Source organism: Lutjanus erythropterus, chromosome 15 (assembly GCF_056507025.1).
Source record: "Lutjanus erythropterus isolate fLutEry1 chromosome 15, fLutEry1.hap2, whole genome shotgun sequence".
Classification (NCBI taxonomy): Eukaryota; Metazoa; Chordata; class Actinopteri; order Lutjaniformes; family Lutjanidae; genus Lutjanus; species Lutjanus erythropterus.
The window spans coordinates 23,335,520-23,461,140 of record NC_139331.1 but is presented as its reverse complement, the minus strand read 5'-3'; the positions used below and the strand labels follow the sequence as shown (position 1 = coordinate 23,461,140).

The 125,621-nt window shown below is 38.8% G+C and overlaps 3 protein-coding genes and 1 long non-coding RNA gene across 6 annotated transcripts; 1 reads left to right on the top strand and 3 right to left on the bottom strand.

The window, feature by feature from the left end:
• The first annotated feature begins 4,600 nt into the window (after nt 1-4,600).
• On the top strand, nt 4,601-46,323 carry ezrb (ezrin b). The gene is made up of 13 exons (XM_084736895.1): nt 4,601-4,839; nt 14,913-14,996; nt 24,099-24,194; nt 27,201-27,475; nt 29,603-29,686; nt 29,772-29,918; nt 34,547-34,643; nt 35,176-35,339; nt 38,653-38,783; nt 40,628-40,788; nt 42,920-43,012; nt 43,301-43,540; nt 44,744-46,323. The coding sequence occupies exons 1-13, from the start codon at nt 4,828-4,830 to the stop codon at nt 44,906-44,908; spliced, it is 1,749 nt and encodes a 582-aa protein (XP_084593021.1). The 5' UTR covers nt 4,601-4,827; the 3' UTR covers nt 44,909-46,323.
• LOC146314424 (uncharacterized) lies at nt 25,249-27,308 on the bottom strand. Of its 2 annotated transcripts, XR_014771895.1 has the most exons (4): nt 27,180-27,308; nt 26,334-26,455; nt 25,944-26,047; nt 25,249-25,668 (listed from the first exon to the last, which is right to left on the bottom strand). It is a non-coding gene; the product is annotated as an uncharacterized LOC146314424 (long non-coding RNA). The 2 variants fall into 2 exon arrangements; XR_014771894.1 differs by lacking the exon at nt 27,180-27,308 and having other exon boundaries at nt 26,334-27,130.
• A 6,948-nt stretch (nt 46,324-53,271) lies between the features above and the next one.
• sytl3 (synaptotagmin-like 3) lies at nt 53,272-69,963 on the bottom strand. Of its 2 annotated transcripts, none has more exons than XM_084736756.1 (13): nt 64,216-64,875; nt 62,491-62,706; nt 61,519-61,586; nt 61,030-61,081; nt 60,150-60,216; nt 59,943-60,015; nt 59,382-59,503; nt 58,541-58,663; nt 58,177-58,346; nt 57,985-58,081; nt 57,718-57,888; nt 56,431-56,506; nt 53,272-53,736 (listed from the first exon to the last, which is right to left on the bottom strand). In XM_084736756.1, the coding sequence occupies exons 1-13, from the start codon at nt 64,338-64,340 to the stop codon at nt 53,729-53,731; spliced, it is 1,368 nt and encodes a 455-aa protein (XP_084592882.1). In that variant the 5' UTR covers nt 64,341-64,875; the 3' UTR covers nt 53,272-53,728. The 2 variants fall into 2 exon arrangements, with proteins under 2 accessions (XP_084592882.1, XP_084592881.1); XM_084736755.1 differs by lacking the exon at nt 53,272-53,736 and adding an exon at nt 68,552-69,963 and having other exon boundaries at nt 56,222-56,506; nt 64,216-64,485.
• Nucleotides 69,964-69,995: 32 nt separating this feature from the next.
• Nucleotides 69,996-115,696, bottom strand: enpp1 (ectonucleotide pyrophosphatase/phosphodiesterase 1). Its single transcript, XM_084736757.1, has 23 exons — nt 115,439-115,696; nt 107,042-107,114; nt 99,593-99,653; nt 96,514-96,611; nt 96,351-96,430; nt 93,803-93,922; nt 91,936-92,045; nt 91,764-91,829; nt 91,594-91,666; nt 90,845-90,953; nt 88,442-88,573; nt 88,295-88,326; nt 88,030-88,157; nt 86,383-86,452; nt 84,201-84,288; nt 81,400-81,581; nt 80,161-80,200; nt 79,908-80,068; nt 77,795-77,930; nt 76,457-76,531; nt 73,821-73,953; nt 71,882-72,026; nt 69,996-70,781 (listed from the first exon to the last, which is right to left on the bottom strand). The coding sequence occupies exons 1-23, from the start codon at nt 115,568-115,570 to the stop codon at nt 70,629-70,631; spliced, it is 2,397 nt and encodes a 798-aa protein (XP_084592883.1). The 5' UTR covers nt 115,571-115,696; the 3' UTR covers nt 69,996-70,628.
• Between the last annotated feature and the right edge of the window lie 9,925 nt (nt 115,697-125,621).

The following is a 125,621-nucleotide window of genomic DNA, read 5'->3' as shown; positions in this document are numbered from 1 at the left end:
CTTCAAAACACCAACCACAGAAAATCTGAAGAAAAAGTTTTATCTTTAAGAGAATGAATCAAAGAAGGAGATAACAGCTACAGAGCAGGTGAACAACAGGTTTAAAGGAACGCCAGATATTTAGAGGATCCATTCAAATGTGACTTTATCTATTTGCATCTGGCATCACTCTGCAAACAGCTCAATGAGGTGCTCTCACAAGCAAATTCAACAATGTTTTGCATTGACTCTGCTAAATTTATCTCCCCCACCCAAATTAAAACCTGGTGTTGTTTAGTTCAATGTAAATCCAAATTCAAAACAACCACGTGATGCATCAAACACATTTTTACCGTACTTTTACTAAACAGTCTCAGAAACTGTTGTAGTACTAAGGAGGTGTCGATGATAACAGCAGTGGTAACAAAGGCCATTAAGATGAAGAATATAGCCTGTTAAGTAGTACAAAGTGATAGGCAGGGCTCTCACATCACCCTTTGGTTTCGTATTATGGTGAGAAGTAGGTCTAACCTCCGATATATACGGCTCTATTTTAATCCCGTCCTCTCATTGGTCGGCTCACCTATGACGCCTCCCCTCTCGCTTCCTTGGTTCACTGCAGGGCGGATGAATGACGCGCACTTCCCCTGTGAACCACAGCGTGACAGAAAAAGTTTCTACCGTGATGCATCAGTGCTCCGGACAGGTGACACACGGCTGATCTATGAGCTTTGAATCTATTTATCCAGAGGCAGAAATTGTATTAGCAGTCATTGCTCAAATAATTGTATTCTCATTCGTGTAGTTATCTCAGCTAAAGTGACTTGCGCAAATAAAACTTACCCGACTTTTTTTTTTAAAACAAATTATTTTTTTGCCCAGCACAACACCATGCAAAAGTGAGTGTGGAGATAATACTGTCAGTTAAATTTAAACCTCTTATTCACCTGTCTATTTGTGTTATTGTATGGAAAAGTGTGATTCAAACAATAAAATATTTAGATAAACTCCAAAATAACAAAGAACACATCACTAATAAAATAGCCGTTTAAAAATAAAGCAATTTAAAGTTCCAGTGTGTATGTGACTACAGTTTTATGACAAACAGCGACTTTCTTGACTTGTAAAATTATCTGACTGACTGACTACAATTTTTTTTTTTTTTTTTGAAGTAAAGTCTCATGGTGGCTCACTGGAAGGGGTCGAAATGGAATATAATATTCATAAGTATGCCTTCATTAGTGTACAATCACAAGAAAATAAGAATTGTTGTGTTTTTTTATTACCTTAGAATGAGACATTTATATCTACAGAAGTGCTGGTCCGCTGCCATGTCATACCACCATGTTTCTACAGTAACTCAGAATGGACAAACCAAACACTGGCTCTTTTTTGTAAGCTCGCCACTAGATGTCACTACATCCTACACACTGTCTTTTAATCTTATGTTGTGTCATAGTCTGCCACTTATTGTCTGTAAAAATAAAAGTGTGATTCAAACAATAAAATCTTAAGATGATCTCAGAATTAACAAAGAACACATCACTGATCTAATAAGAAAGCATTTTAAAAAGATAAACATAATTGAAATAAAACAATATTGTTTTAGTCACAAGTAGCCTTACCTAAATGCTAACTAGCTCACTAATCTAGATCAATAGTTAGCTAGATAGTTGCATATGATAAATAATGCCAACTAACTAGCTCACTAATCTACATCAATAGTTAGCTAGTTACATCTGATAGCTAATGTTACCAAAGTGCTAACTAGCTGCTTATTTACATCAATATTTATTTTTACAAACATTAACTAACATGAAATATATGACTGTTGCTTTTAAAGGTCCAAGGTTCTGCTGGGTACCAAGTTTGCTCAGCTGTTATTAGAACCATACATGCCAACCCTCCCAGTTTCCCAAGGCGACTCCCATTTTTCATTGCCCTCTGCCATTCTTTAAAGCGCTTAGAGAAACTTTGGTAAAATATTCATTTTCTGTGTTATTGTAATCAAAATTGAAACTGGACCACCAGGTAAGGCTAAATACCGTGGTCCCATTGTGTTTGCCAGCTAAATATTTAAGGAATCTGCAGAAAACAAATTTCCAGGTTGATAAGCATGATTAGAGCACAAACAAAAAAAGGGGCTTAGGGACTTAGGAAGGAGCAAACTACTGTAAAAAAACTACGATAATGCTAAAACAGTCAAATCATCATTAATGTAGAGAGTCAGCATCTAATAAATGAGATTGGCCCTTGTCTTTGTTAACTTGTAGTACAAGCCATTGTACCATACAGTGGCTACTGTACAATTTGCACAGTGTGTTTCCATAACTGCAACAATACAACATCAAGTAGAAGTCTTGACCTCTTTTTGGGGGGTTTTTTACGGCAAAGACCCCCAAACACTGTTCTGTAAATGTTGAGGTTCAATATTCAAAACTATTGTTGGTGGGGAAATACCACCTTCAGTTAAAATGTCCCCAAAGTAATAATGAAACTGTCCTTGTTTTGGCGGGGAAGCCCCTCAGAGTCCCCTACAGGTCCCCGGACCCTGGGTTGTGAACCAGACTACTGGTGACAGCAGGAACAGGATTGGCCGGGCGGGCGCTACAGGCAGCGGGATGGATGAGCGCCATATTGCGCCTGGGTGAACAGAGGGAGGGGAAATCTGCGGCCGTCGAACAATCCTCATCTCTTCTCCAGTCCCTCTTCGGATCCGGTAAGACTTTGAAAACGTGCACACGCGGTCTGTCGCTGCCTGCAGTGACAGCGAGGTCCGAGCTCTGCAAAAGAAAAACATACTTTTCGCACTTTTTCAGCGCACTTTCTGCTGCTCTGCACAAAGGAGGCAAATCTCACAACAGGTGTCAGTGGGATTATGCCGTAGTGAGGATGTGTCTGACTGCAGCACAGAACAAGCTCCCGCACAAAGGAAACCTGATTACAGCCTGAGTTTTACTGAGTTTACACACACTGACGTTGGGTCTTTTAACCGTTTTACGATTTGTTTATTATGAAACATTTCTCTTCTCTCTGTGCCGATTAAAGAGGTGGAATTTCTCGTTTCCCTGTCGCTGTGGGTGTGTACCCGGTTCACTCATAACACGTAAACCGCCTGTGAAAACATACCCTGAAAATCATCACTTTGTTAGATTTTCTTCCATTTGTAACAGCCTGGAAATGTTATATATGAATGGATTAGTGGCTCTGACCATTGATGGTTATTTGTAGTGTGATGCAACATTGTTTCTTTTCCTCTTAAATCGACTTTATTAAGCGACACATAGCAGTTCCAGTGTAAACGGCTTCCTTTAATCCGAATTGGGGTGTAGGTTTGTTAGCAACTGAGGGTGTCAAAATAAAAGGCTAAAACAGACCAGGGTGGGGACTATAACTTTATCATAGCCAGTGGGTGAGGCATGTTGAGTACCATATTTAACCTGCCTGGTGCCTGGATGATTCAAGTGTCAACGTAAAATAGACAAACATAGGACTTCCGGTATTTAATTTCAGAATAAAATCACTTTGAGGAACAACCACAGAAAGGTTTGGCAGTATTTTGAAAAATAAAGATAAATAACTGATACTTTATAGTTTTATTACATTAATTTTAACAGAGAGGTACACAGCAGGTTTTTAATTATTGTGAAATTATAAATTTTATCAGTGTTTAATGACGTACCGGGACCAAGCATTTTTTTGTGATTTGTAGAAGTCAGTGGAACAGAAAACTGATTGTGTCTACAGTCATATCGAGCATAAATGTAAAACTTTTTCCTTCGTGAGCATAATTTGCTGCTTTTCTGTAGTAAATGTTATTTTAATTTGAGTAAGTTTGGGTCTGACATCCAGTAAGACACTTAAGTGTCATTTTGGTCTCTGAGAATTTTTAGATATTTTTCATTACATTTAGATGTTTATAGACCTACTTAAACAAGTATTTACTATATCAAAAATATATTTGACAGTTCAACAACGCATAAACAAAATAATCAGCCTAAGGGCAGAAATCAAGCATAAGTGCCAAAACTTTGCTGCTTTTATAGACTCTTAAATGTTCATATTTACTCTTTATGTAAAACTTGATGTTTTACATTACTGTAAGTTTCTGGAATTTGCATATAGGTTTGACATATCAAGAAATATGAAAGAAAGATGTCACTGTAGATCTGAGAATTTGTGATGGATGTTTTTTGCTATTTTGTTTATAAGTTTATGAGCTACTCAGTGTGATCAATTCAAAAGATAATGGGGAGATTAATTAATATTTATAATCCAATTGTTTATACCCTGTTGTTGGTTGGTTTTATGTAGAAATGCACGAAAATTGATTTTTAATGGCTTCTTTATTGAGCATTTTGCCTAAGAGTTCAAATTAAATGCTTTGACAGAATCAGTCCAATCAGCTATTTAATACCCAATATTTAATGGCTCTAAGTATTTAAATTAAGGATGTTTAGAGTTGGTTAAAGGTTTGCTCTGGCCAAGATTGTAAACTGTTGATACAAACTATCAGAGCGCTCTTATTTTGAAGTTCAGCCTCGGTCACTTCCTGTGTTGTTTCGTCTGGCTGCAGTGAGCTTGTCGGTCGTGGCGGTGATTCATCCTGATGACTGTCGCCTGCAGGAGTGCCGAGCAGCTCTCAGCCGCGTTTAAGTAACGCCGAAGTGGCTGAAACTCGTTTCTCCTCTTTCTCTCCTTCCAGGAAGCCACAGTGAGAGCTACAGACACACGGAGAGCTACAGACACACGGAGAGCTACAGACACACGGAGAGCACGTATCTTCTCTGGAAACACTTTTTATTTATCTAACGGCTCCTCAAACAGAGCAGCGAAAAGGACACAAAAATGCCCAAAGCGGTGAGTAGCCCTTTGATTTGTTTAATATTTTCAGTCACTGTTTGTTGTGGAACTGCTTTATAAGTTGTCAAGCTTCACTGAAACATGACACGTAATGTTAACGGAAGATTAAACTTCCTTAAAGAGGTATAGTTTTAATCTTTTATTTCATTAATCTAGAATTAACAGTCTTTAAGGTTTTGGTAAAAGTGCGACACAGGTAATGGGAGCATATTTCTACTGATGCTGCTGTTTATCTAAGAGTATTATTTTTAGTGAAAGCTTCATCAATGTTATATTAAAATTGATAAGTTTAATTCTGAAAGGTCAGGTTATATTTGGATATAAATGATGTGACTTTTTTTTTTTTTTTTTGGTGTGAATTTGGGGGGAAAAAAAGACCTTAAATCACTTTATGGGAGTGACAGATTGTCAGTGTCAAAGTGATGCTGTCATAGTTGTTTCCTCAACTTCCAAACTTGATTTGACACGCTGAAACATTTGACATGTTCACTTACTTACATCTTTCTAACAGAGGTGTGGACTCGAGTCACATAACTTGGACTCGAGTCAGGCTCGAGTCACAGGTTTGATGACTCGACTTGACAAAATTCCAGATGACTCTTGGACTTAAACACCAATGACTTGTGACTTTAGTTCCAACCAACTGTTATTTTCATTTTTGATGAATCTGTCCATCATTTCCTAAATTAATCAATTAGGTATTTTGTCTTCGAAATGATGAAAACGTCATCACTGTTCATCACTGCTTACCAAAGCCCAAGGTGACGTTCTCAGATGTCTTATTTTGTACACAACCTAAAGATATTGAGTTTACTGGCATAGAAGCCTAAAGAAAAACATAAAATAATCACATTTGAAAAGCTGAAATCAGAGAATTTGTTCATTTTTTCTTAAAAAATAGTTGGCGATTAATTTGGTAGCTGACAGCTAATCGATTAATTAACTAGTTGAAGCTCTGTTTGTGACTTCACTTGGACTCCAGGCTTTCGACTTGAAAATATCTGACACTTAATTCCCCAGATACGCCTCGTTTGAACCAATCTGACAACATCCACTCAAGTTGTAGGAGAGAATCGTGAAGAACTAACGTTAACTAACGGAAAAAAAAATGTCTAAACCAAACCAAAGGTAATTTTAATTTTAAATTGCAAAATGCAAAATGTGCGGGTGAAAAATTACAGACGAAGACGCAACAACTTCCAGCGTAGTTCAACATTTGAAGTTGTACAAAGAACGATAAGTCGAGACACTGTTGTTAAAATGACTATACAATAACTTGTTTAGGACTTGAATGGGACTTGACTTGGAACCCGCCTGTCTTCACTTGGGACTTGATTGCAAAGACCTGAGACTTGTGACTTGCAAAACAATGATTTGGTCCCACTTCTGGCCACTTTTTTAAACTCTGAATGAGCCAGAAACAAAAAAAAAAAGAGGATTTAAACTAAACAGAGTCACAAGCAGAACAATGTCATTTTTCACTGAAATTAAGATGTAATTATGTCATAGAAACCTCAAATATCAGTGGGGTCTGTGTTAAAGGGGAATGCCACTCAAATCACATGCTCTATTCATATCCCGGGGGTGTCCCATATGGTTCAGTGACCATCATCCACTTTGCTCCAAAGAACTATGAGCCTTACAGTATGTTGTGGACACACAGTTAAGCACTGTTTCACTTTCAGTGTGCTCACAGTGTGGGTGGATTCAGTCACAGGCTCTATATCTTTGAAATCATCCTCTGTAATGTTATGCACTTGTGCAACATCATAAACAAAAGCGGGGTGGAAAATGTCTCGTTTATATCCCGAGGAGTCTGCGATGAATACAGGGTTCTCTTAAGGTCTTTTGAAGTTATTTTCCAGGCTGAAATTTGGGGGTTGCTCCCCACTTAATGTTGGGTTCTCGTAGTCGTCTTGGAGTTTTAGTAAGATGTGAAACTGTTTAGGGTACTGGTGACTTCTCCTCATCAGAAGAGCAAAACAAAAGTCAAAAAAAGACAGAATTTGATGAAGCTGTCCTAAATATTTGAACAGGTTTTTGCCTTCAATTAGTCTTGACTGGCTTTGCCCCACCCCAGCTATTGCACGCTGTATATTCACACATGGCACATGTCCCTCCCTCAGCTCCCTGTTTGGAAATTTCTAGTATAACAGCCTGTGTGTGCTTGTATTAAGAAAAAAGGGATGGAAATTTATTAGACGTGGATATGAGTAAAACGTATTTCCTTTATTAAACACTGAATAAAACGTCTCTCTACCCTCTGTTCCTTATTTAAAAAGCAGAATAGAAAGTCCAGAAATGCCTGATACATACTGTTACTGAACTACAATAAAATAATTCACCAAAATCGGGAAGCTTTTGGTGAAAAAAAAAAAAAAAAAATGCTGCTCACCACAGAGACAGGCGGCTGTTGAACAGAACAGTTTATATTGTGATGACAATGAGTTAAGCTCCGGTCAGTGTCATAAACTGTGTTGTCGGTTTGTTTAGAATGGCCTCATGGTTGTCATGAGCGTCGCCGTGGAAATGACATCATTACTGTCTGATAGCAGCAGCGCGCCGAATCCAGTTGCCACAAAACAGCCTTTTCGGACGATAATGTCAGACTTTTTTCTTTTCCATGACGATCAAAAAAAAGCATACAAACTTTGGTTTTAATTTTATCCTGTGGTTGAAAGACTGCTCAGTTCTTCACGACCGACACGGACTCTGCAACAAAGCATGAAACATATCAATAGGACACTAAATCTGTTTTAATGAAGTTTTCCCTTTGATGCTGTTTCCTCTAGAAAGCTTCATACTCTCAAATTAATCCCGCAAATCCCGAGTCGCACTTTCGGCGCTGGTGAAATATGAAAATAGGGGTTTATGTTTTGAGTACTGTGAAAAGTGTGTAATTAGATTACTGGTTTGGAGAGTGTCAGTAGCTCAAGCCTGTAGCCAAAAATATATTACAGGAGTGGGAGGCAGGGTGTGGTGGGATGAAAGGAAACAGCACCCAGAGCTGCAGTCCGATAAGCCTTATGTTACATACAATCTGTTTAACTTAGGACTGAAAATAATGACTGTTTCCAATTAGGGCAGGGCAATATATTTACATTATATTGTTATTGTGATATGAGACTAGATGTCAGTGTAGATTTAGAATAATTCCTGTCTTTTCCTTTTTTTAAAGGCATCGTTACAGTAATGTGATGTAACCTGAATCTGAACTTAACAGACTGTTCTAAGTCTTCTATTATTTGTCTTTACCAACTTAGTCATTATATCCACATGATGATTATTTGCTTGATTTATTTTATTGATGCCTACAATATAGTTGCAATATTGATTTTGAGGTATTTCAAAAATATCATGTTTGATTTTGTCTATCTTGACAGCCCTAATTTAATTAGGCTATCATTTAATATGCAGATTATTCACCCAATTAATTTATTAATTGTTAGGCCTATACAGTGTCCAAAAATATTTCTCAAAGCCCAGTACACTTTGCTTTTTTTTGTCCAACCAACTGTCTAAAACCCAAAGATATTCAAGTTACTGGCAAAAAAAAGCAGAAACCAGACTAATTAATTGACATTTTTGCCTGAAAAATGACTGAAACAATATGTTGATGATCACTGTAGTTGCTGATTCATATTTTGTGGACTGACTAATCAATTAATTGGATTAATGTTGCTGTTCAAGTTTAATTTCCTTTCCATTTGTATGGTGCCATGTTAAAGCATGAGATAGAAATCAGGATAGAGATATTCAGTTAGGGGTGTCACAATTTCAATATTAAATCAGAATGAGCTTTTCATTCCAATAATCAAAATCCAAAGCAGAATCTGTGATTTCTGCCGGTATTTTTTTACTTGCAGCATCTGGCTGTTATATCACACTTGATAGCATACAGACTTTCTAAAGAAGAAGTTGATGATGTAAGTGATGATGTTGGGGTATAAACCCAGTGATCTGTTGATCTTTATAAATCTCGGCTCAATAGCCAAACAATGACATGGCCAAATGTCTTCTGTTGTCCATACACCAAAGATAATCAGATTACTGCTGCAGAAAAAAGAAAATGTTGAGCTGCAATCAGAGAATTTGGATATTTTTTCTGAGAAAAAAAGGAGCAAAATGATTCATCAATTTTCAAAATAGTTGGCAGTTAATTCCATACTTTACAATTAATGGATTAATTGACAAATCTTTACAGCTTTAATGCTAAACCACAAAATCCTTAACACAGAACTTTAGGGTCATTGCACATTTAAAGGTTATCTTACATCAAATGAGGTTGAGCAGTAACTGTAGTCCAGGAAAAGCAAAGATCAAAGAGGATAAAAGTGCTAAGTTGCTCTAAATGTGATGCTAACTGGCACCGAAGCCTACCAGTCGGAATTATTTCAGCTCAGATAGTTGGCATCGTGTCAAACATTCCAACAGTTATTATTTTTTACCGAGGACCAAGACGCCCAGCGGCGGGACGTTGGACCAGATTTGAGGAGTAGCGAAGGCTTCTGTATTGGTGTTTGTGTGACTCGTGTTTCACTTATCGGAGTAAGACATTGTCAGCAGTAAACGAATCCTGTTTCCTCTCGGTGTCACAGGCCCGTGACACAGAACGTACAAGGCGTGGCCACGATCAACATGGCTGGGTGTTTCCTTTTCATGTCCAGTACTATTGTTACTGTTTGTTCTTTTTCAATAATTGATAACTCAGTCATGGCTGGAACGCCCTCGAGGTCTGATTCACAAATCCAAAAGTGGTTACAGGTTAACTTCGTGCTGACAGAGCCTGTGAGAAGACATGTCACTTTCTCAGACCTCACTGACCAGGCCTGTCCTCTCCATCCTTGCCGTACTGCCGCTCTAGACTCAAATAGTTGCCGTCGTTTATGACTTTATTGCTCTCAGACTGTTTCAGTGGAATCCCCATGGAGACTCCCATTGCAGAAGACTCTTGTAAAACCGTGTCGTCTATGAGGAGGGTTAAATATTGAATGGTCCTCACTGAGGAATGCGGCGCAGCCTATTCACAGTTATACTGCTGAGGTGATGACCACCTCATTACTTTAACTTGACCCGGAGCAGCTCCTTAACCTCACCATTGAAAAAGTCTGAGGAAAGGATATTCAGTTCATGATTATATGGGACAGGGAAGGACGGACTGTCCTTATATTTCAGGGGGTTTGAACTAGGAAATATTTGGCATTCTTGAGGAGTGGCTTGATTGATTTGTTTGCAGAATAGTACCCTTTTCTGCCAATTGACATGCTGTTAAATCTATTAATCACTTGAACTCTAGCTCTATAGTTGCTCGGTAGTTTATCTCACTGGGGTTTATTAGAGCGATTTGTTTTAGTTGTTTTTTTTTTCTTTCTTGTAGTTTTGTCCCCTTTTCCTTTTTCATATTTGTTCATTTATATTTGGGACTGTAGTGAAGTTTCTGTCTTTTGCATGACAAGGATCTTTCAAGAGTTGAGAAGATCAGTACAACTCAAGTGTCTTCGGTAAATATTAGGGATGTACATGATTAATAAGCAAAAAGCACAAAATTTAATGTGGAAAAAAATAAAAAATGAAGAAAGATTTTAATAAAATTCTCTCCTGTGTACTTGTAACTGGCTAACAATCTATTCACTGTAACATTTCATCTCATTTCATAGGTAATCTGACCAGGTGACAGACATTAAGAATAACTATATAGAAATAGCCGATCTTCTTGCAGGTGGTCGTGTTTGGTTTTGCAGGTCATATAGAGGCAGAGACATACAGAGACACTTTCATAACCAGTTATAAACTTATGGTAACTGAATTCAGCACCTTTAATCCTTACATATTAATTATACATAGTACCTCATAAAATGTCAAAATTTCATTTTTACTGTAGACTTTAGAGGTTTAGAGCTTTAGAGGTGACAGCAGGTGGATTTTTGTTACCTTTTGACAGAGGCTTGCCACCTCTTTCCAGTCTATATGCTACACTTAGCTAATTGACTGCTGGCTGTAGCTGTGTTCATAGACTCATATGAAACTTTTCATTTGACTTTTTCTTCTGCATCACCTGTGTTACCATAGAGCTTGTTGCTATTGTTTCTTGGTTACCAGAGTTTTGTACCTTCCACCAAGAGTGTGAAAATATGTATATGCTCAACCAGTGCTCCTGTAGCCGAGATGATTGAGTCAGTTATGACTGTTATGACTCGTGAAGCAGGCCTTTATATGGTTAATATGAACGCCTGTACTTTCCTCTGACTAAAGTTGCTCATTGTGGAACACTTGGGTCTTTGCCTGGTATATTTTTAGCATATGTGTCATGTTTTCTTTACGGCTGTGAATGGCCTCAGTTTATTGTGAGTTACCGTTGGGAGGACTTACTTTGAGATCAGATATCACTCACTCAGTGGTTTCTGTTGGCTCGTCTGCTCCAATACATTCACATATTCCATTCTCTGCTGGTTAGGGTGTGTTTTTTTAGGTGCTCCATCTGTAACTGCTGTAAATAAAAGGCTGTGATGTTGAGAGGAGCATCCAGAATCTGTCAGAGATAGTGCTATCAAATCATACAGTCACTTTTTAAACAAGGGAAGCCTCAGAATAACACTTAACAGAGCTGTTTCTGATCACTTCTGCTGTATATTCGGGGCATTTTTTGTGAATCTGGCTGCAGCTGAATGTAGATGATGATAGCGAGGGTCTGCTGGGGCACTGCAGCTGAAAGGGGACCTTTGTTTTGCTGGGTAAAGTAAATGCAGTGTTCCCCCTCCTTCCCCTGCTTTTTAGCTGGACTTGAAGCTGGTATAAGTCGCTCTGTTGGACAGTTGACTCCAAACATTACAAATTGTATGCACATGTAGCATTACAGAACAGAACGACTAACTCTACGTGGACCTGAGTTATTTTTTGTGTGTGTGTTTTGCCATGGACCCTGAGTGGGGCTCGACCAGCACTGGATTTTTGGGGCTGGTGTCGATACTGTCCATTGACTGTCAGGCATACTACTGGAAACAGGAAAGGAGGAGGTTGACTGAGGTGCCAAGCTTGCTCAACAGCCATTGAAGCACATAGTGAAAAGGGGCGGAACAAAGATATGTGATGGAGGCAGGATATTTTAGTTTAACGATAAACTTTTTTGTCCTAAATGATATCAGGTCAAAAGTTTTAGAACACCCCAATTTTTCCATTTTTTTTAATTGAGAATTATGCAGTTTAATGTCTCATTGTACTCTGAAATGAAAGCATAGAACAAATGTATTCTAAACTTTTGATTCATCAAAGTAGCCACCTTTGGCAGATATAACAGCCTGGCATTTTTTCTACAATGGAAATCAAATATTCTTCAGAAAGTTCTTCCCAACTGTTGCGGAAGTTCGCATAAATGTGTGGCACTTGTAGGTTGCTTTGCTTTCACTCTTCTGTCCAGTTCATCCCAAACCAGCTCGATGGGGTTTAAGTCTGGAGACTGTGTTGGCCACTCCATATTTTCAAGCTTACCATCTTGTTCTTTTTTCCTAAGGTAGTTCTGGTATAGCTTGGACTTGTGTTTTGGGTCATTATCTTGCTGTAGGATGAATTCCTGACCTATTGGGTGCATACCAGAGGTTACTGCATGGCTCTGCAGAATACTGTGGTAGCCATCCTTTCGTCTACTCCACGGCGTACAAAAATCCTGCTGTTGACTCTCAGAAACTTGTCTTGTGATTCTGTTGTGGCTTTGGGTCTGCCAGACCTCCTGTCAGAGTTTCCCCCAGTTTCTGGGTGCCTTTTGATGGTGAAGGAAACTATACTCACTGACACCTAAAGACCTTCATTTTTAAGTGTTATGATGATCTGTCTCTCTTCCATTGTTAATTGCCTTTTTCTTGCCATTTTTATAGCAACAAACTACTTTCTACAGTACAATACTGTTCAAGTAATGCTCATGAGGGTATGGTACCATAGTGTGATCAAATACTACTTTTATGCAGACAGAGGGGATTGTAAGGAATCAAGAAAGGTTGGGACACCTGTAGGAATTGGTAGCACCAACTTTCAAGGCTTGATCAGCCTCCATTGCTGCAGAACACCTTTAAGTTGTTAACCCATTTCTTGTTCCCTGAAAAAGGCCTTTTTGTATCATTCTGAAATGTACATTATTTTTCAGTTTCGGGTAGCCTTACCATTTTTTTTTTAATGTCTGGCAGTTCACCACTTACCTTTGTACCATTTCAAGCTATTCATTGGACTTGAACTGCTTGAATTTCAATAAAATACTGGAAAAATTGGGGTGTTCTAAAACTTTTGACCAGTAGTGTATATATATATCTAAAACCTGAAATGGGAAAAAGGATCAAATATGCATAAAATTCTGACTATAAAGCAAAAACAAACAAAGTATATATATATGCCAATATCAATATAGATCGATATAGCAGTAACAGGTAAATATCGGGCCAATAATATTGGTTGTGGTCTAATCCTGAGTTTTAATCCCACGTGAGTCACCTCTGCTAACCTCCCTTCAAAGCAGCGGACACATGGATGAAAAAAAGTGGGTCATCCTTGAATATCCACTGTCTAGACTACTGTGTTCTTACAATATCCTGGACAGCACCGTGATGTGAGGTGCTTTCCACCTGATGCTGTGATTGGATTTGCCTTCTCTGTCAGGATTTAAGCCTGTCAGTTAGTCGCTCAGCGTGTGTAGCTTCAGAAGAGTCAGTGAAGCTCTGAGTCACCAGATAGTCACTGCTGCAGCCCAGACATCCCTTTTCCAGTGGGCGTCATTGAATTTGCTTACCGCTGAGGCTCACAATGGGCCGGAGATGAAAGATGTCACTGGAGGGCTCTGTTTGCAGCCTCGCTCTGTCTTCACCCTGTGTCCACCAACCTCTTTGTATGGTTTTCACTGAGTATTAATAAGTTCAGTCAATACTTCCATAACCCCCGCAAAATACCAGAGACATTTGACATTATACCCACAGAAAAGAGACTCAGTCTGTGCATTACCTCAAAGCAGCTATTGTAAATATTTGTGCATTGTTGTATGGCCTTTGTGTGAAATTCAGATGCCGTTTGCTGATTACTAACCAAACCTTACAATACAGAATATTGTTTCTCTCCATTATGAGGCAGGGTTGACGTCAACTCTCATTATTCTACACAGCTCACCAGTCATGCTATTTGTAATGGTTTTGAAATCACACATTAATCACTGGGGTGGATCCCTGTGAGTGGACATTAAGATTCGCTGCTCATGGGGCAGGTTTCAGTTAGATGGACAACCTTTTTTTGTATGCACAGGCCCTTCTGATCAATCATTAACCAAAGAACTGAAAGACATGCCTTTTCTCTGTGAATGGGAGTGAATGACTGAAGTGGCTGCCATCTTTTAGTCTTCCGCTCTTCAGTCTGTCCATCCAGAATAACACCTGTAGTGCCTCTTTTGAGCTTGGTGAATTAGAAGTGGAATTAGTGTTAAATATGCCACTTCTTAACTCTTCATATATTGCAGCGCCACCAGTAATCAATTAGTTGCCAACTAATAAATTAGTTGTCAACTGTTTTGATAAATGATTGATTGGTTTAAGTAACTTCTTAAAGAAAAAACATCAAAATTGTCTGATTCCTGTATGACTAAACTGAATATATTTGAACTGTGGAGTAAAAAAAGACATTTGAGGAGAACATCTTGGGTTTAGGGAAACACTGACCGCCATTTTCCACGATTTTCTGACATTGTCTGACTTCAGACAATGAAAATAATCGTCAGTTGCAACCCTAATATTGTCCTTAAAATCAAAAGTGAGAGCTGTTATTTCAGTTTTCTTACCAAAAACACCTCAGGTTTTGCAGCAGATTTCCCTTCAATCAACCCATTTGGCTCTGAGAAAGCAGCGATAAACACAGAGCCCTGTGTGTTTACTCTGCAAATACACCCCCTTACCAAACACACACACACACACACACACACAAAAAAAACACCAAAGCAGTGCTCTGCAGTTTAGCATGCTTTACCACATATTGGTCCTTACCTATGAGAGTCTCCCTGTTGGTCTGGGTCAGCTTTTGAACTCCTGTTTTCTTGTGTTTTTTCACAGGTCAATGTTCGCGTCACCACCATGGACGCTGAGCTGGAGTTTGCCATCCAGCCCAGCACCACCGGCAAACAGCTGTTTGACCAGGTACAGTGCATATCAGTTCTGTAGCATCAGTGTTGACCTATAAATATTTTGTCAAAATCACTCTTGAAAGGTTTTGGACATAATTGCAACTTGAGATGACAACATATGTCAACGTCTTGTATGTTAAATGGAAAAATGTTTATAAATAAAGTGTTTAAAAAAGAGGTTTTGGAAACAAGATGATGTATAAGTGTTTCGCAACAATTTGTGATTTTAGTTTTTCAGTTAAGTCATTTTTATAGAAAGATTAAATTAAGTCAGCCAATCATGGCCTAGTGCAGTGGTTCCCAAAAATGTGCCCCATGAAGCAAGTACAATGTAGATATGATACAATGAAGCAATCGGGGGGAAATATTTTGGGTAATATAATTTTGGGAAATATTCATATTAGCTTTCTTGGTGAGAGTTATCTGAGAAGTATAAAGCTACTCTCATGTCTGTACAATAAACATGAAGCTAGAGTCAGAGGCCTGTTAGCATAGCTTAGCACAAAGACTGGAAACAGGGGGAAACAATTAGCACGTCTCTGTCCAGAGGTATCAAAATCTGCCTACCAGCACCTCCAAAGCTCACAACTTTACATGTCTCATTTGCTTAACTAGTACAAAAATTTCAGTGTAAAGTTTTACGGGATTGTGTGAGGAACTTTTTCTCTGCTGGGACTGTTTTCCCGGCAATGAGCTGAGACTCCAGGAAGTTACTTGTCTCTGCCCAGAAATAGTCCCGCACATAACTCTCCATGAAACAGAGAAGAGTGTCTTTTTTCCCACATACAGATTAAAATTAGTGAGCTTTAGAGGTGCTGGCCGGTGGGTTTTGTGAACTTCAGGCAGAGCCAGGCTAGCTGTTTCTGACTGTTTTCAGTCTTAATGCTAAGCTAATCAGTGGCTAATTCTTTAATGCACAGATGTAAGAGTGGTATCAATCTTTCATTTCACTATTGAAGGGACGGAAATAAGCACATTTCTCACAATGTTGGACTATATCTTTAAATGATTTTTTTTTAATTTTAATAAAAAATGTATTTAAAAAGTGTTTTACTATAAAAGAATCGAGAAATCGTATTGTTTGACAATGTTTTGGTTCTCAAACCTTCATCAACTAAAATTCTATACAGACAAATTGTGAGTCAATTTTCTGGTGCTCAAGAGATTTATAGAATAAAGTGTTTCTTGCGCAAACATTTTACAAACTGCTACAGCTTTCGTCATCGTGTAACTGGACTGATGTCACAGAGAGAGATCTGTGTTAGGAGAAAGTGCCAGGCCTCATTATCATCCCTCCAAAGCTCTTTCCATTTATTACATCCAGGTCTGAAAAGTTATCTCCTACAGACGAGATTACAGGAGCTCCTGGCTTCAAGCGTCTTTATCAGTCTCTGTCTATCCGCTGAGGTTCAGGGACTATTATAAATGGTTTCCTGTAATGAAAAAATGCAGTTAGCCAGTGAATAAAGAGAATTTGTGGCATTTATTAAAACTAATGATTGACTGTAAGTCGTGGGTGAGGAAGTTACAGTCTCAGTGCAGAGTGAAAGGTGTGGCCGCAATAATGGAAACATAAAGAATTTCCTCTCAAGCTAATATATATACTGATTGTTAATTTGTGACATGATTTATTGTAAATGATCCCCTTGTCCCAACTGGCACCATTACAAAATCTCAATATATATCTTATTGTAAATGGTTATTCAGAAAAAGCATATTGTTTATAGTAAAATACTAATTATGTACACGTTTGGTTTATTTTCATAAATGAATGCTACCATCAGTTGACCTCAAACTGATTGTTGTTAGCTGTTTCAGCGGGTGTGTATCGGCTGGGTAGATAACTGGCAGTTGATTTTAATCAAAGAGATATGTAAAATCAGCAAACGTGTTCATTTGTGTTGTCATTTTCAGGTGTAACTCAAATATTTAAAGATCTATAGTTAAACAAGGTGGACCAAGCTATCATATTGCATTACAAGTGTTTGTGAAAAAAACAGCCAACAGGGACATCTCACCACCAGTCTGACTAACTTAGCCTGAAATATCTGTGAAACCGAGCGCTATCAGGGCAGAGTTCACAGACAAAACAATGATACTCTCCCAGTTGTGTCCTTGCTTGGCTTATTTTGTGTATCCAGCTTTGACCTCTGGGTCTGGCTGCAGTTAATGCTGCAAAAATAGAGACACCACAACTTCCTTTGGTTCATGTCCTTTTGTTTAAGAGAGAGAGACAGACTGTGCGCAGTGGTGATCAAACAAGGTAGAGAATGACTGAAGAGAGAGAGCGTTGGTAGCAAGAAAGCTGGTGAATCAGATAAAGTGTTTGTTGTCTGATTGTTTCACTGCAGTTACGTTTACAGCATAAATAAAAAGTGCATCGTATGTAGATTCTTAACAAGGCTACTTCTTGAGTTTTGGTGAGGATGGCTCTGTGTGCGCAAGTGCAGATAGAAAAGGTCTTCAACCTAATATTTGTGAAAGTGTTTTTATGGGATATGAAAGCATAAAATATATATACACTTTGAAATAACATGCACGGGTATTCCACCCAGAAGTTACTGTAAACAAACATTGTGATTCATCCTATTGAATGTTGACGTTAGTTAGCATATTAATGTTTGTCCCTTACAGCTGATGTGGTTATGTAATTACTAGAAGTGGTAGTATTTGGTGTTTTATCCTTGACCCATGTGGTTCCTATTACTGGTCACTACAAGTATTGTTAAGTGCAAAATGTCCTTTGAATTTCCATTTTTCCTCTTGTTGTGAAGTACTATTGTGAAGCTCAGTACCTTAAATCCAAATGTGGATGACATGTCATTAGTGTGAGCTCCTCTGAGGCTCTTTGACAGCCCCGGGGGAGGAAACGCATTGTTTTAGCCACTTCCTGTATAACTCGTTTTTCAATAGCAACTGTAGCTGACTGTGTGTCAGGGGATTCACTTGTCATGTCAGAAGCACTGTGAAAATTTTAGGCCAAAAACACATATGAATACAATCATATTGAGCAAAATATCCCAAAAAAAACCCAGCTAGAATAATAGCCATATTTAGAAATGGATACTTTTTGGCTTGTTTTGACCAAGCCAGCACTATCAAACAGCGGGGCCACTGCTCTAAACCTACTAATGTGTAGTTTTGTTTGAGGTAGGAATAACCGAGGACCCAGATATTAGCCTTTGACATCTCTCTATTTATAGGTGTTGGTGAATTCTCCCGCCTACTTGTTAAAGTGGCTCGCAGTGGGGTGTGCCACAGATAATCATTCACTTCATGTTATGGTGTCAGAGACAGTTCATTGCTCTATTTTAGTGCAGAGATACAATTGACTATTTTGAGCCTGGGAAGAAGCCTAAAAACAAAGCTTCAAACCTGGCTTTTAGATTTTAGTGGTCGTGTCCCTGAAGTCTTGTCAGCAGCCTGATTTCGTCTTAAACGGCTGCTTTGGCAATAATCAGCTGTAGAGACACAGGAGTACACTCTCAGAGTGTTAAACAGGTTCTGTGGAAATGCTGAGTAACAGCAGTGAGCTCATTTTCAGGGCGAGTGTGAGGCCTGGTGTGGCCCGTGTGGTCAGCACTGATCATAGCCTTAGTCCCTATAATGCCGCCCTTAAACTCGCTCTGAGGAACTTCTGCCACTCCCCTACACACCCTCGTACAGTTTCACTTCATATGACTTTACATGGCTGCTCATTTTATTTTGCCCTTAACTGCAATTAATTGCAGTTTGTATTGTACTGGTTAGTTTTGTCTGTTCTCACTGCGTCACCCAACCTCCAGATGTTCTTTCCCATATTAATGTGGTCTTGAAAGGTTTTAAATGGACAGTTCAACCCAAAATCAAAAATACATATTTGTTGTCTGGCCTGTAGAGCTATTTATCCATTGGTGTGAGTGACAGAGTTTTGGACATATCAGCTGTAGAAATGTGTGTCTGCTTTTGAAACTAGATTGCACTCAGCTTGTTGTGTAGTGTCTCTTTGCAGAAATCAGGACTCTGTTACTCAACATAATCCACAGACCTTGTTGTTAGCAGTTATATGTAGGGACTACTTTCTTTCTATGGCAGAAACTGCTGGAACTACTTTCTTACTGCAGTAGAATCTACCAGAGCTTCTGTCTTTACACTAGAAGGAAAGTAGTTCCTGCACAAAAAAAAGGAAACTACTTTCTTCTGCAGTAGAATCTACTGGAACTTATTTTTTTCTGCAGTAGAATCTACTGAAAAAGAAGTTTCTACTTGAAATTGCATGGATTATCTTGAGTAATGGGGTTGCAATTTCTGGCAAGAGACCCTGCTGTTTTTCAGATGTATTTTCTTTTCTGCTTTGAGCAGCTTAGTGCCATCTATGTCCGTTACATTAGAGAAGGGGCAGACATTTCTACAGCTGATCTCTCCAAAACTTTGCAACTTGCAACAAAACTGTCAAGATGAATAAATGGCTTAACAGGCCTGATGAAAAATACTTGTTTTTTTTATTGTAGGATGAACTGTACCTTTAAGTTGTAGCTTCAGTCCCTGGAGAGCTGGTTTGGATTGGTTTACAGCAGGAGGAGGATCTTGTGTATGTTGAACAGCTGAAAACATGGCAACATTTGAAACAGTTCCAACAATGTCTTCTTGAACTGAATCCAAGTCGATATAATCTGGCAGGTGTCAAAATATGAAACTAGTTCTCTTACACGCCCAATCCACATGTCAAAGCCGCATTCAGAAATTGCTGCAAAGCCGCTCCAAGTCAAGAGAGGCAACATGTTACATGATGGCTTTTCTTCTCCCCTGTAGGACTGCAGCAGATCTATTCTTAGAGATTAAACTTTGAAATAAGGGCTTTGTGATGCCTCCTTTACGGTTCACTCACAATTAATGTGTGGTCTGACAGTAATAGACGCATTTCCTTTGGGCCAGTACCCGCTGCCCCTCCACCACCACCACCACGAAACACAGTCTTTGTGCTGGTCCCTCTTTGGGGCCCGACTGGGTGAACCCCTCCCTTCCCTTCCTCAGTCGCTGGAGGACTTCAGCCTCGTTATTCAGCCCGGAGAGGATGCAGTGCGTAATGCTGTTTCAGCCCAGTGGCATTCCTCTCTCTCACCACAGGGCCCGAGCTCCCATAAACCAGGCAGAGAAACTTTCACTCTCTGTCAGATCGCTGTAAGTCTGACGTCATGCTGACTGTTCCTATGTGGCACTGCAACTTTTGCTCCTTCAACTTGAAGCGAGTCTGAAGAGGGTGGCAACAGTGTTCATAAGAACCAACCTGCCTGCAAATGTTTCACCAGGTTACAGGTTTTTAATCATTACCAGAACGAAGTAGACTTGTTCATCTGCTTATAACAGCTTGCAAAAAGGAGTGTGGAAATATAGAGTATAATATAGAGGGAAACAAAGTTAAATGAATACAGTTTATGTAGGGGAGATGATGCTGATGCTATCATGCAACTTTTATCCTTTTTTATCGGCCACTTTCCCAGGGGAAAAAAGTCAAAAGTCTTTGATATTTTCTCGTGCCTATTGTAGATGGTTAGTTATAACCTTTTTGTATGTGGTTGCTGGCTGTCAGGAGATGTTATATACCTATAAACTAAAAGTAAGATTGTGTCAACAGTGAATTATGTTGCAGGAGGCCATTAAATCCTGTTTGCAGAGTTTTAGTCAGCAACATCAGACCTATAGCAAAAACTCTCTCTCTTGTGATCTGCATTAGCTAGGAAGCTCATGGAGACATAAAGGGCAAGTGTTGATCTTAACAAAAAACGTTGTTTTCTGGATGTTTCAAATAGAAATTCCCACTAAGTCCTTAGCAAAATGTAGTGACCTACATCTGGGGACCGGCAGGGGTGGTGGTGACATTAGGAACAACTATATAGAAAAAGGCAATCATCATACTAATACCTCTAGTATTAGTAATAAATTTAGACTGTTTCATAACCAGTTAAAACTCATTGCAGCTTTTAAATTGCATTCTGCATGGTATCTACTCAAAAGTAGTGGTAGTAGTTTTGCATTGTATTGTTCTGTTTTCAATAATCTTAGATAGAATGAATATCGGCAGTGTTTGGAGATGTTGACGCTGATTAGAGGGACCAAGCGACCCATTCAAGTGAAGGCAACCTGCTAAGCCAACCTGCTGCGATGTCAGTTTACTGAACCTGTGTACCCAGATTCAGATTTAATCCTCCTCTAATGAATTGTATTTTTTTCAGTAGTCTTTGGCAGCAGGTGGTCATAACATGTATGGCAAAGCTAGTTGCTTATTTGTCAAGTGAAGAACAATGTTGTTGAAGCTGGTATGAAAACTGTTACCTCCCTAACAGTGCAGAGGTTGTACAAAGCCTCTCCACAGTAGTTTATACCCTGAGAAAATAGTTCAGTTCTGTATCTGTAGCCCACTCTGTTTCTTTGTGCCTCACTCTGTAGACCCCAAAGCAAAACCAGCATGAAAGGACTGATTGTTTTCTAAGTTTCATTACAGGTGAGATGCAGGGTTAGAGTTTAGTTCTCTCTCATTTCAGCCCCCTTCGAGTGCTTGTTGTTGCTGCTGCAGTAAATACAATCCATCAGAAAAAGTTCCAAAATCAAAGCCATTCATCTTAACTTCCACAGGTCAGCCTGCCCTGTATTTTGTGTCGTCCGGTCAGATTGAGTAGTTTGATTTTAATTTTAAACTTGGCTGCAGCTTATCACAGGGACTGGGCTTGGCCAGAGAGTGCCAGCGTGTTGATTCACCCAGGCAACTTAACACCTCACCTGATGACAGGGTGGGGAATTTGGCAGCGATGTATTCAGAAAGGGCCCAGTACAAAGATTGTCCCACTTACCGGCGCACACACTTCCACACAAAAACATGAATTCCTACACGACGCTGCTGGAAAATTGCTCGGCTTCTCTGAAGACCATAAAGAGCTTCTGGTCGTTGAGGTTTTTCCTCAGAAGCCAGTGGAAAATGGTAGCTCCTCCTGCAGCACAAGTGATTATTCCAGATCTATAACTGGGTTTTAACTTTCTGCCGCAGCTGCACAGAAGCTGGTTGAAAAAAAAAAAGTTCAAATTGCTGATGTGAAAAAGTGTTTCCAGTGCGGTTGAAATTAAAACTGGGTTCATAATCTGCCTTTTAGACGTTAATAATGAGGAGTTTGGGGAGCTGCAGTTTTGCCAGAAAGTAACAGCCTTGTAAGTTGGAGCAAACCCCCCCCTTCCATTCACCCACCACCGCCTTGCTTCAGGCTTTTCAGTCTGTTCCTGGAGTCAGAGACAGGATGCTGGTCATGCAGCACGCCCTCGTTATACACTATTCCTCCTCCTCACTGGTCAAACAATAGGACCACTTTGTTAAAGATCAGGCCACATCATGCTCTTGGTGTGCTGTGGCATATTGCATCAGACAGCAGTTCAAATGCAAGAAGAGGAAACACTTAATTTAGCAAAGTGGTATCGAAAAATCTGGCCATTACCAGGAAATATGAAATTTGACGACATTGTTTTAATTTGGTCATCAATATGTTGCCTTCCTTGGCAGATTAGCCTAATAAACTTCAATCAAAGTCTTTAGTCTCACATATCTGCATCATTCCTCATTGATAAAGGTGCCAATTAGAGGTGAAATGACCGATTGATTAGCTGATTGACAGAAAATTAATCTTCAGCCCGTTTGACAATCGTTTATGTAATTTTTTGTGCACAAATGTAAAAACTTAAGAAGTTCCAGCTTGTCAGCTGTAAGTATTCAGTTGTCTTCGTTGCCTCAACACACGCTATCATACTTTCCTCAAACTCATTTACTTGCATGCTTTGCTAACATTGTAGTTGTGAATGAGCCACAGCATGTACAGAGGGTCGAGCTTGCACATTTGTACACATAGAGCAGAAGGAGGCTGCTTTTCTGTGTAGTCATGTGCAGGTGTATGTGAGACAACGTCTCCTTCCTCTTTTCAAAGACCCCAAATATTATTCAAATACTGAGTTGGTTTTCAGTTACCATGGCAACGGTAGAAGCTTTAAAACATTCAGCTCAGCCCTGTTTGACTGATAGAAAATCAAACAATTTGGTTTTAGATATTTACTCAAATAAAGCGAGCAGTTTGTGGATGTCACATCGACATTTAGAAAATGGTGAAAAACATTTTTCACCATTTTCTGACATTTTATTGACCAATTGATAATCATAAGAATTGATAATCATTTAAATAATGGTTGATAATGAAAGCAATCCTTAGTTGGAGTGTTTTAGCGGTTGTAACCATCCACGAAGGGTCCAAAATTATGTGTTTTGTCCACTGGCCAAATGGCAAGTGAATGGTCAGGTTTTACCACCCACCCAACAGATCACTGGTGTTTTTTGGGCTGGTGAGTGAAGCAAATCTACCAGCTACTTGTATATTTTACCAGCATTTGGCTGGTACTAATTTGCATCCGTCTCTCTGTCCAGACTCTATCATATATTTGCCAAACTGCTTCAGACAACAAACATGCAGTGTTTCAGAGTTTACTTTTATTTGTCCTGGCAGTAGTCAAATGTGGTTTGTATCATTACCTCAGCCAAGTCCATACTCAGGCCTGGGAATGTGTAATACTATGAGTGTTGTTCACCAGATTAGTGTGGTACCTGAGTATGTCACCTTAAGGTTAGATTCTCCAGCCGTTGCCAGCGTCTGTTAAGTGTTCAAAGGCCTTTTCACAACTCCTCACTCTGCTGGAAGAACACCATCAGTGAGTCATTTACATTTATTGGAAAAATAACCTCATTGATTTTCGAGGTGTGTTTTTATTGACTTCTGCATTTACATCACCGTCTCTTCTGTTTTCCTGGAAGAGCAGGTTGTAAATTCTTTAGAGTAATCCAGTCTTACATCTGGTCAAATTTAGGGAAATCCCTAAGTTCCAGCTTGTCAAAAGTGAAGATTTGTTGCACAGTAAATAGAATACCTTTGAGTTTGGGCCAAGACATTTGGGGAAGATATCATGGACATTTTTTCACTTTTTTTTTTTACATTTCATTGACCAAAAGATTAATGGATTAATCAAAAAATGAGCAATTACATTAATTGCTAAGGAAGATAATCTTGTGTGTTGCAGCACTATTGTGGGCTAATTCCTTTTCTCTGTGCAGGTGGTGAAAACCATTGGCTTACGTGAGGTCTGGTACTTCGGACTTCAGTATATGGATGGCAAAGGTTACTACACTTGGCTAAAACTGGACAAAAAGGTAAGACCCAGGTTTAAAAATACATATTTGTTGTTATATTGTCTCCTGTCTTTTAAATGCTCAAATTATTAAGGGTATTAGGTCATTAGGATTGGAGGAAAAACATTTCCATTATGTCCATTATATAATACTAAAATCAGTCATGCATCATTATAAATACTCCTAAGAATTAGACCACATAAGTTGTATGATTTGTTTTTCAGGGTAATGATGTCATTTTTTCCCCCTTCAATAGAGTAATATTCCACCATTATTAAATTGTTCCTTCCACCTACATACCTACAGGGTCATTTCACTCTCAAGTATGTCCCAACTGCCCACCTCTCCCTGTGGAGTCAAATTCTATAAACAATAGGGAAAGAATGCATTCTTCTGAAGGGACGATACAATCAGAGCTCCAGTGTTTGCCTTTCAGTCAATCAGTAGCCACTGTATTTATATTACAGTATGTATATAACTCACATGCTGTATTGTGGTTCCACTTCCGACACGGCGGCTAATTTTGTCTGGTTTCTGGCTGCACTGGAGGGTCAGAGGGAGCATAGCATGTAATCACCCGGAGGTGGATTATTTGACAAGAGTGTGAACTCTTTGTGAACCAGAGCTACCTCAGTTCTTCTCTGTTGTCCCTGAGTAAACATAGGTTACTACACCTTCACTAGCTGTTATTCCTCAAGCTGCTCACAATCTACCTGCTCTAATCTGTAATGCAAAAAGCAAATCAGCCAGAGGAATGAAGACATGCCTGCAAATAAGCAGAATTCCAGATGTTTTGGTATCATAGTTTCTGTATAACCTACCATGCAGGTTCTTTAGATCAGTTACTTATGCACTGAAGTCCCCCTCCACTCAAATATGTTTTCCTCTTGTTCCTACAGTTGAATGTTTGAGCTTGAGAATGATGTATGTGCAGAGTTTGACCCCAGAAGGCTGTTTTCACATTCATGTGCTGGAAGTAAAATGTTTCTCTGTGCTCACTGCAAATCTTTTGGCTCACAAGCATGGTTGGAAGTCAATTCTGTGAGATCTAGAAACTTGAAGATGCCAGTGCACATACACTGAGAATGGACTGTGAAGTAGGAGACATCTTGTGTCCAACGGGAAAAAGTTTGGAAATGAGCAAAATTTGCAAGTTAATAGATCTGGAATTTTTAATGAAGTTGGAGTAGATGCCTTTTAAGGATTTTAATGTGGAAATTATCCCTTTTTTTTGTAGGAAAAAAAACATGTCAGACACAAGTTCTTGTTCCAGACATTTTTTAAATGTCTTCATACAAGTACATTTCTGGGGGGGATCGCTAATAATCTCTTAAAAAAGAGCTCCACCACTTTTATACAACAAAGTCTGTTTACAGGTCTTGAGGAATGCTACTTCATATGTGGGGAAAAAAAATGTCCATAACCTTTTGTGGCACCAGAGAGACTCAAGTAATGTCACCTGAGTCAGTGTCGGTAGGATCTGAAGTCTGCAAGTCTGAAAATAAAAATGTGGAGGTGTGGAGTTAGAGAGAAGTGAGCTTACCAGACCTCTGTATCCAGCTCCTCATCTCTGCTGGAGGCTACATTAGCTTTTTACTAGAATAACACAATTGAATCACTGACAGAACTGTCAGTGGTCAAATCATATTGTAGGTAAAGTAGGTGGCAGGATCTGATTTTGATACTTTTTTTTTAAACTGTCCATCAAAAGTCTGACAGTGTTATAGGGATGCAGAGCTAAACTGGTAGAGTACTCTTTAAATTTCACACCTCACTCTCCAATGACTCTGATGAGGGTCTCGTTCCATTTAGCATAGCAGAGCCTTTCCAGTGAGCACAACATGCACAGTAGCAGCACCCTGACACTGTTTGACCTGAATAGAACAGAATCTTAATTACTATCATTGGTAACACCTGTGCTTACTCTACTATTACATGTCAAAAATGCTGCTGAGAAAAGAAGGTCTATAGAGCAGCTTCAACCACAGACTGTAAATAATATAGCGAGGACATAAAGACTCAGAAAGAATTTTTCTGATGATTGCCTTCCTGACTGAAACAAATGTAGGAAACCAGGCTAATCTATGTAGAGAAAGTTGCCTCTTTGCAGTTTATAATCATAAACAGGGGTCACAGAGAGGCAGAAAGGGTTATGCTTGCCTCAGTCAGCAGCAGTAAACTGTACACTGTGTGCTGACGCTGCGCTGCAGCTCATCAGCACAATGCCTCGCTCAAACTGGAATATTCCCGGCCCCATTCTCTCCATCAAGACCGCTTGGTTCCTGTTTTGAAATTAGAGGAAGAGGTACATTGTGTAAACACATACTGTAGCTCAGAGTTATTGATGTGTATTTCCATTAAATGAGAGTGGTAGATCCCCTTTTGGGTCAGGGCGGTGCACAAACGAAACTGCGGAACTGTAGGCTGTTTCCTGATGTATTAACAGAATATTTATGTAATTTGCTGATGATGAATATTTTGTAGCAAATAATACCATAAGGAGGTTTGAAAGAGACATGATTAGTACTTTTTAACAACTAAAATTAAAATCTATAAGCTGATATTGAACCATTATTCCCAGATTATCATATCCTGGCTCTCAAATTTGAAGAAAACAAAAAACAAAACTGTGATCCAAATTGCATACATTTTTTTTTTTTTTAACTTTTAGTAGGTACTGCAGCTTACAAAGTACATACTATACAATTGGGGCATACTGCTTTGTCATAACATAACACTGCACTTTGACACTTTTGCTCTTTTGCTGATGTAATTGATTCAGTTTGGAACGCAGCCAAGGTTTTGTTTTATACCCAGTGTATACAATAATAATGATAATACTCAGCTTAGGACAATCCAGCTTTTCCAACTTGTTGAAATTCTAAGAATAGTGCAAGAATACACTTATTAACGGGGAAACCGTTAGCCTGGCTCTGTCCAGCAGGAACAGAGGAAGGTCGCTGGCACATAGCACTGTGTAAAATAGATAGCTAGATGTTACTTAACTACATTTAAATTCCTCTCCAGGTGTCGTCCCAGGACGTGAAGAAGGAGAACCCGCTGCAGTTCAAGTTCCGGGCCAAGTTCTTCCCGGAGGACGTCGCCGAGGAGCTGATCCAGGACATCACCCAGAAGCTGTTCTTCCTGCAGGTGAAGGAGAGCATCCTGAGTGACGAGGTTTACTGTCCACCAGAGACAGCTGTGCTGCTGGCCTCCTACTCTGTTCAGGCCAAGTTTGGAGATTACAACAAAGAAGTCCATCGGCCTGGATACCTGCTGTCTGAACGCCTGTTGCCACACAGGTGAGATGTGCCAGGAGATTCAGAACAGTGGATAAAGCTTGGTTCTTATATTAATGTCTAGATAAAAAAGGATAAATGTTATGAAGTAATGCACTTGATTTATTATACTGAAGCAATTTTGTTTGAAAATAATTTGTTGCATAAGGTAATCACTGAATAACTGACATTTGAGACAAAAAGGAACAAAAAAAAAACTTTTTAACAGTGAGCAAGAGCTGCACTCATGAACACTGGTTGAACCTGCTGCAAAAATTCTCTCCACCCAGAATTAAAAGAAACAAAAGAACAGGATGATTTATGCAACGAGCATGATGTCTAGATAATGATGAGTCGAAAATGTTTGAGCCATTTGTGTGGGTGTCTCTATTCAGATTATCCCCCTGTGCTTGTGTGCAAAGTTGCCATTTCAGCTTTCGAGGCATTCACACATACATGTTAACATGTTAAAATTAAGGTAACAGAGTAGGTCATTGGTTGCAGCTGAGCATTCAAGAGAAAGATCAAAGCTTTATTACATCATTAATCATCACACCGTCCTTGAAGCAGAGTCAAGTGCAGCATGGACAGCGCCAAGAGAGTGGCAACATTCTTTTGGTATTTTCATGATTGAAAGCAGGCGGAGCGGCTTTGGCTTACCTTAGAACAAGGTCTGGTTTGGGTGGGTGTGTCAGGGACTGGTGACTGTCATGTACAATTGTATCAGTAATGATGTGGACATGTGAAAAACCAGCAGCTCAGGTATGCTAACAAAGAAATGACGATTTAATTAACATGTCTGGACATATAAAGTTTGGAGGCCACTGTCTTAACCATGTGTCCTGAGGTTGTCTCTGGCACCGCTGGTGACATGTGCAGCACAAACTGTGCAGGATACCATCAACAAGCTGGTTTGATGTTCACGAGAGTACAGAGTTAAGGTGATTATTGCAGATGTCCAATGGTTGTAAAGGGAATAAATCAGCTGAAAGATAAGAACTTAATATACCACGCTACTGTACCTGTTTTGGTGATGCAAAGCTTTCAAGAATCAGATATTAATATTAACTCTGCCTTGCTTGGTTATTGCCATTATCAAAGTAAAACAGACATTTTCATGTTTTTTTTGTTTTTTTTTTCATTTGCCAGTTGGTTGAGAAGTGGGTCAGAAATCTACTTGACCAAAGTCAGTTTTTACTGGCCCTTCTAGAAACTTTTATTAGTGGTTATCAAATAATAAGACTTAAGTTAATTGTCATATTTAATATTGGGCTACAACATATGTTATATATGTCCATCCCAGTTTCTTAAAGTCTAAGGAGATGTCTTTAAATGTTAAAAGTTTTTTCAGTCCAAAACCCAAAGATATTCACTATAGTATGATAATAAAATTTAAAAAAAGCAGTAACGATTAATCTATTATATTTTAATCGTTTAATTCTTTTTTATCGCTTGTATGGTCAGTCAGTGAGTTGCTACATTTACTAACCTGACGTGGCATTTTACTTGCCCCGGGCAATCAGACAATCCTTGTGGTGAGCCATGCTTTTTTCCCCCGTGCTTTTGAATAGGGCTGACCCAAATGCTTTGAACCTTTAACCATTGTTCATATCAATCAATATAAAAGCTTCCGGTTTTTGTTCGTTTTTTGTTTTTTTTTAATTAGGACAGGTAGGAAATGTTGCATCTGCCGTACCAAAAAAGAGGCAAGAGATTGATAAAGAGCAAGAAAGTGTGCTCCTCTGTCAGGTTTTATTAGTCTCAAAAGCTGCACACATAAAAACCAGGCGTGTGCATGTAATACAAGCACACAGGACTGTATCTGCAAAAGGAAAAGCAACCTCACAATCACAGGGTTGTGATGGCGGGGAGCTTGATCCTCCCTGTGTGCTTCGAACACTTTTTTTTTATGTTTCTTATATATTAAAACATGTTTATGGGATTTTAAGACGGGGGCATGAGAGTGTCTGGTGGTGCACATCACACATCAATCATGTCTCCAAACTGCACTTGCAGTATTTCCATGAAAATAGAGCCCATGATGTTATTTACCAAACCAAAGCCAAAGATCAGAGGTCAGACTGTCCTGTCTGTCATTGATCTCTTTGTGTTTGTAGCTGATCTTTGCTACTTTCTTCTCTCTTTCTGTAGAGTCCTGGAGCAGCACAAATTATCCAGAGAACAGTGGGAGGAGAGGATTCAGGTGTGGCACGAGGAGCACCGTGGGATGTTGAAGTGAGTGTGTCTCTTATATAATGTGTCACTCATTCAGTGAATGCATTTTAAATAATAAGTTAATGCTGTCTGGCCATTCTTGTAGGGAGGACGCTATGCTGGAGTACCTGAAGATTGCCCAGGACCTGGAAATGTATGGAGTCAACTACTTTGACATCAAGAACAAGAAGGGAACAGAGCTGTGGCTGGGAGTGGACGCCCTGGGACTCAACATTTACGAAAAAGACGACAAGTAAGCACTGTATTTTGACTGAAACAGCCCTGCCGTTACTGTCTCTTCAGGCTCTTCTTTTGTGTCTGCAGCTACAGCTGCTGCTGAGCTAAACTGGCTGGGCCAGGTCCATGTCTGTACTTAATCACTATTCCTGTTCCTCTGCAGACAGTATGACAGGAATAACAATGAAGGCCAGATGGATACAGTCTTTGGGAGGAGTATCTGCAAAGACAAAGTAGAAAATTAAAACTCAGCACTTTGCTTTAATCTGTTAGGTCTCGTCAGTAGTGCAGGAACATTATTTGACTCCCTGAGCTGAAATATTCAGTTTGTATTTTGAGGTTTTTATAATATATACACGTTATATATAAATATAAATTAGTCACGTAATTGGGGCTGTGATGGTATAGATTTTTTTTGCTAGCGTTGTACCTCTACATGTCAGCTCAGGTGCAATCATAACTCTTTCAGAAGCTTTGCAATTAAGTCTTGAGCTGCAGCGTCTTTTTGGAGCCTTGGTAAAATAAATCCATATTGACAATTCCAAATGTGATTTTGTCTTTTGCCCACTGGAAATCCCAAGATGTCTTGGGTTGAGTTTGCTGACCAATCAGAGGCTGTGTTCCTAACTTGTAATCTAATCAGAGGCTGTGTTCCTGACCATGCACTGTTCTTAACATGAGAGTTTTGTCCACAACCCAAAGATATTCAGTTCACTGCCAGTGATGACTAAAGAAACCAGGAAATATTCACATTTGAGAAGCTAAAATCAGAGAATTGACATTTATCTGCAAAATTACTCAAAACAATCATCAAGTTGGTGATTGATTTAAAAGCTGACAACTAATAACAATATAATATAGTTTAGCATTCGTTCCTTTGGTGCATGTAATTGTGCATGTGTCATTTTTTGTAGATATATAGGACATAGAGGACATTTTGCTTATAGAAGTACAATCATTACTTTATAGTACATGCTGCTGAATGATAAAAACTACCTCCTGAAGCAAAAAGCACATGTGCATGTGTCATTTATGCTGAATATGGTTTACATGAAAACCCCACTATACATTTTCAGACCTAATTTTTCTTTTTTTTTCCCTGACTTGTTGGCTCTAACCTCAGCCCAGCAGGTGTATCTCTGTGTTATGAGTCTGTCTGTAGTTAATCACTACGCATTTCTCCTGTTTATTCACTGACAGCATGACAGCAAAAAAAGCAAATATTCCTCTTTTGTATTTGTTCATTTTGATGTTTTTTTTTCTTTGTTTGGCATTGTGCTTCAACAAAAACCCACTTTTTTTTTTTGAGATCTGTGGGAGGGTGTTGCCAGACTCCAGCCTGGCCTTGGTTGTGATTGCCAGTTTTGTTTATAGGGCAGGACACTTTGGGAGGTAATCACCCTCTATTTGATGAAATGAGCACTGAGATCTCCTGTGGCTGGTGGCCTCGTCTGTGGGGTCACTGGAGTGAAGTGCACCGTGCTCAAGGAGCACTTCATCCCAGGTGACTCGCCTCTCAGTCACTGACCCCGTGCTGGAAACCCCTCCAGCTGTACTCTGAGTTCTGCTGTTCACCGCCAGACTGAAACTCTTCACATATAAAACTGGTTGAACTGTGTCAGCTTTCATTGCCAGCGTCTGTTGAAAGCAGTGTGGTCTACTTTGTCATCAGTCCCTCACCGACTTCACTCATTTCTTCCACTAAGGCAGACAAAGTTTAGCAAATCAGCTGCCACATGCACTCTTTAATTGGATCTTTACTGGCTAATTCTTAGTCTTCTATTTCCTCAAGAGTTTCTTCTACAGTCTAAATGATTTAATTATTGTGACTTCTATTGTGTGAAAGTTTACCCAGTCTCTTATTTAGCTTTAGTTGGAGAATGCACCGGGTCCTTCTGTCCTAATGTGAGTCTGTCTCTTTATGCACTCCCTGGGATCAGCAAAGAAATGCCTCTCCTCCACGGTGCCCTCTGCTGTAACCATGGCTACGCCGACTGGTTTTTCAAGCTGTGCGGCACTTAAGAATGTGAGGCTAACCTACAACACTGTCTCTCCAATGAGGGCAGCTGGCCCACAATGCAGCAGTGCAGCCAAGGCTTCGCCGAGGCACAGTCTGGTGCTGGTTTAACTCCTTGTGCTCTGTTGCAGCAAACACTGCTCATCAAAACAGGGTTTTTAGAGGGTTTTTTTTGAGCCAAGGTTTTGTCTTAGCAACCATCCCAGACACACATGTACACACACAGAGTAAAACATAAGATTTACTCTTGACTATTGAAAAACTGCTGCAAATTATGACTGATTTTAGCATTTAAAATTAATACATCAAAAAAGTATTTGTATTCTTCGTAGGGCTGCAACTAACAATTATTTTCGTAGTTGATTAATCTGTCAGTTGTTTTCTTGATAAATCAGAAGAAACCAGAAAATATTCACATGTAGAATAATCAAATAATTTGACTTTTTTTTTTTTTTTTTATTCAAACCAATTAATTGATTATAAAGATAGTTCATAATCGATAAATCATCACAGCTCTAATGCCTTTTCTTTTTCTCAATAAAACCCCTATTATTTTACACTGGCTTACTGGTAACTTTGGTATCTAGCTGCTAATGTTTTAAGGTATTTGTCTGCAACAGTATGTGAAAAAATATGTTTTGCTCGTGTTTTTTGACACACCAGCAAGTATCGATTAATAGTACAAGTCATAGGGTTCAGCTTCTCAAATGTGAGGACTGGCTGTTTTCAACTGTTAGTCAAACAAAACAATCAGTCATTGGGTTTAAGGACATTGTTAAAGATGCTTTACACTATCTTTCACATTTTATAGACCAAATTATTGGATAAATCCTGAAAATAAATTGCAGTTCAGTTAGTTGACTCAGTTGTCACTTAATTTCTCAGACTGAAACCTACCTGAGTGCCTGAACCTGAAAAATACCTTTTATTAGTCACACTTTTTTGACATACTAGTTCTGCTAGCCGTGGCTATCAAATGCTAATAATCCCTACAAGTTTATTTTCATAATGTAGTGATATTTGTCACAGAGTCTTAATAATGAAATCCAGCTACATATTCCCCACCCACTTTCCTAAATCTCTGCAAACTGTCAGCAAACTGTACAATCATGAATCTACTGATAAAGCACAGCTGAATAAACCACAAGGCTCTGATAGAAAATATTCAATCGCTGAGATAACTTCCACATTGTTTTTTCCATTCCTTAAGCATGTGTCAGGCTCAGTAATTGAGTGAAATTCCAGTTCAGTCAGTACGGTTTCACAGCGGAGTTTCGCTGCGAGTCAGGTGGATGGCTGCCTTTCTAGATTACAACACTATCGGCTTGTCAATGTTTACAGTGCTACTTTGTATTGTGCTGAATGAGATTGGCATCCATTCAGTTTGTCTGGCACAATGGAACGGCGAACCACACCCCAGATTCATCCCTCATGCACCAACAGTGGATACAGAAATCCATGTTCACAGTCAGCCTGACAAAGCTGTACTCTGACACTACCGTGTGTAGCTGTGGGTTGACTGAGATTAATGACTTCTCTGAAATCATTTGATGTTTGATTATGTCCACACAACACTTTCACTATCTGTATTACTATAAAAAAGAGGCCTACGACTAAGAACTTTAATTTTCGATTAATATGACTATTCTAGATTAATCAAGGCAAGGAAAAGCAGCAAATCTCCTCATTTGAGAAGCTGAAACGAGAAAATTTGAAAAGAATTCTCCTTGAAAAATACCTGAAGTATCAGGTTGATTATCAAAATAGATGAGTTATTTTTATGTTTATTGATTAGTCAACTATTCATTGCACCGCTTACAAAAAATAATATTAATAAACTAATTTGTTATATTTATTTATATATAATGCAGGTGAAATTGTATTAATCAAAATTAATCAAAAAATTTTAATCAAAATTTTACTTGTTCGAAGCTGTTTTTTGTTTAAGCTAAGGTCTATTTGACTAATTTCTTGCATTGTGCTGATTTATAATCTGACTGATTGTGTTGCAAATAATGTTCTTAAATTACACGGTTTAACAATAATATGGTGTGGTATGGCAAGAAGGTCATGAATCTACTGGCCCTACTTGCCCTGATTAAAATTTAACATAAAATCATGTAAAATCACCTCAGTTTAGCAAATAGTATGCTACAAAATGCTTCACAAGGACAGGATGCTCTCTGTTGTTACGGTAATGTAGCCTAACTAAACCTCAAAATATTCAAGAAACAGGAAAAAAGAGAAAAAAGTCATTGTTACGGTTATCTAGCTGATGTTAGCTTAGCTCATCAGTGTCACTGGTAACATTTATTTGCGGTAATTATCATTTCGGACAACTCTGCTGTGAAGAACATAGGATGACACTCAAAGAAAATAAAAATCCAACCCTATTCAGAGTGAAGTCTCTCTGATAAAGTAATGTTGCTTGTGAAGCAGTGTCTGGAAAACAGTTTAAATGAAATAATTTTTAAAAAATCTTTCTAGCATTGGTCCAATCAGGCATCTGGCAGATTGTATTTACCAGCCTCCTTAAAAAAATAAAAATGATCAAAATCAATCAAAAGAGCTACTTATTATAATTTTGTATCAGTTTAACATTCACGTTCATGTGCTCACTTCTTCAGATTGACCCCAAAGATCGGCTTCCCCTGGAGCGAGATCAGAAACATTTCCTTCAACGATAAGAAGTTCATCATCAAGCCCATCGACAAAAAGTCTCCGGTGAGTAAAACTTCAGCCAGCACACGCTGACATTTCTAAACCTGAAAATACTCCCTCTTCTATTAAAAACTCTCCCTTTTCCTTTACATTCTCCTCCTGTTTAAGAGGTCTTGTTCCTCTTCAGATGAAGTGAAGCTTTCAGAGCCGATCAAGTTACAGTGTGTGTCTGTACTTAAGCTCTGAGCTTCATCACGTTTCTCTGTAGTGGAGAGAAGAACCATTAGACGTATCCTCAGTCTGATCGAGCACACAGAACAGTCGGGGCTGCTTAACAGGCAATGCTATTAGCGATGGACCCAAAACACTCACAAAAGTATCCGCTTTATCTGTGTGGGTCAGGCTCTTTTACCTTTCAGTCGTTGTGTCTGTAGCATAAAAGTTTCTCAGCACCTGCTCAAAGCCACGACTGGATTCTTTGTCCTTTATCAGCAGAGCACAATGAACAGGCAGCTTAACACTTCATTCAGCCTGCTGTTTGTTCACTTTTCCTCTCTGTCTTGTTCCTCCTGTCTGCTCCTTCTCGACATTTCAGGACTTTGTGTTTTATGCACCGAGACTGCGCATAAACAAGCGCATCCTCCAGCTGTGCATGGGCAACCACGAGCTGTACATGCGCCGACGCAAGCCGGACACGATCGAAGTGCAGCAGATGAAGGCCCAGGCCCGAGAGGAGAAGCAACAGAAACAGATGGAGAGGTGCGCACACGCCTGGAAACTTACGTTTTTATGATATGTATATTTTAATTAAGTCTCCGTATTACTTTACAGTATACACAGTATATAGTTACACTGTCACTATCAAAGTATCAGTTTAAGTTTTTGTTTTATACAACAAAAACTGATCAGTTGGATAAATTAATATGTAATTTTGCAAACACTGGCCATATCATTATATTGAAATTTTCTTTATTTCAGACTTCAAGTTAAAAAAAACAGAGACAGAATTAACAAGAGCTAATTAATTTCCCTAAGGTGACATCTTAGATGTCCTTTTTGTTTTGTTTTTACCTTATTTATTTATTTTTTTTTAAATGTGCCCCACCAAATTGACATATAGACGAGGTAAATGGTAAAGAATGGAGAGTTCCTGTTTTATCCTCCAGTTTGTCCAAAACACCAAATATATTCAGTCTGTAGTCATATAAAACAGAACAAAAGTACAAATCTCTGATTCCAGTGCAGGATGTCAATGATTAATCATTAATTGATGAATCTCCAGTAAGAATTTAATTAAATAAAAATCTATTAATTGATAGTTGATCAATAGAGTATAGAAATTGCAGTAATTGTGCCTCTTTTATTAGTTATTGTTTATTTGGATCTCCATTATTATAAATAATAATAACTTAAAATGAAAAAAATTAGGGAAAGAAAAACAAGGAAAAAAACCCCAAAACAAAACGTGTTTTATATCTTATTAATTATTAATCAATTAATTGATTGTATTTTTGTATTTTCAACAATTGGTTAAGGAAAATGCACAAAATTTGCATTTCCTAACTCCAGCTTTTTAAAACGGTCGACTAACCAATTAATCAACTTATTGTTCTACAAGAGTCTCAATCCTCAACTTTATTTGAAGGAACAGTCTTCAGGTCACACGATGAGTACATTCACACCAACAGAGTACTTCTGAATAGTTTCACCTCCCTCTCTCCTGTCTGAACCAGAGACACAGAGGGGAGATAGTGTTCACAGCCACTTTCACTCTGTGTAATTCAACATGTAAAGTGAGACCACTCACTGAATAATAACGCAGCATTCCTTCTAAAGTACGGGAAATCTGCTTCCTGAATTGGCTGAAGTGAAAGTGAGTGGATGTTGACCCCGGTCTCAGCTACAGCTGTCGGCCCGCTGTCGGCCCCCGTACAGCTGTTCAAACACGGTGATGTAATGCCCGAGCAGACAACACAGTAAATACCAGTGGGAGAACCTTTAGATCACCAGGCCTCAGCAGACGGAGTTCGGGTTCACACACAGTAGCTCTCAGTGGTCAGAAAGGCTGGGCTGGTGTCCAAACACAGTTACAAGGTGGTTAGTGATGATGAGTCCCTTAAGATGGTCCATTTAGACTTAATTAAACCCCGAGGGAGACATCAGGCTGTTGCAGCGGCTGAGGTAATAGAATAATGTAAGGAAATGTAAGACGCCACCCTCTGATAGAAAGATTTCATCTCCTGAGAAAAGTTTTCCCTCATGTTAAAACTTTTATACTCTAGTAATTTAAATTTTTAATGAGCTTTTATTCCTGATGGCCGTGCTTAATGGATTAGTTGTACAAATGATCTGTTCACTGAGAGAAACTAATTAAACAACCATTTTGATTAGCGATAATTTCAGTCATTAACTGGGGGATAAAGGTCATATTCCACTGGGTTAATGTTCTCAAATTTGAGGATCCACTGCTTTTCTCTAGACCTGACATAATTAGTTGATTAATCAATTACCTGACTGACAGAAAAAACATAGACAAGTATTCTGATAATTGTAACTAGTTAAATAAAAATGAATTAAATATGAGTATTTTCCGGTTATCTCAGTCTTCCACAACAATAATATGAATATATCTTTGGGTAAACAGTAAATAAATACTGTTTACCCAAAGATATATTCATATTATTGTTGTGGAAGACTGAGATAACCGGAAAATACTCATATTTATTTAAACTTTGCTTACATTATATAAACCAAGTGATTAATCAAGAAAATAAACGTTAGTTGTGGCCCTACCTTTCCCTTTATGTAAATACTAAATTAGTATACTAATACTAATACTAAATAGTTCAGAAACATAACTGACATTCAAATTCAAATGAAAATAATTTTAAATTGCAGCTTCAAATAAAATTTCACACCAGAATATGGGTGGGACTCAAAGCATAAGCGGATTAATCAATATGTCAAAATGAATGAAAGAAAATTAATCTGCAGCTATTTAAATGATTAATCTTTAAAGCATTTTTAAGAAAAATTAATCAGATTAGCTTCTCAAATATTTTCGTATAGTGAATTGAAAAATTTTAAATGTTTTTTGTAAGAAAATAAGCAATTTAAATATTTAAACTTGGGCTTTGGGAATATTTGATGGGTATTTTTCACTCATTTGTAACATTTTATTGAGTGAATGATTAGTCAGTTAATCAGTAATGATAAAATGTGTTAGCGATATGTTGAATCACCAAACCCTAGACACCGTCAGCCCATCAGCTGGAGATTGCAGATATCAGTCTCAGCTGGGAGATGTGTGCGAGTTTGCTACGTTTCCTAGCCTTCGCGGTGTACGTTCGCTAATAAGTAAATTTTCATACACTGATTTTTCTTACTAAACACAAAGACGCAACCGAGCACCTTCTAAACTCAGTTTCTCTCTTTTCCTGCACTAAGATGAGTTTAATTACCTCGTTAACTCATCATGAAACACACCTCATTCAAACAGAAAAACAATGTTAAACTCACCGCAGCCATCTTTGTCAGTATTTCCGTTGTTCCAACAAACACCAGGTCTGGTTTGGTTTGAAATGAATCCTTAATTCACTGAGTTAGACGTGAAAATATTCTGGCTCTACAGGCTGTTTACCTCTCTTACCCCTCATCCTCTGGTTCAGTGGGTGTCCATTTTCTCGCTGAATGAGTCTGTCGCTGAGCAGCAGCTCTGACTCTGCAAACCATTAAATTAGCAAAATAAAAATGACAAAACCTGCCCCCAAAAAAATAAATGGTGAAGGGCTCAGCGCTTGTAAATGTGGCGCACTTTCAAACTGCAAGGCCTCACCTGCAAGTAGTCATCGTGCGAGATTTGCATTTGAGTGCAGTCGACTGTGTGTGATCATGACAGATGATGAATTTTTTTTTGAGAGGTGATAATAGAGCAGCTTGTGCAACCATGTGGTAAATCTGGGCTCGTGTGTATGTGTGTGCTGGCACACCGAGCGTTGTTTGTCAGCCGCAACTATGCATCAACTATGTCAGCTCTCTTTGTCGGCTCACAACGGCTGCGTCTTATCTGCAGGGCCCAGCTGGAGAACGAGAAGAAGAAGAGGGAGGCCATCGAGAAAGAGAAGGAGCAGATGGAGCGAGAGAAGAACGATCTGATGATGAGGCTCTACCAGTTTGAGGAGAAGACCAAGAAGGCAGAGAAAGGTGAGGAGGGGGGTAGAGGGGTGCTGTGTGTACATGTGTACTTCAGCAGTAATCTGAACATACAGTATGAAGCCTATGTAGTATGATTAATAATTTTCCTAATTTTAATTATATTTGGCTCAGTGTCCAAACCAGAAAAAAAAATTGTGGCGTTTGACCCTACTTTAGTTTTACCTGTTTTTTTTTCATATTTTTTATTAAGCACTTGTTGTTGATAAAATTACATACAGTGAGGCATCAGGCTAATAAGACCGATAATTATCTGACTGTGTGGCTTCCTCTTCAATAATGATTAACATGTTTCCTGTTCATTAATTATCTGCCAAATGATCTGCAGTGTTTGTTGACTACAGTCATGGAAAGAGTTTCAATCTTTTGCTATTTATATATAATTAGATTATTGGGCCTCATGTCTGAATCATTTATACTGATAGATTTGATCTTAAATTGTGCATGTGAATGTTAGTGGCATTCCCGCTTGTTCATAAAAGAAAATTGTGTTTTAATGTTTTTAATTAATTAATTTATTTTGGTCCTTGCAGTTCCTTTTCTCTTCTCTGAGTTTAACATCTCTTGTCAAGTGTCAGTGGCTTGTTGCTTCGTGGTTTGCACACGGCACTTAACTCTGCTGCCCATACATGAATTTTTAGGGTCGTTTCCATATACTAATCTGATCAAATTTTAGATCAAAGTTGATTAAACAACACACTCAGGAGGGTAAGAACAAACTTGGTTGTCAGTGCATGTTTCATGAATCCCACGTAGGATTTTCTTACTGCAGTGTTTCCCATACATTAATTTATTTGTGGCGGCCGCCACAATAAGTTATCAACTGCCACAAATAGGTTTTCTGTTTTTGGAGCTGCATGCACTTCTCTCTGTCGTGTGAAGAATGTAACTGTTGATTTGCACAACTCTGCAAGATTTGTACTAGTTTATATTACAGCAGAGCATCTATAATTTACAGTGTCATTTAGCAGACACTTTTATCAAGAGTGACACACAGAGGAGAACAACATGATTCAGTGCCATAAAGTAAAGTTTGAGTCTGATAGGATGTAGGCGTCTACCTTTTTTTTTGCATTCTATCAAATACAGAGGTGTTCACGGAAGAACTGAGTTAGTCTTCTCTGAAAGACTGAGGGGGACTCTGCAGATCAAACAAAGTTTGGTCATTTGTTCCACCACCGGGGAACTACAAAAGCAAAGACTGTAGCTAGCAACCTAGGGCCCTGCTGTGGTGGTTGTATCTGGTGTTGTGCAGGAATGTGCTAAAAAGAGGGGCGTTCATTGAACATGCTCATATTTTTGGTGAACGGTGAACTGAAAGGATCAGTTTGCAACCAGCAAATGTGAACATGAGCAATGTTCACTCCTGAGTGCAGTAACTGCACTCACATCGTCAGCTGCTTAAAACAGTGTGATTGCAGCAGACAGAGAGGGAGCGTGAAAATATGGACAGAACTGTTGAGATTCTCAAATTGTTGTAAATTGTTGTTAAAGTAATCCCATCCATTACGTATTTATGTTTTAATACGAAAATATAAATATCGTGCACCACTTAGTAAGATGTCATTGTATAGACTCCAGTGTCCCTGGTAGAAGGAGTTTCTATCTAAAATGCATTTTTTTTAAAAAAGGAAGAAATGAATGTGAAGTAATTCATTTTGTTTTCATTTCTGTGATCATCAAACTACAACTTCTGTTACTGTTTTAGAGTGAGAGAGATGCCTCTTACGTTGTGTTGCAGATGTTAGCAGAAAAAGGATGCTATAGTTCTGCATTTTTTTGTGCCATTTGTCTTATATCCGTTTTCCACGTCTTCCCTGTTTTTATAATTTCAGAACTGCAGGACCAGCTCCAGAGGGCCATGACACTGGAGCAGGAGCGGAGGAGAGCCGAGGAGGAGGCAGCTCGTCTGGAGGCAGAGCGTCAGGCTGCCCTGCTGGCTAAAGAGCAGCTGGCCCGCGAGGCTGAGGACCAGAAGAAGAGTCAGGAACAGCTGGTCAGTAACTATGAAATTGTTTAAAGTACTTTAATTCAGGTTTCCAGGTTACTCAAACAGACACTTGATCATTCAGCGAACATTTAACATTCATTTGAAGTCTAATTAATGTGAAACAGGCAAAGAATGACAGTTATTATGGCATCGAATAGAAATTTCAAAAAGGACACCGTAGCTGTTGTGTTGTTGTTAGAGAAGCGGGTAACTCTTTAGAAACACAGAAGAGTCTCTAGCAGTGGCACAGTGAGTCTATGAGTTACTTTCTCTTTAAATGAGAAGAAAAGCCCTGCAGGTCCATCAATGAAATCTGAAAAGTTGTTTGCGAGATAAGATAAATTAAACCTTTTCTCCGGGTTCTCACTGCACTCAGCTGTTGCTTCTGTCCACGTCTGTACCAGGCACACTGCAGGGTGGTGTATCCAGCAGTGCCTGCCTACTGTAGCTCCAGACAAAACCACTTTGTAGCGTCCAGCTGGACCACACCCCGTTACCTCAGACTAACCGCCCCCTCACCCCTGGCCGCTGGGCTGCGGACCACCCACAGGACTTGTCCCCTTTAACAGGCAGGACAGTAAAGCTGCGGCTCCACATTGAGCCAGAAACCACAGCACAGTTTTATCACAGACACCTGCTGCGACACCCTTTATACTTAAACCCTATTAAGACGCTTAAGTCTTAATGTGCAACATCCACCGACTGTGACTGAAAAAGACCCACTGGAGTCGTCACCAACACGTCTTAAATGTTTGAAAACACGTAACTGATTGATAATAGTACACTGTGTGCCTTTGTTTTCACTGGCCAGTTTTCCAGCTCAACACTTTTCACACAACAGTTGCACGGCCAAGTGCTTCACTGTGGAACCGACTGTGTTCAGCGTCCTCACAGCTCGCACACTCAACAACTGAGGCAGGTGTAGCGTTTAACACTGAGCCTCCGGTTAGTTCAGTCTGGTGAAAGACAAGCTGTTCACATTGTTGTGTTGGTGAGAAAGAATGCAGCAGCCACAGGGGCTGCACACAGGCCGGTTACGTTTCAGCAGGAGGAAATGATTAATGATTAACATCACTACATTTGGGACACCTTCTTAAGGCAACATTTAAATCTACAAGATCTGCCTCAGGATCAATTGTCCTGTTTTTGCCAAATTTCTGGACATTTTGATTGAAATTTGAACTAAATTTGGATGGAAACTTGAGTAATAAAAGTTTTATATAAACACAATTTTATTAATTGATGATTTGCAGCAGTAGGAGCTAAAACTGCAACTCCTATTAATTTTAGGGATGCAAGATAAGGATTTTTTTCAGCTGAGATAAATAATTACCTGCTTCTTGTGGTCGATGCTGATAAGATACCTAATAATGTCACATTTTTGTCCATAAAACTGTAGTTTATGGACACACAAAGGCTCAGATATAGCGAGCAAAGATGGCTGATTTAATATTCCACAGCTCTGATCAAACCCAATCTGTCATCGCTATGACAACAAAATAACATTTTTGACTTTTTATATGTCCATTAAAACGTCTCAAATACACTTAGCTTTTATAGAAAATGTTGCCAAGAATTCAAATTAAATGTATAGATATAATTTGTCAGATCACTGATTATTATAGCAGATATTTATCAGCTATAGTTTCATTATCGGAATAATAAATAATATAAATGCAGCATTATAACTTACCTACCCAGATATTTATCGTGCATCTCTAATTAATTTGTAGAAACAGGTACTTTGACTTGACCTCTGACCTATCAAAGTCTTCTTGATTCTCTCTGAGGAGTTTATAAGATGTATTAGATCATACATGGATTTGATGAATGAACTCTTACATGCAATCAGTGCTGTTTTTGCATAATTCAGATGTCACCGAGCTGCTGAAGGTGGTAAATCTGCTGCATGTATTTTAGCTTTAAACAAACACGCACAATACAGACAGACATAAAAAAAAAACATCTAAATAAAGTGTTACTAAGAAGGGTTCTGCAAAGACTGAAAATCAAGACTGTCTTTATGCTTAATTTAGTCATTTCAACTTGTGTGATTTATGAGAGCATTATCTTTATCCACGTACGTGTGTTAAAGCTGGACTCTTTGATAAGTGTTTGTCTTGTTGTTTCGTTTCAGGCTGCAGAGCTGGCAGAACACACATCCAAGATCGCCTTGCTGGAGGAGGCCAGGAGACGCAAGGAGGAGGAGGCCAACTCATGGCAGCTCAGGGTGAGAGATTTACCTGAGGGCGAGCTGCAGCATTCAGTGTACTGAGGCTCAGTCAGAGGGAGGACAGTATAACTACAAACACTGGACTCTTTCTCTGCTATTACTCATTCTCTAATCTGCCAAAACTGTCCAACAAACAAGGCAGCTGTGAGTCTGTTTGTTTTTGTTTAAGTGTCAAGAGCGCTTGTAATTTTAAACTTAAAACAAATTAAGAAAGGAAACAAATGTGAATGGGACAAGGAGGAACAAATCAGAGACAAAGACTTAACTGTCCTCCGTTCTCACCAGGCCCAGGAGGCCCAGGACGATCTGATGAAGACCAAGGAGGAGCTTCACATGGTGATGACGGCGCCCCCGCCACCTCCACCTCCCCCCATGTACGACCACGTGGACGACAACAGCGACAGCGAGGAGAACGCCAGCACGCACAGCGCTGACCTGCAGACTGAAGGCATCAACGACCACCGCAACGAGGAGGACCGTCTCACCGAGGCAGAGAAGAACGAGCGCGTCCAGAAGCAGCTGAAGGTGAGGACGGAAAATTAACACCCTGCACAGTCAATCAGCCTCAAGATGCTGAGGCGTTATTAGATTTATTTCAGGTGACATGTCACTATGTGGCCTAAAACACATCTGTTTCACAGCTGTAGGCTGGTTAAGATATGCAGAGATAGATTATACTGATACTGAGCCATTACTGTATGTGTTAATTTATCTTCTCTGACCAACAAATAATGAGGATCACTTAGACTGCAGCTGAACATGTATGTATACTGTCTACTGATAGCAATGAAACAACAGAAAAAAGATGGAATAGGACTTCAGTTCACAGCATGCTTTTGTTTAACTTCTTTTCATTGTACTCACATGCTGACACTCTTACTTGTTACCATGGTTACCAGATGATCTCACATTAATCTGCTAATTATTTTCACAATAAATCCAAATGATTAATCATTTAGTCCATAAAATTCTAAATATGTGAAAAATGCTCATTACAATTTCCCAGAATCTTCAAATTGCTTCTTTTGTCCAACCAATAGTCCAAAACCCAAAGACAGTATAGTAAATATAAAGAAAAAAATCTTTACATTTAAGAAGCTGGAACTGCTAAATATTTGACACGTTTTGCTTGAATAATGACTGAAGCGATTAATCGATTATCAGGATAGTTGGCAACTAACTTTCTTTCAATTGATTAATCGACTAACCACTGCAGCTTCAAACAAACTGAATCAAATAGGCAGGGCAGTACGAGTTTGGTCCAACCCATTATAAGAGAAAATTCGCACTTACCAACCCGCAAAAATATGCATTAATCAGCGACCCGAACCCGACCTGTCCCACAAATCATAAAATTTATGTATTATAGCAGCACAACTAATGACAGTACAGATGGATAAATATGACTGCAGGCCAGAGGAAAAATGTGCATTTTTGATTTTGGGGTGAACTGTCCCTTTAATTGCTAGAACTGGGGATGAAATGATAAACCATGGTAAAATTCCCAACTATTAGTATTACTGTTTCAATTTGCAATTATTTAAAATCAGTCAACTGCAAAGGCCATGATGATATTTCAATTGTATCAGTTCTTTTTGAATATTTTCATCACTTTTTAACAAAACCACAATAACTGCTAACCGTGACGATTTCATTTTTTATAATCGTGATGTTTTCAGTTCGCCTCTTGCTAGAACTGTATCTCATGCTTCTTTCCCTTCTCTGCAGGCTTTGACCTCAGAGCTGGCTCAGGCGCGCGACGAATCCAAGAACACCAAGAACGACCTTCTCCACGACGAGAACCGACGGCAAGGCCGCGACAAATACAAGACGCTGCGACAGATCAGGCAGGGCAACACCAAGCAGAGGATCGACGAGTTTGAGGCCTTATAAACAGCCCTCGGCCACTCAACCCTTTCTGAATGGTCACTACATGTCGCTCCTCGGCCGACACGCACGCACGCAAAACTCACGTATGACACACATCTGGAGCAGTATAAGCACAGCAGCAGCATCACTCACAGAGAGACACACTCCTGTCGTGAGTTCGGTATGCAGGGCTTTGCAAAGAAAACTTAGTGCCAAAACCTCTTCTTCTCTTCTTAGTGTTTCACATCTTATTTGTGTATTTGAATGTGTGTAATTTGATCAACTCAGACCAAATCATTCTTGTTTTTATCCAGAGGTGTGATGAAGTAATGGGATTAGCAAAAAAAAAAAAAAAAAAAACTTATGACATGCACATAAAAAATGTAATCAAAGCCTCGCTTCTTCTTTTTGATGTCTGTCACTTGTCGTGTAGGAAGAAAAGGACAGTTTGTCGTCATAGCGACCACTCAGAAAGGGGGAACTAGTATAAGCAGGAAAATGTATGTTTTTGTTTTCCATTATATTTGAACACTTCCATTTATGTTTAATATTGCTCTACAGTAGTTTAAAATCATGCCTAGTTTGATATTTATACTGTATATGGGACATTAAAAAGGGTATTTCATCTTGGTTTGTATATTTTTGCTATCTACTAATGATAATGAAAACATTTAATATGTTTCAAAGGTTTTATATATTGACCAAAATAATAGCAGTCTTATGTTCCATTACGTTTTCCTTTAGATCACTAAATTAAAGAGATTTAATTGTAAATTATTATTATTTTTTACTGTAGGATATATCCAGCTGCATGCCATTAAATCAGTTAAGGAGACTACGATCATTTTAGGTACTTTTGATTAGTGTTTTTGCCGTGCAGTTTACAGCACGCTGAGGAACGTGTCAATCCTCAGAGCACTGCTGTGTTGACTGGGACACTTTTAGGTTTTAATATATTTTTATTTCTCTGTTCTGTGTCACGTCGCTGCTGGGTGAGAGATGACGAGCATGTGTTTGTGTGCTTTTACCCTCCTAAGTGGCCTTCCTCTCTGGCTGTCCCTCTGCAGGGCTCGGCTCCAGACAGTTGGTCTTCACTTCTTAGCCAAGGTGCATAGTGCAAAAACAAACAAACAAAAAAAAAAATGTGGATGTAACTTTGAAAAGAAAAAACTTATTTTAGTGTTAGACCTCTGCTGAGGTTCAAATGAGGGTTGAGGTGAACTTTTTAAAGAGTTTTTATTTTGCAGCTTGGTCACAACGGACTGACCCAGACAGTATCACAGCAGCATCTCACTCTCCTCTCTGGACATGGACTAGAGTAGCATCTACTGACACTGTAATGGAAACACACAGCTCTGCTGGCCTTTGTATACGAGCTGGATTTTATAATGAGGTGTTCAACATATTGGCAATAAAGAAAAATCTATGATTACACATAAGTGTGGTTTTACTTTGTACACTGAACTTTTGGGCTGGATGTTTGGATGGTTTTATGATTTTTGGTTCAGCGTCTTCAATCTGTGGTGGAAGAAGTATTCAGATCCTTAACTTAAAGTACAAACATCACAGTGTGAAAATACACATCTACAAGTAAAAGTCCTGCTTTGAAACCCTTACTTAAAGCTACTACTTGGGAGTTTTAATCAATTATTAAATTAATGGCTAATTAATGACTATTTTGATAATTAATCCATTTGAGTAATTTTTTAGAACAAAAAAGTCAAGATTTTCTGATACCAGCTTCTTAAATGTGAATATTTTTTGGTATCTTTACTCCTCTCTGACAGTAAACTAACATTTAGGAACTTTGTGAGGCAGTGGTCATCTTTTTCTGACATTTAATAGACCAAACAACTCTTAAATGATTAATCGAGAAAATAATCGTTAGTTACAGCCCTAGTCTCAATTTAGTGCTGATGCCTCTGTATTGGGGGATGTCTACCATATTGACATTTAATGATGTCCACAGTCAAACATCACAATGGGCAATAAAATAGAAATACAATATTTTTATTTGAGCCTAAATTAAACCAGGCTTTCACTGGGCAGTACATGGTATTATTAAATAAGTTGTTTTCCTTTAGTAAATCAGGTGCAAGGAGCGATGGCCTTTAAATCACGATGTTACCATGGTAGAGGGTTCAATGGTCAATGACCGTCAGGCGGCATTGTGATGGACGATGCCATCATATATTGGCCCACCCCCTCACTGAATGACCCACATAAATTAATTTTTCTGTAAAGTTATACTTCAAGGTTTCCCCCTGAACTCAGATGAAACGACTGTTCACATTTTCCCAGGCGAAGTCAGTGAGTAGTACATTAGCCAGATAAAAAGAAGCAGAAGGAGATTTTTCTTGAGATAATTTGATTTTAGATGTTATGTTTTGTGGTTATTACTGTGTAAACATGACTGCTTTTGTCCTCAGGGGCCTCCAAAATCAACACGATAAGAAAGTTCCCTTTAACTTTAAGTAAAAGTATAATCAACAAACTAAAAGAATCAAAAGTAAAAGGACAGTTGTACAATGGTCCCTGTTAGTGTTTTACTATGATACATGATGATTTTGGATTAATATTACAGCTGCGTTAATTAATTGTTTATTTATCTTAAAGGGACATTTCACCCCAAAATTAAAAATACACATTCTCCCTCTGGCTTTCTTTTAGCCATTTTGATTGTTTTGATCTGATTTGCAGAGTTCTGAAGACAGCGGCCGTAGAGACGTCCGTCTTCTCTCCTAAATGGCACTTGTCATTTTTTGGGAATTTGAGCACCACAAGCCATTTGAAAAATTCTAAACCAGTGTCTCCCTTCCGAAATCATGACCTGGTTAAGATAATCCACAGACCTTGTTATGAGCAGCACTAAAACAACCTTCATCATTTTCATTCAGTGTATAGGCTACACATTTTTACATTATAACAAACTATTACTATATATGCTATAGTATATATAACTATATGTACTTTAACTATCTACAGAATCACTTTAGGCCTACAACAATGATAAGTGAAACAGTTTGTCGCTGTTAACAGACTCCAGTCTTCAGCCACAGACTGGTAGACTAACACCAGGCTTCATGATCAAACAAAGTTTATGTCACATCAACACTTTTGTCCATATTCACATGCTGCCTCTCGCTATGGTCTCTGCTGGGAGTCATCACACAAAACAGCCCGGTGGTTGTTCAGTGGTTCATAAAGTGCAGGCGGAGCAGCGACGCCGCTGTGCCTGCAGGGAATACGATTTCTTTTGACGGACACGAGGCTGAACTGAACGGGCCCGAAGTTCTACTGCAGAAATAAAGCGGTTCCTACATAAAACTGCTCTCAACAAGGTCTGTGGATTATTTTGAGAAACTGGGTCGCAATTTACTGAAGAGATTCTGTTTTAAAAATTTTTTAAATGTACTTTTTCTGTCACTTAAAGCCCCACAGCAATTGCAACTCTGCAACTCACACCAACACAATCTAGATGGACAAAGAGCAACACAGGCCAGGGTATTTTTGATTTTGGGTTGAACTGTCCCTTTAACAACTTTGCTGACTTTTCCCCTACAACCACCAGCAGATCAGTGTTCACTTGTCCTGTGAAATATCCCAAGATCCACCTCACGAATTGGCACAAAAGCTGGTACAAACATTCATGGTTCTAAGAGGATGAAGCCAACTGACTTTAGTGATCCCCTGATCTCCTCCAGCATCACCAGGAACTAGATTTGCAGTTTTGAGTGAAGTGTCTTGACAAACTGTTGGATGGACTGCTATGAAATTTGAGTCACATATTAACGCTGCCCTCTGTGTGAACTTTAATGACTTTGATAAAGTTTTCATCTAACCCACCATCCTGAGTCCTTACTTCAGTTATCTAATGCTCAATCAAAAAAACTGGCACAAGTTTGACAACCACTGCTGCAGCCTAAGCATGTTAGCAAGATGATGTTAGCATTTAGCTCAAATCACCAAACTAAAACAGTCTAGATGGGAAACGTAGGTTTGCGAAAGTCTCGTGAGATTTGTACGCCTAGGTTCTTCGTTGTACAAATCAATAATATTTTATAGCGTGGTTTTACACTTATTTTACACTGTGGTTACGATCTGGTCAAGTTTCAGCATTTACACACCAAAAGCGACGCGAATAAAAGTCAAGAAATTGTGAAGCCAGTCTATTTATGTCAAGCCTCGCGATTTTGCCAATAAATTAAAGAGAGAGTTCACCCAAAAATGAAAATTCAGTCATTATCTACTCACCCTCATGCCGCTTAAATATCAAGTGAACACCACCTGCTCCTTTTACTCAATAAAAAGAAGAGAAAACACATACCTGGTATAACCAATGTGGAGAAAGAGAGAAGAACTTGATCAGTTTGGGAGCTGAAACTGTCTCACAGCTGCTTCAGGACGCACTTCAGGATCACACAAAGTCTGAAGAAGCAGAGGAGTGATTTCAGAGAGCAGATTGATCCGGAACAGCATCTTCCGTCAGATAAGATGTTTCATTAGATGTGTAAACAGTTCCAGCTGTGCCCGGCGCTCATTGTAATCAACAGGAGGCGGTCGCTTGGTTGGAAATCTAAATAAAGACGTTTTCCGTAGAAGTTTGAAGCTTTAAACACTCCACCATCACGCAGAAGCTCAGTGTCACTTCCTGTCCACAAGCTGTTTCTGAAATCCTTGTCTCTGCTGCTGTTTGCCCCCCTTTATCACGCGAAACGGAGTTCGGTGAAGCATGTGTTGAAACAAGTGATCCGCCATGTTGAATGCATCGAACGTGACGTCGTCGACAACAAGCAGTTTGATTGGTCAGATGTCAGCTTCATGTCGGAAGCGAAAATTCAGAAAAATCAACCTCAGTCCGAAAAAATAAAAGCCGCAATGTTGTAGAGCGAAATTATTATAATTAAAATAGTTTTACATGATCACATATGAGTGTAATGATTGAGTGACCACATAATTACGATTCTGCTTTTTATCATAAAGCATGGGTTTCACCAAGGAGGATTAATTTTTAAGCCCAATTAAATCATGGTTTAACTTGAAATTATATTGCACCTACGTTTTAAACTTGTATAAAATTAAGAAAGATTAAATTATGAAAGCCTCTTTTTCCTCACTTTAAAATCAGATTTAAAATATTTATACTTCAGTTTTAACTTCAGACTTACAACTGAGGAGTTTTAACGTTTTTAGATGGATTTAGAAAAATAATCATGTTGCTCAAAGACAGTTAAAGGACAGCCTCAGCACACAGCTAACTGGGCAAACTGCCTTTTTAGCAAGCTAACAAACAAAATAATCTTGTTGCTGTTTTTTCCTTTTAGCCAACAAGCAAACAGTGCAATGTTTTATTACATTTTAGCTACCTATCAAACATTACAATGTTTTTGTTAAGAATTACAGAGCAGTCATAAGTTTTGGTAGCCATTTAGCTAAAGGACAAACAATCTAGTATGCTTTGAGGTACTTTTCAGCTTATTTTTGTTTTTGTTTTTTTAGTTTTTAGCTAGCCAGCAAAACAATTCATTGCTTTGTTAAGAAATACAGAGCAGTCATAAGTTTTGTTAACTTTTTAGCTGGCTAGCAAATGATATAATGTTGTTGTTTTTTTGTTTTGTTTTTTTGAATGTTTTTAGCTATTGTGTAAACGATCCATTGTTTTGTTCAGAAATAGAGAGTATTTGAAAGTTAGCTGTTTTTCCTGTTTTATACTTAACTAGGTCCCAAAAGTAATCAGATTTATTTCAGTTCTGGGAGGCAAACATATCCATATTAATTAAACTTTGATTTTAATTTGTAAAAGTAGACTTGGATGTACTAAACTGAGATTGGGTTCTAATATATGCAACAGAGCTATGATGAATTTTAAATCTGGATTTGCTCATTTGCTCACCAAGTTTTGCTAAACTCTGGTTAGAACTAATTTTAGATCAAATTATCTTTGAGAGATTCAGTCTGACAGATAAATAAATTAAAAACACATTTCTCTATGAACTTATGACCCAGTTCATAAAAATAATATCAGTCATGTGCCGTGTACATGCTGTATGTTGACTGAATGAATCACAACCAGCTAACAGTTATTACACTATAAATACTGTACTGCAAACACAGCAGCATGGTGACGTGCTGAGTCTGTCAGGTGAATGTCGTCATGTTCTCTCGATGTTGACGTTGGCGAGAACTGGTGAGTTGTCGTCACGCCTCTTGTTTTTGGGCATCGAACACCGGTTGCCATGGTGACCCCTGGAGAAGACTGGGTTAACAGAGAATTCCAGGTCAATGACATCACCACTCCTTCCACAGGAACATTTTTTTTTTTCCCTTCTTCATGTGAAACCAGAGACTGAGCATGTCTTTCACACGCTGCTCACATGGAGACTAGAAAGGCTTCATTGTACGGAGGAGAGCGAGTGAGCGAGGCCTGGAGAGCTCCTCGCTCTGAAATAACTCAAACCACTTCCTCTGACTAGCGGGTGTGGCTCTAAATTTCATTTGAAAGGACTATCATCCCAGTGTCTTTTCCAGTAATTTCATTTGTATGGATGTTTAGCTGCTTCACTCCTCTGACAGAGCATCACTTTGAGGGGGAAATTGAATTTGAAAGATGGTTTGAATGCTGCTCAGTAGCTTGAGTTTAAAACTGAATTTGTAACACGCTTTAATCCCACCTATTTTACATTCAAGCAGTATATAGACACTTTACTCAAGTATTGTGATTCTTGTATTGTATTGTTTAGTGACAAATCCACACATAATTATTACCCCAACTCTGCAGCTCCACACAGGTGTTCACTATCTTTCAGTTCATTGTTTTGGTTATGTTGGCCTGCTATGGTCTAACCAACTCTACACTATCAACTCAGCGCCAAACAGCAGACAGTCAAAGTTAACAAGAAGCTCGTGAACATAGTGGATCGTTTAGCGTTTATCCCCTGGAGTTGGTGGAGACCAAAAATAGAGCTTAAAATTACACTGTGTTGGAATTACATTCATCACATGGGCAGTAACGCAAGTCAAAATTAACGCTAATGTTGCTCTGTGACTGCCTGGATGTGTAATTAGGTATCTGATCCTTTGCTAAGCCACGCCTCCTTAGTTACTGTTGCTATGCCTGTCAAGCTATTCTGACACTGCACACATACAGTTTACAGTGATAAAGGTGGTGGATTTAACATTGAAATTGCGACTAATTACTGAAACACCACAGGAGAAATACCTGAAGCAGGTTTCTCATTTCTGGCAGACGACCGTGGATTCTGTCGGCTAAAGCAGATTTCACAAGTGTAGCTAGCTATTGTAAGCTAATGCTAATGCTTGAACTCAAGTTGGCTGAGTAGTCCGTCTCTAGCGCACCTTTTCCGAACATCCACACATTTTAAAAGAAGAACCCTGTGAAAGTGTCTTAAACATGTAAAGTTACTTAATTCTTAATTGAGGTCAGTCTAGGTGTGAGTACCAGGACTCTTCCAGAGCTTTCAGCAGCATGTTTTGACCTTCATTAGTGGATGGAGCTTATAGTTATCATGGAGAGTCAAGAATTAACTAATAAATACTTTATTAATAAATATAACATTTATAATGAAATAAATAAATACATACATACATACATTACATTTCATGCTCACATAATAAAATAATCATTACAACTGTGTTTTATTACCGTGACTCATTCATTAACTGATCACCTATTCTTGAGAACTGGGACAAATCATGTCCTACCAAAACAAACAAACAAACAAACAAACAAAAATGGTGAAAATGTATTATTTGAGGCTTTTTATATATAAACTATAATTAGTTTATGAAATCTTTTGGTTTTGCTTTCATGACTTCAATTTCTAAACTTGCTCGGCGGCAGGAAACATCCTTGTTCCAGAAAATTCACAACTTCAAACAATTTAAAACTGAGTTAAAATACTGAAAAATCTTAAAAAAACAAAACAAAACAAACAAACAAACAAACCTAACTGCTGATAGAGTAGGTATGAAATGTGCTATTATCTTTGTTTTAAAATATGTTTTTAATGAAAATGTTGGTTCAGATTTCAATCAGCTCCATCAGATTTTTACAAAAACATGATTTAATCAGACATAAAAAGTTTTGCTGTACTCTGAGGACGCCTGTCTCACTTCCTGCTTAAAAAAAAAAAACACTGGTAGACCTTCTACTGTTTAAAATTATCGCATGTGTCTCAACCATAACATATCAAGCCTGTAGCCCTTCTAAATCAAAACTAAATAAGAATTATGGTTTAAAAAGTATATTTTGATAAGCATTAAGAGAACTCTGAGCAAGTTTAAAAAATAAAACCACCGCTCATCATGAAAAAATATCACATTTTGTCAACTCCACCAAATTTTCCATCTGTACTTAATAAAAAATAAAACCACAAGGAGGTAGCGCATCACACGTTTTCATAATGAAGAATCTGATCTTTTAAAATATATTTTCTACTATAATTGAAGAATAAAAATCAAAACCCTTCAAAATATAGTTTTGTCCCAATTCTCATGAATGAGTGTGATACAGATGCTTCACAGGAAGAGTTGTTGTTGACAAATACATTTATAATGTCTAAAATGTCTTTATGTCTGCTTACCACCATTAAATTCTTATTATTGTGACATAGGTGCAATTACCAGATGATTAGTTATTTAGGATGTGATAAAGGAAGTCTCTGCTGTTACCGGGGTCTATTTCAGCCCCTCCCCGGGGTCCCTTAGAGGGGCAGGAGGGGTTTTGGTCCCACAGCTCCAGGTTCAGAGAGACTCTGTCAAACAGCCTGGTCTCACCCTCAGAAATGGGTGTCGTCTGGATGAGCTGTCTGCCTGCTCCACAAGTCAGACACCTAAACACAACACACATACAAATAGCTTTATAAAACACACCCACATGCCTATTAAACACTTACACTCTTCAGTGCATTCATAAACACACACCAGAACACACATAACACACCCCTCGGGCCTGCGGACGCTGAAACACACACACAAAGAGACACGCAGGGCCACAATGAGGCGTATTTACACTCTGACGCAGGTGTTCCTGACCAGTGTTTGCATTAATGGGAAGGTGTTTGGCACCTTGATAAGGACAGTTAGTCGATCATTGCCATGTGGCACAGTGTTCACCTCTGTAAGACTGTGAGAGCAGGACTGTCTCGTCCATAAGAGATGCTCTTCTGACACCTACTGCTGGAATAAAAGAACCAAGACCTGCTCAAGCATGGTTTGTTTTTTATCACTGCTTTACTTGCAAAGGAGGACTTAAAACTTGAACTTTTATTTATTGTCTTTTTTTAATCTGTAAATCTCATTCTTTGTAAACTGATTTCTGCCATGGTGATGAAGAAACTGTATAGTGTGAAAATAATGAGTTAGTATGACTTAAATACTAAGTTGTTATTACATTAAACTTAATAGTTTGCGATACTAATTTATTATTTTGAGATAAGTCATTAATAATGAGTTTCCCATTATTGAGATAGTAAGTTGTTATTTGGAGAAAGTTTCTTATTATGTAAGAGATAATGTACAATGAGCAGGTCATTACTGTGAACAATAATAACCTGCTCACTGTACATTATCTTGCTTATTACTAGGTTACTTACAAAAGATTGGCATACATTTATGAGACAAACAAACATTGTTATGACTTTATTTCACAATAGTGACCTGCTGTTCATTATCCTTCTTTTTATATGGTTATGTACCAATCAAGCATTTGACACAAAATATTAATTTTTAAATGATTTTAGTGATTTAACAATGATTTTATTGTTCCTCCAGAGTCTATGATCAGAACAGTATCCATAGCAACGGTCTGTTCTACATAGCAACGGTCTGTTATTCAGAAATAACAGACATTAGAATGCTGTAATTGCCCAATAAGAAATGAGTATTTAAGAAAGCTTTGTAATAAAACCTTATAAAACATGACACATCAAAAATTGCCAGAAAATTATAATTTTTTTTTAAAATTTAAGTGTTTATGGGAAATTATCACTTACAGATATATTTAGTTTGTATCAGATTTGATGTCAGGCCTTTATGAAAATTCATTGATCACAATAATTTTTTATTTTAGAAACAATAACAAGTTTTGATTGGTTTAGTTCTCTTTTTTTCCCAAACAGGTACCTTTTTATTTAGCATTTTGGTCGGTAAATACAGCTTGGTCAGTGTAAATTGAATTTATATTAGTGAGGTTTCACTTGCTTACAACTGTTTGAGCAGGCTCCATATGTAAAAATCACAAAAATGTCAAAATCTTCACTCTAAATTTATCTTACGATGACTTGTCAGTCTTAAATTAGTTTGGTCTGGAGTGTATTTGTGACTGTGGTAGATATAATGCAGATTGCATTATGAAATTCAGTAGAATAATGGGAGGGGGATTCATAAATAAATGATCTAATATGCTGTATTGTCGTACTGCTGTATCATATTTGATATGTACATTTTCAACATGATTTTACTGTAAACTAAGGCACAAAATAATATCAATAATAGGTTGTTTCACTAAAATAAATATCCATGCTGAAATATTATTTACAATATAACTGTTATTGTTACAGTGTCTTTTTCAAAACAAAGATTTCCCTGCAAAAATGTGTGTTTCAGTATGTGAAGGCAGCCATGTTGGATTTTGCAGGTTGCTGCCTGCAGTGCACTGATAATCCTCCAGAGAGCAGAGGACACAACTTTTGCAACTTTTGATTGCATGCAACACGTTTTTCAGGAAAGTACTGATCATACTGATGTCGTAAAGAAACTCACAAACTCGTGTATCAATTAAGATGCAAACAGCTTCCTCATCCTCCTAAGACCTGGTAATTAATATTTGAAAAATATTTTTTCACTTCTGTGTCTCAGGAGGAGACACAAAATGTTGAACACCTTATTCTTGTATTACTGATTAACACATGAAGCTCATCTGTAACATATTAAACCACATGACAATGAAACACACAAATACATTATATTTGATTTAGAAGGTAAATATGTTGTATATGTAGCAGCTGACATGTATTATGAACTGTAGAATTCTTATTTGAGTTAATTCTTATTATTTTCACAAATAATATAACATTGTCTGTGCAACTCAAGTCAAGTTCAATCAAGTAAATCCCAACCCAGCCCACACTTCCTGAAAAACACAATAAAAAGTAGCCTTTGGTGATATTTACATTTTATTTTAAATTAAAAGATGTAATGTTACGTATGGTTTGAGAAAGTAAGGGTGAAAACTGATTTTAAATAAATAAATAAATAAATAAACAAACAAACAAAAAAATCAAACACAATGCTGCTTTCATTTCTTCACATACATTATTGTTGTGTTTTTGTGCAAACTGACAACTGCAGTATCATCCTTTTTCAAGACTTTGAGGATGACCAGCAGTTGAGCTACTGGGTGAAACTGCTGATGTGTTTGTATTAAGTTATTATCACAGTAAATTAATATTAAATGATGTGGCGAACAGACAGATGTGTGTCTCTTTCTTGTAGAAATTTAAGGGAGCTGAGCCGCAGGAGCTCACCCTGGTTGTTGGAGCTGAACTTGACCATCAGTTCTCCTCCGTCCAGCTCCACAGCACCTCCCTCTGGACTCTCAGCCTGATTGACACAAAAGAGGAGAAGAAAATAAGCTCACATGCATCTAAACAAAACACTTTAGAGACCTAATATGTTCAATATTAAAAACATAAAAAAAAACTTTTTTAATACTGAACACTTTGGGTGTCAGTTTACAGCAGAACTTTTACACTGGGTTACACCAACAAAGATTAATTTAAGAGTAGTTATGATCACAGTTTCATAAAACTAGTATAGATTATAGTATAGATTTAAGATTTAAAATTAAGCAGAGTTATGTTACATGATGATAAACTAATCGCAGTTTAGTAAATCAAGTTTATGATGTAAACTGAAATTAAAAGAGAGTTTAATCAACATGGAGGTGCTTGTTTCACCCAAATTAACAGAAATAAAAGACAAAAATTTGGGGCCTAGCAAGTGTACAGGAAGGGGAAAACTGTTCCTTTGCTCTGTATTCCTTAACACAATGTTTGCTAAAAACAAAAACAAAACGTTGAAGAAAGGTTAGAAAGTGTTACATTGTTTGCTACCTGGCTAGAAACTATTTTTTTTAATATATTGTTTGTCAGCTGGCTAAAAACAAAAAAGTTAAATTATTTACCATCTAGTTAAAAAACAAGAAAGACATATTGTTTGCTAGCTAGCTAAAAATGAAAAAAGTTTGCTAGCTGGCTAAACAGTTAACAACATGTTGCATTGGTCACTAATTAGCTGGCTAAAAACAAACAACAGCAAAGAACATACTATATACTAGCTAGCAAACAAAAAATGTAATGCTAGCTAGCTAAAATGTTAACAACATGTTACATTGTTAACTAACTAGCTAAAAAGCAAAAAATATTATATTGTTTGCTAGCTACCTAAGAAATTGGTTAGCCTACTTATGATGACTCAGCAGAGAATCATTTCCCTTAATCAATCTTAAAAAGGCAGCTATGATAAAAGTAAAACCTCAAGTGTCAGTTTAAAGTTAATACTGGATCACATTTAACATTATGGTGTAACAGAAATAAATGTAATCTAGGTTTAGCATAAATACTAAAGGTTTAAAGAGAGGTTTTAATTTAGTCTTTCTTCATTTTAGCTACTTTAAAGGTTTGGTGCAACATAAGCAGGATTTAATCAGGTTTAAAAATTATCCTTGTTGGTGCACCTCAGCTGTAATGCTGTTCTCCACATCTGTATAACATAACAGCTGTATGTCTGAACCTTCCACGGCTCTGGTTTACCTTTGGACACAGTGGGTACCAGTTGAAGCACTGGGAGGCCTTGTCCTCAAACCTCCAGCCGTCCAGTGGGATGAGGACCTCACCGAGAAACGCTTTCCTTTTCAGGGTTCCTGAATGCCACACAGAGGCCTGCAGTCTCTTTCCAAACAGCAGGTGGCGCTCTATGTGATACTGTCAAAAAAAAAACAGACAAAAAAATAAATGTATTAGCATGGTATGATCCCAAAACACAATAATTACTTAAAGTAAAAACTTTCCTCTTCTTACCTTTAAAACTTCATTATAAACTGGATCAGTTGTGTTTTTCTTGACTGTCGTCTTCATTTTGCCGCTCTTCTCCGGCAGCACGTACATTTTGATGTATCTACACAGATAAATGAGACATACAGGATGCTGAGGTTTAGACAGACAATCAGACAACTAATTGAGGTCACACTGTCTCATATTAATTATCCTTACGGGTGACACTTCTTCTTCTTGACGTCTCCATAGTTGAGATTTCTGCAGGCGCCGACTGTGATCTCCAGACAGGAGGAGTGGGTGTTGTAGGCCAGAGCCAGCTCCAGCTCTCCCGCCACGCTGATGCCCTCGAACAGGCCGCAGTCTGTGCTGATGCTGCTGCTGCTGCCCTGAGGAGGCAAAGCACAGGCTGCAGCTTCTCATCGTACGTTTGAAAAGGCAGAAAGATACTATCTGAAGGATGTGATTACATTCACAGAGTGTGCAGATGAGCTAGGAGGCTGAATTGATTGCTATCAAGAGTGATATTCGTCACAGGATGTTACTTGGGGATTTTTGTCTCTCATTACGAGCTTCTACTTACTCTGTATCCTCCAGAATACTCAGAACCCATGGAAGTTTCTTCTTCTGCCCCGGTGGAGGAGCCTTCCTGGTCGCTGTCTTTGCTTTTCTTGAACAGGTTTGGAAGACTGGGGACTTTGAACAGCTGCAAAAACAGGAGGATAATTTCTTTACTGTGCTTTTACAGACTGATAGTCAGTCCTTCTTGTCACCAGTAGGGACCAGTAGAGCTCTTTGATTAGTTTAAGCCTGTTTAATGGCCTTGACCATGATCTCATCAGACAAACTGGATTGTGAAAAATTCTCAGGAAAGCGAGCTCGGTCTTAACGAGCATGCAGCAGATGAATCTGATCAAAGCCAATTGATCGGGCTGAATTTGTTGCAGCTGCTCTGTCTGAACAAGACCTGTCGGCCAGTAAGGCTGGAAATATCAGTTTTGTTGCTTGTTCAGTATTTTAAAAGGGATAGTTCAGTGTTTGCAACTGTAGATGGGGTCAGCAGGAAAACATATTTTAGCCATTTATAAAAGCCAAATCAAATCTCAATTAAATGCATTTTTTTTTAAATATTTTAACGACTTCATCAAGCCAGGAGCTGCTGGTCTGCTGCTGCCTCAATCTTTTAATTTGTTTTTGTGTGACTGTGATGTTTTAAAAGGTTAGTTCACATTCCTCAAATTAGACAAACAAACTGTTCGAGGCAGCGACAGACCAACAACTCCTGTGTTCTACAAATTACTAATTTTGCTGTTTGGTTTGGTTTTTTTTGGAGAGACCGATATTTGGTCCAACTATCGTTTTAAGCTGGGCCTGTGCAGCAACTGCAGATGCACTGAATGTACGAAGTGTTGCAGCGGACTTACCACGCTAGATTTGTTGATTTCAGTGTCAGACAAACTCTTTTGGGTGCTGAAGATGGACCGTCTCCCGCTGTTGTCCACATTCAGCAGGCCTCCTCGCACATCGTTCTGAGATGTGGAAATCTCTGCGTTGAGAAAGGAAAAGTCAGACACTTCAAGTCTCAGAAAAAACAACAACAAAGTGAATCTTAACTTAGAGAGAAATACACTTAAAATGATTTAGAGCAAGATGATCTGTCCACTGCCTGGAAAATTTTTTGATGAATTACAATTGGCTCAAAGAGGTCTGTGATATCAGAGGGGGTTTTTGTAAAGTATGCAACACGTTGCTGCTATCTGTGCTCATCATCCGCTGCAATTTTTGCTGATGCAGTCAGGATGATGATGTCACAGGCGTGTTTGTGCATCACATTACCTCAGGCACATTTCCTTTGTGGTCATTAATCTTCAGCTCATCAGATTATTGTGATAATACCCAGAAGAGGATGTTCACCGGCAATATTTGATGTCTTACATTTTGTGTGGGAAGTAACCATTTAAGTTGTGAAAAAACATGTAACTTACTTCTAATATGACTGGTGAAGGAAACCATCAAATCCTCCATAGATTTGGTGAAAGGTTTTGAGCTTTTAAAATCCTGCAGATCAAAACAAAACATTTGACACTCAGTTCTCACATTTTATTTTACTGTTTTGTTGTTGTTGTTTTTTTACTTACAACTTTTTTTGTCTTTTACTGTGAAATAAAGCTGAAAATGTGCCAGAAACTTACCCCAGATCTGCTCAGAAAGCCATAATCCAAGTGTGGTGGAGGAGTGGGAGGAACAACTGATATATGACTGTGAAAAAAATAAGAAAATAACATGTTACTTTGTGTTTTACCAGGTAAAAAAAAGTACAATGACGTAGACTAAGTGGACAAATTTAAGTATACTTATACTCAAGATTAATGTTCTAAAAGTATGCTAATTTTGATCATATCATATTTAGTATGCTAATGATATATCATTAATGATATACTGAAATACAATTAATTTATTATACAATTAAGTGACTTGACAGTACTATTTTGAAACACCATGCACTTTAATGTACTAAAATAGACTTTTTTAGTAACCTATTTTAGTAATTAAATTAATTAATAGTATTTAAATGTCCTTGAAATTGCTATACATTTTGGTTAAATTATAAATTCATTTCTTATTTTAGTGTTTTGACTAAACTTAAGTGAAAAGTGTTTAAACTTCAGGCTGTAAAAGTACATTTAAAAGCAAAGCATTAGTTTAAAAAAAGAAGAAAAAAGATGTATTGATGGGCAGGAGTGTGAGATGGGCACAAATCTCACAAGAGTTTCGCAAATCTCAGGTTCCTTTCTAGATGTGACCAGAAAGGTTCCTCTGGCTACCAAGCTTGCTCAACTGCTGCTGAAGCACAGAGCAGAAAAGCGGTGGACCAGTTGTATTCTGGTTCATCAGATCTATCATTACATTGTTAGTGCACCAAAAATAGCACACAGTACATTAATCGAGTGCACATGGAGGTATAGTGAGTATATCTAAATTAAATGCACTTGACTACACGTTCAAGTGTTTCATTTAATGAATTAAAGCAGCTACAAATATTCAAAGTAAACATGTCCAGCTTCCTCGCACCTCAGCACGTTGTAGGTCTTCAGTAGTTTCTCCCCGACAGTCTCATATTTGTCTGTAAAGAACAGAAATGTTATGAATGACCTGTGGAGCCACAAGCGTGAAAACCAAATGTTTACACACTGTCAAAGAGATGGGTGGAGCTCAACGCGTCGGGGCGATTTCCCCGTGAGTGTTTACACAGTTTGAAAATCATTACACTCTCTTTTGTGGTCAGATTGGAGACAATTATCAGCTATGTAAAGATTCAAAACTAGGAGAAAGCATTTACATTTTTCGCAAGACTGTAACACACAGCAGCATTCAGCTTGTTATGACGATGTTTTACCACACTGAATAATTCACTAACTTTTAAACTCTGGACAAAGCAAACGGCTTCAACAAACATCTAGGATCATCCATATTTTATTACTCGATGTAGTTAAACTGGATGATATCAAAGGAGCATCAATAATTCATGATTAAAATGCAGTCCGAGTTTTGTAAACAAACCTGCGGTGGCTGGAAATTTCTGTGCCCTCTGCTCTAAGAACCACTCGCCAGACCTGATCTTCACCTCCCTGTGAGGAAGAAACACACTGATGATGATTAACATTACAACACCGTTAACACTCATACTGAAGAAGAAGAGGCAGCATGTACAGATCTAGTTACTGTATCTGACGACAGTATTAGTTTCAGGTTTTGCTATTATTATTTGAGCTTGTGGTTGTCTTTTTATACACAATGTTCTACTTTCAGGGTGTAAATTTGACACCGGTCACAACCCAAACGCTGGTAAAATATGCAAGTGGCTTGTAGGTTTGCTTCACTCTACAGCTTTAATGGTAATCTATCGAGTGGCCGGCAACACTTGAACATTCACTAACGTTTGAGAGAAGTGACTAATATATTTCATATGACATGTCAGCTTTTACGTTGATCACAATGTTTGTTTACAATAACTTTCAGGTATTGAACCCCTGCATTTGGCAGCAACATGTTATTTCAAAGTGTATACATCTCTCATCAAAAATCAGTGTTTTATAGTGTCACTAACTAAAGAAGAAAATGACATGCCGCCTTTACCAAAAACTCACAGTTATTCTGAGCTGTTGTGTGGTTTATCAAAGACGCTCGCAAAGCAACACAGTATATGAAACAGGCACAGCAGATGACCTCCATGTTCAACTATATGTCATCATAAATGTTTGCTGAATCTCATTATAAAACTCTGTAAAGCCAAAACTATCTGAGAGTTCATCATCATAAGGGGCCCTGTTTTATACACTGTTAATAAAAATGTGGATTATACCTTTGAAGGACGTTCAAATTTAAAGTTTAAAGTGGCAAAACAAGAGCTGACATAAAGGATCTCATTACAGCGTAAAACAGTTAAAAGCCAGAAAGTAAATTACGTGTACACTCATACTGTGCTGTGATTCGAGTACGACTGAGTCAAACATTTCACTTCTCTCACGGCACCTGTAGGCGTGGCAGACCGTGCACTTCCAGTCCACCGTTCCCACGCTCACGCGGCACCTGCTGCAGATCCGGTGGCTGCAGCCGTGGCAGACCGCGCCCGAGTTCCAGAACTTTCCCAGCGGCCTCTGGCAGCGGGCGCAGGTCCGCTCGCCGTACTGCCGGGCGAAGCTCTTTGCGCCTCTCCTCCGAAGCTCCTGGAGCTCGTATTTCATCCTCCTGACATGAAGATGGAAGAAATCAGAAACATCTTTTACCACCGTCAAAGCTATTAAACACCCCGTCTTTATAGTGTGATTTCCAGTGTATAAAATATACTGAAGGACACAATAGAAATCAAAATGAAGTAACATTCTTTTCCAGCTCTATTCAGTTGGAAACAATACAAATATTTTTAAAGTGCAAACAGACTTTCTTGTTTTTATAAGTACACACTTATTCTGAATTTGATGCCTGCGACATGTTCAAAAAAATCTGGGACAAGAGCAGCAAGACAGTTATGTAATGCTCAAAAAACACCAGTTTGGAACATTAAAGAGGTAAACGAGTTGACTGATAACAGGTGACAGTATCATGTTCGAGTATTAAAGGGGATTCCTTGAAAGGCTCAGAACTGCACATGCAAATAGTCCAACAGCTCAAGAAAAACATTTCTCACATAAAACTACAAAGAATTTAGGGATTGCACCATCTACGATCTACAATATCATTAAAAGATTCACAGAATACAGAAAAATCTCTGCACGTAAGGTTCAAGGCTGATAACCATAATTTGAGTCCCCGTGACCTTTGACTCCTCAGGTGGCACTGCATTAAAAACAGCATTAAAAACCAACCGGATTTTATGAACGATAATACATGGGCGAGACTCTGCCATGCAAACAGAAAGACGTATCATCCAGAAACACCGCCGACTTCTCTGGACCCGAGCTCATCTGAGATGGACTGATGCGAAGTGGAAAACGGTGCCGAGTTCTGTCGAGTCCACATTTCAGATTGCTTTCAGAAATCATGGGTGTCATGACCATCGAGTTAAACAGGAAAACGACCATCCAGATTGTTACCAGCACTAACTTCAAAAGCCGACACCTGTGATGATGTGGGGGTGTGTTAGTGTCCACGGCATCATGGGAATATCTGTGAAGGCACCACTGGAGCAACTTACGCTGCCGTCCAGATGACGTCTTTTTCAGAGACGTCCCTGCTTATTTCAGCAAGACAATGCCAAGTAAAAGAGTTGGGGTACTACACTGACCTGCCTGCAGTCCAGACCGGCCTCCTATTGAAACTGTGTGGTGCATTATGAAGCACAAAATAAGACAACAGAGACCCCAGACTGTTGAGCACCTGAAGTTCTATATTAAGCAAAACTGAGAAAGAATTACAGCTTCAAAACCTCAACAGGTTGTGCCCTCAGTTCCCAAATGCTTACTGAGTGTTGTTAAAAGAAAAGGTGATGTAACACAGTGGTAAACATGCTCTTGTCCCAACTTTTTAAAAATATGTGGCAAACACAATTTTCAATATGACTGTATATTTATAAAAAAAAAAAAGCAACATTTTATCAGCTGGAACATTAAGGATCTTCTTTTTGTACTGTATTTAACTGAATATAGGTCCAAAAGAATTAGCGAATCATTGCATTCTGTTTTTGTCCCAGTACATAATAAATCCTTATTTCAGCATCAGTGAAAGAAACATCTATGAAAGTGGACAAAAATGACTCACCTCACTCTGTCGTCCTCTATGGTTCGCAGCTGTTTGTCTCTCCGCAGAACCTCCAGGATTCTTTCTCTCTCCAGAGCTTGAAGCAAACTTAAATCCATCTTTGAACAGCAGCAGCCTCTGATCATCTGTAACTCTCACCGGTCCTCTCCTCTCTGCTTCTCTTCCTCTCTGCTTCTTCTTTTTGTTGCCGTCTTCTCCTCCTCCCCTCCTCTTTAACCCTCCCCTTCACCGGGCCCAGCCTCAGACCTCCTCTTTAGTCTTCTGAAGCAGCTGAAAGAGTTTTGGTTTTTTCATAAAAAGAGAGAGACAGTAAAGGTTATTCTGTGTGCTTTCCCTGATCCTGATCTCCACGGAGTCCCCATTCACGTCAGAGCCGGATGTAGCCCCTCCTGAGCTGATAGTTGTAGTGTGTCCACTTGGATGATTACACTTCACTGACTACCCTGACAACTGTGGAAATACCCTCTTTTAATATGCATTTCTTGCTACCTGATGACGCATATAGTTACTCAGCAAGAAAACCCTCAGAGCTCCTCAGACCAACACATAATCTGACGAGATCTGAAACTAAAACACGCTATTAGACCTCCATCTGCTCAATATTTTAAGCTCCAAATTCTGCTCACAGGCTGCTCATATGTCAGTATCACAAGGCTTTTTTCACCTGGCAAACCACCACCGCTTCCTCAGCTGCAGGAAGAGCAGTGATGCTTCACTGATGGCAGCGCTGCAAAACAAACCAAATGCCAACCCTTGCATTATTGATGGCTTACGTGCATCTGTGGTCTAGTTCTTTTTTTCCCTCTTTTTTCAGGTCAGGAGACTTAATCAAATCTTTTTCAAACAGCTAAATAGCATTTTCAAAAAACAAAGTCATCAGTGGAAGCTTTGGGATTTTGTAAATAAAGACTGGAAGGTCTATAAAGTGTAAATACAGACTGAATGTTTTGTTGCTGGAGGTATAGTCTTACATTTTGGGAAATATGCTCATTTGCTTTCTTGCCAAGATCTAGATGATCTGTATGCTGTTACAGTTAGCAGCCAATTAGTGTAGCTTAGCATAAAGACTGGATGCAGGAGGTAACAGCTAGTCTGGCTAACAAAATCTGACTTCCAGCACATCTAAACCTTATAAAACCATGTTATCTTGTTTGTGAAACTGGACCATATTTTACGGATAAAATGTTTTCTGCCTTTCCATCTGATGTCCTTTGGTGATTGGTGGAGTTTCCTGATGCACAGATAGCTTTCACATTAATGTTTACTTGTACAGTTAGCAGTGCAGCAACTCAGCTCAGTTCTGTTGCCAGCTCACTCTGCTCCACCTACTCTGCTCCCAGCGTCAGCTAAAGACTGCAAACGTTAGCTGTTGTGGCTAACGTTACCATTAGTTGCAGTTAGCAGTCAACTACTTTAGCAACATGTAAATCTGTCCATCTGAAACCCCATAAATTAACCCCATAAACCCCAATATAACAACGCTCATGGCGTTATCAGTCTTCTCATTGCGCTCTTGGCAAGAACGTGAATGAACCTGTTTCCAAAAATGTCAAACTTTTCCAGTGTGCACCTCATTTGATTTTGAAGTAATCCAAAAAATATTCAGATTAAATTATATATTTTTTTTGTAATCCAATGGATTGACTGATGGCAACCCACTGAATACCACTCGCCTCACTCTCCCCTTCCAACCACAGAACCTATGTTGGCTGTGAAACTTCTGCAAACCGTGAAAAGCTGTATCAGGGGCCAGTGTTAGTTTGTCTGTTCTGGGCTACTGTAGAAACATGGTGGCCTCCATGGAGGAGGACTCACTGCTTCTGTTGGTATAACTGGCTCATTCTGAGGTATCGAAAACACAATGATTCTTATTTTCAGGTGATTATACACCGATGAAAACACACTTATCAACATTATACTCCATTTCTGCCATATTCTGCCAATGAATCCCCCTAAATCTTACACACTGGACCTTTAAACTCTCATTTAGCTCCTAAGAGAGTCTCATTTTCAAATGGCACACATCTCAATCTGGTATAAAAAACATTTTCCTCCTCAGTATTAGACAAGTGAAGCATGGGGAGTGGAGAGGAAGCAGCCTGTTGAATAGCTGAATGCCAGCCTGCACTGGTAGATAAGAGCCTGTCCTTGTTACTATCCAGAGCTGCCAGGAGGCCGAACACAGAAAACAATCAGTGTCAGCTGTAATTAGGTGTCATGGCTCACACAGCTGTTATCTGTCCACTGCTGACGTGCACCACGCCTGAAGGGATCCTCTCTCAAGTTGTAAATATCATTGAGACAAGATGTGAAATATGTTACCAGAGGAAGGTAGTGATGCAGCGGACATTTCTTCATGCCCGTCTGTGATTTGTTTCCTCATTTGAAGACCAGCAGGGCTCGCTTTGACAGCCTGATTACACGCTTTTTCTTGTACAGGACATGATTATCATCACGCCAACATTAAGCACACTCATTTCTCACTCGCCTCTACTATGCAGAGGACCGTAATGATTCTGTGGTTTACTGGTGACTGTGAGTTCATATCCGAGAAGAGAAGGTGGGAGCCCATATAAGCCCACTGCAACAATGTCAGTTAAAAAAAACCTGACTGATTACATTGGTCTCATGGTCTCTGACATGTTTCCCACCCAGCAGCAGTTTCCTGGAAGACCCGTGTGAATGACTGCATACCTCAAGTCAGCCCTGGAAGCATGTCTACGCTCACAGCCAGAGTGATCACCACACGCAAACTCCAAATAAAAACCCGTCGACCTGTCGTAGTCATGCTCGCACACCACAAGTACTGATGCAAAAACTGTGGGTGCATTATTTTAGCGAGAATGACCGAACATAAGCTCTGCAGAGAGGATCTTGAAATACTTTGCAAGAGTTTATCTGCATGGTGTTGACATTTGTGTATTTTTAAAATCATGCATTGGATTTCAAAGTAACTGAACTTTGTCTTTATGCAGTTATTTACAGTTATCAAAATTTGATGTTAAAAATAAGCAGGAAACTTACTTTTGTTTGCATTTTCACTGCACTGCTCTGAGACATACACAGCGGTCCATAGATGCACCTGGTTTTGCAAACATTTATATTTTAGACTTTGAAAAGTTTGGGTTTTTGAAGTGAGGTAGTATGAGGTATTTCTCCATAATTGGTGTATTGCCTACAGGAAATGGCAATTGGCATGCAACTAAGTTTGGAGAAGCAGAGAGGAGCACCAGAACAGAAGCTAAGCAATGTACTGCTGTAGACACGCATGGTATTTTATCCACCTACGTAAAGATCCATAAAAACTTACTCAGTTCAAGTGTTCGCTGTATATATATTATTTTTATCAACCAAATATCGATCTCTCCAAACCAACCAAACTCTACCTATCTACCCTGACCTGTCATTTTGCTTTTTGTTATTGTGTGACTTCAAAGGATCGTCCGGATTCACAGTCAGCAACAACAGAAAAACTAACCAGTCGAGGCAGCGGTAGACCAGCAGCGCCTGTCTTCTGCAGGATAAAATGACAAACATAAACGATAAATGTTTTTGACAAAGGAGTCTGGTGGCTTTGGTGAAAGTGAGATTTGTCTTATATAACATGAATTGCTTGACTGAACAGGCTGTGTGACGACAAAATAAAATGGTGAAAATATTCAAAATATAACACACTTAAACTGATATTGATTTTTTTTAGGTGGGTCTTTTTTAAAGTGGCTAAAATGCATTTTGCTGCTAACCCTGTTCACAGCAGCACCTTGCTGAGCTTCCTGCACTGATACTCCTTGCTGCTTCTCTAAACTGGGGGTGTGCTGCCCGCCATCTGCTATAGGTAAAACACTTACTCTGGATAAGTACCTCGTACACCCAACTTCAAATAATCCCAACTATCCCTTCAGGTGAAAAAGAAAATGACGGTGTGTTACACAAGAACAGATCAACCAAAACTGAAGTTGTGATACAAAGTCTTCAAGTTTTCTTGAATGTACAAAATGTCAACACACCTCGTGCAGCCAGCACATCACCAGAGGCAACAAAGCTAAATTGCACAGAAAACAGGAAATTTCCACTTCTGCATTCACAGATTCAGAGAATATGCCTTACACAGCAGCAAACAGTTGGTTTTCCCACCGTGAGGTGTGATTACAAAACAAATGTATCATTACAAAACAATTACTCAACACTCAAAATCTCAACTGAGATCGTCACTTTGAAGAAAAAAGTAACAAGTCTGACAACAACATCAAAAGGAAAGTGAGCTCAGGTTTGTGACATGAGAACTAGGTCACCACAGAGTTAAAGAAGCACAGAGCAGAAAGCTGCAAGATCTTACCTTGAGGTGCATTGCACTGCCAGAGTGGTCAGCCTGAGGAAGTGGCAGACTTTATACTTAGGAGGGAACATACAGAGCTCAGTTTCCTTCCTTTTTGTATTCACACATACTGTTGCAATCTAGAGATGGCCAGCAGAGAACGTTCGCTGGTTTGTTACCTTCACTTTCATTTGTTTCGAGTCTGCTACTGTGTGCAGAAAGTGTTTCAGTGCAGCACTGATTGAGGTGTAAAGGGTAAGAAATAAAAAATACAAGTCACATGGTCAGTGTAAAAGAGGTTTTTTTTTATGAAATTGTGTATTTGACCCTTGCTGCCATTTCTGACAATACTGAAAAAAGCTACAACACATAATGGAAACAGACAAATCTGTTGAACTTCTTATTTTCCACAAATGGCCCACCAACCTCAACCTCCAGAGAGTCACTGTGAAGTGCAAAGATTAAAAAGACTGAACAGAAACTGTGTTGAAATAATTTCGGCAACATACACACACACTTACACAAACAGTCATAGATGCATTAATGAATAGGTCAACCTGGCCAACAGACGGCCTCCCGTCATCTTCAATGTGTGCAACAACAACCAGACCGGAAAGTTCTGCTTCACCTGCAGAATGTCACTGAAAGTGATGCAAAATAACTACAAAGGGATGCACGACAATCTCAAAGAGACAAAATGGTTACAGAAAGACGAAAAATAACTACGCAGACATAAAACGATTACAAAGACATGCAAGATGACAGCAAAGAGAGGCAAAATGACCTTCAAGAGGTGTAAAACATCCTCAAAGAGATGCAGAACAACCACAGTAAGGCACAAAATGACAACAAAGGGACTCAAATGGAAAAATGACAAAGAGATGCAAGACAACCTTAGAGACACAAAATGAATACAGAGACATAAAACAACTAAAAGGCATGCAAATGGACAGCAAAGGAATGGAAAATGCCCTTGAACAAGCTCAAAGCATCCTCAAAGAGACGCAAAATGACTATAGAAAGACACAAAATAACTACAAAGAGATGAAAAATGATAAAGAGATGCACAATGCATACAGAGATACAAAATGACCCTCAAGAGGCACAAAACCTCAAAAAGGTGCAAAATGACTCTAAAGACATACAAAACTATCAGAGATACACAAAATAACTAAGGAGACGTGAAACGACCACAGAGAGACAAAATCACTATGAGGAGACGTAAAATGACGACAGAGATGCTAAATGACCACAAAGAGACACAAAATTACTACAAAGGGGTGCAAAGTCACAGCAAAGAGGAGCAAAAGAAGCTCTGGGTGTCTTGTTCTGATGTAGGAGACGTGGAGACCTTTTACATGTCTGAGCTCAGGGGCAAATTTGTCTCATAATCCATTCATGCATACAGTACACACATACATTTGCACACACACACACATCAGACCAAAACGTACATAATACTAAAAATAACACTGGTGCTGTATAAAGGAAATACAAAAATAACAACCATGAGCATACCGCCATGATCACTTGGCAGATAAAACTTTTCTCTTTGTAGAGCAAAACTTCTTAAAATTCTCATGTTGGGTGTGTTTCCAGCAGCTGCAGCCAGCTCTCCAGATGTTTCCAGATTGCCACATGTTTTTTTTTTTTTAAGTGGCCCTGCCAATAAAAACAATTGTAGTATAAATAGATTCTCCTTTCATCAATAAATGTGTCTGTTCCCTTTTATTTTGTTCCTGCCAAACTTTCCCATCTGAGGAAAACACTCTGGAGCCGCTCGGCAGATGTGACAGCTTCTCTGACTTTTCTCTATAAAATCATTTATAAAAACCATGATCAAAAACAAATATACATATACAGCTTTCACACATTGAATCATTATAAAACACTTTTTGGAAATCAGAAATATATATAAAAAAAAACCTGGATGGAACTTGATGGTGGGATCATTTTGGTCGAACACAGGAAACATTTACAAGTGAGGCGCCTGTTGAACCCACTGATAGTTAGTTAACTGTGTCCACGTGGACAGAGGCCTGCTGTGCAGACCAGTATGGCTTCCTTTGGACATTAAAGCTTCATAATGTCTCTGATTTTAACTAGTCTGTAGACGCGTCTTGAGCTGTAGCGTCTCTTCCACTGATAACCTGTTGTGGTAGAAGCTGAGTCCTGTCAGGAGCTCAACGTCCCGAACTCGCGCTGCGTGAAACTTCAGCCAATCCTCCACCCACATCAAGTCCAACCCAGTCTGAAGAAAAACAGAACGAAGGGAAAAATGAAAGAGAGACCAAGAAAATGTATTAATTTAAAGGGATAATTTAAATTATTAGCATGGATATGCTCGAGGTGTCTGTCTGCTAAAGTTTTTTTTTCCACCATAGTCACCTTGGCGCTTGTTCTTGGTGGGAACAATTTGGTTTATAAAGAGTACGATCTAGACCTGCTCTAATTGAAAAAATGCTCTCAGAAGACGTTGCTATGATTCGGTGCTATACAAACTGAATTATATGAGGTACTTATCGATAGTCAGTATATTACCCACAGTTGACACATCCCCAGTTTGGAAAAGCAGAGAGCAATGTGGACAGGGTCAGGAACAAAATGTACTTTAGCAACTGAAAACACGGCTGCCTTTAAGTCACTTTAAGTGTATGCTATATTTAGAATATTTTCACCACTTTACTTTGCCGTCAGACAGACTTTTCTGACAGGAAACTGCTGTTATATAAGCCAAATATTGCTCTCTCCTAACCAACCAAACTCTGCAGGCAAAATCAGTAATTTTACCTGGTAGGACACAGGAGTTCTTAGTCAAGCACTGCCTTGATCTGTTAGTTAATCTGTGTTATTGTGTTACTTTGATGTTTTAAAATGTTAGTTTGGATTCACCAAATCACAAAATAACAAAAACAAACTAACTGATTGAGGCAGTGGTAGACCAGCTACTCCTGTGTTGTGCAAGGTAAAATTACTGATTTTCCCTGTGGGGTTTGGTTGTTTTGGAGAGAGCGATATTTGGCAAGAAAGCATTTAAACTATTCTAAATATAGCATATGCTTAAACTGATTTTTTTTAGGTGGACCTTTTAAAGTAGCTCTTTTTGTTGCTGACTGTCACCAATAGTTTGTGTAGCTTCCTTGCTGGTTTTCCTCTCTGTTGCCCCAGACTGGTGATGTGCTACGAGCATGTACCATAGCTAATACACTGACTATCAATAAGTACCACATATTTATTTAAAATTCTCAGCACTGATATTTTTTTTTCCAGTGTGGGATCTGTCAGCAGGTTTCCACAGAGGTAGTCTGATGTGTAGAGGCGAGTAGGAGAGGTGTCAGCAGTGTTACTCACAGCACAGCTCTCTGTGTGGTCAGGTCTGTGGGGCAGGATGAAGGACTTGGCCTGCAGTGGACCCTCGCAGCTAACAGGGCTGAAGGTCGAGTTCCCACAGCTGGTCAGAATCATGAAGAAATGTGATGGGATGGGAGCCTCATTCCTGGAAAAACATGAGATCACTGAGTTTAAGAAACTGCTGACTCTTCCCTAGAAAGCTTTAATTTAATCTCACGATAAAACAACTTCATTTATAAAACCCAAGCTGATACGGAAAAGGTCAAACTTTCAAACTAATTATTTCTATAATATTCATTAAGAGACTAATACTCAGAAACTCCACTAATCGGCTTCATCAGGACTGTGGGTGTGGTTTGATCAGATTTCAATGGCAGTTACAGTAAAAACCCACCAGCTGTAAGTCAATACTTCCGAATTCTCACTGGTGCATGGGACTACGACAGCCTTTGGGGCCTTTACCGTGACGACGATCTTTCTCTAAAGCTAACCTGGTGCTTTTTTTTGTCCCTAAACCCACCCAGATTTTAACCACAGTGTTGTCACATTATAAAACATAGTTAGTTTGTACAATGGGCACAATGAAGAAACAATGTGTAGAAATCTCACAAGACCACAAACCAAGGGCTGCCTTCTAGACACTACCCTTAAAGGTATTAAAGGAGAGTGACATCAGTGTTCAAATGCACCATGAAAACTTCAAAGATTTTCATTAAAATCTGGTAGAGCGTGCGCCTCATGTTCTGAGCCTGTTGGTCCTCTGCAGCAGCTGCTGGTTCGATTCCTGCCTGCGGCCTATTTGCTGCATGTCACCCCCCCTCTCTCGACCCCCTTTCCCATCATATCTTCAGGTGTCCCTATTCAAATAAAGGCAAAAGCCCCAAAAACAAGCTTAAAAAAGAAAAGAAAAGAAAAGAAAAGAAAAGAAAAGAAAAGAAAAGAAAAGAAAGAGCAGCCACAGTGTGCTGCTAGATGAAGCGCTGCAGGCGAGAGGCTACACACCAACTTCTCAGCGAGCTAAACAAATACTTCCACTGTCCCCTGATGTTCACGGTCTCATGCTGTGTGCAGCTTAAACTCAGATCATGGTTGTTCCCAGAGTGATGGGAAAAAGACAGTCATTGCCTGACTTCATTATCAAAATTACAGTAGTTAGTTGCACTCAGAGTTCTGTGACCTGTAGTGTTAAACTTCATTGGCTGTTACCACCAGTAACTACAGGTGTTGCCAAATCAACCAGAACTGATATCTTTGAGATTGCCACTGTAAAATATAATAATGTACATGACTGTAATTCATCAGAGGCGAGTACTTCTGGGAAGTTTACTGTACTCAGAACACAATTCTAAGCTGCATGAAGACCTCAAATTGTGAGAAATTAAGGCTTTGCACACTCAAACCCGAGTATTTTCACAAAATACGTGCTCTGTTTTTATACGTCAGCTCTGTGGAGCTATATTTGAACTATACCTACAATTCCTTATCAAACTAGACTAAAGGTTTGCGTACGAAACCTTGCTTTCCCAAGAATTAACCATAAAAGAGAACAGATAAGCAAGTGACTGCAAGTATTCATGAGAACCTGAAACCAGATAGGGAGTTTCATTATCAACCACAGCTTAGTCATAGAAACAAATGAAGATGTTGCTCTTTTTTTCCCATAACCCATCTTAGAAGACTGTAGTGCATTTACACAATAAGTTTCAACCAATATTGCGCAGTAAGTACGGACAGTGACTGCTTCTCAGGCTTCTCAAATGTGAGGATTTGCAGCTTTTTTTTTGTCATAAATGAACTAAAAATCTTTGGATTTTGAACAGTTAGTTCGACAAAACAAGCAATTTCAAGGCATCACTTTGAGCTCAGGAAAGATTAAAGGGCATTCCTTTTTTCCACTTCAACATGAATCAGTTGGTTGGAGTTTGTGTTGCTGACTTACCCTGAGGTTGCTTTGAGTGCATCAACGTGTCCATCAAAGTCTCCATCGAATATCGGCCCACTCATGACGTTGACTCCGTTCAGCTGTTGTGAATATTTTGGAAGCAGAACATCATGGACATGTGTCCAGACCTCTGCAGAAGAGGGAACAGACACACAAAATCATGTTAGTGCTCCAAAATAACACAACTGATGACTCTGCGGTCTCTAGAAAGAAATTAAACCTGAGGAATAATTTGCCATCTTATAAACTGCACTTTAAAATTCTTGCTAAGTGATAGAGAAAATTCAACTCTCATGTCTGTCCATGTAGGTCTACAGGAGACAGTTAGCTTAGCATAGCTTAGGCTGGAAACAGGGAACGACTAGCCTGACTTTAGAGATACAAGTAGGAAGATTTTGTTACCTTTGGACAGAGCAAGAAAATAATTTTACTGTTTCCAATTTCTTGTCATAATGCTCAGGTAAGCTAACTTTCTGCTGGCTTTATATTTATCATAAAGATGTAACAAGAGTGATGTCAATCTTTTTATCTAATGTTTGGCAAGAAAGTGTATTATTTTGCCATTTTTAGTTTATTGTATGTATAACAAATATTCAACACAGTTTCCATGTAATTTATTTGTTACCTGAACTGTATTTTACAAGGTTTCAGATTTTGTTGCAACATTAGACAGATTTTGATCACCAGACGCTTTCTGCATTCTGGTGAATGTTTATGCGCCAATTTGTGCCTTTTCTGCATAAATTTATGGTGGATTTTTTTTTTTTGTGTGTGTTTTTTTATGTGCAGAAGACTTTGAGAGAAAAAATGTCCTAATATCAGACCTACTCATGCTTTTTCCTTCTGGCTCCTACGTAGTTGTCAAACATGCAAGCCTGCTTCTTCTTCCTTCTGTTATGGCAAATCGCAACCATTGTTTTTCAGGTTGCATACTGCCACCATTACTTCACTGAAGGCACTGTAACATCTATCAGCTGAATTCTAATGGCTCGTCAAAATAAAAGTCCTCAGCTATGTTCCTGTTTTTACTGAGGGAGCAAATGCATATGTTGAACATGATGAGGGGGGGTGTATCCCCTGAATCTTGAAAACAAAGAGAAGAACGAGACTCAATAATCCATTCGCCCGGTCAGAGGATTGTAGTGTTTGAATTGTGTCATCAGTAAAACATTTAAAGGATTAAAAAAAGAGAATCACAATACACCAAAAAAAACAAATCTCAATCAATATCCATGTGACCTGTGATTCCCCCAAAAGTCCAAAAAGTAGGAAAAAATTATATAAATCAGTACCATCAAACATGATCACTTTAACATTAAGTACATCTGATCCAAAACGCCATTCACAAATCAGTGATGTTTAAAATAAAATAAATGCCAGCAGATCATTACACAAACATTCATGTAGTTTAAATAGTTAAAGACATTCTTGAGGTGATGGACAAAATATTTTCAATGAATTACTCAGTCAGTGCTCGTCATTCAAACAAACACTGTTGTGGTCCCATGGTTGCCCAAAATCTATGTCTATGGGAATGTATATGGAACATTGTTTGAACATAGCGTTTTTATTTGATCAGTTAAAGTTGTTCCTGTCTCCTCTCTCATCCCTGTTAAGTTCACACAGTGTAAGCACAGTGATGTGCCACCAGGGGGCAGCATCCGTTAGCTCATTATGATTGAGGCGTCCAACCTACACAAACAGCCTGTTTCAAAGGGGTTTTAATTCCAGTGGGACCTCACACCAGTGAGACAGAGTTTCCACTTACAGTATGGGTGGCCCGTGGGGAAACCCAACCAGAGAGAGAGTTTTCTGAAACAATCAACTTTTCAATGCATTAATCACCACAATCAACAAGTTTCAACAACAACCTAGCAGACCACATCAATAACCCACGTACTCTCTCATATGACACAGGTGGTTTTGTAATGCTGCGACTGCAGGTACGCACTCCACTGTGGGATCTACAGCAGAATAACGCAACTCATCTGTATGAGCAAAAGAACAGAAATGAAGAAAGTGATCTAACACTCATTCCTTTCTGATTCATGTTTAACGTGTTTTTTCAAGCACATTCTGGTGAATCAGTTCCACCTATAAAAGTGAATGTTATTGTGAAGAAAACTGCGGCGTCTCCAGTAGGATGGCAGGAGGATTAAGTCTGGAAAAGTTCCTCTGACTAAACCTTTAATTGTGCTTTACAGAGAGAGCTTAACTAAATTAAAGCACAGTAGACCCATATAATCACAGCGGTTGGATCTTTGGACTCCCGTTATGTATATTTAAGAACCAAAAATACAACCTGTTTTTAGAAAAATCAGCTCTGGAAAGTATAATATTGAATAAAAATGGGTGATGAGAAATGGCAAACCACAACACCTTGAGCACTGAACAATTTAACAGAACATAGCATGACATAATGTCTAGTTCTGATCTTCCATCTCTTCAGTTCACCAGTCAATTAAATTGTTCAGCTCCCATTCAGCTCAAAAGCTCTCATTCAGCTGGCAAATGAGCCCTCCTGACAACTCTGGCATTAAATTTTTAACTCCTGCATCACTGTGACTCACATTTCCATCTTTGGGTGAAGGCAGATAACCAGCAGCCATTAAATCTTTACAAGACTGACTCACCTTTGAATGCCGGGAACATCGGTGCCATGTTGCTTGTGATCAGAGAATCTGTCGTAGGTCCGTCAGCACTCAGATCTATACAGAGAAAATGAGAGGTGAGGAAAAAATGTATGTGTTTGCAATTTGTGTCTGAACACAAACTGGATGTTGTTAAAGTCAGACTTGAGCAATAAAGATTGACTAATCTTCACATGTTGGCAGAGCTTATTTCTCATGGCTGCAACTAAGGTTTATCTTCATCACTGATTTATTTATTTGTTTAAATGTATTTATTAGTGTCTGTTTTATATTGTTGTGTTAACAGTAAAATTATTACATCTGTGCCTTGATAAATAAAGTGGTTGAATTTGAAATAAAGCCTAATTTCTCTTAATCTTTTTTTTTTAATTATCAATGATTAGCAATATAGACTGAAATGAAGCATGTTATTAGGATACATTTTTCAGCTATATCATCTTTTATTTTAATCAATGAATTATTTTGTCAGAAAATATTGAAAAATGTCACATTTTCATCACACGAGTCCTAAATGTCTTCTTTTGTCCAACCAACTGTTCAAAACCCAGTGATATTTAATTTACAGTGACATAATACAAATAATCAACTATTACATTAGACAAGCTGAAACAAACAACTATTTAACATTTTCACTTGAAAAATTACCTCAACCACTGATGGATAATTATATATAATTTCATGTCAAAGAAAATTGATGCCTATTCTATGTGACATTTATTTTATTTTATCAAATAAGGAAAGCAGAAGAGCTCTACATTAAAAGCAAAACAATAATTTCATGACAACAAATTCTGTACATCAGATTTATTATTTAATAAAGGGTAGTTTTTCAAGTCATCTTTAAAAAAAAAGCAATAAATGTAGTATCATGGACTTTTTATGAAAGGAATTATGGTACCTTGGGTTTTTGGTGTAATTGCATCCCTATGATCGACCAATCTACTGACTAACCACTGCAGCTCTAAAGTCATTAAACTGCACAAATCACAGTGTGGCATCACTTTCTACCAAAGCCCTGAGGAGAGTAAAATGTCTATTTTTGGTGATTCGACTTGCTCACAGCTGTTTGAGGTGCTTTTGCTTCACTCACTTCAGTGTATCACTTCCTTTTGTGGACCCACCTGAAAGCTGAATTTCATTAGCGGCAAAATGCATCTGCAGTGTCTCAGTTTAGGGGGAAGAGACACTTTCAGCACTGCAGACCGGCACGGGTGCATTTTTACATGAGAATGTGGCTCTGAAACACGTCAACTTGAATTCAACACCCGGCTGGGGACGGCCTGTTATGACCCCCCTGCACCACATAACACACACACTCACTTGGGGGATGCAGCAGGCCATAGGACAGAGCGGAGTCGTCTCTGTAGCGGAGACACAGCTGGCTGGCGGCTGGTGGGATGCGCACGTCAGCATGAACGCACGCCTCCGACTCTGGGCTCAGGGGCTGGACTCTGGTCTAAAAGAGAGAGGATCAGTCAGTGGTGGACAGAGAGGAGCGGGACTCCAGGCCAAAATGTTGTGTAAGATCACTGGCTTCTCTTTGCTTCGCTTGTGTATACGGGTCAGTGAGGGCATTGCACTGTTTGTGTTTGCAAAGCTCTAAAAATAATAATCTCATCTCATTCCTCCCTTATCAAGGAGGAAAATTACATATTTCTACAATAGATATTTAAATAAAACATTCTATTTTTGAACACTAGTTCACAGTATGAAATTTGGAACAAACTGTGAGAAGGAACTGGATGCTGACAGCATGCACAAGAGAAACCTCAGCAGTTGACAGGAAATCTGATGCTAACCGCCATAACACCAGAGATGGTTCACTGCTAAATCTCAATGGAAGAAGAACAATAAGATATTTGGATCATGTTTTGTGGAGAAAATATTTTCTGGTCGTCTCTCTGATGTCCTCTGGCTGTTCTGCCTCAACTCTCCGTGATTTATGGAGTTTGATGGACAGATAGATTTACTTGTTGTTAAAGTAGCTAACCACTAGCCCTGCAGCTTACATTAGCTGACTCTGCAAAGACCAGTGACATATGAAATGGACAACATAAGAGCGCCACAAAAGTGGCTCCCAATGTTAGTAGGCAGGTAATAAGGTGTTGATTTTTCTCATCAGATTAGTTTTAATTAGTCACTTGATGCTATAAAATGGCCATGATTGACAGCTGAGCTCTGCTGGCTATATCAGCACATCAATACTGCGACTCCACTGGTGATCACTATTACACAGACTCTGGCTCCAATGACATAACCAGTGCAAGATGGCAGCACTTGCATCTGGAATATTTTGGCTTCAGTTCTGTATGGTGGGAAGAAGTGGATCCATCTTTATTTACATCAGTGGCCCGCCCTGGGAGTTTGCAGTGTTGAGTTAGCAGCAGTAGGAGACAGAGGGAAACGCAGCAAACATTTTGTCCATAAAATATAATCAAGTTTCACTGAAATCAGCGAATAAAGTTACAACAAGCGGCCTGGCCCCCAGAAACACTCTGCTCCAGAGGTGGCTTTTGCACATGCTCTTGCAGAGGTCCACATGAAACTCTAAATTAGTGGGAAATACATCCATATACAAAGATGAATAAACAATGATTCATATTAAATGGATTTAAATTGAACTTTTCTTTCAAGGACATTTCTAGTTTTACCTCTAATTAGTACCAGGTTATACTGGTCTTTACAGCTACCTTGTGTGTGTGAAATTGTTAGCAAATTATGAATTGATAAAAGAAAGTATTACTTGATTTTCTTTCCCTGATTACATGAAGAAAACCAAAGCATCAAAAGCTTTGCAAAACACCCTGAAAGTACAAGAATAGACATGTAAGCTTGATGAGCAGCATCTCGTCACGCTTTGCATTGATTAATTGATTTTCCAGTGGGCAAACTAGCTTGAAGCTAGCTTTGTATGGAGTTGTTAACTTTGACAGGCTGTGAAATTGTGGTTTTCTGTGGGTGTACAAGTGGGCTGAGCACAATAGTGTATGTTAAGCTATGACACACATAAAATAAAAAACAATCTAAACCACAACTGTTTCAAGCCAAAAAGAACAAATAGTACAGTGCATGCCATATTTAGCTTGTACAGTATTTGGATAAAGCTTGAATAAAAACAAATCTACATCCTCACTTGCTCCATCATTCAGACAGTATAGTACAACAGTGTAAAGTGTCCCGGGAATGTATCACTCTGCCTGAGGTCATGATTTACAGTAAAGCTCAACCGCATAATGAGAAAGACAAGAAGTGTTTGAGCCAAAATGTGCACAGAAGATGAGTAACAGCTGCTTGGAGAACGGATTCAGATACTAAACAACGTCTTACAATCTCCTGCCAAACCCTAACCACAGAAGAAATATAGCAGGGACCAGTCAACTGTATGGGCTATGTTTAGAGATAAAAGACATTTCCAAACAGTGAATGGACTCACCAGAGGCTTGAGAGTGTATGACACCCACAGGGGCATGAGGCGGTCTTTGCTGTACCCGTTGAGGTAGTCTGATTGGTGTAGAAGACAAAAGCTGGCATCTGGTTGGACGACTTGAGGGGTGCCAAAGGGATGGTGGAGGCGACGCAAACTCGCTTTAACACCTAAAAGGAAAACGTATAAACGTCACACAAGATTTTCTCTAAAAAAAAAAAATAAACATCATAAATGCAGAGAAAAATAAAATGAAACTCACTGGAATTAGTTGTCATGAGTTGTCCGCTCACATTTGTCTCCTAAAAAGAAATTCACATTTCTTGTTAGTATGCTTGTGTTAAATGCCATGTATTTACCACACTTTCACCGTGCATGTCAGTATATGAAGCCTGAGAAGTTTCAGAAGTATCTGCACTGAATTTTTGCACTTTATTGTACCCACAAGCTCTGATTTTGACTTTTTCTGTTTCCAGGTTGCTCAAGCTCATGGTGAGGGAAACATGAAAGGAAGAAATGCAACATGTTCCTTAAAAAAAAAAACAAAAAAAAACAATGTGCAGACACATCCTGTTCAATCATCACAACTGATGCATTTAAGCAAAAACTACTGAGCATTTTATTGAGCAATTAAATGTTTGTTGCTGATATATATCACTATTGTTTTATTGCCTTGGCCTAGTTAGCATAGTAACATTTGCGAATTAGCAGCAAGAGTTGAACAAATTAAGATTTTGTCCAGATGATGGCACCAACTGAAAAGTTAAGGGATCACAAACAGTTTTACAAGTCATACTGAGGCACACGTGAATGTTTGTACCAAATTTCATAATTATCCATTCAGTTAAGACATTTTACGCAAAACCAACAAATGCCAAACTCAAGATGCCGTTAGAAGAAATGTCTGGGAACCATGAATGTTTACACAAAACATTGTTTGAATTTCTGTGTTCCTAGTCATAAATTCCAACTGGAATGGCCACAACAGTCGGAAGAACCTCACCAACCCCCAGCTCAAAATCCAAGATGGCTGCTCCTACATCAATAGTAGTGTAAGCTGTAGTAATGAACTGTTAATCAGCACTTTTGAGCACTGTGAGCCTTTTGTTTTTCATTAAATCAGTTGTACACTCAGTACTGTCCAACTTCTATCTGTGGACATGTTGCTGCAGAGTTTCTCTGCGCAAAATACAGTGTAATGCATTATCATCAACACAAAGAAAACACAACAAAGGTCTTCCTGGAGGCCTTCACCCTGGTTTTCTGACTTGTTCTGGAATGTAGTTAACTCATATTCCCAACTCTTATGTATGGCTTCTGAGGTACATGTCAGGAGGAATTACCCAGTGGGCACCACAGATATCTCAATGTCTGTTCCATCCAATACTTGTTGAGATATTTCATTCAGGACCAACTGATAACCGACACTGCTGTCCCTAGAACCATACTGTTATTGTTGCTAAAAACAAACAGATGACCTTAATATCCTGTTAGCACATACCACTTCTTTGGTTCGGTTACAGATGCACTGCAGATCATCAGTGGGGACGGGGTGACTGGCCTCGCAGGGGGTGTCATGTGAGAGCTGAGCTGGGTAACCCGGCAGGTGGACGGGATGCTTCAGAAGGTGGTTCAGACTGCCGTGAGTCCCGTTGTTCGGAGCGGGACGAATACCAAGGAGGTCTGGAGGAGAAACAAAGAAAAAAAGCAGGTGTTAAGTGCATTTTGACATTACAAAGAACAGTAACTCTGTATCACAAACACGTGTTTATATCACAACCCCAATTCCAAAAAAAGTTGGGATATTGTGCAAAACGTGAATAAAAACAGAATGCAATGATTTGCAAATACCTTTTGACTTATATTCAATTTAATACAGTACAAAGACAAATTATTTAATGTTCAAACAGATAAAGCTTGTTTTTTGTCAATATACACTCATTCTGAATGTGATGCCTGCAACACATTTCAAAAAAAGGGACAGGTGTAACAAAAGACTGGGAAAGTTGAGGAATACTCAAATACAGCTGTTTGGATCATTCAGAGGGTAAACACGTGATCTGGCAACAGATGACATCATCATAGTTGGGTGTTAAAGGTCCATGAAAGGCTCAGTCTACAGTTCTCAGTCTCAGTTTACAAGCATGGATGGGGTGAGGTTCAAAAGACTGTGTGGGCAAATAGTCCAACAGTTTCAGAACAACATTTCTCAACACAGAACCAAATAACCATGACATTTGACCTCTCAGGAGGCACTGTATTGAAAAAATATATTAAATACCCAAATAATCGTATAAAGGATACTACTTGAGCTCAGGAACACTTTGGAAAACTGCTGTCTGTAAACATAGTTTGTTGCAGCATCTATAAATGAAAAAGATGCTAAGAGAAACAACAACAACATCTAGAAATGCAGACCTCTCTGGGTGCGAGCTCATCTGGAAAAGTGTGCTCGTCTGATGAGTCTACATTTCAGATTGTTTTCAGGAAACACAGACGTTGTATCCGCCGGGTCAAAGAGGAGAAGAACCAGCCAGATTGTTATCAGCGCTAATTTCAAAGGCCAGAATTTGTGATGGTACTGGGGGAGTGTTAGTGTCCATGGAATCATGGGTAACTGTCACATCTGTGAAGGCCTCATTAATACTGACAGGTACATACAGGTTTTGAAGTGACATATGCTGCCATCCAGACGTCCTTTTCAGGGATGTCCCCGTTTATTTCAGCAAAACACATTCTGCATGTGTTACAACAGCGTGGCTGTAAAAGAGTTTATTTACTAGACTGACCTGCCTGCAGTCCAGACCTGTCTCCCAATTATCTGCAACTTTTTTGAAATTAGGTTGTAAAAGAAAATTCAACTTTCTAACAACCTTTATTTCATGAATTTGGTCATGATTACTGACAGATATAACAACATATTGTTGTTCAACAACCTTGTCAGTTGGGGCATCTAACATAAGGGATCACAGGTTTCAACCTGCTGTATTTAAGCTAAACAAAGTAAAAAAAAAAGGTTTATTAGGTTTCTTGAAATCCTTTTGTGTGCTACGAGCCAGAGGCAAATGTCCACTGTATTCATAATAAAGGCAGAAACTACCAAACTTTCCTGTTGCATATTTATTTTTAATAAATCATAACTAACAGTACACAATTGAAAAATGTTGCACACATTATTTGAAAGTGAAAATGTGATTATCATCAGTATGTTATAACCATGAGCAAACTGGTAGATTTTGAAGAGAAGATGTGGTTTTTCAATGCATTGTCACACATGTTATATCTGTTTCTCTTCATTTTGGGTTAAACTGGGGGATTTTTTAGAACTGAAATCAGGCTCATCTGACTGACTTTTATTTCCTGCAGTTCTGATTTTAGAGTAAAACTGAAATTCAGGGCACCTGTTTCCTCTTGTGGACTGTGTTAACTGTCAACATTAGCAATGGTAGGCTATGAGGCTACAAAACGAAAAAGGAGAACATTTTATCACAGAAATCAGTGCAATGTTACAGACACAACAGACAATATTCTGACAAAAAAAGCATCTGAGATTAGAGTCATAAAATTACAAGAAAAAAAAATTATGATTCCAATTTATGGCTTTATAATTATTTTAAAAATATATTATATTTCTTCCCTCATAAATCTGAGGTTTTTTTGTAGGGTTGCTACTTTAACCACAGAAAAATCTATTTTTTTTTCTCATAAATTTTTCCAGAAATTCAGATTTTTTCCCCTCAGAATATCGACCCTCTCCCCCAATCATAATCATATGAAAACCAAAGTGTAAAACTTGGTGGTTTTACAGGAATTATATACATATACTTTTTTGGCTGCGAGCATTATGTCCTGAAGTCTCCTCTGGCTGCCTGACAGCAAGACGTCAGGACATGAGAGTGGTCCTTCTCATCTAAAGAAATCATTAAGATTGTTTTTCAAAATGTTGAACTATTCCTTTAAAGGCACAGTATGTAATTTCTGCGGTTAAGGGTCTCAAAGTAATGACAAAAGACTTTGATGACGTTGTGAAGTAGCATCATGGGAGCAGTTGTCTTCATTGCTAAGATGATGATATACTTTCTTTTAACCACATGTTCGCAAACACGTCACCTGTTGCAGACATCAAATTCAGAATGAATATGTATTTAAAAAAAACAACAACACAGTTTATCTATTTTGAACCTTGCTGTTTTTCACAACTTTTTTGGAATTAGGACTATAAAAAAAAGAACAGACAAACAGTTACAGCTACAATACAGATTAAGTGCAGTGTCCTGAGTGTGCCATAACAAAGTGACTTACCACACATGAGGTTATACACTTCAATGTTTTCAAAAGGGGGCACAACAGTCCTGTCTTTAAATCCTGGGCCGTAGCCAATGAAGATTGCCTGGAAAAAGTAGATACACATTAACAGACTGTGGTTAATTAATTTATTTAGAGACCTTTCTAGATATAAACAGTGAACTATCCAAACAACACTGTGCCACAGAAATGGAGACCTTCATTTATATTCTCTCTGTAAATAAGATTTCAACACTCAATGCCATGATTAGGCCACATGTAAATATTTGAAGCAGAGAAATGACCTTACACAACCTTGAAAAAGGAAGTTAGGGATTTCTAGGATTTCTACCTTGGTTGGGTGGGATTTTAATACATTTGCAGGTGAGTAAACAGTTTATTTCAAGCACACTTTGCTCTGTTTTTTCCACAGTGTGGAAGTCATTTGTAGAATAATTTACTTTTCTCGACTCAGGCCTTCTTTTTAGGGAGGTCAGTAACCTTGTAAGCTAATTACACCAAGTTAAATTCCAGTGTAAACCATGTCCGGAAACAAACACAGACTTATTGTGACGACTAACACTAAGGTGGCAGACAGAAACAAACTTAATCCAAAGCAGAGGACGTGTAGGTGGAGAACCTCTCACAACAAGTGTAATTAGTGTGCTTGAGTGGAGGTTTAGAGCTCCGCAGTGTTTTTGTGTTTGTCATGTGTATTCTAGACATTTTTCATTCATAGAAATAAAACAGCAAAATACAGATATTTTCCATTTACACACAAACATTAATGTTACAAATTAAGACCTTGTATAAAAATAAATCACCTGCTGTCTTCTTTTTCTTTTTTGAGCCAAATATAAGCAGAAAGTTTTTACACTCTTTTACGTATTTCCTGGACAGCAATTTATGGCCTGCGTGCTGCAAAACCACAGATATGCATCCTGATCCACTGATATGCATCCTGTGTGACACACTCCTTTTATGTAAGCAGCTTCTCTTGAGCTGTTCTGAGCAAAAAGATTAACACCAAGAAAAGCTACTGAACCTCTCAGACAACTGTTGTCGAAGCTGTGAGCTGCCAGATGTGAACAGGTGTGGTGGTAAAGTATGAATCATTTATGAATTAGCTCAAGAAAAATCCTCTAAATAAAATTACTTTTTTTTTTAATTTTGTCAACATGTAACAAAACTGTTAAAAAAATTTCTTAATAATTTCCGTATGGGTCAACATCAGTTTGACTGTATCAGGCTGATTCTCAAGGACGACGTCAGTAAGGACTGAATGAACTTCAGAGACCTTATCACTGCCAAAGACTGTATGGCAGTTTGTTTCAAATACTATAAATTTGTGTTTTTTATGTGTAATTTGCAGCCTAACATTACATTATATAAGCATTTAACAAGTGTATACCTTGTCAATTTGGATGGATTTTGATTGGCTGTCAGTGTGTCCATCATTCATTGATCGTTTGATACCATTGTCATTATAGTTATGGTCCACTTGAGTTTCAATAGTTTTTAGAACTGTATATTTATAGACATTGTTATAGTTATCATTCTTGGTGTGGACACCCCTTAAAGGCTGCCACAGCACAGACCTCAACGGACTGTGAAGACAGACTTATGATTCAGCTTCTGGTGAGTCTGCTGTTTGAAGTTTCTGTCACATCTGAGCTGTTTGTTATTTTGTTTTAGCTGTGAGAAAATAAACTGTAGCCAAGTGGTTGAACTATGCTGGAGTTACCAGGCCTCCTGACACTCCTGGAGTAAACTACAGGGTGTAGTTTACTCCAGTCTCTTTACAATTTAAAACATGTTAATCACATTTGGTCTATGTACTCAGTGGTTATCAAAGTTTTTAATCACAGTGCATTTGTGTATTTCAGGTACCCTGTTGATGAAATAGGTTCTGTTAAATAAACCCCTAAAAAATGGCAACTCCTCAAGAAAAGGCACAATGTGTATTGTGGATTATTGAAACAAAATCGGATACGCAGACTCAGCTAAACTACAGGATTAAGTATGGAAGACATCTACCGTCACGTCCTGATTTCAGTGCATAATTTAGGTGACTCTGAATCACCTGATATGTTTTATTTGTCTGAATGTCAAAACCCCAGTGACATCAGTTAAAATCCAAATGGAACATTGTTAAAACAAATATTAATTGTGGCAGACAAACGTATTTCCTTCCTCTGACCTGCATGTTGGTGAATAGGTTATCTGAGCCATGGAATCCTCCAGTGCAGTACTTGAGTTCCCTTCGGTTACTGTCAAGACAGAATAAAGATGTTATCTGAAGAGTTAAAATAAACACAGACACAGGGAGAAATGGAGGGAGGGAGGAAGTCACTGTCAACACCAATCTCATGACGTGTTTCCATCCTGTTTTGAAAGGGTGGTTCATCCCAAATAATCTCAGTTTCAAGGTCAGGCAAGTTTAATTCTATAAAAAGAGCAAGTCATACTGCATCACACTGCAGCTACATTCAAGTAAACTGACTGAATTCTACAGCCTGAAGCAATTATCCATGATTATATGGTTGCTATCCATCAAAGCAGTTGTACAGCTCCTCTCCGACATAACATGCTTCATTCATTATGAACGACTGCTAACACTAATTACTGCAACTGCTTCAACTTCTGTGTGGCCAGAGAATCTTTTTTTTTTTTTTAATTACCATACATTCACATGTACATGACATGACACATACTGTGCTTCACATAAGACTTTACAATTCCCAATCACGTACTCTAACAGATCTGATGCCTTACGCTGCGTATGAGCACAATCTAATCTTACTTTACACTGCCAATAAGTCTTTCAAGCATGCCCCTTTGAATCTGTGAAATGCAGCTGGTAAAACAGTTTTCAACACAGACAGACATCTGGCCTATTAAAGCAGCACCATGGCAACACAAGTGCAAGATTTAACAACATCTCAGACTTTTACCAAGCTTAAGATTATTAGGAATACAGCTCCTTTACACAGGTACAGGTGGTTTTGCATCCCTCCTGCGCTTAAAATTCTCCAACTTTGGGTCACTTCACTTTACTTTGTCACTTTTCTTGACCTCGCTACACTTCACTTAGTCACTTTGATTGATATTACTTCACTTAATGTCACTTCACTTTACCTTGCTTAACTTTACCTCGCTTCATGTTAACTTTATGTCACTTTGCTTTGCTTTACTTTATTTAATGTCACTCACTTTAAATTATTTTGTCACTTAGTCTCAACTTGTCTCTAACTCACTTCACTTTAAATCACTTTATTTCACTTTAAAGTTCACATGACCAGGGTCGGGGGAATATGGTAATAATGTTGACTTCACAGTCTCAGTAAATGGTCTTTTTGTCACGTAGCATGGTGACCAAAAAAAACCCCAAAGTGGCTAATTTTGTTTTTGCCTTTTCAGTCAGTTTGAGGGCTTGTTGTCCTTGCATGCCCCTCTGACAAAAACACTTCCACTCGCTTGTATGTCGGAAACACTGCATTTTCTGATTTAAAAATAATAAAGTAACATCAGCTTATCGACTTTCAGTTTGCTTTGTTTTCTATTTTTATGCTACAGTCTCCAAAATGTTCTGTTTATGCTTTTTTGAACCCTTTACAAGAACCAGAGGCAAAGTGACTGCATGCAATTAAATAATCTAAGTTCAACCTGGCTAGCTTTTGAGTTTTCAACCACAAGATCAACCAACCAGCTTGCTTAATGCGAGTGAATAAGGTGTGCATGATACATCATTGAGTTTTGTAGGTGTGTGTGTGTTTTTTAGCTTCTTTCTTCCATTCTTGACACACTCTTAACACAGTGAGAACTTAAAGACTGTTCAGTGACTTACAGCGCAGCCTGCCAGCCCTGCTTCATATACAGGTGTCCTCTCTCTATGCGCTTGTTGTTGGCAAAGTGAAACCTTTTGGGGAGGTTTTCTTTGAGGTACGGCCTCATTGGCTGGTCAGGGGTCCTGCACTTCAGAACAGACACAGCAGAGGAGAATCAACACACAGCAGAGGAAGAATGACATTGTTTGACATGAAGCCAAGCAAGCAGATAATCTTTCATTCTTCTTGTGAATACAAAAGTCACATTTGAAATACTTCGCATACCGACAAGTTCTTCACCAGGCCCTCATAGTCGACTGAGGAAAGACACAAAGGACAAGGTCAGTCACACTAGTGTCATATTATACTGACACTGAGTGATGCGACAAGGCGGGGATGAAGGGAGGTTGGGTGTTATCGACAGGAACTCACAGGAAAAGTAATTGTCTGGGAGGCGGGTGGGTCTGATGCGAGCAGCTGGGCCTTGGATGACACCAAAGTCAGCAGTGTTGGTTATGTAGTTTGACACATATGATGCCTTTTCACATGAAGCCTCCTCCATGCCTGTGAAAAAAAGGAAAATATGAATTTGTCTTCAGGTTTTATTAGGGATGCACCAGTACCACTTTTTTCCAGACCGAGTATGAGAGCAAATACTTATATTTGGGTACTTGCCAGTACTGATATGACTACTTAATAATGCCATTACAGTTCTTACAGCAACTAAAAACGTGTCTTATTTTCATTTATTATTGTTGATGTTTTTTGCTGCTATTGTAACCATGGTTGCTCTACACATTACATTTTTGGGTTATTTTTATGGATTATTTGGGTTATTTTTATTTTAAGATACTGTGCCAGAATACAATAATTATTTCTTTATCATTTAAAGCACTTCACCTCATATGTTAATTATATATTCAATTCCTACCTGCCATTGTTTATGAGGGACAGGTACGAGTGTGGTGCCATGTCCAAAAATAGTGTTTGTCCTGCTGTGAACTCAAGCTGTAGCCTGCTCATTGTCACAGGTTCGACTTCAGATTTATTACCTGAGCCATTCAACTAGCTTATGCCCAGCAGGACTTGTTGGATAGCAGCTGCACTCTACAGGTGCACTGTGAGTTTGTTTCGGTTTATAAATGGACTGTTAAACAGTTTTATTGATAGTTGCCAAAGTAGCTGCAGTCATTAGTGGATGACGTGAAGGACATCGAGTCTCTCCCTAATGACAGTGTGACCAAGAACACAGGGTGAACATGAGCAAACTCCTTGAACGTTGCATCGTGTTGGTACTCCAGATGTGTTATCAAAATGTTTGCGTTGCTTTTGTTGGGTATTGGAGGAGTTTTATGAGTACATGAGGACAGTATTGGGTTGATACCAAATGCTGGTATTGGTATCAGTGCCTGCCTAGTTTTTATCATAAATTGTCAATGTTTATGTTGAAAGACTTGACAAACATGATCATGATAGCTTGAAAAGTGCAAAGTGTGTGAAGCTTTACGCTTTTGTCCCATTCAGATGTTGTTTAACTTAAATGCTCCTCTCCTGTGGGGCCACAAGTGTTTATCTTGTCAGCAGTAAGCCTGAATATATGACGACTCCCTTGTAGTGCTTAAAATTTACAGCACATGTGTAGGTTTATATTTACAGTGTAACATTTGTTGACATCGTTTTGGGTGTGACATGTGAACACTGATGAATCTGTCTTGTGCTTCAGGACTAGCTGCAGATTAATAAGTAGCCCAGTACATCAGTCTTTGATGAGGATAACTGGGCATCGCCCTGAGCCACAGTTACTCCCATGCATTGATCTTTAATATACCTAATTACAAGACAAAACATCTGGTCTCCAGATGTCCAGAGAAACTTCTCATCACAAAATATCTTCCTAACACACCACTGAGAACAGTTTCTCCCAGTTTACTCTTACATTACAGACTCATTTCTCATCAGATCTCTGTCTGGCATGGACCTGTAGTTTTCTGCTGCAACAGGTGCAGTGACTCAACCAAGTCAAACATTTGACGATAATGTCTTACTACTGTGAAACCACAAAGAGTTGGGAAGGATGCACCAAGTTGTTTGTAAGCAAGCGAACAGCTTTAAATGAAAGACAAAAATAAAGACAAAATAGGGACAGATATTACAAAAAAAATCTCTACAGTCTGCTAATTTTCTCTCATTCAATTTAAAGAATTTGTTTCTTTTTTCTGTTAACATTGTTATTGATTGTTTTTGTCACTTTTTTCAGTAAAATGACACTATGTATTTTGATTTTTTGTTTATCTAAGCTCTATTTAACCAGGTAAAACCTGCTGAGACCAAGGGAGACCAGGCCAAGACAACAGTACAGAAAAGGCTACAGACAACCACAATAAAACACATTAACATGAAACTGTATAGCTGGTGAAGCAGGCATGGTGATATCAGCAAATGTCATATTGTTATAGAATTGATATGATATATTGTATCATGATGAAACTTGTGATTTACCCTCTTAGTAACAAGTACCAACCAATTCATTCAACATGGTATTAACAGAAGCAAAAGTGCACAGAAATGAAAGTTGGCTCCGTCTCCATTTTGACCTAAACTATTAATATAGATGAAAATAACAGCAGACGTCAGTCAGAACCCTGGGATTCCCCATTACAAATGTTTAGCCAGTTAGAGATTAGCTCATCAGCTTGGACACATTGAGACCTGAGAGGTAATACACAAACCAGCCCAACAGTTGCAGCAATAGTGCTACATTTCTTTCTGAAACCAAAACAAATTCCAACTGTTCAGTTGTATCATAGCTGTGTGGAGGGTGTTTGGTTATCTCACCATGGTCTGATATGATTATAATGTTGACACAGCGCTGAAGGTCTCTCTGTGTCAGGCCATCCATCATCATACCCAAAATCCTGTCCACATTTTCCAAGGCCTGAACAACCTGAAAGCACAAGAGCGGCATTTAAAACTCTAACAGAGTTAATGTGTCACTGCGGCAGGAGAAACTACACACCCATCATGACAAGACCTCAAGAGCAACTTGTCTCAGCAAATAAATAATTAGCACACACTAACCCTGTTTTCATTTTTAGGTTGTCAAATACATACAGATGTCTCATAGACCCTAAAAAGTGCCCTGTGTGTGTGTGTCAGTATGAGACACAGAGGGGTGTGACGAAGCAGCGTTGGTATTTGACAACCTGGTATGATAATGGGTTGCAATCTAATGATCTAAAATGGCTGTTTCACCACGGTTCATAACCTTGACTTTATTAAATGGGGTTTGGTTTAACCTTTGGGATTGGAGGCAAGACACTACACGAAAAATATCAACAAATGTCAACAATCAGTTTGACACTGGAAAGGTTCACTGTTAGATGAAAACAATCTAATTTAAGTTTCTCAAATGTGCAAATTTGCAACATTTCTTCATTAAACATTAACATTTTCTGTCTTCTTAGTGTATGTCTGTGGATAATTTTGCCCAGAATTAACTTTTTAACTGGTTCTGCTTGATGTTCTTTCTGGAAATCAACAACCATCGTATAATCCCAGGTTTCAGTGTTTATTCAGTTACTGACCTGACTGCTCCCTGGCCCATAACGATGTCCTGCTGAGTCAGGTTCGTCCAGGTACAAAGTGTAGAAGTCAGGTCTAAAATCACAAAGACAACAGTTAAATGTAATACACAGTGTTTTTGATGGTGACTCACAACATTATCTTTATAATGGTGATGAAGTACAAGTTATACCTTTGTCCCTGAGGTAAACTGAGCCATTCAAGCAGTGTCGACACTCTCTTTTCAAATGCAATGCCCCTGTGTACCAAAAAGACTTCATGTTATTCAACACGTCAATGCACCACCACCATGTGCAATTTGTCACGGATTTAAAAAGTATTTAATATAATGGCATCACTCTTACTTGTCGTATATCCTGTAGAAGTCTGGGAAGGTGCCATTGATGGCGACATCTGAGCCAGGCCAGAAGAAAGTTCCTGTTTTCAGTTTCTGTCGCACGGCAGTGACCCAGACCTGAGGAGAGGAGAGGAGAGGAGAGGAGAGGAGAGGAGAGGAGAGGAGAAGAGAAGAGAAGAGAAGAGAAGAGAAGAGAAGAGAAGAGAAGAGAGGAGAGGAGAGGAGAGGAGAGGAGAGACGTGACGTGATGTAAAAGGAAAGGAAAGGTCACCAAAAGATCAAAAAGAAAAGGAAACAAAAGGGAAGGAGATGAGAATATCATCTAACTTCATGATTAATTCAGACACAACATGATAGACTAATGCCTAATTCATTCACCTCAGTGTTTGGTCCATTAGGATAAAAGAGTAATCTCTCACAGCCCAGTCAAGACTGATGGAAATCTAACAGCATATTTTTATGCTAAATCAATACCTATTAGACTGATGTGCAGAGAGAAGTGTTTTATTTATGCAGCAGCCTTGTAAGCGTGTTTTGGCAGATGCACTTAGTTGTATTGGTTCATTACGAAAGAATGCATTCCAGGGAGTCATCGTTCATCTATCTCTCCTCCTGGAAAGCCAGATCGCCGCTGCATGGTGTATTTTCAGCCTGTCACGCAGGAGAGGAATGAGATTTAAGAGGCATCCCGTTTAAAATGGGAACCACAAAGCGTCTAAACAAGCACAACTCACTCACAAGCTGTCATTTAGCACGAGCAGAATCCATAATTATATCAAGAAGCTCATTATGGGGAGAGCTGAATCTGAGCAATGACACTCAGCGCTGTCAAAAAAAACAAGTGTCTTGTGCCGTACACAGACAACAAATTACAGCATGATCCGAGCATAATGCTTCATATTGTCTTACACAAGACAAGTGCCATCTTGGGTCATGTCAGGTTTTCCACAGAATCAGGGTATGTTCACAATTTACAGAACAATATTCCTGCTGTGACGGAAATGTTGCAAAAGCATTGCTCACAACTGTCCAGCTGAGACCTAGCTCAGCAAAAAATGTCCTAAAGTGTTCAAAATTGCTTTATTAGTTCCCTGCTTAGTTTTTTTTTTCAAGATTAATGTTTACTGACCAGTGAATTTCCACATTTCTATAACCCTGATTCCAAAAAAGCTGGGATGCTTTTTGAGCCACATTCAATTGTTACAGCAGGTGACAGTATCACAACTTGGTATGTAAAGGGCATCCTCAGAAGGCTCAGTTGGTTTCACAGTGTTGTGAAGGTGAAACCTAGTATATGGCTGGAACGTGTGCGGTCAGTGGTCAGTAAACACAGTTTGTCGCTGCATCTACAAATTCAAATTCAAACAGGTTTTGAAGCAACATATGTCACCATCTAGACAATGTACTTTTCAGGGACGTCCCCTCTTATTTCAGCAAGATGAAACCAAGACACCTTCTGCATGTATTACAACAGCATGGCTGCATCATAGTAAAAGCGTTCACGTACTCTTTTACCTAGACTGACCTGTCTGCAGTCCAGACCTGTCTGAATAGAACTTCAATAATTAGTGTCATCAGTTTCTAAACACTGACTGAGTGTTGTTTAAAGAAAAGGTGATGTATAACTGTGTGGAACAACTATTTTGGAACATGCTGCTGGCATCATTATTCAGATTGAGAGTATATTTACCAAACAACAGCTACAGTTAGATCAGTTTGATTTAAGTATCTTGTCTTCGTACTGTATACAATTGAATATGGGTGGAAAGGTTTTTGCAAATCATTGCATTGTTGCTATTTATGTTTTACACAACATCCTAACCTTTTTGAAATCCAAGCTGTATGCAGTATCGTGGTCACACAGATTCACTTACCGGCTCTCCTTGGTACCATTTTGGGTTGAATTTCTCGTCAGTTTTCAAGCTGAAGAAGGCGTTTCGGGTCACATCATACATCTTGTTGTCCACAATCCCATGAGACTCAGGATAAAGACCCTGCAGGAATCAGAGATAACAATCAGTTTGTTGTGTTGATACCATGGCTGCAGGGATTTAAAGTGATTACCTACACTCTCCTATCTTTCTAACCTAAATATTACTGCTAATCACAGCAGTTTATTCTGTAATTACAGGATCTGGTTTCAACCAAGAGGTGAAATCCATTCTGTTCTGCTGCTGTTCCTCTCCACAAGCACATGTAAGACATTAGGCCTAAATACTACTGTGAAGAGACCCTGACTCTGCAGGGAAAACCCCCAAAATTTACTGCTGAACTGTGGTCCACTAACAGCTGTTGAGAAAAGTAAGTACATTTACTTTAGTTGTATTCATATTGCATTTATATTAGTTGTATTTGATTTGAATATTTGCATTTCATTCAACTTTATTCATCTAGTCCTCCACATTTGAGAGGAAAATATGTACTTTTAACTCCACGACCTTTACCTGACAGCCATAGTTACAGGTAACATTCCAGGCTAAATTAACTAATACAATGGTTAGTTAAAGATTAAACCAATGGTATCTAACCTTTTTGTCTTTTGACCTCAAACAAAAAAGCAATGTCTACTCTGTGTCTCTTGTCATGTTTCAAATATTTATGAGCTGTTAGCAGTGCCATTAAAATGTCTTCTCAAAAGTTCTCACATGGTTGCATTTAAATAGCTGTTCAGCTCTCAAGGAAGTAAAACTCTAAAGCACAGATGACAGAATACTACAAAAGATGAATACAAGTTTGTTTCACAGAGCTTTTCTTCTTTTCTTTCCTATGATTTATCTTATGACCCCTCAGCTTTATCTTATGACCCTTTGAACTGGGCTCACCCCCTAGGCTATCTAGTGACTGCACTAATTTGAGGTGTTTGAGTATTTAGCAGTTCCCTCAAAGAGACACTGCTCCTCTTCTCAGATGGTTCCATTTAGAAGATCTGACAAAAAGAGCAAAGATTAAATTTAAGTGACAGTTTACTCCAGAGTCGATAACACATTTTTTTTCTCTTACCTGTAATGCTATGTATCCATCTAGATTGTTTTGTTGTGAGCTGACGAGTTTTGGAGTTATCAGTCATACAGATGTCTGCCTTCTCTAGAATAAAACAAAACTAGATGGCACTCAGTGCCTGCCAACCATATGACTGCGCAGAGGGAAATATGCATCTACTCATGGACAAGAGGTTACAGCTCAGCCAAAAAGGACAGCATTAACGTTTGCACAACGCTCTGTTCATTTCAATGAGAGCTGCTCAGAGGTGTGTGAAGCCAACTTAGGTGTTGGAGCATCTGCATTGTGTAGCCTGCAAAGCAAGCACAGTAGTGACTTCCTTTGGCTGAATGGCTAACTTCCAGTTTAGCCTCTGCTAACTTGAACAGGATAATATGACTGGATTTAATCACATGGCTCTTCTAGACTTCTACACTTTCCAAATGTTATCAGACCAAATGGATCAAATCCTGAAATTGAAACGAGTCATTTCGCAGAGGTTGTGATGCTTGTAGAGCAGCATGTGATGTCATTACACGGTTTGGCCTCTATGTTAAATTGGCTTCAAAACACGATGCTCTTCCTGGGGGCATACCTCTCATCCATGAGTAGATGCACTCTTCCTTCTGTGCAGCAATTAAGTTGTCGGGTGTAGTTTTGTAAAAAGAAAATAGTTCCGACATGAAACTGTTCACAGACACAGACACTGTTCAACAAGACACTAGCCAAGTGCCATCTAGTGTCATCTAGTTCCACTATATTCAAGGCAGGCATCTCTATGCTCAATATCTGCAAAACTCAGCAACTCACACAAAGACAATCTTTATGGATCAATAACACTACAGGTGAACTACAGAACTGTCCCTTTGAAGCCAGAATAATTTATATAAATCTGTGTAGCAGAACTCTGTTTTTGCTTCTGTTCCCTCCCATTAATCATATGAACTACCTCAATCTGAAACAGCTAAGCAGTAAAATGCTACTCATGCACTGCTCCTGCATAAATATACATGTAGAACACACTAACCTATTTCTGCAAAACAGTAATGAAAAAACTGTTGAATCTTTTCTCATCTTTGCATGAAATGTATTTATTTTTTGCATGAAATTATGATGAATGGTATTAATATGTGCAACAATGAGTACTAGTATCAACACCAGTATCAATAAAATCCTAAAGATACCCATCCCTAAATGCAATATAACATATATCACTTGCATAGGCAAGTGTCTGCTGAATGGCTACTTTTTTATGTTTAACTGTAAAGTAAAATTTTCTGAAAATACCTTTACGGAGGACTTTTACTTGTCGTGGACTATTTTTGAACCGCTGTATATCTAATTTAAAATAAAAATCAGTTCTTCCTCCACCACTGACAAAACAAGTCAGACAGTCTGACCAGCTGTGTCTGATAAATCAACCCCTGACCAGAAAACACTCACAGTCACAATGCTGTAGTGGTTGGGAAAGGTCTTTGTGGGATAGACAGGCCTCATGTATGATGTTGTTGTTCCGGCCTTTCCTGCAACACACAATGATGTTCTGTCACACCAGGACACACAGCAAACCATGAAGTGCTGTAGAGTCAACATATTGGTGACTTACGTAACTTGTTGATGACAGGAAGGCGGCTGCCGTGATCTTTCAGGTACTCCGCCCTGAACCCGTCCAGAGACACCAGGATGAGAGGAGGCCTGGAAAAACTGGGCGGCAAGACAGAGAGGAAGAATGATGCTGAGGAGGGTTTGTGAAATGGAATAATTACTCAGCAGGAGACACTGATATCTTTGGCAACAGCAGTGGTGATCAGTGTACAGTGGGCAGGTGTAGAGAGAATACAAAGCTGCTCTTTGACGAAGCAGGCAAATTACAGACCACACAAACACACACAGAGGAGGAGAACAGGAAGAGAAATGAGACTCTACTGGCAATAAATCAAAGTCCAGTTAGTCTCTGCAGATTTCTTTGTTCCCCACAGTGAGACTTGGTCCACTCCCATGTCAATGGCAGCACTACAACTATTAATATCGTAATTGCTACTTTACTCATGATTAGAGATACAGATATTGCATTGACATTGCAGCTACATAAGGCTGGGTACCGAAACGTAATACTGATAATAACTTAATAATATCAACCAGACGTATCGACTAGTGTCAAGTAACACAAGTTGGCATTAAAATGATGGGCCACACTGTTACAATTCTTTGATAATATATTTAAGTATCTATATTAAGACATGTTTTTATATTTAGGCTATAAGTGACTTATTTTTTAAACTCAGATGCATTAAGCAGTTTGGTGTGTTGTGTTGAATATTGCTGTGGTATATGCACTGAAACTCATGTATTGGCACCAGTATGGAAAATGATCAAACAACACCCAGTGCAACAGTGCTTTGCACTTAAGTAGTATAAATAGACTATTTGCCTGTTTGGGGCTGCAGAACAAGCTGAAAATACTTACATATTATCTTCTCAAGTATGCAAGCAGTTTGTGAAATAGTCATGAAATGTAGATTCTTGTACATGGACACGAATTGTCAATATTTTTTCATGACAGTGAGCACAATGTCCAAAGTAATACAGATGAACAGAGTGTTGGGACCGAGAAAGACCTTGTACGTACTTGCCAACCCTGAGACCTCAAAAATAGGAAGCATTTCAGTAGCCTGCAGATGACCGAAAACTGACACTTTTGAACTAAAAACACAACGGGACCACAGCATTTAGCCTCACCTAGTCCAATTCCAAATTTGAGCAAATAACACAGAAAATGAACACTTTACAAATGTCTGTAGGATGTGGTAGTGGAAGTTTTTAAACTGTGTATAAATTGGAAGATAACCCTCAGTTTCAACTTGATTTTATAAGCTTTGAGCATTACAAAGTTAAAGCACATCATTGCACGGCAGTGGTTTGTGCTATGGCTTGATCTTGGTAATTTTTGTTTTTTTCTGAAATAATTCTGTTAGTGTGTGCAAATAGAAATAATTTATGCTTTCTAAAGAAAACTAGTATTTTTAGAAATGCTATGTTGAAAATTCCTTGCTCTGTTAAAAAAGCACTTGGAAAAATTTTGAAAAAAACTTTTTTTCATATTGGGCTAATAATTTTGTCCTCAACTATAGAAAAAATGTGTCCATTTCCTTTAAAAGTTTCCATAAAACATAGAAATTCTTCTTTCCAAAACATCTGGAATTTGCTTGAGTATTTCTTTCTTTTACACTCTCCATTTCTCTCTGTGTCTCACTCACTAAGGAGGACAGGCATGTTGTACAGCGTCAGAAACAGGTTGTGATAATGAAACGGACAAAAAGGTGTGAAAAATTCAGAAACAGAAATCAAGAGAAATTCGTGTGTATTGTGCCCCCAGGTAGGAAAATGGGAGATGGCAGTGAAAAACGGGAGTATCCCAGGGAAATTTATAGGGTTGGCACGACTGTCTTGGCATGAGGAGGTGGGGTGGATGGATAGGTCACACAAAAACACAAGACTTTCAGGACACTGAAGTTCAGTCCCTGTGTGATATCGATGGTCAACAAGGATGAACAATTTGAATGTCATGCTAAGTGTCACGAAAAAAAATTGGAAAACTGTCCATGTTCATGTAATCTGTTAATAAATAGTGGAAAATGTATCTGAAAATGTCCTTTTTTATTTTCCTTTTCTTCAGCTTTCTTGTTTGCTTTTTCATTTTATATACTTTGTAGTTCAGGTCTACAAGGTTTTTTAAATTTCAAGTGTAAATTCGTCAGGCCCTAGGGGTTCGCCATTTTGAATGGCTTTTATGGGCTCTTGGATCACAACAAAATTATATCCGTCTGCCAAGGTTTCCTTTTGTTTTTTTTCAGTAACCATTCATAAGATATTTTGATCTTTGCAAAAACAAAATTTGTATTAAAAAAAATTAACAAGTATAAAAATGTTTGCAATCAGCATTTTCCAGAGGAGCTTCTTCTTTGCGTGTGGAGATTAAACCGCACATTAAAATATACAGCACATAAAAGTGTGGTGTGCCAACAGAAACAATATAAACAAACCAAAGGGAATGATTTACTTTGATATAAAAAAAATAAAAAAATACAGACAACATTCATTTATTTAAAGATGTTTTCAAACCAAAAATATCTTCATTTGGAGCCACAGGTTTTCTTTTCCACAGTCTAATGAGTCTGTCTGGGGTTACTCCCTTACCAAAGCAGTAACACACACACACACACACACACACACACACACACACACACACACACACACACGTGACCACACACTCACACACCACCACTCACCAACGCATGTCTGATTAGTCATTAGTCTAGTTTCCATAGAGACGGTTATTTTTTTTCCACTTTTCCAACACCATCTTAAAAAACAAGAGTCATGTGTTTGGGTTATTTACACGCTTCTAAAAAAAACCTTAGATGAACAGACTAGTCACAGTTTATTGCCCACTAAGAACTGCCTACTGGGAACAAAGGGCCCAAGTCAACAACTCAGGATAACCGTGGGCGATATGGCTGAAAAGCTTCATTCTCACCACCAAAACATGCTGAAAGATGTTGGGAAAGGAACAGAAGAGGAGACTGTGTGATGTAAACTACGCCAGCTGAGATCTGAGGTGTAATTTTCTATTAAAACCACATCAGTTCTCACATTGCAACATCAAAACAAGACTTTTGTATTACCCAGGTGGACACTTTGGCTGTTGAATTTCGATATCAGCCTCCTGCAGCCAGACCTCCCCTCCTGATGGAAAAGAAGAGTGTTGTCAGTGAAAAGACATATATTTCCAGTTGCATACATTATATTAGAGCTACCTGAGCTAATGTGACCACATCACATGATAGTGACATCAATGATGACCACACAAAGAAAATAAAAGACTGATGACATGGACTTGAAAAATTAGTTCATATTATTCCCAAGTTTTAAAGTACTTTGCTTTGATTAATATGGTTTGCCCACATTAAAGATTAACAAACGACTCTGAAAAGGGGCTGGAAGCACATCTAGTCTTTCTCCCTTCCTGGGAAATTTTGAATCTGGCCTCGCGCCCGCCTCACCACTGCTGCTTGGCTAGGTTGAATGGTGAAAGAGCAGTGTGCATCATGATGGCTGGTGTTAGCTTTAGAGGAAACATTAGAGAGATTCAGCCATACATGTCTGAGTCTCAATCAGACCCGGAATCAGATGAGGAGTCTGTTGTGCACCAAAATCAGCAACTAGCAGATGTATCAGAATCGTAAGTGGAGTAAACATCTTTTATATGTTTATGCTGTAGTTGACACAGCTAATGTTAACTGTTGCTCTCTGTACTGACAAGTCCAGCTTGCAGTGGAGGTTTCACATTTCTTTGTCAGCATCCAAATCACCAAAAATCGCAGTTGCATTTTTTTGCTAAAAGAAAAAACGTGCGACGAAATAGCATCATAATGAAGTACTGTAGTGCTGCAGAGATGTCCTGGCCTAAATATCTTATATTTTTCGTGTTTTTAAATGTTGCACCATCATGATTTTGATCATTTTTTCAGTGAAAATGAAAATTGTGAGACAAAAATTATCATTCCCACTAATCAGATCACGTATCCCAATAGCAGTCAAAACAATCACAGTATGGCATCTCAGATAGTCAGTATAGTCAAGGTCAGACATTTTAAGGGACATAAACATAAGAAAAACACATTTTTGAGTGGAGCAGATCTATAAATATTTCTTCACCAGTAAATACTCATGATTAAATAAACAACAATCAGTGTTTAAGGGAAACTACAACCACTAATCCTGCTAGATCCCTCACCCACATCATGTCAAAAAGTGCACAGTGGAGTGAGGGACCAATGACTGTGGGAGGCGAGGCCTTCTGGCTACACTGTGATGTGAAGTTTCAGGGGACATGGGGACAAGAGTGTGGAAAAATATCGATGTGCTTGAGTATTGCAATATTTTGATATGTAATCCTGTATCGATTCTCAAAATGCTGTATTGTGATATCATGATACATGCAAAATTTTGGCAGTGGCAATGGTTCACTTTGTGGTGCATTTAAAGTCATGACTGCAGGATGGCATTGTTATCCATCTTCACTGTTCTGACTGCATAAAAAAGTAAAGCTTTACCTCATATTTTATGCATGTGGTGGTATGTTCTTAAACTGTCACAGTTTTCCTAAAATTTAAATTAAAAAAAAATAGCAATACCACTAAAGAGATATAAATCTTGTCCACTGAAGACATTGTTTTTTTCAGCAAGCATTTATCTTGCTTGTTAATGCCAATGCAAACAGTAGCTACGTTTGAGAGACACCAACTGGGGCTACAGTTAGCCAATGTTCTGCGTCAGGGAGGTGAACATGAGTAAAAGACTTACGTCTTGCTTATTTCACCACAGTTCAGAAGGAACAATAGAAATCTGCTGAATCAAACTTTAAAATCCAAGCTGGCGCAGCTATTTTTCCACAAAAAAAGCAGTTTTAGACACAATATGTATTTTGTCAGGGAAACTGTCTGTATTAACACCATATGACAACAAAAATGTGATTATGTGTGTAGCACAAAAAAAACAAACATTTTTTGTCATTTAATCTGCTTTATCAGGCCTGTCTGGTTGTGATTTGATCATATTTGTTTGGCTGATCAGTACTGGAAACTTGAGGAAATCCCCCCCCCATCTGTGATTACATTTGGTGCATGGAACTACATGACATCACCTTTTTCCACTTGAGGCCCATTCATTTCAAACCAGTGGGAAAAGCAGGGACAAAAACAGAGAAACAAAAACATCACGTGAAATAACCCTGTTTAAACTGAGAGAATTGTATGTTCATGATCCCATCATTCATAGTAAAAAGCCTATTGGTCAAATTTAAAGGGATTATGAGTCAGTTTCACTGGTATACAACAGGAAGAAAATGCAGAAACGCCACTTTGTCATCCACACATTCATGAGATGATTTAAGACAGAAAGAGACTTAAGGTTTCCTGTGCTCCCTGTCCAGCAAAGTCTTTCCGCTGTGTCTTGGAGCTAGAAGAGAGCACAACTCTGTGAACCACATGAATGACTGTTACGTAAAGGCACAAATGGATAACAGCACAGACAGACTTTATGAACAAAGACAAAATACCCAACTATCACATTTTGGAGCCAGGCTTTGTGTTGGACAGGATATATTGAAATGCAATAGAAACCATCTGGACTTTGTTCTCATGGAAACAAAACAGGGAAGAAGTAAACAGCTTTTCCTAAAGAGGTGTGATCATTTAACTAGTTACATCTCATATTAATAACCTGAAAGACAGGAAATTATTACCTTGCACTCACTGCTTTAATGTGAGACTGCAGCATCCTAAAACATGAACAGTTTTTTAAAAACTGTTCATGTTTTTTTTAATGCATAAACTAACAGAAAATGCTGTTTTCAGCCTCTCAAATATAGAGTTTTCACATTTCTCTCTGTTTATTATCATACTAAACTGAATATTCTTGAGTTTTGGGCTCACAAAATGAGATATTTACAAACTTGTATTGACATTTTTAAGACATCCGACATTTTTAAGTGACAAAGTGAGTAACGTAAATGATGAATGCTACATGCTCCATTATGTTCACCCCCTAGTCCTTAACTGTGTCTGGTCGGCCTGTTATTTAGTGCTGAGCAAGAAGTGTACAGTGGCTTTATCAGCGTTTTGTCATTGAAAAAAAGCTGCGTGTGGAAAATGATGGTGATAAAAACTATGAGAGCAAACAGAAATAAAAAGCTGGGGGTGGTAAAACTAAAATAAGCTAAGGGGAACTGATAGAGTCAGGTGATCCCTGTTGGGTCATCTCCATGAGTGACCATTTCAGCACACGCGTAGTCATATGATCCATTCTTAAATGAAGTGTAGTAACTGGGCTCAGGAACAAAGACCATGCCTTGAACTCATCCCATTTCTGCACATGAAGTCAGAATCAATGTTTAAATATACGTCACCTATACACCGGTGTCTGGCCCAACGGTTACTTAAAAAGTTGTTATGTAAATATTCTAGTATTCTTGGTATTTCAGACTTTGTCTTTACCTTAGAAACAATTAAAAACTGTTGATGACTCAACACTCAGCACTCAAGGATGTACACTAAATTTGTGTTCAGTGAAATGATTTCTGAGTGTAACATTAACTGAGCGTAATATTTCTGAGGAACAGACACCAATGTATAAGAACACAACCTTATAACGTAATTCACAGATTAAGGTTATACTGGATCATATTTTATGGAGAAAATATTTTCTGGTTCCCCCCCTCTGATGTCCTCAAACTTCTGGTTATTTAATTACGAAATTTCCTGATGGACAGATAGCTTAAGCTTACTTGCTGCTAAAGTAGCTCACCATGGCTGTTAGCTGGGCAACAGAACTGGGCTTAGCTTCCTCCCAGTGAACATGATGAACCAGCATGCTGGGAGCTAAACCAAGCAAGTAAACCAAAGTGGTCTCCATTGCTCTCAGAGGCTGTTTTGGTCCCGGTCTGACTGGGAGCTCTCAGTCTAGGAAGAGTTGGTTAATAGAGCGGCTTTGCTCTGCAACAACCCCTCTCTAACTGTCTGTTTTACAGGAAACATATTAGCAATAAACACTCAGTTAGCCATTTCATGGCAACTTTAAGCACACCTCATCCGTTCATTTCCCCTTACATTCAGTTTTCACATCCCTCCCCTGCAAAACCCTTCTCTCCCTCTGTTTGAATATGGGAACCACTGGGGCTCTAAACAATAAGAGCTCATGAAGAGACACTACTCCAACTCAAGAGTCTTGACTCCTATCTTCCATAATAAGTCAGAAACTATTCTAAATTCATATTTGTATTGACATGGTCTTTGCTAGTGAATATAAAATATTGATCAGTGCATGAAAAAATATTTTCCCAAGTTTTAACTCTGTGTCCCTTGTTCTCTTCCTGTATTTTATTTTTCACTCAGGGTTGCCACGGTGATTCATCTGTGTTTTACTGGTAAACAGGACTCCGCCCAATCCGGCATGTGAATCTGATTTTATGATTTTTCTTAGTGTGGATGCCATTCCTGACGCAACCCTCATTTATCCAGGCTTAGGACCGGCAATTTAGAATGCACTGCCTTACACTGGCTGGGGACGAACCTGGGGTTCCCTGTATGGTAACACTTTATGTGAAGGGGTGTACATGTCATAACACCTGTCATGAACATGAAGAAGTCTTTTGGTAAGTTTATGTTTAAGTGTCATTAAGTCAAGTATGTCATTTTAATGTGAAGTTGGCATTATTTGAGATGTCTTTATTATGACAGCTTGACATTGTTAAGCTTTGTGTTTTAACATTACATTAAACTGTTAAATGGAGTTCAGGCTGGGATATTTTGAACTTGTCATAAAGGTGCCATTATGTTTTATTACACTGTCAAATCATTTTGTAACAGTGTCATGAATAATTTCCTGGACTTCCTGGAGTCAGCTTGCTTGCTGCATGGCAGGATCTGGGTGAAAGTTTTTAAAGTGTTTAATTCAGAATGCTATGAATGTTACTTTTTTAAAACAAGTTTTAACGTCTTTTGGATGATTAGAAAACATGCTGAAGTGTCCACAGGCACAGGAGGAGATGGGGATCGAACCACCAACCCTGTGATTAGAAGATGACCTGACGAGCTACAGCCACCACCTCTTGTAACTTAGTCTGACTAATCGGATGCACACTGCCGGTATAAGTCCTGCAGAGCTGTCGCTTACTTCGAGCGGCATTGCAACATCCACTATCTGTTTTTTAAGTCCCCATGGAAGAAGAACAACTTCCTAGTTGCAACCTACACACTGAAAATGATTAATTAATGCCTGGGATGCAAAAAGTAGCTGTTTTCCAATGTGATATAGTCATATTAATGCCAGAGCCTGCCTGCTGAAATGCAAATGTTCCACCACAACAAGTTCCCCTTTGAATCTATTTTGCAGTAACACCGTCGCTGCATAACTTAACTTAAAGAAAATACAATATACCCTCTACTGTTTTCTCCTGAACAGCTCCTGAAACATTTGGAGACAAAGTCAAGTTGCTCAAGCAACTGCCTTCCCAATATATCTGTCAAGTCTGCTGCTGACTGGACACATGACAGCCGGAGTCTTAGCATGTCGGTGAGAAAGCCCCTCCTCACTGCCTCTCGAGGCCAGCACTGTGGTTTGGACCAAACGCAGGGATGCTCCGTCTCAGGAGACAAGTAGCTGTGGTCTGTAATTCACGGGAAAACCCGCTCTCAGCGTTTTAAACTCCACACTGTCAGCCTCTAGGAAGGAGTCCTGGGTTATTTTTATTTCTTTTCATCTGTTTCCAAAGGCCTCACCAAGAAAGCAGCCCTTTGAGAGATGTTAAAGTTCCAAGAAAGCTGCATAGATGTGAAAAACGAAATATGAGTTTGGGTGAATGAAAAGTCAAAATTTATACTTCCCAAATGACTTTCATCTTAGCTGGGTAGGAAGCATGAGTTAAAGGGAAATGCCACAGCAGAGAGAGCACCCCGCCCAGGCTGGGGACAGTTGCCCACAATCACCACTGCTGCCCTCGATATGGAAGAGGGGTGTTTTGGCACGGCGGTTTGCAACAAAGAGCACACTGACGCCGCTGCCCACGTCTAACCAGAGGGAATGTATAGCTGCAGGAAACATGCCAACCCTGGGTGAACATTCCTGTCCTGCTTAACTGTGTGTCTTTATGACGTGTGTTGCAACAGTGGGCTAAAAAAGTCTGATTGCACCACCCTGACAGAAACATATCCTGTGAACAAACCATATGCAGGAGTTAACATTCACCTCTGTGCCTCTCTTTCACTGGCTGGTTGGTAATTTGACCCTCCTTCACTGCTGCTCTAAATACTGCCAGTTCAGAATTTCTGAGGGAGCTGCTGTGGGACAGTAGCAGGCTCTGTAATAAGTATGCTTTCTGGTAGCCCAAACTGCAGGTTTGTAGCCACACAGAAGCAGGATGTAGGCTTCTTTTACTGACAACTTGTAGCAAAAACCATTTTCACCAGCCTTTACTGAACAAGTGCTCTAAAATGTAACCTGAGATGTTTTTTTCTGTCCGTCTCTCTGTTGCATGCAAACTATCTCCATTCAATCTGTGACAATTACTGCATTTTTTAAAAGGTCAAAAGTTTGCCTCCCATTTTCTGAAGCATTAGTGCTCAGATTTTCAACTTAAAGGGATAGTATCTGTTATTCGCAGTGGGGTTGTATGAGATACTTCAATCAGTGTATTAGCGACAATACACAGTGGTCAGCACACCCCCGTTTGGAGAGGGAGAGAGGAGTACTGGTTTAGGAAACTAATCAATGTACTGCTTTGGATAGGATCCTACCTAAATAAAATCAACATCAGTTTAAGTGTATAGTATATTTAGAATATTTCAGCACTTTGCTGTCAGGCGGCCTTTTCTGATGGGAAACAAATATACTGCTCTCCCCAAGGCAACCAGACTCCATAGATGAAATCAGCATTTGATCTCAAAGGAGTTGCTGGTTTCCTGCTGCCTTGATTGGTTAATTTGTATTATTGTGTGACTTAAGTGTTTTAAAAAGTTTGTTTGGATTCACACAGTAACACAAACATCCCTTTAAAGCCCCTATTTGTGCATTTTCAATGAGGATATCTTTCCAATTGTTATGATGGCATATGTTTTTGTCTCCAGGAAAATAAGATTCGTCCGGTGTGAATTGATTCTGCCCATTCATTTAAGTATCCCCTGATCAGATCCATTATATACGTCATATCCATTATATTCTCATCAAAAATCCCTGTAGTCTAAAGCTTTTGTTCTAAAAGCTGAAATCTTCATTACTCATATCCACGTTTGCGTCTGTGTCAGCATTTTGCAACTTTCCTTGGCAAGTTAAGAAATGCATTGCATCACCCTTGTGCTTGGGAACACTCATGTCATTTCTTTTTTTTTTTTTTTTAACAAATGTTGTTGTGTCAATAAGATAGAAACAAGACACTGCTCTCTTTGTCTCTAAATTTCAGCTTTGCTATATTGTAACTGAAACCCTCCTCCTACAGGTGGTGACTGTGATGATGGACACTAAGATGTGGAAAATGACTCAAATAGATGCTTTAGCTGTGAGATCAAGATACTACCTACCGTTCCCATTGCTGCTCTTTCTCAGAGAAATCACCACAGCGAGGATGGCCACCAGTAAGCACAGCAGCAAGACCTAAAATCCAGAAGACAAATGTCAGGATGTGTGTCACAATTACTGAAGATAAAAGTTCATATATCACATTCAGCTGTCAATAAACATGACTGACAATGTTTAGATTTAACTCTAGCTGAGTAGAAGGTAAAAAAAACAAAAGGTAAGCACTCTTGAATAATGATCAACAATGTTCTTGCCTGTGCTCTTTCAATGAAGGACCACCATTTTGTTTGATAGTTGTTAGTAACTACTTTCAAGTTTAATGTAAGTGAAAAATGAAGAAAAAAAAGAATGACATTTTACAATGGTATTTTGAATGATATTGTGGTGAAAATGGCCTTGGCTTAAGCTCATTCTACTGGCTCTCTAGACATACTCCAGTGTCAGCTGCATGCCTTGTAACCATAATATAAACATACTATGACAGACTTCTGGCCCTTTGTGAGAAGTCATAAATCAACACATGTTGCAGCTCATAAACACCTCCTTCATTTCTGACAACAAAAAGTGTGCTGTACATGGACTACATGGACTACACAACATAAAGAATGTATTTATCCACACTAGCAGTGTTGGCTCTAGAGCTGTCTGTTGTTTGGTCCATCACCTTGGTTCAGACACAAATGTCTCAAAGGGACTTTACTCTTCCAGCTCCCTAGTACAACTTTCATGTAATAACCAGTTAACCCTTTGCAAAGCCCCGCCCTCCTTAGTTACTGTTGCTATGCCAAGCTTTCCACTCTCACACTGCACAGATGCTAGACTGATGAAGGCCGGATAGCCAAAGACGATTCGTGTCATTTTCTACCAGACATGATCAAGTAAAAGGCATGTTGGATGACATTAGTCCTGAGTGTTCCTTAGCCATGTGTACATGATATAAATTTAATACTAAAAGACTGAGGCTAAAGCTAGCTTAGAACCCAGCAGACATTGGTCGGATGATGAGATACGAAATGTACTGTCCATGTATACGATAGATGACAGGAAAAACACTCACTAGTGTGTGAAAAAAAAAGTGCAGGGACTAGCATGAGCACAGCATGCTTTGAGAGAGGAAGAGAGCTGGAATAAGAGCTTACCTAACCCGGTTTAGACCTAAAGGTGCTAACATCATCAGCACACCCTCCCCCTCACACTTCCCACATAATAAATCACAATGTAACACCTGAGAATAAGCATTTGGCAAATGCAATGGTAACATAAGTTAGCTGGCAATAGTAAGCCCGTCATGCTAATATTCACAGCTTAGGTAAGAGTAGGTAAGACAAAGTTCAATCCATTCCCCATGTGTGCTCTTGTGTTTTATTTTTTTAAAAATACTATAAAAAGACCATCCAGACTCATAAAAACATTGCTGGTCTCTCAGTAAGAAATGTAAAGCTTTACAGCTTGCAGCGCTCTAGTTACGGTTAGTTATGGCTGCTAAGCTATGATTGAACAGTTGCTGTTCGCAGCAGGGGCGTAGCAAAGGGTCATTTGAGGCCCATGTCTGGATAGAGCAAGTCATTGTCACAGCAAGTGAGTGGGTGTGTTAAGAGTGCACAGAGTGTATCTGATTTGTACTCTTTTCTGCTTGCTATATTGTTTTCCACTCTCTTTGATATTAGGTCCAAATGCATCTAGTTGTGATATCTATGCAAGAACAGTCATTAAGGATGAGTTGATGGCAATCTCCTGTTGTGCGCTACATGTATGAAAGGGCAACTTCGGACAGTGTTGAGACCTGATTGTCTGAAGTTTGCATGAAAAAATGGCTTTTGTTTATTCGCCCATGCTTGAATCATTCCTTCATTGTTTTACTTGTTTTTTTGTAAGACTTGAATCTTTATTCAGGATGGGATAAAGGTCTTGCAGTGCTGAGTGATGGTGGGCTGATATTTATTTCCTTAACCAACTGTCCAAATGTTGGTCTTGGCTGTCTGAAATTGAAAAATCAAAAGGTGGCTGAAGGCGTAACTGCTTCTTGATAAGCTGCTGGCTTTTTGTCCTCTCTGTTTGTAATTAGAGGGGCTTTTCAAAGAAGTCTGTGTATATTTAGAGACGGGGGTGTTCAGCAGGGTTAGCATTGCTGCATATTTTGAAGCCCCTGAAACACCCACACCAGGCCTGTAGGGGTTATCATAGTCATAAATAAAGAGGTGTCTTGCTGTGCCACCTCACCACAGTAGAATAGATTTACAACACATTTGTACAGAGGAAGCATACTTCTTTTCTGTTTTAATCATCTTCTGAACCCTCTGATTCATGGTACCACTTGCTAAGGCTTGCTAAATGCTCACTCATCACATGACATCAACATTTTCCAATGAAAGCAATGACGTAAATCAAAATTTTTACTTTCTCTGCAAAACAAATATTGCATTTGCACAAGATGAAAAAAATGTAACCAGATGAAAAATTACCTAAAAGACTTAACAAGATGAAAAAAACTTGTTAGAGACATAGGACAAAAATGACATAAAAGATGAAAAAGACAATACGAAACATGAAAAAGAAGAAACGACATAACAAAAAAAAGAACATCCTAAAAAACATTACTGCCTACAGTAGATTGCAACACACCCCCATTTTGGAGAAGCATAGAGGAGTACCAGCATTGAGGTTAAGCAAGTACTGCTGTGAACAGGGTCAGTTAGAAGATATATTTTAGCCACCTTAAAAAAAAATCATTATCAGTTTAAGTGTGCGCTATATTCAGAATATTTTCACTATTTTTACCTGCTGTAAGAAAGGCTTTCACTCTTTCCAAACCAACAAAACTCCATAGACAAAAACAGTGATTCTATCTCAGAGAACACAGGAGTTGCTGGTGTACCGGTGGCTCAACCTATTAGTTTGATTGTTTTATTGTTTGACATTATTATTGCACGGTTTTAAAACCTGATGTCACACAACAACACAAACAAACTAAATGATCAAGGCAGCAATAGACCAGAAATTCACACATTCTGCAAGGAAAAAATACTGATTTTGCCAATGAAGTTTGGTTGATTTGGAGAGAGTGATATTTGGCTCATATAACTGCTTTCCTGTCCTCATACAACCCCACTTACAATAATTTGAACTAACCCTTTAAAGTTGGATCCAACTTGTCCCTCTTCTGCTTTCAAACCCAGGGCTTTACATAATACTCATACATCCAAAACAAGTGAAGCTGTGACCGATACGTTTTCTTGCTTTCAGACAAATACAAACCTCTGACTCAACACTACAACAACTAGATATTTTCATGCTGTAGTCCTTTGATTTAAAAGCTACAGTCCTGCACTGCTAGTCTCAAAAGCAGGATTGTGGGAATCCTCACCCACAAGTAATCCATTTAGTGCAATTCACACGCACAAGAATTCCTAGACGGGTATGAAAATATGCTGCTGTGTGTGCGTGGTGTCTGGGTATGTGCACATATTTTCTACAGCTATAGGTGAAAGACAGAGAGAGACCTGGATTAGACCAGTTCCTTGTGAAAGATGTGGTTTCTGGGGGTTGTAAAAGTAAACTGTCTGTCTGGCAGAAACCTACTTGTCTGACTCTTAAACACCACAGTAATTTCAGTTTTGTCTCTATTGTCTGCATGGTAAAGATCTGATTAGACTGTTGGGAATCAAAATCAAACTGCACAAGTCCATATGAAAAATGTCTTTCTGCAGGTGCTGTTTTTTGAAAAACTAATAACTAACCCACATGCCGGAGTAAAAATAGCCCTGGTTTTTGCCTTTAACCCCAAGATGTTGCAATCATCCTCTTGCAATACTGTGTAATACAAATATCACAATTACCAACAGATGTACGGTGGCTGATATATGACAGGATGAGGCATATTGTTGTCTAGACACTGCAACGAGTATTTAATCAGTACCAAGCGTACAGCAACTGAAATCACCAGCTTTGGAAGTTTTAGCTAGAGTTTGTTAGTAAACAGTTTGAAAGGTATGTTTACTAGAAAGTTTATATTTTATTGATGAGGTTAATTAGTGGGTACATTCACTTAAAGGGATAGTTCAGATTATTTGATGATGGGTCGTATAAGGTATTTATCTCAGTACATGCCAGTCAGCACAGCAGCAGTTGCACTGGTGTAGGAAGATAAGCAATGTACTGCTGCTGACGGGATCAGTAGCAAAACATATTTTAGCCACCTAAGAAAGGTCCAGCAACCAAGTGTACACTATGTTTAAAATATTTTAACTGCTTTACTTTGCCATCAGACAGCCTTTTCTGACAGGAAACCAAAGTTATATAAGCCCGACATCACTCTCTCCAAACCAACCAAACTCCATAGGCAAAACAGTCATTTTACCTCACAGAACAGGGGTTGCTGCTTGACTGCTGCCTTGACTGGTTAGTTTGTTTGTGTTAGTGTGTGACTTTGGTGTTTTAAAAGAATAGCCTGGATTCACCAAAGTCACACAATGACACAAACAGACTAACGGATTGAGGCACTGGAAGACAAGCAACTCCCATGTTCTGTGTAGTAAAATTACTGATTTCACCAATCAAGTTTGGTTGGTTTGGAAAGAGTGATATTTGGTGTATATAACTGTGGTTTTCCCGTCAGAATAGACTGTCTGGAGGTAAGGTAAATCAGTGAAAATATTCTTACTAAAGCATACACTTAAACTGATATAGATTTTTAGGTGGCTAAAATCCTTTTTGTTACTGACCCTGTCCACAGCATTACATTGCTTAACCTCCATGCTGGTACTCTCTGCTTCTTGAAAATGGGGGCATGTCAACTGCCATCTACTGTAGGTAACACACTGACAATGGATTAATATGTTATACAGCACCACTTCAAATAATCAGAACTATCCTTTTACAATGTGCCATTTCTGTAAGACTCTGACGTAGCACTGACAACAGATGCATGAAAGCGCTATTTAAAACACATAATGATATTTTTCGTTGTAATTCTTTAAATTATGGTTTTAGTCTTTATGTAAATCCCCAAATGCATCCCAGATTTAGTTTCTCTTTGGATTTATGTGTGGTTTGTTTCAATGCCTCAAGGAGTCGTGAACAATAAAAGCTAATGTTGTTTCTGAGTCTCTTCCTCTGTGACAAGAATCAATTTCTGTGGAATACAAACGAAACAGTCATTCTAATGTCCAAGCAGATTCTCATCCAAGTCATTAGATAGATCGTGACAGTAAGTGAAAGGCAGCTGCACTTGTTGTTTGGTCTTAGAATACTGACTTTCACCAAATGTAAATCCAAAAGCAGGGGTATTTACCTTCAAAATCCTGCTGCAAGAACTACAAGATAAACAGGATATATCCTGTATACGAATATGCCCTCAACTCCATGTGTTATTGAAAGCTGGATTGTCATCATTCATACTTTATGTTATAAGTTTGTCAAAGTGCAATATACACAGTATGCAGGGGCACAGTGGGGGGTAAACACAAGTAAACTGTTTAACCACCTCCTTGAAATTAGGCTGAGACTTTACTCATTTACAAAATCCAATCCCAAAAAAGTTGGGACGTTGTGTAAAACGTAAATAAAAACAGAATGCAATGGTTTGCAAACCATTTTCAACTTGTATTCAATTGAAAGCAGTACAGAAACAAGATTTTAATGTTTAGACTCATACACATTACTGTTTTTTGTAAATAAACACTCATTCTGAATGTGGTGCCTGCAACAAATTTTTTAAAAAGTTGGGACAGGGACCATCCAGATTGTTGTACCAGTGTGAAAATTCAAAAGCCAGCATCTGTGAGGGTATGGGGATGTGTCAGTGGCCGTGGCATGGATAATGCACACATTTGTGAAGGCACCATTAATGCTCAAAGGCGCATAGAGGTTTTGGAGCGACATATGCTGCCATCCAGATGTCTTCTTCAACTTTTTTTCAGAGACATCCCTGCTTATTTCAGCAAGACAGTGCAAACACACATTCAATTTCAAATCTTCAACAATTAGTGTCCACAGTTCCCAAACTTTGACTGAGTTTTGTTAAAAGAAAAGCTGATGTATCACATTGGTAAACATGCCCCTGTCACAACTTTTGTACAAAAAACAAGAAAGTTAATATTGTCTTTGTACAGGATTCAGTTGAACATAGGTCGAAAAGTTTTTGCAAATCACTGACTTCTGTTTTTATGTTTTACACAGTGTCCCAACTTCTTTTGAACAGGGGTTTGTATTTTCAGATCAACTTTATCAATCAATGAGGGAAAAGTTTACCCACCTCTGTATTTACCACTACACTCCTGACAGTATGTACCATAGAAACTGATCCCTTTGACCTCTAAATAGATCTGCAATGTTTTCATTGAGCAGTCAGTCAAAAGAAAATGTGTAACTATTAATTATTAACCTTAAAGTTATTTTCCAAGCAAATCTGCCAAATATTTGATGGGTCAGGGTTTGCAAATGTGAACATTTGTTGCTTTTCTTGGTTTTACATGAAAATAAACTTTTTTAAACGTTTTGGGGTTTTAGATTGCGGGATTGCAGGCTACACCTTGTGCTCTAGAATAATGTGATCGCCATGTTTCATTGTTTTCTTTGCTAAAACTAAACTTCTCTAAGGTTATAATAAAATTATTAATATTCCTTAATCATAGTATTGAAAGTGCTAAAGATATTAAAAATAAAGATCTAAATGCTCATGCAATTCTTCAGTTCATTCTTTACTGTCTTGCCAGAAATTTGGCTTGGAGCAAAACCAGACAGTGTTCAGCACTGCACTCCACTGTGTCCACCACTGTATGCCTTGGACTTTTTTTGTTTTTGCAATGTTATTGACAATCATTTTTTAAGACTAGTATTGAAACAAAGTTTAAATATTATGGTATTGTGACAACTCTGCCTGTGTCTGTGTCCTGCAAACCGTCGGACATGAAGATTAAATATCTGAAATATGATCTGTTGCTGCTGAAAAAACCTCGCTCTCTGACTTCCAGACTGCACCAAACTCTCAGCTGAAACACCACTCTTTAGGACCACAATCAGCACTGTGGTCTTAAAGGTCCAGTCCTCCTTCATACTAACAACTGTAGATCATCGCCACACGTAGGGGCATTTCTACTGCTGGCCTCTTGTCTTTTTGCACTGGAGTGAAAACATTTTGTTTCCACTTTCACACTGACACCACTGACCGTCTGGGCTGTTTGACAGCTGTAGATTAATCATACTGAGAGTAAACAGTATGGAAACTCTTCTAGTTTGAGTAGCAAGAAACAGAGAAATTTGACTTTTTGCTTGAAAAATTACTGAAATAGTTGCTGATTGTTATTTGTTTTTCTATCAACTAATTGCTTCAGCTCTCAAAGTCACTATAAACTCACCATCTAATGGAGTTTATGGACACATTTCAAGTTTATAGACACATGTTAAGGTTCTACAGTAACACCAGGTAGCCATGTCAAGATACACAAGATAAAAATGGCATTTAGGTGACTATATAAAGTCCACAGAGTAGCACAAAAGATCAGCCACCGTTTTTCACTGTTTTTGCTTTAAAAACACATGTTAAGGTTCTACACTTGCCTTATAAAGACACAGAAGACAGGAATGACATTTAGGTAACTATATAAAGTCTACTGAGTAGCACACAGTTGCACTTTTTTCTGCTGATTATTCCGTCTACTGACTAATCAACTTATTATTTCTACTCTAATGATCAACAAAACAGCCATTTCAAGTTCATAGACACGTCTTAAGGTCCTATGGTAGACTGAAACGATTATAAAACTAGTTGCTGATTATTATTTCTGTCTATTGATTAACTAAATGTTTCAGCTCCAAGAGTCACTATAAACTCAGCACATAAGACAGTAGTACAGTTTACGGTATCCTTATAGAAACATTAAAAACGACACTTAGGTGACCATATAAAGTCAACTCAGTAGCACACAGACACACTATGTAGGTGGAACCTGAGAATGTTTAGAATGTTTGGTATCTTGATTAATAACTATAAACTTATCTAATCCAATCTATTACAAAATCAATTAATCATTTCAGCTCTTAGAGTCACTATAAACTCAGCATCTAAGGGAGTTTATAGACACATGTTAAGTTTCTGCAGTAACACTGGGGAGTCTCATAGAGCTACAGAAGTGATAAATGACATTAAAACTATTGGATACCACACAGATGCACTATAATGTAGAATATAAGAGTGTTTTTGATAACATGGTTACAGGTGCAGGAAGACACAGTTTGTGTCAGTTTGAAAGCACTTTAGAAAAAAAAACAGCAGCTGCAACAGAAAGAGTGGGTAAAAAAGTAAATAAGACCATGTGGCCTTCACTCTTACTAGTGTTAGTGAGGAGTTAGGTGTTCAGACAGAGAGACAGGTAGTTATGTATTAGTCATGTTGAACGTACCCCAGTAATGATTTTACAGTTATTCCTCTTCTTTCCTCGTGCATTGGCTCTCCTTTGACTCTCCAGCTCTGATGCCCCAAATAAAGTCGCAGCCTGTTCAGCCGAGCGCTCCTCTCCTTTGGTTACCTCCATGCTGCTGCTGCTGAGCGCTACAAACTAACTCCTGCCGGTGTTTTCCAGCAGCAGGGACCGAGTGGCGGCACAGTGAGGAGGGTGAGGAGTGTGTGCTATAGTGAATGGTAGGATATGACCCCTCTGCTCCAGTGTAGCACCGCCTCGTTTTCTTGCGTCTTACGAGGCGGCGGCAGCAGCAGCAGCAGCATGTGATTGATCTGAGTTGTTGATATAAGAAAGCAGGGCAGCAGAACTTTTCTATGTTGGCACAAGTGTCATTTTCTAACGAAATCTGTTGACCGGTAAATCTTACTTGGCCGCTTGGAGCTTTGATAAAAACACGAATAAACTCGTTTTGGATGTTTATACGTGCCCCATAGGTGTTCATCGCGGCTAATGTCTCAGCTATTGTCCTAAGCAGAGCAAACAGTCAGACAGCTGTTAAAGAACTTAAATGAAGCTTATGGCCTACCGTACCTTACGGTGACTGAGTGCTGCCGCCATCTTGTGGTCACACCGGAGTGGTGCGCTGGACTCAACGGTTGGGTCCCATTAAGAAAACAAAGTCGAACAGAGCTCAATCTGAGGTTTTAACTTTGAGTTTATGGCTTTACATATTTTTTAACAAAACGGTTTCAGTGTTTGACATTGATACAAACTGGTAGCTATGAGGAATGAAAACTTAACGTTACCATTCTGTCCGTTAATGTCGACATGAAATGAAAAAATTAAAAACCTATTTAATAATATGCTAAAAATCAATATCTTTACATTTTTACATCAAAAACCTTCCAGTAAAACGTATTTTGTTCAAATTTATACAACAGTTAGTTCCCACCGAGTCATTTGATTGGACGAGAGACATTCCATGAGCACTAATGTAGAGCACAACATCACTTGGACTTTTAACTTAATGTATCACTCCGCTTTACAGTGTTGTAATAACCGTTAGAGTACATTTAAGTTATGACCAAAATATAGAGCCTGAGACAGGCGGCATCTTGATCATTCAGGGTTTATTGCTGTGGGATGACTGTCACACACTTTTTAATCTGATAAAAAGTACATGGAGTTGGATGCAAGAACAGCAGTTTTAGCAGCTTTTGATCTCTTAATCAGGAAAAAAATACTTGTGCTTATGCTTTGTTACAAAATTATTTGCAGAAATATAGCTCTAGTCTATACATGGCTGAAACATATTAATTAAAAGGTCATTCCATGAACAGTTTTCACAATCAGTGGGTGGATTTATTCGTAGTATAACTGCCATTAGCTCAGTTATCTGACTTAGGTCACTGAGCCTCCAGGTGCCAGGAGCCAAACTCACCACATTCACTGGGAACTCCCAGTCCAGGAAGTGTCAGCCAGGCTAATGGGCTGCTGCTTTAGCTGAAAGGCTGGGGAGTGATTATAGATAAGGTTATAACATTACGGCCAAAGGTGCTTAGATCAGTGCAAGGACAGGAAAGGGGAGAGCAGTTAGCCTGGTGCTGTCCATTGGTTACAAAATCCACATCTGTTTCGGGCTTTGATCATTTTGGCCTAAGGCGCAAATGATTTATAGTTGTCTTGAAGTAGGGCAATATCTCTCTCCAGTTTTTGTAATTCTGTGAGTTTAAAGTTAGTCAAGTTGGTTAAACAAACTGATCGTCTGACTATCAGTAGTAATACCAGTAGTGATACCTGAACATTCCCAGTCTAAAAGTGAGACAGAAAGTCTAATACTGAACATATCAACCACATATGACAGTTTTCATTCATTCATTCATTTTCTGTTTCTTATTCCTGGAGCCTATTCCAGCTGACATTGGGCGAGAGGCGCCAGTTCATCGCAGGGCTGACACACAGAGACAGACAACCACTCACACCCATGGGCAATTTAGAATCACCAATTAACCTAGCATGCATGTCTTTGGACTGTGGGAGGAAGAACCCGGAGAAAACCCACGCAGACGTGAGGAGAACATGCAGACTCCGCACAGAAAAGCCCCGTCCCAGTCAGCTGGGGGAATCGAAACTCAGGATCTTGCTGTGAGGCAGCAGTGCTAACCACTGCACCACCGTGCCGCCCCTTTGACAGTTTTTATACACCCAAACACATAGTTTGATCTGACTGTGTCATATTTATAACAGGTTATTTGTTCCCTGAGGCTAAATGTCAAGTTGTTATGATAAACATCAGAGCAGAGCTTTGAAAGTGACATTCACTAAGTGACACTTAGCAACAAGTCATAAATATTTATAAAGTTTGCTTCCTTTCCTGTCAGTTATCATGAACGTGATATGACATATAATGCAACCTTGGTTCTAAATAGTTCTAAAAGTTTTGCTGTTGAGCTTCATGTAAAAGGATAACACTCACCGAACACTGAGTGTGACCTCAACCAGTTAAAATTATACCTGCTTCCTGACCACCTATTTATCTAACTATAAAGGAAAGAATCTCTTTCTGTCTGTATATATGTCCTTCAATTTTCTCAGGAACTGTTGGACTTTATACTTGACGGGTGTGTTGCTGACCAACCGAGCGAGTGCAGTTTCAAATTTGTGCTGTTTGGCCAAATGGTAATGTAATTTTTTTAACTTTGCGTAACTTTATGTTGCAGCCTGCCAGGGGTACAAGTAACGGTGACAAATGTTGGAACTGCCGAGACTTGCATCCACTGGTTTTCTCAGCATAGATGAGTTTTACATTAAGTACATTTTTGGTGCAGGAAAGTCATTTTACCCAATAACAGTGTGTGTTTTTTTCCTTCCCCATTGTCATATTTTGCACTTCATTATGCACTCCATGTTTTTAATAGCAGACAGATCTGATCAGTCTAGTGTCTGAACTTTTTTTACTACAAGGCCACACTGTTGTAACATGTGAAGAATGTGTCTTGGCATTGTCTTGCTGAAATAAGCAGGGACGTCTCTGAAAAAGAATTAAACTGGATGGCAGCATATGTTGCTCAAAAACCTGTATGTACCTTCCAGCATTAATGGGGTCTTCACAGATGTGACAGTTACCCATGATGCCATGGGCACTAACACTCCCCTATACCATCACAGATGCTGCCTTTTGAAGTTAGTGTCGGTAACAAACTGGATGGTCCTTTCTCTTCAGCCCAGAGGACAAAACATCCATGGTTTCCAAAAACTATCTGAAATATGGACTGGTCAGACCACAGCACACTTTTCCACTTTGTGTCAGTCGATCTCAGATGAGCTCAGGTCCAGAGAAGTCCGCAACGTTTCTGGATGATTGATATATGGCTTTCTCTTTGTATGTGTCTCAACTTGTATTTGCAGATGCAGCGACAAACTGTTTACTGACAGCGGTTTTCCAAAGTGTTCCCGAGCCCATGCAGTATCAATTATGTGGGTTTTTAATTCAGTGCTGCCTGAGGGGCCAAAGGCCAGGCATTCAGTGTTGATTGTCAGCCTTGTCCCTTTCATGCAGAGATTTCTCCAGAATCTCTTTTAATGAGATTGTAGATGGTGAAATTCCACGCAGTTGTGTGTTGAGAAACATAACCCTTTCAGTTTCCCTTTGTCCTATGCCTTTTTGACACAGTAAATTTAGCATTTTACTGAGCTGTGACAAGTTGAAACTCTGCATGATTCTGTAGTCTGTTCTGTAGTCTGTTATTGCTTTCTTAGCAACACAAATCCACAAATCAGAAAACTTAATTTATGTACAATTAACTCAGTCAGAAGGTCATTAAAAATTGGCACATACTGAATAAAAGCATCCACAGGATGGCGATGTTGCAACACTATTAAAGTGACTCTTCTGCCTTCCTTATGGTGGAGATGTTTCCATGAACCTAAAAGAAGTGCTATTAATAAAACATAATACTGCTCCTGATCCGTGACTGCTTTAACCATCCACACTTCAGCTCTGTGAGGTCCAGGTTTCCTTCAGATTCAGTCATATTCCTGTGGTGTGATAATGGAGATCACATGTGGCTGGAACTCCTGACCTCTGACCTCTGCCCTGTGTTGCACTCATAAACCGCCCAGGGTTAACTGCTCTCGCTGTCTGTTTATCTTTGTCTCCCTGTGAATGTGTGTGTGTGATTGCATTACTGCGTATGCGTGCAGTGTGTGTGAGTGCCTGAATATGAAAGTAAACCTCATTTTGTGTGGTCATTTTCAGTTACAAGGGTGTCTGTGCGTGTCTCTCTGTGTGTGTTTTCATGTCTGGTTGTGCTTACAGTGAGTGTGAGACACTGTGCTTGTGTGTGTGTGTCCTGCTCAGTGAACTGCATGTCCCTCAGCAGATTGTCTCCCTACAGCTGTCCCCAACCCAGCTGGACTTTACAGTGTGACCTTTAATGTTGACCCACAGATGTAGCACTTACTGTCCTCATCACATGTTCCTTCAGACTTCCTAACACTTGTCATGAGTCTCCCCTAATGCTTGGCCCGGCTAAGTCATTGGAAGTTCACTGAAGGCATGTTGAGCTCCAAAGCATTTTTCAGTCAGAACGTATTTTTTAATTCTGCTCCAAATCATGATACATACAAAAATATTCCATTCCGGTCCTCTCAGGTTTGAAACATTTCTGGATTGCTTCAAAGCATCCCCAGAATAAGAAAATACTAGAGTATACAGTGTAGAGGGAAAAAATATCAAACTTAAAATCTGACTGCCCCTACACACAGTTTCCCCTAAGGAGCTTCAAAGTCAGAAAAAAATATGCATGTCCCCACAGGATACGACAATGTCATATACACAGCATACCCTGCATCTGCTTGTTCCAACACTCATTTAAATTTCTATATCATGCTTACATCCAGAAAAATATTCAGTTTTTTAGGGTTGCAGTTCTGCATCAAATGCAGCTGTGTGCAAAGGGCAGTGTGTGAAATATGCAGGGATTTATTAGCAGAATATGCCAGAAATGGAATAATGAATGAACAAGTATGTTTTCATTAGTATATTACCTGAAATTAAGAACTGTTGTCTTTTCGTTGCGTCAGAATGAGCCATTTACATCTACAGAGAGTGCAGTTTTCCACAGTGTCCACCATGTTGCAGTGTCAGTGTAAAGCTGGAGTTGGAGTTCAGTGGCTGCCTGCCTTACTGCCTGCCAGACTGTTAACATACTTCTTCTGAAAGCTGATTAATGGTTTCTTAGTGCTAACAAACAGACCCTAACTTGTTCAGTGAACAATCTGGATTCATTTTGGCACCATGCAAAGAGAACAGACATGGAACAGGCAAACATAAACAGACGTTCCACACCGGAACGTAAATTTCAAAGGAGAACATGCTGGCTGTACCATTGTTGTCAGAGAAGCCAGTATTTCAACTTAACATGTTTCAGTCATCACTGATGACACACCACGGTCATTTTATGATTTACTATTGTAAATATATTGCAGATTTTGCCTTTAAACACAATTTTACACACATTTTACTGCACTTCATCTCAGCTTTGTACATTTTTAAAAATTTGAAAAATTTAAGGAAACATTTGATAGAAAAATTGAGAACCATGACTGTTAACCCTTTGAACTCCACAATAGAAATGCTCCGCCCGTGTAAGCATATTTCTATTGCAGAGGTATTATTGTTTTAGTTTATTGTAGTGCAATTTCTTCATCTTTAAATGTTAAAATTAATACAAACTAAACTAAAAGGTTATGTAAGTCAATAAACCCAAATAACTGATGAAAAGTATTGTAACTGTGTCATTAAGTTAAAAAAAAAAGCAAAAATCTGTTGTTTTTTCATCAAATTTTACTAAATAAAGAAACAAAACATATTCATTCAAAAGACTGCTAAATGCAGACACATGACAAAAATATTTCTCAACATAAGCTGAGTTATTTCTCTCTCTCTATTTTTTTTTTTTAGATATTCTCATTTTTATGAGTACAAATGTGTTTCATCTGCAATAGAAATATTTCCCCTCTATTGGTATTTTAGCTTACTGTGATGTCATTTCCTAGATTACTTTAAAATGCTGCATATCCGTAAAATATGTACAACTTAAGCTTAAAACTACTGACTCAATCTTATTTCTCTCATCCTCTTTGACAGGAACTATTGACCTGTCTTTGCTCATCTGCTGGTGCCACTTCACAGTGCCTCCTTGTGTTGTCATTACGTTTGGTGCCAAAGTTAAACAACATCTTAAAAGCATGTTTAACAGACAGGCTCGTGAATTTGCTTCTTCCTGCATCCTGCATTGCTGCGACCTTACGTTATTCTTGAAAACATTCCCATTTCCAATTTCTGCACGTGTTCATTTATTTACTGTACCGTCCATTATTAATGTGACGATTCAAAACAGACCTATTAAGTTGAACCTCAGCAACAAGTGACAGCAACAAGTGATGCAGTTTTTATCAGTTTTACAGTCGCTGCTGCCTGAGTCTGTTGCTCTAAAATCAATTTGGCGTCACTCTTTGAACAATTCAAAGCCCCCGGCAGCACTTGAAGTGAAGTGCAGTGTCTTGAACCCAGACCGAGCCGTGACTTATGAATAACACATCGAGGAAGAGTAGCAGTAGGTGTGTTTAAAGAATTCATCAGCTGACAGTTATAGGCACATCTTCCCCATGAGATTTTCTGTAGGCGCTTGTAAATCTGCCATGAATTATTAATTCACTATAACACAGTCCTCAGCACATTATATTGAAGGCGTCTGTCTTCTCAGACATATCCGCCACTGACTACCTGTCAACCAGGATTTACAGTAGAGCTGAATGTCCTGAAACTGCTGTTTGCTTTTGCTGTTGTCCTGAAATAATGAGCTCCTTTCAAAGCTTTTGATACACATACCCACAACTGGAAAACAGAGTAGTGCTGCCAACAAACTGAATCTGAGTATATATGCGTGTCGATTTTTTTCCACTGTTTTTGACACTTATTGAGCCCTTGATATAAGGACCGTCAGCATGTGACAGTAAAACAAGACTTACAGGTTTTTGGCATACAGAGGTTTGTTTTATTTTGTTTGTTTTATCTGTAAAAACCTGTATGTCTCATAAATATATTTCATACAGCCACTAGACTGTATGGGAGAATAAGTCCCCCAAAACAGCTTATTTCCGCCTACATCAGTCTGTTTAAGAACATAATGAGAGAGTGAATGCATGCAGTCACAGCTTCATGATAAAACATTACTCTTGCTAATGATGCTGTGAATACGCTGAGGTGGCATTTGACTGTTTAAAAAAGACTGTAGAAGTTGCCAAAGTTGTTCTTTTATTACTAAGAATTTACCTCAGGTCTCTTTTAAAAGTTTGCTTGTCTGTTTTAACAGAATACAGACAGTTTCCTACCAAAATGAGACACTGATTTTGTGTTTTTATTTAGTTTACTGGTCTACTGTCAGGGCCGCCCCATTAAAGTCGACTAAACTGTTGGTGTTAGGTAGCTTTACAGCTGAGAAGTCCTCCTCCTCCAGCTGACATTGTAATGTTTCCATTTGACACACTTTAAAACAAGAACCCGGTGAAAGTGTATACTTAAAGTTACCTATCAGTCAGGACCAAAGTGATGCAATAACCAGCTAACTACACGGCCATCCCAAGACCCATGCTACAAGTTCGAACTTGCTTTGGACCTGACAGTGATGGCACACAACTCTGATCATCCTGTTACACAAGTAGACAAGAAATGGAATAGATTCCCTCCAAGAACTGAAGACACATGATGCATTAAAGCACAAAACTGCAAAAAGAAATTGCTATCATGGCTGAAAACTATAAGCACTTGTCTTACAAACTGTATATTTTGTTTAGCTGATTGTGCAGTATTTATATTTTCATGTATGTACCACATATAATGGCAGAATAAAACTAAAAGTTCATTTATTGGTAAAAAAAAAAAAAAACTTCAGATGTAAATGTCACTAGAGCTTTTTATCACTGAACAAGATATATTTTGAGAATGTACTCCGGTGCGGGTGGAACATGCAGGACAGAAATAAAAAAAGGTCCATGCATTGCACAGTGACAGTTCATACTAACAGACAGCGGTGTGCCCACGTCTCTCCGCACATGAACATATCCGTGGAGGAGTTTCGGTCAGTGTCTGCAGCTGCAAACATTTTCAGCCCAGGATTAAATCCTATCATGCAGACTGCCAACCCTGATCATGAACATGTAACCTGTTTTTACACGTTGCAGTCAGACTCTATGTTCTTTTTGCCTCTTCAGTCCTCTGTCTTCTGAACCTGAACCAGGGTTAAGACAGCGTTGTCTATCCAATCAGCCCTCAGAAAGCACCAGTGCCCATGAGGTCACACAGGGGTTTTGTTGCCTGGGATTCAGTCAAAATATGAACAAAATACAGTACTACAGAACTGAAGCCTGACTGAGTGAAGCTATGATATTGTTGAAATACTTTTTAAATGTGAGAATAAAGAAGTATCATAGTATTTCTTTAATGCAACCTTTGAATATTTGGTGATGCAGTTAAAAAAAATGTGATGTGTCGAAGTTTTTTGTCATGACGCAAACAAACAGCAATCAAACCAACAAGTGTAAGTCACGCAGTCTCCTATAGCCAAGGAGTCCATGGTGGATATTAAAAAGTAAAGAACAGTGAAGGAGATTTATTAGAGAAGTTTATCAGTTACATTAGTTTGATGACATCTTAAAGGGACGTCATGAAGGGAATACAAAATGTACCTGCATCTTGTCTGGAGCTAATCTTGCATACGACTAAATCAATCAGCCTAATTCTTTTTTGTGCACACTCATGAATATATGCTGAGGGACCTCTGTGATTCAGCATTTTTGAAAAACCTTTTTTATGGCTCCACGCTCGCGACAGCCGTGACCACAGGCATTATGTTTTCAGGTCATCCAGTTCTTGTGAATTTGATGTCTGAAGAACGCCTTGAGGGAATGTCTTCAAGCTTGGTACAAATGACCACTTGGACTCAAGGATGAACTGATTAGATTTTGGTGGTCAAATGTCAAAGGTCAAAGTCACTGTGACCTCATGCCCATCCAGTTCTCGTGAAGGTGATATCTTTATTTAAACTTGGTACAAGCGGGCACTTGGACTCATGGATGAAATGGTGGTCAAAGGTTAAAGGTCGACGTCATGGTGATTGACAAATTTTAGGTTCTAACTCAAGAATTCATGCGCTATGACAAAGTTATGCACAAATATCAAAAAAGATAAAAAGTTGAAGAGATTACTTTCTAAATCCAAAAGGTCAAAGGTCACCTTCACTGTGACATCATAATGTTTTCAGGCAGAACATGCTGAAGGTAAAATTTCGAAGTCTTTCGAAGGTTTGAGTTTGGCTCTATGGTCATCATCTTCTTGGTTTTTTGGAGCCAGAAGTGACCATATTTAGACGAGAGGGCGGCGCTCTCCCTCCATGCAAGCGACTTATCAATCACAAGGTAGCCCTGCCCTAAAGCATACCCCGCTTTATGTATATAAAATGTCTAAATAACCTCTTAACGAAAAAAGCTGGATGTTCATCTGAACATTTTTGTTAGTTTGAAAAAGGACGATCTGAGAGACACCATGACAGGCAGCTGGACATACAAACGGTTTCATGTCCAGCTAACGGGAAGCTCAGCTGGAAATCTAAGGAGCCGTTAAGTGTCTCATTACCAAGTGTCAGACGTGTCACTCAGTGGGACGCCAAACTGCAGCAAGAACTCCAAGTTTACTCTGTCTATCATTAGCATCCATCAATATTACAGGAGGGCCAGCCGATCAAACGCTGTAACCTCAGAGCACCTCAGGAGGTGCAGGACTGTTGTTCAGTCTCTAGCGCCTTTATTCTCTGTTTCTTATTAAGCTTGAGCTATTTTAGACTTCAGTTTTTCAATAGAAAATATCAGGACTATCAAGTGTCTTGAAACTGAGATCCATATCAGAAAGTTAAAGGGAAATTAACACGAATGAAATTTTAATTTATTTTTTTGTTCCTGAAGAGCTCCTGGTGTCCTCATTTACTGATGATTTATAAATATATCCCTGGTATTTTGTGCGCCATTGATCCATTTGGAGCTAAATCAATAACTCTGAGCCGATTCGTGACCTTTCACACTTTGGGTTTAATGAGGGTCATGCTGTCAATGTTTATTGTTGATG

Excerpts from the sequence above, each read along its gene's own strand:
- sytl3 (XM_084736755.1), bottom strand. The coding sequence starts at position 64,340 with ATGATCAGAGGCTGCTGCTGTTCAAAGATGGATTTAAGTTTGCTTCAA. Across the intron at positions 62,707-64,215 it reads ATAGAGGACGACAGAGTGAG|GAGGATGAAATACGAGCTCC; the intron begins GTGAGTCATTTT and ends TCTTCATGTCAG. Across the intron at positions 60,016-60,149 it reads GCTTTCTGAGCAGATCTGGG|GATTTTAAAAGCTCAAAACC; the intron begins GTAAGTTTCTGG and ends TTTGATCTGCAG.
- ezrb (XM_084736895.1), top strand. Across the intron at positions 38,784-40,627 it reads GACCAAGAAGGCAGAGAAAG|AACTGCAGGACCAGCTCCAG; the intron begins GTGAGGAGGGGG and ends TTATAATTTCAG. Across the intron at positions 40,789-42,919 it reads AGAAGAGTCAGGAACAGCTG|GCTGCAGAGCTGGCAGAACA; the intron begins GTCAGTAACTAT and ends GTTTCGTTTCAG.
- enpp1 (XM_084736757.1), bottom strand. The coding sequence starts at position 115,570 with ATGGAGGTAACCAAAGGAGAGGAGCGCTCGGCTGAACAGGCTGCGACT. Across the intron at positions 88,327-88,441 it reads CCCAGACAATTACTTTTCCT|TCGACTATGAGGGCCTGGTG; the intron begins GTGAGTTCCTGT and ends GTCTTTCCTCAG. Across the intron at positions 80,201-81,399 it reads GTAACCGAACCAAAGAAGTG|GAGACAAATGTGAGCGGACA; the intron begins GTATGTGCTAAC and ends ATTTCTTTTTAG.